Raw genomic sequence first — 144,179 nt, forward strand, 5'->3', positions numbered from 1 at the left:
GGGCCAAGACTCCCCTGTGGATTCAATTCAACCTGGTGGATTCAATACAGACAGGTCCAGTCCCCTCCTTCCAGGCTGAGCAAAGTGTCCCTATATAAGGCCAAGGTTCCAAACAGCCAGCTCATGCACTTAGGACAGGTCTGGGTCCCACTGCCTGGGTGCCTCCCAAACAGTTCAAGTTATTCAATCACCTCACTTATCCAGAGGGCCTGATCCAGTTGGGGGCTCCACAGCTTTTGGTTCATAATTCATGTGTTTCCATTAGTTTGGCTATTTGTCCTTGTGCTTTTCCAATCTTGGTCTCAACAATTCACACTCTTACAGTCCCTCCTCTTTCTCAACAACTGGACTCCTGGAGCTCTACCTGGGGCCTAGCCGAGGATCTCTGCATCTACTTTCATCAGTTATTGGATGAGAGTTCCAGCACGACTGTTAGGGTGTTTAGCCATCTGATCACCAGACTAGGTCAGATCAGGCTTTCTCTCGACCATTGCCAGCAGTCTACAGAGGATGTATCATTGTGGATTTCTGGGGGCCTCTCCAGCACTCTGCCTATTCCTGTTCTCATGTGGTCATCATTTATCATGGTCTCCCTTTGTTCTCCCTTTCTGTTCTTGATCCAGCTGGAATCTCCTGCTCCCCTAAGCTCTCTTTCCCTCGAACCTTGTCCTTCATTACTCCCACTGTCATCCAGGTTGTTCATGTAGATCTCATCCATTTCTCTGTCATTTTGCCTTCACTTTCATTTCTGTAATACCTGTGAAACATCCCTCTTATGTATTCTATTTTCAAAGAATCCTCCTTCTAGAGAAGTACTCATCCTCGTAAAACGTTAGTTGTTGTTATAAGTGAATGGATGAGTTAAGCCTCTAAAGTTGTACATATTTTGCATTAATTAAATTTATTAAAGTTGTACATATTTGCAAATGTAGTATCTATATGTTTATATCTGATTTCAATAAGTATCACCTGAAGCACTAATGGTTTGAAAAGTGCAGAAGACCCATATTTCATTCAGTCTGTAATGAGGATACTTAGGAATTGCCTTGTATGTACATGTATACACACAGACACAAATGTATCACATTAGTTTTTTAAGTTAAATGGGATGAGCAGTAGAGTAAATATTATTTTTTCCCCAGGCACTATAGCTACAAAATCATATGGCCTACAACATTGAGTATTCAGTGCTGTCTTTGAGGCCCAGGATTCATCTCATTATTGAATATTTGTACCTCCAGAGGAAGAGGTTGGGGGTTTTCTCTTGTCTGTTTTTTCCTGAAGTCCTGAAAATGAGAGACATATCATGTGCCACAAAGCCTGCATTGCGAGCCACACCCTCATTATGCTCAGAGGATGATGACTGTATGGGACTGCTTCCCATGAGCTAAATACCAGTCTTTGGCCTCAGAGGCCACAGCCGCCTTTCCTTTCTGAGGTTGCTTTTGCTGGGGACAAAGAGTTTCTGCCTTCTCTTTCCAAGGTCACTTTTGCTGAGAACAAAGAGTTTGTCAGGGACTCTAGCACCTATATGCTCCCGGTGCTTCACTCAGGATGACAAAGCTATGATATTTCATGTGTTCATGCTAGGCTTTGGAGTGATTCAGTTATGGTCTGAAAACAGCATATTCACTCCCTTGCTTGGAACAAAAGGAGAGTGACTTGATGGTGGTCATGTCCTATGGTGACTTCTTCATAGTCAGGAAGAGTTCAAGTTCTGCTTCTCACGGGGTTTTTATTCTCTTAAGACCCTAAGCCCTTCTCTACATTTTTTTTTCTGTTTTAAATATGGAGAAATGGCTCATATTTTAGTTGTACCAGCTTTTAGCTGTATAGTCCAGAGCAAAGTATTCAACCCCTAGGGCTAAAGTGTCTCACATTTTAGATGTGATTGAAAAACAACAAAACACTAAACCAGATCCAGTCTAAGCATAGACATAGAACTGCTTACATCAGTCCATCAGTTTAGAAATAAGATACAGGCATGCACTTAGGGCATAATGTTGCTCATCTCAGGCCTCCATTCAAAAGTAGGCTATGCGCATAGACTCAGACTGGCTTCTTGTGTAGGAACCAGGGAAAGATAATAAACCATGCAGTCCTGGAGCTCATAGTGAGGATCTGAGGGGGCAAAGGAACATGCACTTATATCATGTAATAATGGAAGATGCAACTAATACATACGGCCAAGTGTCAAGAAGAGATGGATAGTAAGGGACAGGATGGGTCAAGTGAAATGGTGGCCAAAGCTCTGAAAGGGACCAGGTGAACAGGTGTCCAAATAAGATGAAGAAAACCATGAAAAAAATGGCCTTGAAATTTGTCTAAGAGTTAACACTCTGTGACCAGTGGGATGTAAGAGTCTACATTCATTTATTTTGTGTGACACCAGTATGGCATTTTCATCTTCGATGTTCATGCTTAAGAACAACACAGTTTTTAACTTTGGGACTGGGCTACATTAATATCTATTCTGGGATCATGCAGCTCATAGAGTATGTATTGGATATCTATCTCTTTTAGGTATTGGAACATCAGGCCAATGTGTCTGGAGAAGAATTAAATGAGGAGCAGAGAGAGCTGGAAACTATAAATGATCATGATAACCCATAATCTGAAGTGTGCTCCTAAACCCAAGCCTAATAATTCGGCTAAATTCTCACCAGGTAATCTAAATGATTTAAATTTTCATTTCCTCTATACCTCTAACTAAAAGGATTCAGTTGACTGGATTTTCTTAACTGTGGAATCTTGAAGTAGTTGTCAAAGATGTTTAGAAACTGGTGATGTCACCTCATTTTATTCTTGATGTGGCCTGGGCACAGGTGGCTATGTAGCTAGAGGCCTATAAGCCTTCCCTCCATTTATCAGACCCTAGAAAGCTAGCTTGTATTCCCTCCACCACTGTGTTCTATAATTCAGTGCTCCTGAATTGTATACAACTCATTTATGCTTCAATGAAATGCAAGAGAAGGAAATACTGGATAATAGATCTTCCAAGTCACACATTCCTACCACAACATTGATAGTCTTACTTAAATGCCTTAACATTGATTGTCTGTCAGGTCACTGGGATAATGAAGACAATCCAGAGCTTACTAAGTGCCCTATGAACTTTGACTTAGATCAGGGATTAGCTTGTAGCATGTGAGTGGACAAAAAGACAAAATAATATGAGGCTGAGAGGAAGAGAGAGAGAGAGAGAGAGAGAGAGAGAGAGGAGAGGCATGCAAACACAGACACAGACAGCAAACAGGAAGGGAGAGAGAAAGTATATGTTCACATGCATATATACACAGAAGGAGAGAGAGAGAGAGAGAGAGAGAGAGAGAGAGAGGCACAGAGAGGTACATATACAGAAAGACACTGACAAACATATAGGCAGGCATACAAACACTGACAGATATTTTTCCTATACTAATTATAGACATGTCATTATTCATATGAATTTTAGTTTAGTAAATAATTTTAAAAGCTGATAATTGCATAGAAGATGACTTACTGATGGTGCTCCCCCCACCCACTTATACAAACTCTCTGATACATTGTATTTCTTTGTTTCTGCACTTCCGGAGATTGAACCCAGGGCCATGCACAATCTAGATGCATGTTCTCCCATTGAGATGCAGCCTTAACTCTTGAAATTTCAAGTATCAATGAAGGTGAAACATATACATGTGGAGACAAGAAAGAGACTGAAAAAAAAAAAAAAACTACTCAAAAAAGGCTGACCTCTTCTAAGATAGCCTCCTTAGCTGGGATAAGGAAGATGACTTCTAAAAGGATCTTAGGAAGGCTTTACATACAGCAGTAGGCTGGGGATATGTTCTCAATCAGCACACTTGGCCTTCGGGGAAGGTGGCTGGCTCCATCAAACATCTTGTCAGAAGAATCGTGGCATTGCTAAGGGATGTTAGCTGCTGAGCTGCACTCGTTGTTCTTTTGAATCAGATGTTCATTATGGTTGAACTCTTCGCCATGCACCTTGGCACGTCGAATTGCTCGGGGACAGCTCCTGTCTTCCCTTTTTCCCTTCCTCTTTCTCTCCTCCCCTCTTCATCCTCCTCTCAACCATCCTTCTCCCTTCCCCTTCTCCTCCTCCTGACTCTTCTTCCTCTTCTCTCGTCTTCTTCCTTTTCCCTTCTCTTCGCTCTTATTTCCTTTTATCTATGTTACCCTTAATTCCTCCTCCGTCTCTAGCCGAGTGTGTGTGTTTACTGTTGGAAGATATTGTTGAGATGACAGCTGCACTCTTCTGCTTCAAGTTCAGTAATGATTTTATCATCAGTCTGTAGTCCATAATGTTATGCTGAAAACCTCAGTGTGCACAAAAAAAATGTATTAGGAGGATTACGGTAATGTCTCAAGGCTGTTTGATAGGAACACTTTCTCTAAGGTATTCCACTTTCAAAACACCTTTACCTTATACAATGGCTTAACTGATGCTCACAGATGCTTCCTAAGACTTCTACCATTATCCATATCTTGTCTAAATGGATTATCCAGGGTTACCCAAAGTCAATAAAAGATTAATACAGGGTCTTATGAGCTTGAGGTCAGCACACAAACCTCCACCTCATGTACCTTCCACTGCACAGCATCCAGTAAGGAACCCCATCCACGTGCACCATGACTTCAGAGTTCTGTGAGGATTGTGGGGATTGTATGCCCATTAGCATAGTAGCAAAATGATGAGCAGCCACCTGGACACTTCTCACAGATTTCCAAGGGAGAGTAGGCTATCAAATTTAGAGTTTGTGAGATTGGTGTGTTGCTTGCTGCACTAAGAGGGCAGCCAGTTTAGAGTTTATGGTTTTGATGGATGAAGTAATTCTTCTGTTGCATGAACAAGGATACAAGGAATGTTTTCTAACAAGGCTGGGGAGGCATGGAAACATATGACACAGCCCACATGCTATCTTCTATCATGACTTGGGCCCAAAGCCATATGTTCTGTGTTGTGCCTCCTCTTTGTTTTGTTACAGGTACTACTTGTGGGGATACACATCCACTTCATCCAGGCCATCTACCAGCACAGTGAAGGTCACAAAAAGGACAATCATTCTCATGTGTAGTCTAGCCATCAGTACGGTCATCAGAAAACCCTAGGCCTCAGAGAAACCCACACTACTGGGAATTCAGTCCATGCTTTGCAATGTTCTCATCTGCTTCATTAACTGCTCTTACAGCTGTGCTAAGAGTGACACAGTTTTATCAAACAGTACAGGCAAAGATTTCCTCACTTACTCTATATTTTCCAGCTATATCAGAGATATAATTGTATATATATATATAAATATATACTTACATATGCACAAGTATGTGTATATATACATAGATACATATCTATATCTCCTTATATTTATCACTTCATAGATTTTATGAAGATTAAGTAATCCTTATAGATATTTATCGCTGACATATCTGGCAAGTCTGGAGACCTTTGTTTCATTACATATGGTGGGGTACATCACAATATTGTTCTGGAATTTGGAACATCATTTTTGGGTTTACGTAAACAGATTAAGGATTCTAGAAACTTGATTATAACCATGTTTAGTAACCAGCAACTAAACAAACAGTATATTTTAATTAAATATAGTTTATTATGTGAATGCTGGTTTAAAATATTTCCTTAGATCAATGCATGCATAAAAGTAAGTTATAAATCACATATGTAAATTTAAAGTTTTTAGTATGCCCATTTTAAAAAGAATAAACATAATAGCTATAATTATTTTAACAATATATTTAACCTATTGTATCTAGAATATTAACCTTTCAAAATGTAATCGCTAGAAAATTTGAGATATTTAAAAATTTTTGGAAAAAAATGGTTTAGCATAAATGCACAAGCTACCAAACTTCCATCCTTTCTCCTTTCTCCTTCCTTTCTTTCTTTCATTCATTTCTCTCTTTCATTTTGTGCTTGGGATTGGACCAAGGCCACTTTACTCACTAAACACATGCACACTCTGTAGCTGAGTTATACCCCAGTGTCAGAACACAGTCAAAAGCATGACACATGATGAGCAATGCCAAAGGGGACTGTGAGAGAGGATCCACGACAAAAGACAGAGGGCCTTTTACCTCAGATGCATTTTGTTCCCTGGATTGTTCTTGGGTGTGATTTCCTGCCTCCTGTGATAAACATTTCCTTCAACTTACAAGACATGTTTATTCTTGGTGAATGTCAGAACATAGCTATAGAACTCAGTCTGGTGAAAGGGTGTGCTGAGTGCTGTCCTCAGTGTACCCCGGTCTGGATATGGCCTTCTGCTTTCTTTCATGCTTTCACAGATATAATCTATTGTACATGCCAGGCAACTGGGTTTAAATTGTTCTGTCCTGAGAAAGTTCTAGGAAAGGGATGCTCTATTAATATTTACTATGTGCTGAATGACATTTATTTACACGTTTTTCTGATCATGTTTCTATGAACTCTAACAGACTTTCTTGTACCCACCTCTCACCCCCTCTTCTACAAGGGTAAGTTCTCCCGTGGGGGGACAGACAGCAAAGCCTGGTACATTCAGTTGAGGCAGGACCCAGCTCCACCCCACAGTGGAAGAGAGGGAAGAGGGATTTAATGAGCAAAGGGGATCAAGACCATGATGGGGAACTCTACAGAAACAACTGAACCAAGCTGGTAGTAACTCACGAACTTTAGACCGACAGCTGTGGAACCTGCATGGGACCAGACTAGACCTCCTGCTTATGGGAGACAGTTGTGTAGCTGGGTCTGTTTGTGGGGCCCCTGGCAGTATGATCAGGATCTATCCCTGGTGCATGAGCTGGCTTTCTGGATCCCATTACCTATGGTCAGACACCTTGCTCACCTAATGTCTTTCTAATAAATGAAATTTAAAGAGTTAAATTTAACTTTAGCACCATAGAATCATTTGCGGATGTTTTATTGTAAAAGTTTCTTCTGTATGTTAGAAAAAAAAAGAAGCTTAAGAAAGCTGAAAAATTCAAAGTTAGCCTCTGGTAGATTCATCCATCCCATGGATGGAGACCTGAGTTCAAACACTGCGGGTTTTTCTTTGTGTTACAACTTTCTCAGTGTTTCAAGTCCTCTATACCCTCCCCTATGTTTCCCATCTTGTACACATGAGACTACAGGTAAGGCTTGATGCCTCCTGGTATTAGGAACACTGACGTTTCTTTTGATCAAATAGCACAGATGATAAGGAGCTGAGCCAAGTGTCTACTAGAATTTTGTCTTGTTCAACCTGGCATCTGTGATAATCATGTCAGTATGGATTCTAAATTCATATGCAAGTTGCATGCATATCTTGTTAGAAAAACAAACCAAGACAATAAAAACAATCCCAGTAGTGACTCCTATTCTCCAGGAAGTACCATGGCCTGAGTATACACCATGGCACTTTTCTAGATGATTCCCTTGAATTAATTTGTTTATTCCTCACAAGGATATAGTGGAAAATATCATTAATGTTGCTATTCAATGTATAAGGGGAGGGTACATGGTACATAAGAAACTATCATAGAAGAACTGGGATTTAAACCCAAGCAATATTGATTATCTGTCAAGACCATGTATAGCTCCCCACCAAAGCCCAATAAATGTATTCGTTCCAAGTGACTTAAAATTTCATTTTTGTTTATTTGTGTGGAGGTGGAGGTAGACTATGTGTATTTGTGGGTTCATACATGCTCCCACATGCCCACAGTGTATATATATGTGTGTGCATGTGTGTGTGTGTATGTGTGTGTGTGTGTGTGTGTGTGTGTGTGTGTGTGTGTGTGTGTGTCTGTGTGTCTGTCTATCTGTCAGAGGACAATTTGCAGAGGTTGGTTCTCTCCTTCTACCATGTGAGTCCTGAGGATAACACTCAGATCATCAGCTTTGGTGAGTGCATTTACTTGCTGGCCATCTTGCAGGCCCCAAAGTGAATTTTAAATATAAATATATGAGGTTGGGAATATGGCTTAGTAGGTAAAGTGCTTTATGTACAAGCATAACAACCTGAGTTAAGAACACTAGAATCCGTGTAAAAGCCAGTCACAGAAGCACAACTTACCAAACTCTCACCTCCACATGCATCTACACATGTACACATACATACATATTCCTTTGCCCCATTGCACCTCCTACACAAATAGTAAGGTATCATAGAAAGACACTGGGCCTGGTTAGTTCGTCACTGACTGGATCCAGGTCTTAAGCACCTACTCCTGACTGAGGGCCTTGGTGGGGCAGACTCAACACAAGCAAGGGCTCTCAGTCCTGCTCACAGACAGTAGGTATTAGACCTTCTTTAGGGTCATTGAATCTGAAGAGCTTAAGTAGCATTATCTCCTATGTCTTCCCAGTTAGTAGCCAGAGTCCTGAGACTGACTTCTCACTGGTGGTGGGAAATGATTTTGGTTCTGTGTGGACACCACACCCAAGTCTACATTCCTCTTTCATAACAGACCATCTTCATGAGTTCTCCAAGTGTCCAGGTGCTGCCTTCCTCATATGCCACTTGGAAATGCTTGCTCTCTCTCTCCCTACCTCCTCTGTCCCCCTTCCTCCCCCTCCCTCTTTCTCTCCCTTCTATAATGACCATTTATCCTGAGATTAGCCTCCCTCAAGAATGAAAGAGGAGTTCAGAGGCTTAATTTAAATGAACTTTCAAAGCCACCATATCATATTTTGTTTAATTTGTAGGATGTCATTAGGGGGACTCACAAATTTATACTGTCCTATTATGTTGTCAAGCGCATGAGAGCTAGGTAGAAATCACACTCAAGTGATTTGTTGGTACTGTTGGAATAAAACGAAACAAGAATGATCATTTCTGCAAGTTCAGTCAGCGATGCACACCTGTGCCCTGTGTACTCACATGTAGTACTGCTCAGGTGTACACTGCTGTCTGTAGCTATCCAACACTTGTTGCATTTCCTTATAATCAATCCCACTTTTTCTGTAAAAGAATGTGGTGATATGTTTCATGATGTTTGGAGATAAAATGAGTCTTGTTCCAACTTTTTCAAATGTTCACAAATTATCATCCATTGAGTTCTGAAATTTTCCTTTCATGACTCATTGGTTTTCCTATCTTCAATAACCAACACAGACATTTTTGTGTGATAAACTAAACAATGAGTTTGCTCAGGGTTGGTTCCACAGCTACCTAGACACAAGCTAAGGGCTCTATGTGTGTGCCTGTGCATGTTCATGTGCTTGTGCCTGTATGAGTGCATGCAATGTGTAGTGTGTGTGCATGCATACGAGTGCATTTGCATAATTGTGCCTATGTGTGCATGCATGTCCTCTCATGCATGTATGTGTGTGTGTGCATATGTGTGCACATGTTTGCATGTGCACATGCTTTTGTATGTGTGTGGATGTTTCTGTTTGTGTGTACTGTATGTATGTGTGCATGCACTTGTTTGTATTTGTACATATCTGTGCACTTATGTGTGCATGCATGCATGTGTTTGTGTGTGTGCTCACATCACATTTCATAAGAATAAACATTACTCTTGTTTTATTCTATTTAACTTTCAAATATTTCAAAGAGAAACCATTCTGTAGTAGTCAACACCAGTATGAATGAGCTATCAGCTTCAAGGGTAGAGAGGGAGATGGCATCAGGCATTATGAATTGTAAGAAACAGACAATAACAAAAACTATGAAAAGTGGAAAGAAGCAAGGTTAAAAGTGAACACTTTCAGGGATGAAGGGAGTACAGGATCTGCCTAATTTTCACTGTTCCATGGAGCAGGGTTGCTTTGGGAAATAGGCCAATCATATAACTGCCTGACTGCCAGGACCGGTGTGTTATCAAGGTGCTTGCTATCTGTGAAGCTGTGTGTTAGCCATTTGCTTTATTCTTATCTCTTTTTTTCTGTGAGGAAGATAAATAATTACATTCTTATCCAAATAGGTGGTGCCGTCTGTGAAAATGTTCTGCTCTGGTGACTATGGTCTTGGTGTTCTTTAAAAAGAATTTTCTATCAGAGGAGATTGCAAGTTGTCACAAAGAGGAATTCTTTACCTCCTTGAGTGTTTGCTGCCGGCGTTTTGAATGTGCCCCTGCTTGGTTCACAGAACTGGAGGTGGTCAGGCATGAATGATGTACTGTTTAGCTTAGTGGGGAGCACAGCTTAAATAGCTCCATTCAGCACATCAGCCCGATACTGAAAGACTTGCATATTTTTAATAAGATGAGAAGCTATTTGGGGGTAGTCTTACTGGAAGACTTCTACTGGTAGAAGAGGTGTCCCCACGCTATTGTTCTCTTGATTGTCACAAACTGTATTGGAGACTGATGTTTTAGAATGGTGTCTTCTGGCTTCAGTATAACTGAGATTAAGTAGCTTGTGGAATCTTGTAATTCAAAGAAAGAATAAGAACTGCAGGATATACTTTATGTTTGGGATCTGTAGTTCAAGTTCTATTTGACACTGAAAGAAATAAACTCTCCAAATTTGAATTACTGAGGAAGTCAGCAAGCTGATGCTTGGATCCTTCTTCCTCATCGTCTCTCCTCTACTCACCCCAAGCTTCTCTCCTCCCTCTCTCCATCCTTTCCTATTCCCCTTTCATGTCCCTACTCCTCCATTTGTTTTTAATGCCACGAGGAGTTTCATTTTTATACCTTTTTCAATTCCATACTTATAAAAATTTCCAATTTTATTAGCAGAATATCAAAAACTCTGCCTTTGTGCACACCTACATAATGGCTGTTCTTCTGATACATAAAATGTTCTCTTCTCAGAGGAAAGAATCCTCACACAGAAAAGTCAATGGAATATCTAATCTCCCTTCACTTTTTAATTATTGTGTTTCCTAATTCAAATAACATTAACCTTCAGAGTTCACAGTGCAATCTAATTCTATTTCAGTGTTCATCATTTTAGTAAGCAAAACATTTTTTTTAAATCTAAAATCATATTAAAACTGTCCATCTTATAGGATTAAGGATTAAATACTACAAGAAAAATCATATTAAATATTGATTATTTTGAGCAAAACATAAAACACTTCAAGTGTCTTAAATACTAGGTTTGTTCATCTAAAAGATTGAACGGTACATTTCAATTTCCTGATGGCTCCATCAGTCTATGTTTTTATAGTTTACACAGTGCCAACTCTTGCATTTGGTTCTATGAGAGAAGCCAACACTTACTCTTGGAAGGCCAGAGTACTCAGTGGATTTGTGGTTTCCTTCTTTCATCCTTCAAATGATGTTTATAATGGTTAGTTCACACAGAAGCACAGTAAAGTAATGGATATCCAAATATGAAAGAACTTTAAAAGTTTTTTTTTTTTAAGTTTTGAACAAAAAAGAAATGGATATTTGCTAACTTTACCTGCAATAAGATTCAAGCCTGCAAAAAAAAAAAAATGTCCAATTGTACAGTTACCTTCCCAGGATTTCAGAAAATAGCATGTTGTGGTTACAAGCAATGGATGAGACAACCAGCTGGGACAAGAAGAAACAAAGGAGCAGGGTGAAGAAAGTGGCCATCAGTAAGGATGGGAGTAAAAAGAGGAGCTTATAGATTTTAAGACCTTCCAAACAAATGATTCAGACACAACACCAACATCATAGATAGATTCAAAAAATGGTGCAAATAAACATAACAATACCCGTGGGAATATCTGTAAACCTAAAACATAGTTAGAGCCAGGCAGCAGGAAATAGAATGGACTGTAGACATCAGCCAAAATTTTCATACCTAACAGGATGCCATTCAGTTTTGCTATTCCATTCTCATATCCTGTGGGCCCCTTCATTTCCTTTATAAAATTTGGTAAATTCCTGAGGTCTTATAATTTCCTAAGCATTTATGACCTCATCAGTCCCCTCCAGCCATGCCAGGGAGTACTGTTTCTCTGTCCTGCAATGGACCTCTTTCCTATGCTCTCTACTAGGTGTCACCATAGAGCCTAGCCTCTTGATGCACCTGGCCATCAAAGACACACAAAAACCCCCTGGGATGTTGCTGAACATTTCAGATATTAAAAGTGTTCAAAGCAAAAAAAAAAAATAAGCTAGCCTGTAACACAGCTGTTCTATGCGGCTTTGGGGATGTCCCACTGTTTGGAATTCTGGTTGTCTTTAGTGTAAACAAAGCTCCCTTCCTGTGTCAAAACCTCTCCCTGCTCATTTCCTTTTCTACCTCCACCAAAGAGATGCTGTCCTGTAATAAGAATGCAGATGGTATCTTTGTGAGGTCTGTGGTCAGGCTTCCCATTATCAAATAAAGCCGAGTACTATGTTTGGAGAAGCTGATCAATAACGGTATTAGCTGAGTAAACAGTGTTGAGTTGGGGAAATCATTCTTAAGTTTACTTTTGCAGTCTCTACAACCGCACACAATTATAGAATCAGCACCTGCTAGGATGCTCATTGTTTGAATATTTCTACTCCAACACTTGCATATCCACCTAGAGATGTCTTTAAACTACTTTGATGCACCACAAAGTGCAAGAAAGGAAAATACTGCTTATCTGGAGGGAACATGGCAGTAATTTAAAAGCACATTTTCTTTCAACTAAATTTTTAGACCAAAATGCTGACAGACTTTTACATCTTGATCTTTTACAAGAAGAATATATAGATAGGATGCTACCGAAACCAAAAATGAGTATGTGTAAGAAATATCTATATTATTACTGTTATTTTTTAAATTACTTTATCATCTTGGACTATATCTTCAAAAGCAAGATAGACACTATACAGAATTACAAATCATTTGAAATCTAGAAACCTAAATATGCAAATTTCTGACAGTTCTGTAAAATTTTTACATTTCAGTTTTCTTTTCTTCAAGTGGCTTCCAGGGAAGCAATCTAGTTGTGGAATGTGTGAATAATGTAGATAACACGGGTGTTTAGCACACATTGTGCACACACTTAAAGATCTTTATGCTTGGCAAATATGTGACACTAAATGACTGTGGTTTCTGGATGCTGCTTCTTGACCCAGAAAGTATGAAGGCATAGATCATTCTAGCTGCACTGCATTCCCAGTAGTGCCAGCTGTTTACATGTGTCCTTTAGCTGAGGTTGGCTTGGTTATGAAGGCTAACAAAAAATGAATTCTGGGAAATTGATTCTGGGAAGCAACCTCAGATGAACTGTTTAATAATAACAATAATAATAATAATAATAATAATAATAATAATAATATAATAAACCACAAGAGCTTTAGGCTACCTTGTGTATAGTGTACAGGGCCATGAAAATCATGAGCTTTAGGTGAAAATGGAACTCAGAACATCTAAATTGCTTATATATTTGACACATCTTAGAAACACTCTTAATATGGCTGCCAGTAACCTTAAAATTTTAAGGAAATGCACAAATCTATTCTGTGTATCATGGAGCTGGGACTAGGTATTGGTTACTAAGAGAGCTTGAACTAAATCAACTTGACTTCTAATAAGGCTGTGCCTACTTGCAGTGATTCTGAATGTGTGTGCACATTCATGTGTGTGGATTTATATATGCATGCAAATACATGTGGATATCAGAGGATAGCCTTATGTGTCTTTATTCCATTACCCTCTACTTTTGTTTTAGTTGTGTGTGCTTGTGTATCGGCTCATGTCCATATACATGAATGAGTGTGTGTGTGTGTGTGTGTGTGTGTGTGTGTGTGTGTGTTTGTCTGTGTCTGTATGTGTTTCTCTTTGAGACAAGGTCTTTCATTACCCTGGAACTCACCAAGTAAGCAAAGATGGCTGGCAAGCAAGACATGGAGACTCATCTTTGTCATCTTTAACCTGCCTTGATACTGAAGGTGCAGGTTGTCTAGCCAGAGGACTGAACATAAATTCTGGGGATCAAACTGACATCTCCATCTTCCAAGGCAAGCACTTTCCCAACTGGGAAGGACTCGTTAACAGCTTCTACTCAAACAGGAGAAGAAGTGCTTAGACTTTCTGTGTAAAAAGCATTATATTTCAGAATTATGAATACTTCTATGTATTTGCTTAGTTTTATATTGTATCTAGTTCTGGATTTGTACAAATTTCACTCCAAAATTGATAAGCATTTAAGAGAAAGCCAAAATTCACAACACTTAACTTACCTTGAAGGGTTAAGGCACTGGCTCTGTTCCCCAAAGCAGAGTCCCCATGACCCAATTCTTTTACTGCTGCTTCCACACTTTGAATTGTCACACAGGGGATTGATGTCAACATGAATTTTGGAGGAACATCAACATTCAAACCACTGCAAACATAATCTCAAGGGGCCTTTGTCCCACAAATTGATTCATTCAGCTCATACGCTATCAATGGATGTGCTAGTTAATGAACATTGCATGCTCTCTATAATTTTTCTGTTTGCTTTCTTTTTGACATCATTTTTAGCATCGCTGTTGAATATATGCATGAAACATGATTCTCATGTCAAATTTTGTGGATATGAATTTAATGTGTTTTTGTCTCTCTGCTTTCTTAACTTGACTTTCAGAATTTTGTAGAATATTCTCCCACCCAAAAGGTCATCTTTGTACAGGATCCACTAATTGAGCTGGTACAAGCCCAGTAAGGAAGTTGACCTATCCAAAATAATTTAATCTTTTATCCTAAAGGAAAAATTATAACTCATGTTTCACTTTAAATCGCCTCATGACTGTACTCCCTCTCCCCTCCACCATACCTAGTCTTATCTGCCTGTACTGCCCCAGCCTTGTGTATTTGATCTAACCCTGGAAATGTCCTATGTGACTTACCAGATCTAAGACCTTATACTTTCTGATCCCTCTGTCTGGGACATCTCACTGTGAGTGACCACCCAGGCCCTAGGTATGATATCAGCTTCTGACTACTCTGAGAAGCTTTGCTAGACATCCAAACTTGTTCTAGGTGCCTATTGTGTGCTGGAATGAGCATCTCAACATTCTTTTATGGTATGTAGAAATTATCATTTATGTTATGGCCGTGATGATGTCTTTCTTCTCACAGAATGTAAAAGCTCGGACTTTGTGTAACTCATTTTATCCTAGTCTACCTTCTTTACCAGAGTGCCACTGTCTTCTAACCTTTGAACAAATGAAGTGCAAAGGTTAAGCTATGAAAACTCTAAGTTTTAGGACAAAGGGAAGCAGCAAAGTCAAAGTGATAAATTACAGCAATGCTGGTGCAAATTAAACTAGAGATCAGTCCTGAAGAAATCTTCCAGCAGGTAGAGGTCATGGAATATAAACTTATCAATTTGCAAACATGCAAATTTAATCATACTTTTGTAAACACCCATATTAAACAAAAACTGAATATAACACATAAGAAATACCCAATTAGTAGTTATTCAAGCACAGCCTGTACAATAGAATGGACCAATGGGCAGCCGTGTAGCAGGAACAAAGTGGAAGTCTTCCTTGCTTCGTTTCTGCATGTGTGCTATACAGTCCTCATGCCATTCTAGGTTGTACCTGTTAAACTCATGAACCATTACCTGATAGGGAGAATCAAATTTTTATCATGTCTTGGTTTTCCTTTTTGTTTTTCAATGTTGGGCATTGAACCTAGGGCCTTGCCCAGACTCAGCAAGTGCTCTACTATTGAACTACACCTCTAAACTCACCCTTTTTCTAACAGTATTATTTTTTTCCTCAAACATGTCTAAGTGTTAAGTATATCCACAAACAAAGTTCTAAAATAAAGAGGCCAGGAGTACAGACCTTCCTGTCCTTCTCCTGTAGTACATGCAGCTGTCATTTCCAGGTGGTTTGTGTCGCTGTTTCTCTGGCTATGATTCAAGCTTCATTCCTTTACTGTTTCATCTCTGTAGGGTTTTTGAAAGGTTGTAATTTACCTGAATCCTCATTTCTAAACCACATACATTTTAGTTCATACTGACATCCTCCGCTCAATCAGCTACCTTAGCCCTCTCCAGCTTGCCCTGCTGTTCCGTTACTGATTTTACTGGTGGCATTGCCAGTCTTGCCAATTTGAACTGTGTTCTGTGAAGCAGGAAGAACTCTGTCTCTGGGTCCTTCCTCACCCAGCCACACCAGACACCTGGCAGTGACAATAAAGAGGAGATTAGTCTGTCTCATGGGGGGAAGCATTCCACTGGGCAAAAGCAAAAGACATTCCACGAGAATTCACAGACATAAATACTTCTGTAAATATTTGCACGTGTTCATAGTGATTATTTGACCGACTGATTTATTATCAGCCATTCCATCAGAATGTAATGTGAGCAGAAACACAGGATTAATTCAAAAACACTTTGGACTCTAATAAAAAAAGATTTGACTTAGACTATGTATGTTGTCCAAACACAGGCAAGTCATGTGGGAACCCTAGGTTACATGTCTGTCATTTGTATCAGAAAAAAAAAATTTATTCATTCATTTATTAATTACTTATTTTGCGTTACTGAGGTTGAATTTGATCCTTGTACAGGTCCATGCTATGTAAGTATTCTCTACCATTGAAATATATCCACAGCCCTCTTTTTAGAATTAATTTGGGGCCAGGTCTCACTAAGTTGTTCAGACTGGTCTTTGAACTCACAGCCCAGGCAGTCTTAATCTTATAATTCTGCATTAGCCTTTTATCATCTCAGAAAATTTTGATATCTTAGGTTCCTAGAATAGTTTTAAATCTCTCTATTAAGTGAAAAAGCAATCTTCCCACTTTAAAAATACATATACATTAGAATTTAAGCTTGCATTTCTGTGTGTATCCATCAATAGTATTTATAAGAAAAATTCATAGCGGAATAGTTTAGGTCAAAAATGTCAATGAATTTAATGAGTATATTCATTATATTATTAATATCTTGTAAATATTGACTTTGAGAAGCACTGGTTAATATAAAAATAAAAAAACTATCCCTCACAGATCAAGTCATTTTCAGCACAATATTAAAATGAGTCAGCCCTAGTCACTAATATGATGTTTCTGTAGACTGAGTTGAACCTTACTTTCATATTGCAAGACTTCTACAAAGATGAGCTGTGCTTGTCTGACCCCAAAGTGCACACACACGTCTATTTAATGTGCCCGAGTTAGCAAGTGCCACCCTCCAAAGTAAACTGAAAAAGCTTTCAAAAAGACAAGTATTAGGCAGATACATCCTTGAAGATTAATGATCACTTAGAACTCTTCAGTTTTCAAATATATAGTTGCATAGAAACTATACTCACTCCTTTGGGCCTGCATAATGGACACTGAGCACAAGAATTTCACCTTCATGTCTTTAGCTTGAATCTATATCCAGCTCAAGACTGACTGAAAGTCATTAGCCTCTGTCACCCTCCTGGTGACTTATAGAATGATTTACTCTTCTTCGTTAAGTTCTGACTATAGCTATAAACAACACAACCAAATCTAACCTCCACAGCTGATGTTCACCACAGATGATGGAACCTGAAGAGAAAGGTCTCAGATTAAATTGGTTTTGTAACTCAAATTGGCATCTTCCTAGCCAACTGTGCAAGCTGTGTTGAGACTATTGAAGCCTTTTCTAGAAGAAAGGGACTTCAAGTTGTTCTCTGGACATCTTCCATTAGCATACCTTGGTACAGGCAAGCCACGACTGACTTCTGGCCATTGTAGCACCCATTTCTCCCAATATGTGCTTCCTACATAGAGAATTTGATGGTAGTATAGGAATCTAGTCATCTACAGGAAAGGTTCCATTTATTTTTCTTTCTTTTGTTTTATATCTCACAGACTAAAGAATAAGAAGTGAGATTTCATAGTATGTGTTATTGTTTTATCTGTGGGGACAAGAATATGCTGAAATCAGATTATTGTCTTATTGACAGAGCTAAAACAAACAAACAAACAAAAAAACCACGGTGTGATTGCAAAACATCCTTCTATAAAGATTTCTGTTGCCTGAAGTTTCCATTCTGCCTCTGTCTTCCAGATAACAATACCTTGGAATTCTGTTTGCCTACATTTAAGGTGGCCTGGATTTCTCAGCCTCTTTTGACAATAATGGATTCAAGCGTTTGCAGGTTTTCTGTTTTCTAAAATGCCTTCAAGAGTCCTGGGTTCATCTGCAATCTGAAGCTCCTGAAAAGTCATTGCTACTTTAATGGATATCCATTAGATTCACGTGGAAGTAATTCAGTAAGAGGCAAGGAAATTCCACATATGAAGAGTGTGACTTAGTGGCTGTGACAGAAAAGAGTAGCAAAGTAAGCGCTAGCACTAGAGGTTAAAAGGGGAAATGAATCCTCATATTTAGTCTCACAAGTTTGTTTGAATGTCAGAAATATAAGGAATGCTTGAGAATGTCAAGTAAGGAAATGGGTTTTTCTTTTCTTTTCTTTTAGTTTTGGCTTTTAGAGACAGGGTTTCTCTGAGAACACGGGTAACTCTTATGTGCTAGTCAATATTGCAGGATTTAGAATCACCTGGGAGACATCCTTTTGTAATCTCTGTAAGGTAATTTATAGACTGGGTTAATTAAGGAGGGGGAACAAACCCCAAAAAGAGTGTCACCATTTTGCTATCTGGGTCCTGGGCTACATGAAAAGCACAAGCAGGCCAAGCACCAGTTCTCACTGCTCTCTTCTTCCTGACTACAGATACAGTGTGACTGGTCTCCTCACAGTCCCACTGATGTGATTTCCCTGTGGTGATGGATTGGACCATCCAACTTTTAGCCAAAGGAAGCTCTTCTGGCATCACATTTGTTTAGTCAGTTTCTTTGCCATAGCTAGAAAAATGTCACTTACAATATAGCATATGTTCCGTGATTACCATAGTGCCAACAGAATCCCCATCTCTTACTCTCCTTCTTGCAAGTCACTGAAGATGGAGGTGGTAAGTGACCGTCTATCTAGGCAGGATGCCTGTGGGCTCATACCAAGGCTGGAAGGACTACAGAAAAGATGTTCCACAAGACAAAGTCAGAATGGTGAGGTGCAGCCATTGACACTGACGATTCTAGTGAATACCTGCCCAAAGAGAAGAGTACTTCTGTCTCTTCCTGAGTGACATTTCTTGGAGATTTTCTTAGAGAAGTGACATACATCATGCTTTGTCTAATTAACCCCGAGAAGTCAGGTTTAATGCAGTATTGAGTTCTGTAATTTCCTTACCCCCTTATCTTCTCCTCCATCCTAATCCTTTTGTCATTCAATCCTATTTTATTTTAGATTGATATCAATTGAATCAATTTCCCTGGATATCTTAATGACATTTGCTCCGAGAAAGAAATATTAGCTCTTGATGTCCCTGATGTATTAGATTTTTGAGTTATCACAACAAAATCCCACATTCCAAGCAGCTAACCTAGCAGAGATTTACATTCCTACATTTATGAGGCTTAGAAGTTGGAGTTAAAGACAGAAGGGTCTAGGAACTGACCAATACTTATGCCTTGTCAGTCCTAGCCTAGCTGTCATGTAGTGCCAGGCTTCATTCTGTACGTACAAGTTTTATTTTACCTCTCTCTTCTTTTCTTTTCTCTTTTCTTGTCTTTCCTTTCCTTTCCTTTATTTTTCTTTTCTTTCCTTTATTGCATTGCTGGGAATTGCTGGGACACAGAGTCATGCATATGCTAGGCAATTATGCTACCAGTGAGCTACATTCTCAGAGGCCCTTATGCTTTTCTATTTCCAAATCTACCTCTTCTTGTCAGATCACCAGTTAATTCCTTTAACTAAGGAATTACTCTACTCCCATATGACCTGTGTCAATGTGCTTTACAAGGATCCTATTTCCAAATTAAATAACACTTACAGGTCAGAACTAAATGTAAATATTTTGGGGGAAACTAATAAAACAAGTATACTGGCTGAGGACCAGGTAGAGGAATACTTCATAATGACTCCTGTTTCACATATGCATTGCATGTCAGTGATTATCACGGTCCTTATTCTGTGAGATAATTTTAGACATAGTAGATAATTATTGAGGAATAAAAAGCAAAGTCAGAGAGAACACTGATAATTGTCTTGGGCTGTCCCCTTTGTCTGCACTCTTGTGTATCTATGTTAAGCTTTGCAATAACTCAGACATGAGGGCAAAAGGTGCCTATGTTCCAATGCCTTGGTACTTTGGGTACTCCATTGTGTTCCTGACATCCTTTCACCCAGCAGTATGTTCATGAACCTTTCAATACTTTCATGTTCAAGTCTGAAGGATGAGGGACTTGATGTTCAACAGTGTCATTGATAGACTGGTCCTTAAATGGATGTTGGCACAATGTTTGTATTGATGGTAAAAGTAAGAGACAGTTGATCCAAAGAGCCATTTGTCAATTTAATGTCACCTATTTAGCCAATTTCTACTGTTCTTTTCACAAAGGTCTGTGTAGTATAAGTCCAAGGTTTAAAATCACCATGTAGGAAGTAGTTGTAATGTGTTGCCCATGCATGCCACTCTCTAGTGATCCTATCTGGTCACTTTGAGGCAAACAGACTTGCATTGTATTCTTCCTTCAAGTGAAGAAAAGTTAGAGCTCAGAGGACTATGTGACAACATCAGAACGGAAAAGAAGGATAGGAGAGACAGACATAGATAGATAGATAGATAGATAGATAGATAGATAGATAGATAGATAGATAGATAGAAAGATAGATAGATAGATAGATAGATAGATAGATAGATAGATAGATAGATAGATAGATAGATAGATAGAGCATCATAGCTCTAGCTCTGTATTTATCCCTGTTACTCCCAACCTCCTTCCCATTGTCAGGAATGCCTGAATCATTGAAGTTTATTTCCAGAATGTTTACTTAGTCAAAACAAGTTACTGCTAACATCTTCATCTAACATGGCCATGTTTTGGTTTGTTTGGGAAATACTAAGTTTTTTGGTGTTAATTCCTTTTAGCATGATTTTATTTCTCAGTCTTTTCCTTTAAATCAAGTCTTAAACACAAAGTGAAACTGAAGAACAATAAAGGCTTGCACAAAGAATATCAGATCCCAGGATGCCAGCTTGGCTTTTAGTCCTGAGTGGTTGGGGGTGACCTGCAACCCTCCTAGCACATGCAGATGTACTGTGCCAGTGTGGGATACAGCAAATGCCAACTCTGAAACTTCAGTATTGGGATTCGAGAAATGTGAAAAGCTCTGAAGGAAAAGGTGTAGAAACAAATTTGTCATTCTGGTTGCATTGCTAATTAGATTTTTCCCAACACACTGATGGCTTTGGGCCTATTGATGTTTACTGTGACACTTACATGTTCAGTACATTATTGATTCTGATGTCAAGCCCTGTGCTTAGATGCTGTTTTTGTGTGATGGAAAAATTGCTGAAGAATACCAATTGAACCATTTAAACACATGCACATACTCACAGGTGCACACACATTCACATATACATACTCCCATCTAAGAATGCCAACAAACACTAATTTTAGTGCATGCTTAGTCATATACCACCCTCAACCTTGCCAGAGTAAAACAATAATTGTTAAATGTTGCTAAATAGTTTGTAGTCAGCATAAAGTGTTCTTTGAAGATTCATTATTCTCTAGCACCTGAATCAGGTGTAATTTACAGCTGTAAAATAGGCTACATGATTTGATAATTCCCAAGATTGTTGGAAACAAGATCATGAACAATCACAAACTAGAATGCTAACCCTGGAGGAAATCATCAATCATCTCCTCATATATTAAAGAAAATAAAATAAATTTAACGGAGTTGAATTAGGTGTAAAAAAAAAAAAAGAAAGTTTGGAAGATGTCTAATTATTTCAAGGTAGTTCTATGGACATTGATAAGAAAATTTCACAAACATTCTTTCAAATAATTGAAATAAAATATATTGGTTATAATAACCTCTCAATATTCTGTGATTATTTGGAATTTTGGATGCATAGGCTAAACTTTCCCAAAGCTCATCATACCTCGTGTTTTCACAGGTTCATGAAAACCCCTTAAAATTCTTTTAACCACGGCCTCAATGTCTATCATTATTTACTTTCTGTTAAATAGTGAATGTCCTTGTCCTAGTTAGATTTAACTACCAGCGTGACACAGCCTACAATCCCCTGAGAATGGAGTCTCATCTGGAAGACTGCCCAGATCAGCTTGGCCTGTGGGCATGTCTTTGGGGGAGTGTCTTGATTATTAACTGATAAAGAAGGGGTGACACCATCATTCCCTGAGCAGGTAGTCCGGACTGTATAAGAAAACTAGCTAAGCACAGTAAGGCAGCAAGTAACATTCTTCCATGTTTTATGTTTCAAGTTCCTTCTTAAGTTACTGCCCTGAATCCCCTCGAAGATGGGGTATAACATGGAAGGTGAAATAAGCCCGTTCTTTTTTTAAATTGCTCTTGCCTAGAGAGTGTTTTATCACAGCAGCAGAATGAAACTAGACAAGCTCACCTAACAACCACCCACACCCACAGGCTCTTATCCTTGCTTCTGTCTTTCCTCCCCTCCACCTTATTCCTTCTGCTTCCCTGCGTAATTGCTCCACCCTCTTTTGGTTTTTGATGTATGGAGAATTGAGTTTAGGCTAGAGTTCTAATACTAAACAACTACACTCCCCAGCCCTTTCCTCCTCGTCTGGGGAACAATGAGTAATAAACCCTGTTGATGTCACTCGCCCATCTGCTGACCTTTACTGATGATTATAAACTAAACCATCTAACGTGCTGTTTTAGAAATTTTACTTTCCGTGATTCAGTTTTTGGCTCATTCACCTTTTCTGATATAGATGCTTCCTACGTACAGAATGTCATTTTAACCAAAAAGCTAGCTCTGTCCTTAGTGTGAAATCAACAAGAATGAGGGGCTGGAGTAACAGCTCAGTGGCATAGGCCTCCCTAGCACGGAATGGCCTGAACTTGACACCAAGCATTGAGAAATTGTGAAGAATAAAAGCAAAACAGAAATAGAAAGAAAAGTAAAATTGGTCAGCAAATGTTTAACTCCTACACATCTGAAAATAAATCAAGGTCTTTATGTCAAAGAACAGGAAATATAGGATTAAAATTAGGTAAGGACATTTAAGGTTTACTGGTCAGCTATGAAATTACACTGGTGTTTACCTTTTACAGGAGGTCTTCAGCCCCTGCCCTTTCTACTTCTGACGTGTGAATGGGATCAGAAGGGCCTGTGGAGATGAGTTTCTCACTTAGTTGCAGGCGTATTTCGTCTTTCCAGTTCAGCGCTCCACACTGTTTTGCAAGATATACTCACGAGCATCCTCATGTTATTGTAAAGGTAATATGATGGTTTATTACAGTTGTCACCCTACAACAGCCTCCTAGGTTCCCCACAAACCCCAACCCAGCAACAAAACCATTCTCCCAGCCAGTTTAAGATCTATTCCCATAAGCCATGGCCTAAAACCTCAAGGGCCTTACAGCCAAAGCAAAGTTGTGCAAAACCCTCCATGAATTTGAGATGAAATAGGCCAGTGCAGACATTTTGTGGAAGGAACTGCCTTACAACTTGGCCTATGGAGCATCTTGGGGGAGAGCGATGTTCAGCTGAGTTTACCACTGGGTATTGGACTCAGTTTGATAACTCACTGACCTTCAAGCTGCTACTGAGTGTTGAAAGCATCCTTTCATGTTTCCTCACAAAGATGAGGATTGAATGCAGCTTGCCAAGTATTTACAGGATAATCTTAATTTTTCTTCTTCAAAAGGCAACTTAACTGTGATCAAATCAGAGTACTATTTTTTTGCAAGGTTATCTGCTCTGGCATATATAGACAGCTGATGTATTTACACCAGAAGGGCACTTTTATAGGTCACAGTATCAGAAAAAAAAAAAGATAGAGATTTAAAGGCTGTGCTGGAAGCCGGTAGTTTAATCCAATACAGTGTGTCTGATTTGGTTGATTACACTTGACACTCTAGAAGTTGTTAGGATGAGGAGCCCCCATCTCACCTGTGTCAATTCCTGTGCAATTATAGTCCCCAAGACAAAAGTATGTGGCTCATTATCATGAAGAAGACACTGTGCATACTATCAAAAAATAAACATTTTCCTCAGTCCTAAAGATGGAGGTATAATATCCCAATTAGTACTCTCTCCCACTCCCTCCCTCCCTCCCTCCTTTCCTCCCTCCCTCCATCTCCCTCTCCCTCTCTCTCTCTCTCTCTCTCTCTCTCTCTCTCTCTCTCTCTCTCTCTGTGTGTGTGTGTGTGTGTGTGTGTGTGTGTTCATCTGTGTTTGTGTTCTTGAGTGTAGATTTACCTGTGTTTGCATTTGTGTAGGCCAGGGACTGATGTCAGGTCTCTTCCTCAATCACTCTCCACCTTATATAACAAGACAGGGGCTCTTGATGAACCTAGGGTTTGTTGACTCAGCTAGTCTAGCTGGACATCATACTCTAGGAATTACCATCTTTGCTTCCTGATTGCTGGGATTGTCAGCTGGCAATCATGACCCCCTCAGCATTTACATGGGTGCTGGGGGGCTGAACAGCCATTTTTGCAATTGTGTGCTAAGTGCTTTGCCATTGAGCTATCTCCCCAGGATCCAATTGTTTATTTTAAAAACAATGGCTTGTTTGAATAAATCTGACTTTGTTAAAACAAAAACAGTAAGTATGTTTTAAAAGCTGTTTAGGAGATATGTCCTTTTAAGATATTATCAGTATTTTATTTGGCCCACAGAAATGAGACCCTCTCAATTTCTTAACCTATTTTTGGTGGGTATGATCCAAATTTCAGTTTGCAAGAGATAGGAATTTTAATATTTACTTTTTAAATAATATTTTATTTTCATAATATTCACCCTCCATTCTTCTTTCTAACTTCTTCCAGTGTAAGACGAATCTTAAAAGGTCTTATTAATAAAAAACCCCAGAGCCAGATATTGGGGTGAATGCTGAAAGATCAGAGAAGTAGAACAAGCCACAGCCAACCTCACCTCAACAACTCCTCTGCTGATCTTGTTTCTTCAGACTGAAAGCCTCTGAGTCCTCACTCAAATGGATCTTAGCTGAACTGCCACTAAAAAGCCTCTAGTTCCTGGTCCTCACACCTTATATATCTTTCTGCTTCCTGCCATCACTTCCTGGGATTAAAGGTGTGTGTTCTTCCCAGGCAAAGACATGACATTTCAAGTGTTTGGATTACAGGTGTGTGCCTCCATGCCTGGCTCTATTCCCAGTGTGGCCTTGAACCTCACAGAGATCCAGATGGATCTCTGCCTCTGAGTGATAGGATTGAAGTTGTGTGTGCCACCACTGTTTGGCCTCTATATCTAATCTAGTGGCTGTTCTGTTCGCCGACCTCCAGATAAGTTTATTAGGGTACACAATATATCAACCACATCACAGACCCAGCTCCCAACCCCTCATCACCAATTCTGTGACCTTTTTATTTTTTTAATAATACACTGAGTCCAATTTATGCTGCCCATGGGTATGCAGTCATCTACTGGTGGATGGTCCATACAAGAGACCACATCCTTAGAGAAAATATTTCCTCCCTTCTCCAGCACCCCTAAGCTGTCTGAAGCTTCTCAGTTAGGGATGGGGGCTAATTAACCCCCTCTTCCTGCATGCTAGCATGTCGACAAGCTTGACTGTGCAGACAACTACAGTTGCTGTTTATGAATTTATAAGTTTATAAACATGGCGCTTCTGTTGTTTCCAAAAAACCCAGTTTCTGTCCATCCGTCCCTACCCTCTGGCTCTTACCATCCTTCTACTCTTCCTCCCATGCTGCTCCCTGAGCTTTGGAGTAGGAATGATACAGTATCTTATTAATGGAGGAACTTTCCATTGACATTTATTCTCTGCAGTTGGACCAGTTGGGAGTTTCTGCATTAACAACTGCCCCCCTGCACAAAGATACTTCTGTGATGAGGTCTGAAAACTGAACCAATCCATGGGTACATAAAACACATTTAGAGGACAGATTGACACGATGTTCATTTAGCAGAATAGTTGGTAGTAGTTTTCCTGTGGTCTGTGAGCTCCACAACCATGGTCTCTTGGCTAGATTTACTGTATCAAACATTTATATTCTCCTATGTACCAGGTTTTAAATCCAATCAGAAATGGGTTAGTTACCCCCACCACATGCATGCTACTATAGCATTCATTTCCATTTTTGTAGTGCCCAGCAGTGACATCTATCTAAGACTGTTGATGTTATATTCTCCCTGCAGCGTACATTGCACCTTTCATCCTCCAGAATCTAGCCAGAGGGAGGAGGCCTCCTGATCAGCACTGACTTGATTTGTCTATGTCCTGTGGCCAGCATATATAATTTATTTTCTTAAATCAGCTGTTTCTAAACACCAGAGTCTGACTTGCTAAAGTTTGTAGGTAACGTTATATCAGGTCATTTGTGGTTGATGCTTCACAAGGTTTTTGAGGGTTATGCCAACTTCCCATAATTGTACCTGGGAGGACCAGGGAATCATGGTCCTCATTGTTCATGCTGGTAATTGTGGTATTGTTAAGTTCTCATGCATCTTTAAATCTTGAGTTACCACCTGGTATGTGTCTTGAAATAGATTGGGACATTTTGTTGTCATATAGGGCTTGCTCGACTCCATGCATACCAGAACCTTGCCTGATCCACAGGCATCCTTGAATTCTTTGTCTTTAGTTCTTCTAGGGGGTCAAGCACTATTATGATGAGTAAATATATGGTAGGGTATGAGAGGGAGGGAGGGAGGGAAAGAGAGAGAGAGGAGAGAGAGAGAAAGAGAGAGAGGAGAGAGAGAGAGAGAGAATAGTTCATGTCCTGTGAAGAGAAACATATCTGAAAAGGTGAAGGCATCAAGGAGCTGGCTGAGGTGTGTAGCTTGCTTGCCACCCAGGGCCATGGTGATGTCTGGGCTTGGGTTACTGCTAAGGCCGATGTTTGGGTCCATGGCCCTGCCTCAGCCACAGTCTGTGCTAATGTCTATGGCTCCTATTACCACTTAAGGCCAAGAGGATATGGCTGCACAGAGTTGGTCCCATCCGTCATGGCTGCAACACTAGGGAGAACTGGCTCTGCCCCTCATCAACTGAATCACTAGAGAGAGTGGGTCCTACACCTCTCCTGGGCAGCATAATAGAGCTGACCCTGTTTGAGGGCATAGGTGAGGTGGCCCTGAGGGCATGAGAGAGGGAGAGTTGGTCCCTCCCCTATCATCTGCCATGTAGTGTCCTGGTGAGAGAAAAATGCCCTCCTTGTCTTGTCCTTAGCCACCAATAGCAAGCAGGGAAGCTGACCCAGCCCCTCACCAGCTGCAGCACTTGGGAGAATGGGCCCTGTGCCTTGCCTGGGCAGCAGAGTAGAGCTGAACCTGCAGATAGGGACACTGGTGAGCTGGCCCTGAGAACTTGAGTATGGGAGATATAGCCCTATCCCTCATCTGCCACATAGTGGGTGGTGAAGGCTGGGGAAAGAGCCCATTCTTGGCCACATATGGCAAGTGAGAAAGCTGGCCTTTGAGGTCATGAGAGCAGGAGAGCTATCCCTGCCTCTTAAAAGCTCCAGCACTTGGGAAAGTGGCCCTGCACCTCTCCCACCACCTGGACAAAACAATAGAGCTGGCCCAGGTGGTGTAGGTATGAGTAAGACAGCCCTAAGGGCATAAAAGCAGAAGAACCGACCCCACCCCTTGCTCACTGCTGCATAAGATGAACTAGCTGGGGCAATGCTAGAGAGCTCACCCTGGTTGTGAGGATGGGGGAGAGATGGTGGGCTGATCAACCCTGCCACCACCCAGGCCTAGAACCAGGGCTATGAGTTGACCCACCCCAACATCCATCCCATCTGGGATCTGCGCAAGCACATTGAAGGGGCTGGTCCTGCAGATCCAAAGCTGCAGGATCTACACAACACTGGGCAACAACAGGGTATTGTAGAGGAGCCCCAGTTAGGTCCCAGTATGAAGAGTATAGCAGAAACCAGAGGCTTCAAACTAGACCAATGACTCTTTGCAATCAACACTTGGAAGTAAAGTTATATCAATTAAAGAGTTTACTGCATGGCTCACTGTGTCATAAGGAGATTTTTCTTTTCCTTTTTTTATTTCTTTTTTTTTCCTTTTCTCTTAAATTTTATATTATTTTGGGGGTGAGGTTGCAAGGGCAGAGGGCAGATATGAAGGGACAGGAAGATGAATAGGATCTTGCGTGTTTTCTTTGTTCTTCTGTGGTGTTCCAATAGGTCTCCATTTTGTTTTGTGAATGAAGTAGGCTACTTCTCTGGTCATCATAGTTGCATGGTAGGGATGAACCATCAGAGGTGCCTGACTCCAGGCAACACTGTTGACATATCTTCATGGGGTCTAACTCTCTCAGTTTGAGCAAATCCGATTTCTCGAGGGCAGTCTTTTTAATGAAAGGCCACATTTTCTAAAACCCAGCTGGGAATATGACTGTCTCCCTCTAGCAGCTGGGCTCTAATTACTGCACATAAACAAACATCATCTGGAACTGAGCCATCTCACAACCCTGGCCACTATTCATTTTCAAGCTGACCAGGCTCATTTATTACTAATGACGGGGGTCTGTAGCAGATTGGAGTTGGCAGAGTCGACTTCCTATGTAGGTAACATTTCACAGTGACTCTGGGAACCTTAGATAACAGACTGCCTAAACTCATGACTCTCCCACCTCCATCCGCTTCCATGCTCTGCATGAAGCCTTCCTGTGTCATGACATTGTCTATGTGTTGTCCATTTAATAAATGCATACAGAGCTATGCTTTATTGTCAAATGCTGCTATTTAAATTCTTGTATGTTTCCCTCGTGCATCTTTCTGTGGTAAATGGGGTCCTCTTGGAAGGCAACTGTTTAATGTTTGAATTATTCAAAGCTGTAAGCACAGACATTTGACATTGTTGAATGTGTAGAGAAAATAAACAGGGAGCCATCTGAGGCATCATCCTGTTCTAATCTGAGAGATGACAACAAGGGAGGAACAGTCTGGCAGCAGAATCTGAGAACGAAGTAAGCATCTATTCTTCCTAGAGTCGGGGATAGCTGGCCCATGTCACTCTCATTTCCACATTAACAATGACATTATCCCAAGTTAATTATCCTTCTTTCTTATTTTAAGAGAAAGTATGGTACAGATGTAGCATTCTTAACGAGAACTGGTTCTATTCTTCTGTTTGCATTTTTGTTATTTAAATTTTTATTTGCTGTGCTTGTTAGATCTTGTGTCTGATTATTATTGTATTTTCCCTTTCTAGGTCCTGCTAATCATTTTGAGAGACATGTATTATGTACCAGGAAGTATTTTAAGAATTTTATATGTATTTGTTTTCTTTCATTCTCCAACTATTATCTGGTATGTAGTGTGTATGTGTTATGGAAATATGGCTCCATTTCACAGTTCTGAGAAAACTGAGGCAGAGAGAAATTGTGATTTTTCTAAGGTCTTAGAGCCAAGAACAAGCACAAAGATCCAGCAACCTCATTCCAAACTCCATCCTTGTCATACTATCTATCTATCTATTATCTATCTATCTATCTATCTATCTATCTATCTATCTATCTATCTATCTATCTATTTATCTATCTGTCTATTATTATCTATCTATCTATCTATTATCTATCTATTATCTATCTATCTATTATCTATCTATCTATCTATCTATCTATCTCTATGGGGAGAGAGAGAGAGAGAGAGAGACAGAGAGAGAGACAGAGAGAGAGATTTTTGAGACAGGGTTTCTTTGTGTCACCTTGGATGTCTGGATGTCCCAGAACTTGCTTTATAGACCATGCTGGCCTTGAACTCACAGATATCCTCCTGTCTCTGAGTGCCAGTTCTAAAGGTGTATTCCACCACCACCCAGCCTCTGTCTATATTTTTTGACATGATTTCTCTTGATAAGTTACTAGTTGTTGTTTTAGTGGACATAACTAGTCACTGTCTAGTCTCTTTATTGAGCTGAGGAACATTTTTCTCAGAAAGTCAGTCTTAATAGTTGCTAAGCAGTTTCTAAGCCTAGCTCTATGTTGAACGTGAGTGTTTCCTCAGAGAGCTGATGAAAGCCAAAGTCTAGCTATTAGTTCTGAATGGTAGTCCAAGTTCAAAGAAGAATGACATGGTCTAGGACACGCTCCCTGCAGTAGAACTGAATAGTTAGTGCAATTCATGAATGCAGCATTGAGAAAGGGAATAGAATTAGCAATATGGGTTAGATAATGAGGACCATGCTCAGGAAGAATAGAAGGTGCCTGCAAAGGAAAAGGAGACTTCCTAACAGAAAAAAAATGAAAAACCCATATGGGACACCAGAGTCCAGGAGGTAACATGGCAGGTGAGCAGACATACAATAAGTAGAGAAGCAGGTAAAAACCAAACCCTGTACAAACCTTTCCATCTTTTTCGTAAAAAAGAAAGGAGGAAAAAATAAAGTGTCAGGGAACTGAGAAAGGAGGTGGACCAACAATGTCAGGGTTAAGAGGCATAAGGCACCTGTGTTTTGTAGAACACTTCCATCCAGTCCTTCCCATCCTCTTGGAAATCTCAGGTGACCCTAATCTAGTGTCTCTGCTTTTCCTTCCCAGCATGCCCAGAACTTCTTCCTTATGTAGCCTTTTACAATATATTTATACTCATTTATGTTTATTTTTTAATGTTCTAATTGGAATAAAATTACACCACTTCCCCTCTTCCAGCCTCTCCAAACTACCCTGTCTCAAGCCCCTTCCATGTCTCCATTGTTGAGGTGATAGCTTCTTTTTCTTAATATTATTGGAGATATATATATATATATATATATATATATCCTGCTGAGTCCATTTTGTAAGTAATGTGAATGGTTTCATAGATGACTGGTTTATAACTTCTCCATACTGGTCAACCCATAAGGACCTGCCTAATCCTGGGGAGAGGGTAAATTTTTTTTTTTCTCCCTGTAGTCATTAGTTTCCAGGTTTGGGTTTTTGTTTTGCCTAGGGGTGGGATCCTATATATTGTTCAGTCTTCCACAGTAACATGTCCATTGGTATTTCCATTGTTCCAGTCTTATTTAGATAGTCATTTCTAGGAAAAGAGTACTTTATAGCAGACTTCCTAGGATCCTGGCTCTTACAATCTTTTTCCCCTTTTCCAAGATGTTTACTGTGACACAGATGCAGGAACTGTAATATAGATGTGTCCATTTTGACTGGACTCCCAGTCTGCTGATCTCTGCATTGCATCCAGTTGTGGTTTTCTGGGATGGTCTCCATCTGCTGTAAAAGAAGCTTCTTTGATGAAAGGCAGTGGCTGTCCTTGTCTGTAGGAATATAAGATTTAGAAATGTAGTAAAGGATCATGCTGGTCTAGCGAAGTGACTATAGTAGATTCTTCCTAAGTCCATAACCTCACTTGCCACAGGAAGCTGGCTAGATTATCAGTGAAATCATTTTCATGATTTCACCCCTCCTTTTTAGTGGGCCGTAAGTCAGAGCAGTCAGCTGTTGGTTGCTATTTATGTGTGAGTGCCATCCCTGTACCTTTATTCATATCTTGACATGCTGGTGGTAGTCATGATTTGTAGGTGTTGCATCTGGGTGGGACTGTTTAATTGCTTACATCCCTTAACAGCTTGCATAGTATTTCTGGAAACGTGAAGGCTAGACCAAAGAGATTTTCAGGTCAGATCCAGCTTGAATCATCCAAGTCCTGTGTCTTAAATCTGTGGTCTCTTCATTAATAGAGATTGACCACCATTGCCTCCTGAGAGGCAACCAAGGGCTACATCAATAATAGATTTTAGGGGGAAGTTGTACAGACTATCCTGACCAACCCTACAAAGGGTGGTTTCTCATCCCTGGTGCTGAGGTTTCTGTTTGTCAATGGTTCTTGTGCATAGCTGTGTCTGTCAAAGTAGCTGAACTTCCTTTAGATTTTATATATCAAACAACCTTGGTTTGATGTATCTGAGATGTATCTGTAGTGTAGACTATTGAGTCCATTGGGCATATGCTGAGGAATGATATAGTTGAATGATATAGTAGATTGATTTTGGAGGATCTTTTGTACTGACTTATAGAATGATCTCACCAATTGGTAATCTCCACAATCTCATTTGCATTTGTTGTCAGTTATTTTGTTGGACTTTGCCATTATGGCTGGGGTGAGCACAAATTTCAAATTTGTCTTAATTTAAATTTCCCTTATTGCTAAGGAGCTTGAGCACTTTTGAGATATTTCTTTGCCAACCTTATTTCTTCTATTGAGAATTCTATGTTTAGATCTCTAACCTATTCTTGGAGTCATTTGTTTCATTGACTCTCTCTTCTGCACTCGGATATAAACTCCATTAAGTTAGCAGTTAGATCCATTTGGTTCATAGTTTGTTACTTAGTGCCTGTTGTTAATATGTGTGGAAGGGAGAAAGGTAGGAAGGCAGGGAGAGAGTTTAGGCCTAGAGACGAAAAGATTAGTCCATTTAATATACTGAGTCTAAGCTAAGGAGGAAAGAAAATTTTACTTGAATAGCTACTGCTTTATCATTAATTACCACTGATGAGGCTATGCTCTCTGGTACCAGATAGTACAGAGGTATAATGAAGACCAGAACCAGATATGCTGCAAAGGCCCTTGTAAAATGTCACCATAGAGAACAAGTCTGTCCTTTGACATAAGCTATTTGGGAATGTTGTTTGCTAATGAAGTAGAATGTTCACCAGAAATGAATATATATTTAAGAAGTTCTTTTTAATGATTTTTTAAGAAGTTCTTTGAAAGTATAGAATTAAATGTATAAACAGTACATCATCCCACTATGCATAGATAACTCGAGGTTTAAGAAACGCTCTTCTTTCCATCCACGCATTAAGCATAATGAACACGCTGTCCCTTCTCCTGGGGCTCCCCCTCCCAAGAGCCCTGATCTTTTTCATGAAAGAAACCTCTTTCTTCCAGGGTTTTGCTGTGAGTATAGAATAATAAACAACACCAAGAGATACTCCAGCAGGCTCTAACACAGATGGCCCAGGACAAACAAATGGAACTTCATTTTTCTGAAAGCCAGGCCCAACCTACCATAGGCAAACCCCTCAGGCTGCTTCTCTTTTTATGTTTTTATTTGATATTTAATAAAGCATATTAAGACTGCAGCTGCTTCCTTCATATAAATCCCCAAATGCAGACTTACATTAGAGAAGCCAGAAGCAGAGACTGAGAGCCCTGTGGAACGTGGAAAGTCAAGAAAATCAGATGCATTGAGCTTCTCACCTCTATGCTCAGTCCTCAGGCACAGTGGAGAGAGAATGCCTCTTATCAAGGGGCTGCCAGCTGCATGGGTCTCGTTAGAGGGGTGGGACTGCCCTTGGCATCCTGTCCACATCCCATTTATCTATTATTGATGTCAGAGTTTCTATTTTTGCCCTTTCAGAATGCTTCTCTCTTTGTAAACCACAACTCCCAATCTTTTCTATTAGCAAGGACAGGAGCTAAAAGGGGGAAGGGGAGTATACAAAAAGAATTAAGCAGCATTAACCTCCTTGTTCATCTCACCACTTAAACAAACAAATAAACAACAACAACAAAGAATAGAAAAAGTATTGGTCACAATAATTTGAATGGATCATTTACCTAGTTTCTGATGTCGAAGCAATTAATAGGTAAAGTTTGTGTTTTACTATTGGTGCTTGCATTTAGCCTTGTTTGTAGAACTACACCTAAGAGCTAATAGATAGGGGGACTGAATCGTTGAATGATCCTGGAAAACCACCAACACTCTGCCTTCAATCCTCTATCAGGCTCCTGTGTGATTCTGGAATAAGGGACAAAACTTTGAGAGGTATTTTCCCTGGGGAAATAGCTCTGCTCCTTAACTTGTCTAGATTCTTCCTAAAAGTGTTGCCATGTTATGTGACTTGATAACTGATAACATTTTCTCACTTAAAACTTCCAGTCAGTGCTGTAGACAAGACCATCATTTGACCGCCAGCATTTGGGTATGAATGAGATTTCCCTATGCTTTGCACAGACCACAATTTTAGCGAGGAAAAGGGAACTAGTCTATCGATACTCACCCTTAATGGAAGGTGAGAAGGACAAGAGTCCCATTTAAAAAAAAATGAAGAAGAGAGAGCCACAGATCTGAAGAGTGTTGACTTAATTATCAGTTTTCCCAAAGACTTGTTTTTCCTTTATTGTACAATCCAACTTACTGAATTATTATGAGAACCTTTTGTTCATCACTGCTGGTAGCAAATATACACAAGCAGCACAGAACCCAAGCGGGAAGGAGATGATGAAGGACACAGCAGAGCATTCCTTGCAGGATGATACACGGCGTGACATTACATGTGTGTTTTTAAGTAGATTTACAATGCTTCATGTAATCCTTTTCTCTTCTCACTCCTACTTTTTGGGTTTTTTTTTTTTTTTCAAATATCCTTACACATTCTCCTCCAGGCTTGATGCTCCAAGCATTAAGGTGAGTGCACGGAAAACCAGAGATTGGTTGTCAACTTCTGTGATGAATGAAGTTTAGGAGCAGATACCAAAGAAGTGACCAGATAATCAGCTTTTCAATCCTCCTGCCAGCCTCCCCTTTCAAAGCTCAGAGTCTTCAAGGCCCCAGTCATTCCTCATGCCAGGCTTCTCCTCTTACAGGAAGACCTATAGAGGAATAATGGAGTCCAGGCTGTAACCAAGAGTAACTACAAAAGCTTGCTATAAAATGTTACTGGGAAGATGATGAAGCCAGATCATAGGATGGCTTTCGAAACAAGAAATGACTTAATGTGTGAATAAGATACCATTTGCAGGCAGAAAATTTGAGGAAATAATTCTGCACGAGAAATCATCAGGTATGGGGGTAGAAGCATTCTGGGGGACTGAAGGAGGTCAGGCTTTTGTGTTCCACAGAGTAACAGAAAGCAAGTGAATACTAATGCTTCTTTGCGTGTGATTTCACAGAATAAAAGCCATTTTATCTGGGATTTGTCAATGTACTTGAACATAGTGCACATACCTGGCCTACGTTCTGCCAGTCTATGGGTGGATAAATTCACCATAACTGACTGTAGGAGCCAGACATCACCGCCATGATAAAAGAAAAACTAGGGATAGTTCGAAGACTGGCCTCCTATTAAAATATTCACAATGGGTTGAGGTTATTAGAAACTAGTCTCTAGAATGAATTTTGACGTTGATAAAGAGAGAAGCATCTATTTCTAAGTGGGAATAAATCATTTCCTTTAAATCGCAGCTGCTTCATTTCCTGCCAGCACCAGTAACGTAGATGTGAATCGGCCAATTGAGCCACAGCCTCAGTTCAGTCCGCTCTTCATTCCCTGACTCATTCATTCAGATGATGTATGGATGACTTAGGAAAGTGTTCCTGGGCGTGGGTGGTATCCAGGGAGGAAGGTGCAACTCCTGTCTCTAAGGTAATCTTTGGTTTCCAACAATAGCATCCTCTGAAGTTAAAGAAGTTGCTCCACTTTTCAGTTCAGACCATGTGTCTCTCTGAATTGTCAGAAAGACTAACAGGGTGGAGACAGCGTTCCCCAGGGGAAAATAATAAGGACAAGAAACAGGCATCCAGAATCAATAAAACTTTTTAAAATTTAATCTTTTTTATAGTACATGAGTACTGTATTTACATCATTTCCACTCTTCTCCCTGTTCCAATTCCTATGCATTCCCCCGACCCTCTTTAAAATGCAGAACTTTAAAAGTTATTATTAGTGTGTGTGTGTGTGTGTGTGTGTGTAGACTTCTGAGTCCATTTACTGTTGGTTTTAAACATAAACAGATGTATTGCCAACCTGCCCCTTTCCTTAACTTGTAGGTAACAAAGAGTGATTTTGAGGGAAGGTCCAGATGAGATGCTATTCTTGGTCTTTTTCAGATAGAGTCTGATCAAGCACTAGCTTTAATTATCCTATTTGACTTCAGAGAGAAGGGAATCAGCATGAGCTGTGGGTGACTGGAGAAAGGCATGCAGGCTCAGATGAACACTGACAAGTTCTTCAAACCCCTGCAGAGATCAAGCAATCTTATGTGATGAACAGTAGAGGTCAAGAATTAGAGGCCCACAAAACCTTACCAGAATCCAGGACAAATGTGGAGAAAACATTCTAGTGTTCAGGAGAGTGTAAAAAAAAAAAAAAACTGTCTTTTTTTCTGTATGTCTTCTCTCCAGTTTTAAATATTGGGGATATTTATATTATGTGCTGCAAATGGGACACATGTGTTGGGTAGAGCTTTTCTAAAGACTTACCTGTTTTATTTTATGTGCATGGGAATTTTGTCCACAAGTGTGTCACATGCATGCCTGGTGCCTGTGGAAACCAGAAGAGAATATCAAATCTCCTGGCACAGAGTTACAGGTGGTTGTGAGCCACCATATGGGTCCTGGGAATCAAACTCTAATCCTCCGCAGAAGCAACAAGTGCTCATAACCACTGAGCCATCTCGCCAGCCCCAGTAGATCTTTTCTAAACACCATAACTTTATGATTTCTTTGCAAAGATACTAAGAGCAAAATGGTATATTTAAAAGTCATCTCCTTAGAAACAACATTGAGCTAACAATTGTGCCATGTGCTTAAAAGTTTATAAGGACAGACCTCATGTTATCTGTGTTCATGATGATTTAACAAATGAGTGTGGGAGGTGAGAGAGGAATCAGACAGAGGCAGCAGGTAGGGTGATACCTCTGCAAGTGTTTGTTCACTAAGAAAACAGAAGAGTGGGAAAAGAAACCCATGGAAAAAGGGGTTCTACAAAAGGGGCACCTTACATGCACAGAGTGTCATTTCAATGTTTCACAGAGATTAGATTTGAGTTTGAACACAGAGACAATGAGAAGACTATTTGGGTATGTTAAAGGGCTTTTATTCCCTCTACTTTTATAAAATGCATTAAGTAATTTTATGGCATCGGTAACTCTTGTTTATGTATTTCTGAACAGTGACCTCTTGGGAAAGATAGCATTCATTTGGGTTCAGTCATAAAATGCACAATTGGTATCTGAAAACCAAAACTTGACAGCGAGTGGCTTGCATCTTTTTTTTTAATCAAACAATTCTGAGGGAAAAATACATTTTTCATTTTTATAGCTAGGAACAGGGTACCACATAATGAGGATACAGCTTTTCAGTTGTGGAAAAATGATGCCAGGAATGACTGGAAGCGATAAATCCCCCCTCCCCCGCTGCCCCACATACACACACACTCACAAAATGTTACAGCTTTTATGTCACCTATATCTATTCTAAAACAGCCTTAAGCTTTAGATGGAAATATGTGTTTGCCTGAGGAGGAAAGGGCCCAGACTGCCAGAGTTAAATGCCAGGTTTTACTCTTTGCAAGGCCCTATAGTTGGAAGTTGTCGCCATAGCACCATGAAATCACATCATCAATCCAGCTAAACGCTTCCTTTTGCATTCATTATTTGGGCTCAGCAGTCTCTGAGTGAGAAGCATTGACATCATCTGTCAGGATGCAATGGCTTGTAATACTATTGCTTTCTTAAACAAATCCAATTTGGCATGTTGTTCAATAATGAGAATGTATTAACCCAATTATAACAGCCATAATTTGAAAATGTTTCTTATGTGATAAAATTATTTTAATGGGTAGCTGTATCTATAAATTTATATGATATAATTGTTACGATTTTGATGATAAAATACAAATTTGGCAGCATTTACTTCATTAATCATAAATGAATGTTTGCGATACTGTGGAGAAATGTAATTAAAAGTGCAGAATGCAATTACTATTTTTAGATAGCTTCCTAGTAAGTCTGACTTGTGCCAAGTTCCCATCTATCACCCACATTCCCATAATACTCTTTGTGTGTGTGTGTGTCTGAGGTCAGGTCTGACTCACCTTGCTCTCTTCTCAGGCTCGTTCAAGAGAGAACTGGCTTCAGCAGCTCTTGCTCACTCAGTTCTCCATCTTTCTTTGCCAGCAGGCTTTCCCAGACTCACTCATCAATGCTTCAGGGAGGGTTGGGGATGCCCAACTTGAAGCATTTTTCTAAACACATAAGCTTTGGTATACAAATGGATCTCGGCTATCTGAAAGGAAATATGTTAAAAAATGACTAACAGTTTTAAGGTTCCCTGAAGCAACTCAAAGAGCCAGTGAAACCCTTTGTTACCATGATCATGACATCATGGCTTATTTTAAAAAAAAAACAAAAAACCACAATTAATCTAGAGACATGATTGCCACTTGTCAAGTAAAAGAAATGCATGAAAATATACCCAAGTGTTGGCAGGGGGTGTTATAGGTTGTGAGATAGCAGGGCCTATAACAGGGCCTGACTCTCGCATGGATAGTCATCAGGAAAACACTGGGCAGGGACCCTCGCTACTGAATTGGCTTTTGGCTCCCTTTGCTATCACTTTCTCACCTCCCTGATACATCAGGTCCTTTACCCTCTCCTAGTTTTCTCTGAAATGCCATGTAAAATTGGATATGTTTTATTAATGTTAATTCTTATCTTTGAATTTATAAGGTATTAAAATTATTCTTAAAAAGTCATAATCATCTTTGCAACTAAATCCTTTTAATTCACTAGCAATTTTGGTGCAATTCACAAAATACCCAGGTGCCAAACAGACAGGATAGATGTGTCATACTCAGTCTATTTTAGCATTAAATGTATCCTCACATCATCTGTACCATTGTTTTAGTGAAAGACTGAAAAATCTATTTTCCAAATTGAAAACTCCCCCACTGTGTCACCTGCCAAGAGCTCTCCTATGGTAGCATTGGTGTTTCTATTAGGAATACCTACATGGAAGAATGTATCATCTTTCCCCAGAGCAAAGAAGAGGCTTACTCTAACATTTTGATTCTGTGGGGCTGGGTCTCTAACTTTTAGCCACACCAGTTATTCTGACTTTGTTTCTCTTGTTTGCAAAAACTCACATTTCTCATATTAATAAGCAAAATAAACTGTGAATATTCTTTCAATTTCTAAACTGTGACTATTGCAACATCCAACTTAAAATATATTTGTTAATATATGATAGGAAAATATTTTTGTCAAAATTTAGATTCATGAAAGTTTGAGAAATTAATTATAATGGAAATGACATATAATACACAAAGCACAAATTTTTTAAATTAAATCATGGCTTCATTGTACAATTTAGCCATTAGTAATTGAAGTTGAAATACTTTTCAAATAAAAATTTTAAGAAAAAGATTGAAAAGTTTGCTCTGTAAAATAAGATAAAATAAAATAAGAAGAACTGAATTGAATCCATACAGTCAAATCTGGAAAATACTCTGTAGTATTTCACCAATATTAGCAAAATTAAAACAAACATCTCTCAATGACTTCAGAGTCCAATGTGAACATCAATAGAGTGGTTCACAGCATGCCCTCAATGCTGGTGGTCCTGTCAGAGGAGCAGCAGGGGCATCTGAGCTTCAGGAGTTAGGTCTCCAGAATGCAAAGTACTGATGGTTGAATCTCAGATAGGAAAGGCCCTAAGGGCTGCAGCTCCAGAACATCCTTGCTACTGTTGTGCCTTTACATGTTTGCCGCTGCCATTTTTCTCTGGTATCTGGCATGGTGTGAATGGGTGTGGAGGGGATCCCCACTGCCTTTAATGTAGTGTCATTATCTCATAAAAATATCCCATTCTCCTGGGCATTTTTACCTATGCATTATTATGAAGATGGTTTCCTCTTAAGCTAAATTGTTTAATTGAAGTAATGATTTTATGCAATAATAGTGTTAGTTTAAGTTGCATTTTGATGATAAAGGGTTTTTAACGAATGTAGTAAGGGATTATGCTAGAGACTATTTTACCGGGAAAATGAACATAGGTAAAGGTGGGATACCGTGCTGTCCCCACCCCCACAGAGCAGGGCCTGCAGGGCATAGAAAACCAGACACAGGGAAGTGTCCCGCAGCTAAGACAGGAGTTTATCCTGAGGAACCCTATTGACTGTGGCTTAGGTTAATGGTTAAGGAAAATAACCAAGTCCCAGGAGTCAGCTCAGGTTCTCTTTAATATTTGGAAATGTGTTCACAGGTTTTGGTGTGCATCATAGCTAAAACAGAGTTTTAAATAATGACTTCACATAACTGGAAAACAAAGAACTGGATGGTTAGTCAAGATAATTGGACGGGACTTTAAAATATGAAAAGCGACACTAGTAGCCTCCCTTTCTGGTTGGTAACCACAAAAACTACTGCCCGTGTAAAATGTTAGGCCTGAAAGGCTCCTAATCTATGAGAAGCCTGAAAGATAAATGTTTAACTGTATGTGGGCTCTTGGGAATAATTTGTTTTCCACCTGTAATATGTAAAATGTTTAATCATGTAATTAACATGGGAAACTTGTTGTTTTTCACTTGTATTCATTGTAATCATTCACTTAAAAAATAGAATGTAAACACATTGTAATTTCTATATTGCTTGAAAGATTCTGCTGGGATATATAAACTGTGAGGAAACAAAATAAATAAGTTACAAGGAAGACCTCAGGAAGTAGTAGAGAAGAAAGTCATCAGAAAATAGTGCAGAAAGAAGAAATCAGGGAAGAGGGAAAAGGAAGTCATCAGGACACAGAAGGGAAGAAGAACATAACAGAAAAAGAATACAGCAGAATAAGCAACAGAAAGAACAATAAAGTGAAGAATTAAGCTTTGGCCCCCAGAAAAGTCCTCATGTGTCTGTTTGTCTGCCCAATAGTTCACCTACTCTGCATCTCCTCTTCAGTTTTTCTAACCTGCTGAAGGCTTGCCATTCATCAGTACCCTAAGTGAGATTATAACATGTTGGAGGGTGTGTGTGTGTGTGTGTGTGTGTGTGTGTGTGTGTGTTTCTCTTTTTTGCCAGCCCCAGAAAATTAAGTTTTACACCCTTAGATAAAAAAGTCAATTGAGTGATTAGTTCACCAACTCCATGGCTCCCCTTCAATTCTTGAGCTACTGAAGACTGGACCTCACAGCAGCACCTCAAACTGTGTAAAAGACCACAGTTTCCCACAGGAAATGTTAAAACAGTAATCCTTATAGAAGGAAGTATAGGGAAACACCATTATCACCTTGTAAGGAGGACTTCTCAGGATATAATAAACTAATTCTTATAGAAAATAAGAATTTCTTCTTACTGAGAGAGATTATTAAAACAAAAACCCAGCCTCAGATGAAGAGAAAATAATACTAACCATGCTCAACAAAGATTTATATTCAGGACAAATAAACTTACACCTGAAAATAAACAGGCTATCCCAGCAAAAGAAAACAGACAAAATCCTGGAATAGACATTTAATTAAAAAAAATGATAAGCATGCCATCAAAATCAGCACAAATAATCTAAATAAAAATAAATCGGAACAGTTAAAATCCAGTACATTATCAAAGCACACACTTTTTATCCCAGAACTTGAGAGGCAGTAGTGGGCAGGTCTCTGTGAGTTCTGATGCTGCATAGTAAGATTCTGTATGAAAATAAATTAAAATAAAACTCAGCAAGTAAATACTTAGTAATTAAAACCTAACAGCACAGTAAAAAAGAAAAATATGTGTTTGTTTGTGTTTGTGTGTGTGTGTGTGTGTGTGTGTGTGTGTGAGACAGAGAGAGAGACAGAGAGAGAGAGAGAGCAGAAACACAGAATGATTGCATCTTACGTATTACCAGCAGTTGTATGTTCTCATAGCTGCTTTTGAAACACATTTGGTTGTATCTACAAGAGCTGCACATTTACACACATGCTTCAGTAAATCTCCTTTCAAAATACAACCGAAAAAGAAGTGCTTTAGTAACCGAAGACACATAAGACAACTATTCCCAATTAGTAACTGGCTCAAAAAGATTATAAAAAAAATGAATGAACACATGGTTGTAAATTCACACAGGAGACCAATAAATAAAAATACAATAAATAACCTCCAGATATATGATGAATATCATCGAGTAAGCAAATTTGCAAACAAATGGTTACCCAGTTTGGTTCCATATTTATACATTCCAAGAAGAAATCAAAGGTATCTACACCAACAGGGATCAGCAGGTTTCCTTGGTTGGAGTGAGGAGAGGTTAATGACTTTATAATAGGAGGCTGTTCTACACCTGAAAGCTGACTATAAAAGTACTTTCCTTTTTCTGAAACTGGATGGAATTCATGTACTTCTCTTGAAAATTGATGTACTTTTCTTTCATGCATTCGTATGTTGCAGTAAAAATAACTCACATGCAGCAGAATTACAGGAAACTTACTGAGATCAATGTGTACTTACTTTCTCCTCATTCTTTTGGTCACCACCTGCTATAAGGAAAAGGAAGAAAAGTTTATAACTACAGAGATGCATTTTGTAAGATTTTCTCTTTCCTTCTTGATCATATAAGTATCTAGTATTTACTGTAGGAAATACATCTTCTCTGTCTGATATGGGGAAAATGAATGAGAACCCTGAGTGAATAAAATCTTATAGCATCTCAGAAAGTGCTCTAGCACCCTTAGCCCTTGAGAAAGTGTGGACTGTAATAGGTCCTCTTAATTTTACTGCCATTGTCATGGAGAGGGTGAGTGTCAGACTCCAGGTACATTGCCCTACTCTCTGAAACACTCCAACTGAAACATGTTGCTTGGTTCCATGGCTACGGACAGTGTACCTGAAGCAAAGATGGGCAACTTGAGGTCTGTAGGAAACCACTACACCATGAGTGTGTAATGAAGGGAAATCTAACATCTTGGCTAGGAAATTGCTACAGAACAAATGGAGGAAATGTGTTACACCATCCCATCCCTCGCCACTCTGATGTATGTGAAGTAGATGTCCAACATCTGAAAATAAAGGGATCAGTCACCGACAACCAGGGACCCTGCATGGGTCTGACCTAGGTCCTCTGCATATATATTATGGTTGTGTACTTTGGTCTTCTTGTGGGACTCCTAACAGGGGAGAGCGGGACCTGTCTCTGACTCCTTTGGGACTCTTTTCCTCCTACTGGCTTGCCTTATCCAGCCTTAAAATGAGGGGAGATGCCTAGTCTTACTGCAACTTGATATGCCGTGTTTGATTGATAGCTATGGGAGTCCTGCCCTTTTCTGAAGAGAAATGGAGAAGTGGATGGAGGAGGGGGGGATGGAAGAAACTGCAGTCAGGATGCAATCTATGAGAATAAATAAAAAATTAAGGAAAAAAATGAAAGTCAGCTGAGTCAAACATGAGAATGGCTGAATTCTTTTTTTCCTTTTTTTTTTTTTAAAGAATTTTTTATTAATTTTACATACCAACCACAGATCCCCTTCTCATTCCCCTTTTCATCCCTCCCAGCTTTCCTCCCTAACCCATTCCCCCATCCCCTCCTCCAAAAAGGTAAATGCCCCTGGGGGAAGTCAGCAAAGCCTGATATAGTTGAGGCAGGACCGAGCCCCTCCCTGCTGCATCAAGGCTGAGCAAGGCATTTCACCATAGGTAATGGGCTCCAGAAAGCCAGCTCATACACCAGGGATATATCTTTATCCCACTGGCAGGGGCCCCTCAAACAGACCAAGCTACACAACTGTGTCCCCTATACAGAGGGCCTAGTCGGTCCCATGCAGATTTTATAGCTGTTGGTCTAAAGTTTGTGAGTTCCTATGAGCTTGGTTCAGTTGTCTCTGTAGATTTCCCCATCATGATCTTGATGTCCCTTGCTCATATAATCCCTCTTCTCTCTCTTCAACTGGACTACCCGAGCTAGGTCTGGTGCTTGACTGTGGATCTCCGCATCTGCTTCCATCAGTAACTGGATAAAGGCTCTATGATGACAGTTAGGGTATTCATCAATCTGATTATTGTGGTAGACCAATTTAGGTACCCTCTCCACTATGACTAGTAATCTAATCTGGGGTTGTCCTTGTAAATTCTTGGGAATTTCCCTAGCACCAGGTTTCTCCCTAAGCCCATAATGTCTTGAGTTGCAGTTTTCCAGTTTGTCTGTATGACTTAGTAAATTAAATCCTTTGATTTGCACATGGAAGTTATAACTGCAGTCCCAAGAACCCCAGGTTATGGTTACATGGGACTCACCCCAGTACTGCATTTACTAAAAGTAAGTCATTTATAGGGAGTCTTCATAGGAATCTAATCAGTATACAAATATAGTGTTTATTTTTAATATTGCTTGTATCTTTCCTAGTAGCATCTATCATCCTTCACCCTGGTTTATTGTCTTTCTAGTTTACTTTCTAATATCTGCTAGGAGGAGAATTGAGTCAACTATCCAGATAATGCACACTTGAACTTGTTGATTGATCTTAATCATTTCTCAATAGTATTGATTTTATTGGACCTAACGGCCATAATTATCCACTTCAAAATACACAAGCAATTATTGAACAAAGGAGAAAAATTAAAGCCCTTTTGTAATTTCAATCCTCCTCTTCATCTTCCTCCTCCTCCTCCTCTTTATCTTCTTCTTCTTCCAATTAAGTGCTAGGCATTGAACTCAGGGATATGTGTATATTAGGCAAGTGATCTACTGCAGAGCTATCCTAATACACTTTCAGTATCTTTTTCTTCAATAACATATAAACAGGCTTGGTTTTCATGGGTACATTAACCATTGTTTCCAACAGCATGGTTTGGAAAATGAAGAGCCTGTTCAATTATTCTGTATGCTCTCCTTGCTCCTGGAATATCGAGAGTTTCCTCCTGGGAGCCTCATCAGCATTAGCTCAAAAGAGGCATTTATAAAAGCCTATGATTACATCAGGTATTATTCCATGTTTATGTTTCCTATTAAATTGAAAATTAAATAATGCCTCCATCTGCCCCAGAAAAGGGTGGGTGTGTGCGTATCTAGACAATTTTTATGAGTGAATCAATCAGGGTCTTGTGAAAGTCAGCATCTTCCAGGTTGCAGCTTATATACTTAATTAAAACTCCATTAACTTCACTTCTTAAGAAAACGGTGATCTTGGGATTAGAGGATTGGGGGCCTTTTTCTTGAAAACCTTGAAGTGCTGTTTCATAGGCTTTCTTCATAGAGTATGCGAATTTTACATATGGGCACAGGGATGATGCACTTCACAAAGCCTGAGACAATAAAAGAATGCTCAGAGTTTAGGGACGGGAACCTTTGGTATGTTTCCTTTTACTTCCTTTTTGCCACTGTCTCATATGTATACATCGATCATATTCATCCATATGAAAAATAATGAAACCTCCTCAAAATGAGATCCTCTGTCTTGCTTGTGAGATGAGTATTCTTTAGCACTTATGACAGGCCACCCACAAGGGAGGTAAGGCTCTCCAGTGACTATGCATGGGAACTCTTTTGATCAAAGGCTACCCTATGGCACGGGATAAGCGGTCCAGCTTGAGGCTCTGGGCTTTTTTAAAGCCTCAGAGGAGTCTCTACTGGCTCAGCTATTGGTATTGTTGAATGGTTGAAACCATTTTGGCCAAATTGTAACACACATACATTTACATTCCTTGTTAGGTAGCATAGTTACCACTGGATTTTTCAGTGTAAATACTGAAACCCAAGAGCAGTGAAGGTTCAAAGTCACACAGACATGCCAGGTCCTTTCTTGAGACTGTGGGTCTGATGTCTGACTTCTTAGCCACACCCTCTCCCTAGAGCTACACATGACTTGTATACAGGAGAAAGCAACAACCAACCAAATAATGTCTTGGGGAATGGAAGGCCAAGGTTCTTTCAAAATCAAGAGGGGAAGTAGAGGATGGAGGTGTAGCTCAATTGGTAGAGTGCTTTGTGTGAATGAAGCCTGGGTTTGACCCACAGCACTGAAGAAATGGGTGTATGGGTACGTGTGCATGTGCATGTTAGAACATTATGTTTTCCTCAGGAGCTATGGTTGTAGGTGTTAATATGAAATGTTTTCATTGTTCTACATTTTGAAAATCCGTGCTCTTTGAAGCTTATTACTTATGCAAAAACATGTATTTTATGTGGATGGAGTTTATACTATAATTTCCATGCTTTGGTGTTCTTTAATTCCTTTTGTTGGCTGTCTAACTAAATCAGTAGTCAATAAATCAGGCTAAGAGAAATTAGACAGTCAGAATGTTTTATTTAGTACTTACTTTGTATATGTTCTATACTCTCACAGCAAATTATGAAATGTTGTTCCATTTCTGGCATTGACATTTTCTTTGAGGTGAGATATCCTACTTGAAACCAGAGCTATTCAATCACTGATACTGGGGAAGAAGTGGATATGGGTGTGGTGGTGAGCTGTCCAATGAGACTCATGAGAGTCCCAAGTTCCACTGCTCATCCACCCTGTGGGCTCACTCCCAAACATTGACACAATGATGTCCACAATGAGAGTGACTATCAAAAGATGATATTCTGTACACAGTATTTCTCTAGTCATTATTTGCCACTAATATGGACTGGAACAGTCCTGAGGTCTTAGACAAGAGAGGAGATTCAGAGTATATTTTATACAGTAAAATATGTATAAACGTGAATAGAGGAGGTTTAGACTTGGGTGAGGTTCACTGGTCCAATAACAGCTGCAATGAGAATGGAATCAGGGCAGAACAGGCAGACAGATGAGAAATAGTGCTGAGCAGGTCCGAAGCAGGAAGAACTGCCTGCAGGATGATTTTGTGATGAGTTAGCCTGGCCTGGAAGGTGGGTGCTCACTAAATGGCAAGAAAGCTCTCGAACAGAAAACCAGCTGAAGCTGCAGCATTTGGGCTCTTCTGAAACCCAAGGAGATTTACTTACTAAGCGTGCCTGGATACCTGGCCCCTTACCAATTGTGAACACATCAGCACTTACTTCAAAGGAATGACCTGGTTTTAAATACTAGGATATCATATTTTTTTTCTAGAACTTTTCTTAGACAATCATATGAATGAACAAAATTTTAATTCCAAGGGTGCTGTCTGGATGCTGAATGCTTTGTTTATACACCAAGCCTGAACGTCTTCCAGGACAGGTGAGCCTAGCTATGACGCTATGTCACTTTTACATCAGGCCATAGTCCTTTCTCCCAAATGTCCAGTATCACAGAACTCCACATGCTTTGTCACTGTTTCTTTTCCAGTCAGTTTTCCTCAAATAAGATATTGCAAGTTGTATCTAATCCTCAAGATCCTTCTGGTAGATAGACTAACCATAGACACAGCAAGCCAGATCATAATAATTTTATCCACATTGTTGTGTCTACACTTCATATGTGTTTTAATAACTTGAAAATGATGGATAATTAGATCTTGAAATCTGAAGGGACAGTGAAATCAATAGAGACAGCTAGGCTGGGCTCCCTTGGAATAGAGTGTTGGAGCTGACTTGAGAAGTTCCAAAGAACAGCTGGAGCTGAATATGAAAGCAAGAATGCCCAGAGTCACTGTCGCATGGGGACTAATACACACTTCAGGGTTTATCCTATGTTAATTTTTCTTCTGGTAAAACATATTAAAGTGTGATACTCACTGTTTATCTTACAAAGGGGGTTGATGTCTTCTTGCTAATGTCAGCCTAGACCCAGCAGCCTTCGATCCACTCCCCTTTTTTTTTCTAGGTACAGTTACTGCTTAGATCTAATGCATATGAGGGCATGTATGAAACTGTGAGATCTGAATGTATATGTGGAAGGACAGAGAGACATTCTGTCTTTCATTTAGGCCTGGGGATGAATAATTGGCATCAGTATATAGAGGGAAACTTTACTTTTAACCACTTCTTGAAAGTAGATATTTGAAATTACTGAATTAGTAATACCATTACCCCCACTAAATCTTTCTGGAAAAACACTAAAAAAAAAAAAAAAAAAGAGACTCTGTACTTATTTTGTTTTATTATTTTACTTGATTTATTTTAACTTTTTTTGAAACAAGGTCTTCCGTACATTACAGGCTGGCCTCAAATATGGCATAAAGTGGAGGCTATATATCCTTTCATTTCTGATCCTCATGCCTTTACCTCCAAAATGCTAGGACTATAGGCAGGCTACAATTTCTAGTTTATAGAGTGCTGAGGATAGATCCCAGGGTGCTGTGCATGCTAAGTGAGCATTTTACCAATTGATCTACATCCCAGGCCAGACACTGCATTTTAATTCCTTCTTTAACTCTCAGGACAAATTGCTCCTTTTAAAAGTCATTAACTCAAAATAGTGATATTTCTTTAAGTTTTGGACTAAAGTAAGAAATGATGCTTTGATATAATTTGGAGGAACAGTTGTTGGATGCTAATATTGTGAATATAGTTAATTTCTGCAATGTAGGTTATATAAAATAACAATGTAATATATGCAGAGAGCTGAAGAGGAGAGAATATTAAATTTTTCTTTCAGGACACTAGGCATAAGAAGGGAATAAAGAGAAGTCCTTTTCCTATGATTGACTGCAAATGAAAGAACCTGAATTCAAGTCAATGATAAGATAATATCAGGGATGATGAGGGCAATGAGAGGAGCTGCTAGGAAACAGGTGAGCATCACGCCTGAGAAGTTTAAGTCTGATGCACTGGCCCTGCGTTTCTCATCTGGAGGATACGCTTTGTTTCTTCAGTCACAGGGACACACTGAAGGGCTTTGCCTTCATTATATTTTTATATACTACTTTCCTGCTTCCTTTTATTTTAGTCAACACAGAAAGGAACAAGATTATTGATATATAGCCCCATTACATACAAATCATGCAGCACAATGCTACAAGTTCTATTAGCATTCTTCTTGGTTCCTAAAACCAATTCATTCATAGACTTTCATTCCCACCATTCTGCACGTAGCATAACGAGGTCATTTTCATTCTAAATGAGAAAAAGTGTTAGAAAAATGATAGCATTTAAAAACAAGGAGTTGGTGGTCACCATTAATTTCTGCTTTGAATTCACTGGGCAAAATTTCATTATTTGCTGATGTATTTTAGGATCAACTCAAGGTGAGTCATTAAGTTTGGGGACCTTAACTAATATTTTAAATGGAGCTAACTTGTTTAACTGTGTGTGTGAAAGTGTGTGTGTGTGTGTGTGTGTGTGTGTGTGTGTGTGTGTGTGTGTGTGTTGGGGGGTCCTGTGCTTAGATAATCCTTATTCCGACTCCATAAGCAGAAGCTAGGATGCCCTTGTCCAAATGTCAAATCTTCTGGAGAAAAGTCGCTGTGGTGATATTGTGTTCCCCAAAATATTGTGTACCCTAACAAATTTATCTGGGGTCAGAGAACAGAACAGCCACTAGACAGACATAGAGGCCAGAAAATGGTGGCACATATGCCTTTAATCCTAGCATTCCAGGGGCAGAAATACCTCTGGATCTGTGAGTTCAAGGCCACACTAGAAACAGCCAGGCATGGTGACAAATGCCTTTATCCCAAGAAGTGAGCCTTTAATCCCAGGGAGTGATGGCAGAAAGTAGAAAGATATATAAGGCGTGAGGACCAGAAACTAGCAGCATTTTGGCTGGTTAAGCTTTTAGGCTTTGGAGCAGCAGTTCGGCTGAGATCCATTTTGGATGAGGACTCAGAGGCTTCTAGTCTGAGGAAACAGGATCAGCTGAGGAACTGGCAAGGTGAGGAGGCTGTGGCTTGTTTTGCTTTTATGATCTTCCAGCATTCATCCCAATACCTGGCTCCAAGGTTTGATTTTATTAATAAGACCTCTTAAGATTCCTGCTACAAGTAGCCACTTAGACAAGCAAAGATCCCAAATGCCTCATTTCTCAGAGAGCAGCTGTGTCTTTCCCAGGGACATTTCTCTTTGGTATTCACAAGTGCCGTTCTGGACAGCATACATGTTCTGCCTCTGCCAAATTCCTCTCCCCAGCTGGGTGAAATAAGTTCATCCACCTAATGGCATTCTGAATAGACATGTGCATCTGATCTCACCTGAGGATAGAATAGTGACACAGACAAAGGCCCCTTTATGTCTCCTTTTTCTAAATAATGTCCTCACGTGGAGTGGCTCTTCCAGCTACACCAGCCGTGCATCCAGGAGAAAAGCTCACACCACCTTCTGTGGTCAATTTGACTCAAAGTTGAAGGAAATGGAATATATAGGTTCATGAAGGCAAATTTTGGATATATGTATAGTGTATAGATATTGTATTAAAAATCAAAAATAAGTTCTGACTTTGTATGACACATTTTAAGAGAATAATTTAGAGAATATTTTTGCTGCTACCTAGAACCCTAAACTTGAGCATCCAAAACTGCTGCTAAGGACTTTTTCCCTTGTGACTTAGAGGTATCAATTGCTAATTGGATTAGCTAGCCAGCCTTATCAGTTTAGTATTCAAAAATATCTTGTAATGACACAGTACTATGTAATGAAGTGCTGTGTTAGAACCAGCTGAGGTCAGTTAGAAACACATCTGGAAAGATTGAATAATGGCAATACTCATATTTTCAATACAAAAATAAGGAATTAACCTGGAAATGCTGATTTTTATTTTTAAACTGATATACAAATAAATGCATGATTAATGTAAGGTATTTAATAAATTGTTCTCATTGAAAATAAAATTAATGAAATAAGAACTCTATAGCACTAGTCCTAATTGGTCTTATTAATAGAAACCCAGAGTCAGATATTAGAGTGAATGCTGAAAATTCAGAGAAGCAGAGCAGCCAGTTACTAGTTCTTACTCTACAAAATCCTCAGCCAAAAGGGCTGAGCTACTGTCTCCTCCCACCTTATCACTTCCTCTCTCCACTCAGCCATAACACTTCCTGCCTTCACCTCCCTACTACTGAGATTAAAGGCATGAGATCCCAAGGGCTGGGATAAAAGGTGTGTGCCACCACTGCCTGGCTCTGTTTCTCTTTTTTACTGGATCAATCTTGTGTAGCCTAGGGTGGCCTTGAACTCACAGAGATCTGTCTGCCTCTCTCTCCTAAGTACTTGGATTAAAGATGTATGCCACCACTGCCTGACTTCTATGGCTAACTAGTGGCTTAGCTCCACACTCTGACCTTCAGGCAAGCTTTATTTGTTAGATCACAAACAAAATATCACCATAGAACATTGATAAAAATCCATATATTGTTTTGCAATGACTCAATGAATCATAATCATAATCATAATCATACTGTTATTGTCATGGATTTGAAACTAGCAAATACAATCTCAAGGCCAGGCAGTAGTGGTGCACCCCTTTAATCCCAGCACTAGGGAGGCACGGGCAGGCAGATCTTTGTGAGTTTGAGGACAGCTTGGTCTACAGAATGAGTTCCATGACAGCCAGGTCTACACAAAGAAACCATGTCTCAAAAAAAAGAAAGAAAAAAGGTATCTCAAGAACATAAGAGGTAAGTACAAGGCCTCTAACCTGCTACTTGCTAAAACCATGATGCAAGCTTTCTTCTGGACCTGCTCTTGTTATATTTTACAACTTCATCATAAACACAAGATTGGACCAAGGCCATGATGGGGGGATATCCTTGTCACTAAACTAAGATAAAACTAGTAGTGTTAGAGATTTTAATATATAGCACCCACAAATACAAAGGGTAATTACTACTAAAGAAAATCATCATCCTTGAAAGTGCTTCTTGTATTAGTCAGGGTTCTCTAGAGTAACAGAGAATATATATATATATATAGCCCAGCAATGGTGGGCTATAACAGAAAGTGTCCAAATCCAGGAGTTGCTCAGTCCACAAGGCTGGATGTCTCAGCTAGTTTTCAGTAGATGCTGGAATTCTGAGGAAGTAGGCTACAATACCAGTAAAGGAATGGACTGGCTGCCAAGGCAACAGCAAGCAGGCAAAGAGCACAATCCTTCTTCTTTCATGTCCTTATACAGGTTATAGCCGAAGGTGTGGCTCAGATTAATGGTATAACTTCCCTCCTCAAGATCCAGATCAAAGGTGTGTGTCTTCCTATCTCAAAGGTCCAGACTAGAAGTGGATCCACACAAGTAAAACAATCTCTCACAGGTGTACCTTCCATTTCTGGATTGTAGCTCATTCCAGATGTAGTCACATTGACAACCAAGAATAACCATCACACTCTTGACAAACCCCATACTTGTCTCAGATAACAGACAAGCTATCTCAGAAAACCCACAGCATTTGCTCTTAATTCAGTGCAAAAAAAAAAAAAATCATGAAGGAAAGAGCTCTTACTCAATGCCTACTTGCTTTGCTCTAAGATGAACACTTACTGTTCAGGCTTGTCTGCTCCTGAATGAGCACCTACACAAGTGATCTAAGATGCTCAAGTTAAGACCATGATTCTATATACCGCTCCACAGAAACCTGAAGGCAGCTTTTTCTAAAATTGGTCCTTACCAGTTTTTTCACCATAGATGGATGATTAAAATGAGTAAAAGGCTTGAGAGTTTCAAAGTTGTTTGGTATCTGCTTCTTGCTTGCCTTAATCTTTGAGTTGGTTTGTACTTAGCTTTTTACATGGGCGTGTTGATCATTAGAGGATAGTCTATCAAGACCAACAGTGTCAAGTTGTTCTATGGTCTCTGGAATTGTGCACGTTCCTTCTGCTACCTCCTTGTAATTTCTCATCACTCTAAGCACTGGGAACTCATTTTATCAAGACACTCATGCAAGATGATGGTGCCAATAACTGGAGGGATTTAAAAGTTCTCAATTCTAACTGCTTGCTACCATACCAAGTACACGGTAAAATATCTTTACACATGAAGAGAAACTCCTTTTTAAACTGTGTCCTTGACTGATGGACAAACTCCCAAATGATAGCTCATGCTTCCATAAAATCTGTATAAGCCCTGGTCACCCTGGATACCTCTGGCCAGTGCACGTTCCCTTCTGCTCTGTTTGGAGCCTTGATCTGAGATCTCAATGTAAGCACCTTGCCTATCTTATTCATGATAAGTCACTTGGTCTCATTTCTACTGTTCCATATTATACAAGATCCCATTTCTGTAGCAATGTTGCCATCCATGTCTTGAGACATTCTCTATCTCTTTCCATACTGACTCAGAGCTTGGCCATATGATTTATTTGGCCAGAAGGAGATGTGACATATATTTGACAAACGTCTTTTTTTCAATGAGTTTAACCATTTCCTGTTTTTGGACCTCTGGTGCCCAGCTGAATGAAGATGGTCTGCTGGGATTGGAGCACTACACACATACAAACTAACATGTCTGAGCTACAGTCATATGATCTGGTGGGCTAGCCTGCAGAGCACTCATGAATGATGTCTGCATAAAATCTGAGATGCCAGTCTGTAGCAAAACTACCCAAGTCTTACTTCACCTGCAGAAATGTGAGAAAAATGGCTGAATCATCTTCCAAATTGTTTTTTATTATTCATAACAAAAACTCACTGATACATCTTGATATAGCAGTGATTCCAAAACATTTATGATTTATAGATGGTATTGAAGTGTTTAAGTACTAGAGTAAACAGTAGAGAACTTATAAACACTCTACTGTTCATGGCCTACATGGAGAAAATCAGGTTCCAGTGATAAAAAGAATATGATTTGTTTGAAGTCCCTCAGCTAACTGAATATCAGACTGTGATGGAACCTGTATTTCCTGGCTTAACCCAAGTCATCTTGCTTCTACACTAGTATTGTGCATTGTGTTTCCAGCTGCTTATGAAAAATGTCCTCATCTCTGCTGTCTACAGGTAGAGAGTTTTGTTTTTAATGCCAAGAAGCCTATGTTACCTACATTGACCTGTGCTCATGTCTTCTTGACGTGAGTTCCTGTTCCAAATTGTAAGGAGTGCTTCGTGCATTCCTGTGCCACTTTCAGCAATGTGCCCTTAGTTCTGAGCTCATCAGATTCCTAATCCTTAACCAAACAGCTGCCAATGGCATGCTCACTTCTTCATTTCTTCATTCATCAAACATTTAATGTTTGCTTACTATAATGTACCCTGTTTCAAACCTTGGCCGATGGGGGAAAACCAACACAATTTGCCTAGTCCTTTTGTTTTAAAACAAAGACTGTCCTGGAATAACCATTTCCCTAAGAAGTCAGTTAATTGCAATTGAGAAAAGTACTAATTAGGAAAAGCATTTCATATGTCTGTAGAAACTTTCAGGGAGCTCCTCATAAATGTTCCTCTTTCTTGAATACTGACCCGGTAGAAACAAACTTTTAAGAAGAAGAAAAGGAAGAAAAGTAATGGAAATTTCCCTTTGATACCCCCACTCCTCTAAATTACTTAATTTGCCCCTCAGAAAGGGCCACATTTGAACTCGTTCCTGTGTATTTCATAGGGCACCCCACTTCTAGAACTCTGGAAGTGATACATTTTTAACTATGTGGTTGGTTACCCTTCCTCTACCATGATACATTTCATAGTCACCCAAAAGTAACTTAATTGCAAAAACTGAAAGTGGTATGTTTATTATAAGTAACGTTCTATTTTTGAATGAACTAAATTGGAATTAAAAAGGGAAATGATTTTTATCAGACAGAAAAGGAATTCCATTTCTTAGGTTCATAATTGACAAAGACTAGAGTCTAAAGCCTGTTTTTAAATGCATGTATGCAATATACAGACACCGGCGATGAAACAATAACAACTACCCAGATAATTCACATTCTCACTTCACACAGTTAGCTTCCATGTGATGAGAACAGTTAAGATGGACTCAGCACATGTCAAGTGTGGAGTACAACACTAACTGTAGTCACCATGCTGCACAGAGGCCCTGGAACTTGCTCTTCTGTGTAGAACTATACCTTTGTCCCCTCTGGCAGCACTTCTCTATTCTGTTAATGTTACTACAAACCACTATTCTACTCTATTTCTACAAATCTGTTTTAATTCCACATGTAAGTAAGGCCATGTGGCTTAGTTTGCTTAGCACAATGACCCCAGGTTCACACATGAATATCATTCTATTATAACCTATGATATATTATGTGTTTTATATATATATAGTATATTAACATTTTTATATATCAGTCCTTAACAACTTCAATAGCAATACAATTGTCTCTTTGAAATACCAGGTTCATTTTCTTCCAAAATGAACCAAGAGTAGCATAGTTGATCATATGATGGTTCTTTGAGGAACCAACATTCTGTTTTGCTGGGATGGTTAAACTGATACATATGCCATCCAGCAGTGTACAAGGGTTCTCTTTTCTCCCCATTCTCAACAACATTTGCTATGACCTGTCGTTTTGATGGTAGACATTCTGACAGTAGAATGCAGGAGGAATGGTGTGATGGCTTCTTGGTGTTGTGATTTGTATTTTTCTGGTAATTAGAGACTTCAGATATTTTTGAATTTATCTTTTGGTCTTCTTTTGAGAAATGTCATCAGGTCCTTGTACATTTTTAAATCTATCACTTTTTTATTATTAAGTAATTGTGTGAGGCACACCCTGAGAAAGAAGATAAAGAAATAATAAGATAAATGGGTAGATCATTGAATCTGCACTAAAAAGAAAAAGGGATAGATATAAAACTGACAAAAGGTAGATTATTGGGACTTTTATAAAAAGAAAAAAGAGAGAATATGAATATGATAAGAAAAAAGGATCAATTTTTGAATCTACTTTTAAAAAGTAACAAATTTTTTCTTTGTCTGAGTTTATCAAATGTTACTGGACTGGACATTGTTAATATATATAATGGAGTTTTTTGTCTGAATCTGTCAAATGTTAATGGACTAGACATCATTAATGTAATCTTGACTATGTACATTGTATGTACTTATTGGACATGATTTTTCTTGTATTAGTTATGAGCTTTTTTAAATTTTAGACAAAAACGGGAAATGTGGTGGTATTGTGTTCCCCGAAATAAACTTATCTGGAGTCAGAGAACAGGACAGCCACAATATTAAACATGAGGATAGGGAGTAGTAGCACATGCCTTTAATCCCAGCACTCTGGGAGGCAGAACCAGATGGATCTCTGTGAGTTCAAGGTCACATAGGAAACAGCTAGGCAAGGTGACACTCGCCTTTAATCCCAGGGAGTGGGGGCAGAAAAAGAAAGATTATAAAAGGCGTGAAGACCAGAAACTAGAAGCATTTGGCTGGTTCAGCATTTGGCTGATTAAGCTTTTAGGCTTTGGAGCAACACAGTTCAGCTGAGATTCATTCTGGATGAGGACTCAGAAGCTTGCAGTCTGAGGAAACAAGACCAGCTGAGGAACTGGCGAGGGGAGGTAGCTGTGGCTTGTTCTGTCTCTCTGATCTTCCAGCAGTCACCCCAATAACTGGCCTCAGGTTTGTTTTTATTAATAAGACCATATAGGATTCATGCTACAATTGTGAGTTTCTTACATATTTTTAATATTAATCCCTTATCAGCTGCATGGTTAGCATTTTTGTAGTGCTGGATACCACATCTGGAGACTTACACATGCTAGGCAAATACTCCACTATTGAACTTATATTCTTACCCTAGGTTTTGTGGGCTGGATATAAAGTCTTGCTAAGTAGCCATGGGTAGCTCTAAGCTTGTCATTTTCCTGCTACAACCTCTAAAGTACTGGAAACACAAGTATATGCCACCTACAAATAAATTCTCCCATTCCATATGATTTTTAAAAATCTTTTAAATATTTCCTCTGCAGTGTTTGAAGCAATCCTGTTTGTCTGGAGATCTATATTTGTTTTTGTTGTTGATGCCTCAGGGTTTGCATCAAACAAAACAAAACAAAAAGCAAAGAAAACCTGTCAGAACTAAAGTCAAGAGGTGTTTCCCTTTGTTCTAAGAAAGATCATTCCTGAATGAAATTTCTTAACATGCTTTGAAGGGAAGAAGTGACTATAAGGTTTGTGTTTGCAATGGGGTCTTCAATGATTAACTATAACTCTTGAACATTCATATTCTTGAGTTCTGCCCCAGTAAAAGGGACAAGTATGCTTGGACAGTACATGACAGGAGAGGCAGGATGAACATCTCCTACAAAACTGTCTTATATAGATGAAATCTTTGTAAAAACAAACAAAAAAAAAAAAACGAAACAAACAAACAAAAAAACTAAATAAGACCTGGACAATGACAACACCAGTTGATATCTCAACATGGATGGAAGAAATCTCACGATGTTTTCCACTAAATAAAGGTCTACAAGCAATTAATGGCTACTAAAAAAGAGAGAGAATCAGTCTTCTCCAATGATGAGACTCCTGATAGTTTATGGAATCTCAAGGGGTCATCCCTAAACCAAAATACATATAAACAACACTAGATGAACTCTGCAATTTGTATGTGTGTAACAAATATTAGAGAAGAAAGGGTCATTAACTGGAAAGGTAGTGGGGAGGGTCTCATATAAACATTTTTAAAAACCAGTATCCCTATCATTTTCTTTGAATGGAGTAATGTTTCTTGGTGAAAGCAAATTTGAATCAAATAGCCTGTCATTCTCCATAGATAAGAGATAATTCAATTTGACACTAGCCTCTAACTGGAATACACTTTAAAGTTTGAACCTGATAGAAGAGAAAGAAGGAAGTAGTCTTGAACACATTGGCATAGGAGATCACTGCCTAAATATTCACCATTATCACAGACACTGAGAGAAACAATCAATCAATGAGACCTGGTGAAATTGAGAAGCTTTTGTAGAGCAAAGGACACGGTCAACAAGACAAAGCAATAGCCTACAGAATGGGAAAAGGTCTTCACCAACCCCACATCTGACAGAGGGCTGATATCCAGAATATATAAAGAATTCAAGAAATTAAACATCAAAATGCCCAACACTCCAATTAAGAAATGGGCTATAGATCCTGCCCTGGAATTCCCACCTGGACCAGAGGTGAGTGCCTGGGGTCACACCCAGAGAGGCCCACACCTGGTTCCCAGCCCTGGGCACCAGCCACACCAGGGAAGACCTGCCCAACTGGACCCCAGGTTCTGGCCATAGGGCAAGACCCCCTCATCTCCACTGGGAAGGTTCCCCCTCTCCTAAACCCTCTGATGAACCCTACAACCTCCACACCCTGCCCCTACACCCATCTGCTGGAGACCCCAGCCACTTCCGGAGACTTAGGAACCAGACTCCAGCATTCCAACCTGCCCCAGAACTCCCATCTGGACTAGAGAGCCACCAGCTACCATCCATGCCGGAACTCCCATCTGGAAAAGAGGAGCTCCCATCTGAACAAGATAAGGAGACCCCAGGGACTTCCTGAGACTCAGAGTCCAGCCCCCCAGCTCCTATTCAGCCAGCACTCTCATCTGGACCAGAGCTCCCATCCAGCCCAGAGCTTCCATCTGGACCACAGAAAGGCGCCCTAAATCTGTCAGCTCTGTCTGGACCAAGTACACTGTTAAGACCAAGAACGAACCCACAAGGAGATGGGCAGATGCCAAAGCAGAAGTACATACAACAAAATAAAGAGCAATACAGCATCACCAGAAACTAGTCCTTCTCCAACAGCTAGAGCTGAACATCACAGAATGGAAGAAGCAGAAGAAAATAACCTTATAAGTAACATCATGAAGAGCCTTATATAGAAGAAATAAAAAATAAAGTGGAGGAACAGACAAACAAAAAATGGGAAAAACGCTATAAAAAACGAAAGGAAAGGACAATTAAAAGAAGAAAACAATAAGTCCCTGAAAGAAAATCATGAAAAAGCAAGGGAAACAGTCAAAGACCTGAAGAGGGAAATAGAAAAAATGAAGGAGACACTAGCAGAAGGAATGCTGGAAATAGAAAATGTGAGTAAACAAACAGGAAACTTCAGAAGCAAGTATAACCAACAGAATGCAAGAGATGGAAGAGAGGATCTCTGGTGTTGAAGATACATTAGAAGAAATAGATTCATCAGTCAAAGAAAATACTAAAACCAACAAAGCCATAACCCAAAATGTCCATGAAATTTGGGACACCATAAAAGCACCAAACCTACGAATAATGGGGATAAAGGAAGGAGAAGAATACCAACTCAAAGACACAGAAAATATATTTAACATGATCATAGAAGAAAACTTTCCCAACTTAAAGAAGGAAATGGCTAAGAAGATACAAGAAGCCTATAGAATACCAAACAGACTAGACCCCCCAAAAATGTCCCCTTGCCACATAATAATTAAACAACTAAATGTACAGAATAAAGAAAGAATATTAAGGGCAGCAAAGGAAAAAGGCCAGGTGACTTATAAAGGCAAACCCATCAGAATAACACCCAATTTCTCAATGGAAACTTTGAAAGCCAGAAGGACCTAGACAGATATAATGAAGACACTAAGAGACCATGGATGCCAGCCTAGACTAATATACCCACCAAAACTTTTGATCACCATAGAATGAACAAGACCTTCCAAGACAAAACCAGATTTCAACAATACTTATCCACAAACCCAGCCCTACAGAAAGCAATAGAAAGAAAATTCCAACCTAAGGAAGGCAGATACACCTATGAAAACACAGGCAATAGATAACACCATAGCAGTAAACCTCAAAGAAGAGAAGTACACACACACTACCACCAAAAAATAAAAATAATAACAGGAATGAACAGTCACTGGTCATTAATACCCCTTAATATCAATAGACTTAATTCACCTATAAAAAGACACAGACTAACAAAATGGATATGAAAACAGAACTCATCTTTCTGCTGAATACAAGAAACACTTCAAATTCAAAGATAGATGCCTCCTCAGAATAAAAGGCTAGGAAAAGACTTTCTAATCAAATGGTCTTAAGAAGCAAACTGGTGTGGCCATCCTAATATCCAGCAAAATAGACTTCAAACTAAAATCAATCAAAAGAGATGATGAAGGACATTACATACTCATCGCAGGAAAGATCCACCAAGATGAAGTCTCAATTCTGAACATTTATGCCCCAAACACAAGGGCACCCACATATGTAAAAGAAACATTACTAAAGCTTAAATCACATATAAAATCCCACACATTAATAGTGGGAGACTTCAGCACCCTGCTTTCACCTCTGGACAGATCCGCCAAATTGAAACTTAACAGAGAAATAAAGGACATAACTGATGTTATGGCTCAAATGGAATTAATTGATATCTACAGAACATTAGACCTGAACAAAAAAGAATATACCTTCTTCTCAGCACCCCATGGAAAGCTCTCTAAAATTGACCACGTAATTGGCCACAAAGCAAATCTCAACAGATACAAAACAATTGGAATAACCTCCTGTGTTCTATCAGACCACCATGGTTTAAAGTTAGATTTCAACAGCAACAAAAAACTACAAAAATCCTACAATCTCATGGAAACTGAATAATGCTCAACTGAATCACCAATGGGTTAAGGAAGAAATACAGAAAGAAATTAAAGACTTCTTAGAGATCAATGAAAATGAATACACCACATACCCAAACTTATGGGACACTATGAAAGTAGTGCTAAGAGGGAGATTCATAGCAGTGAATGCCCACATAAAAAAGTTGGAGAAATCTCACACTAGTGACTTGACAGCACACCTGAAAGCCCTTGTATAGGAAGAAGCAAAGTTTCCCAGAAGGAACAGATGCCAGGAAATTATCAAATTGAGAGCTGAAATCAATAAAATAGAAATAAAGAGAACAATACAAAGGATTAATGAAACAAAGAGTTGGTTCTTTGAGAAGATCAACAAGATAGACAAGCCCTTATCCAAATTAACCAAAAGACAGAGAGAGAGCATCCAAATTAACAAAATCAGAAATGAAAAGGGGGACATAACAACAGACAATGAGGAAATCCAGAGAATCATCAGGTCATACTTCAAAAACCTCTACTCCACAAAACTGGAAAATCTAAAAGGAATGGATAATTTTCTGGATAGGTACCACATACCTAAGTTAAATCAAGACCAGATAAACCATTTAAATAGTCCAATAAACCCTAAGGAAATAGAATCAGTCATTAAAAGTCTCCCAACCAAAAAAAGCCCTGGACCAGATAGATGGTTTCACTGCAGAATTCTACCAGATCTTCAAAGAAGACTTAATACCAATACTCTCTAAATTGTTCCACACAATAGAAGCAGAAGGTATATTACCAAACTCCTTCTATGAGGCTACAATTACCCTGATTCCTAAACCAAAAAAAAGATGCAAAAAAGAAAGAGAACTACAGACCGATCTCCCTCATGAACATTGATGCAAAAATACTCAATAAAATTCTCCAAGAAGACATCAAAACAATTATCCACCTTGATCAAGTAGGCTTCATCCCAGGGAAGCAAGGGTGGTTCAACATACAAAAGTCCGTCAATGTAATACACCATATAAACAAACTCAAAGAAAAAAACCACATAATCATCTCACTAGATGCAGAAAAGACATTTGACAAAATCCAACACCTCTTCATGATAAAGGTCTTAGAGCAATCAGGAATACAGGGAACATACCTAAACATAATAAAGGCAATCTACAGCAAGCCAACAGCCAACATCAAATTAAATGGAGAGAAACTCAAAGCAATACCACTAAATCAGGAACAAGGCAAGGCTGTCCCCTCTCCCGATACTTATTCAATATAGTACTTGAAGTTCTAGCCAAAGCTATAAGACAATATAAGGGGATACAAATTGGAAAGGAAGAAGTCAAGCTTTCCCTATTTGCAGATGACATGATAGTATATATGAGTGACCCCAAAAATTCAACCAAGGAACTGATACCACTAATAAAAACCTTCAGCAACATAGCAGGATACAAGATCAACTCAAAAAATTCAGTAGCCCTCCTATATACAATAGACAAACAGGCTGAGAAGAAAATCAGAGGTACATCACCCATTACAATAGCCACAAATGATATAAAATACATTGGGCTTACTCTAACTAAGCATGTGAAGGACCTATATGACAAGAACTTTAAGTCACTGAAAAAAGAAATTGAAGAAGATGTCAGAAAATGGAAAGACCTCCCATACTCATGGATAGGCAGGATTAACATAGTAAAAATGGCAATCTTACCAAAAGCAATCTATAGATTCAACACAATCCCCATAAAATTACCAACACAATTCTTCACAGATCAGGAAAGAATAATACTCAACTTCATATAGAAAAATAAAAAACCCAGGATAGCCAAAAGAATCCTGTACAATAAAACAACCTCTGGAGGCATCACCATCCCCAACCTCAAGCTCTAGTATAGAGCTACCGTTATAAAAACAGCTTGGTACTGGCATAAAAACTGACATGTGGACCAATGGAATCGAATTGAAGACCCTGACATTAACCCACACACCTATGAACATAAAATTTTTGACAAAGAAGCCAAAAATGTACAATGGAAAAAAGAAAGCACCTTCAACAAATGGTGCTGGCATAACTGAATGTCAGTGTATAGAAGGCTGCAAATAGATCCATATCTGTAACTGTGCACAAAACTTAAGTCCAAGTGGATCAAAGACCTCAACATAAATCCAGTTACTCTGAACCTGATAGACAAGAAAGTAGGAAGTACTCTTGAATGCATTGGCACTGGAGATCACTTTCTAAATATAACACCAGTAGCACAGACACTGAGAGAAAGAATCAATCAATGGGACCTGGTGAAACTGAGAAGCTTTTGTAGAGCAAAGGACATGGTCAACAAGACAAAGCGACAGCCTACAGAATGGGAAAAGGTCTTCACCAACCCCACATCTGACATAGGGCTGATATCCAGAATATATAAAGAACTCAATTAAACATCAAAATGCCCAACAGTCTAATTAAGAAGTGGGCTGTTGAACTAAACAGAGAATTCTCAGCAGAGGATGTTCAAATGGCTAAAAGACATTTAAGGAATTTCTCAACCTCCCTAATTATCCGGGAAATGCAAATCAAAACGACTCTGAGATACCACCTTACACCTGTCAGAATGGCTAAGATAAAAACACAGAAGACAGCTTATGCTGGAGAGGATGAGGAGCAAGGGGAACTCTCCTCCACTGCTACTGGGACCGCAAGCTTGTACAGACACTTTGGAAATCAATATGGTGCTTCCTTAGAAAGTTGGGAATCCATCTCCCCCAAGACCCAGCTGTAGCACTCTTGGGCATATACCCAAGGAATGTTCAATCATACCACAAGGACATTTGCTCAGCTATGTTCATATCAGCAGTGTTTGTAATAGTCAGAACCTGTAAACAACCTAGATGCCCTTCAACTGAAGAATGGATAAAAAAAAATATGGTACATACACACAATGGAGTACTACTCAGCAGAATAAAACAATGACATCATGAGGTTTGCAGGCAAATGGATGGATCTAGAAAAAATCATCCTGAGTATGGTAACCCAGACTCAGAAAGGCAAACATGGTATGTACTCACTCATAGTAGAATACTAGATGTAAAACAAAGATGACTAGACTGCTACACAACTCCAGGGAGGCTACCTAGAAAATGGGACCCTAGGAAAGACACAGGGATCACCCAATGACAGAGAAATGGATGAGATCTACATGAACAACCTGGACGACAGTGGGAGTAATGAAGGACAAGGTTTGAGGGAAAGAAAGCTTAGGGGAGCAGGAGATCCCAGCTGGATCAAGAACAGAAAGGGAGAACAAGGAATAACAGACCATGATAAATGAAGACCACATGAAAACAGGAATAGGCAGAGTGCTGGAGAGGTCCCCAGAAATCCACAATGATACATCCACTGTAGACTGCTGGCAAAGGTCGAGAGAAAGCCTGATCTGACCTAGTCTGGTGATCAGATGGTCAAACACACTAACAGTTGTGCTGGAACTCTCATCCAATAACTGATGGAAGTGGATGCAGAGGTCCTTGTCTAGGCCCCAGGTGGAGCTCCAGGAGTCCAACTGGTGAGTAAGAGGAGGGATTATATGAGTAAGAGATATTGAGACCATGATTGGAAAAAGCACAGGGACAAATAGCCAAACTAATGGAAACACATGACCTATGAACCAAAAGCTGAGGATCCCCCAACTGGATCAGGCCCTCTGGATAAGTGAGACAGTTGAATAGCTTGAACTGTTTGGGAGACACCCAGGCTGTGGGACCTGGACCTGTCCTTAGTTCATGAGCTGGCTGTTTCAAACCTGAGGCCTCTGCAGGGACATTTTGCTCAGCCTGGGAGGAGGGGGCTGGACCTGCCTGTACTGAATCTACCAGGTTGAATTGAATCCCCAGGGGAGTTTTGCCCTGGAGGTGATGAGAATGGGAGGAGGTGGGGCCGGGGGCGGGAGTGGGGAGGACTTATATATAATTATAAAATAAAAATGTTAATGAAATCAGAAAAACAAAACAAAACAAAACAAAACATCCCTGAATATCCAACTAGTGTGATGGCTCATCAGGTAAAGATACCTACCACTAAGCCTGATGACCTGAGGTGGATTTCTGAGACCCAGCTGGTAGAAGGAGAGAGCAGACTATTACAAATTGTCAAATTGTCTACTTAATATACATGTGTACTGTGGCATTTACACACACACACACACACACACACACACACACGCATAAAAAAGTTGAAAAAAAATCTAGAGATCTTTGTTTTAAGATTTTTTTTTTGAATTTTTTTTCTTTATTATTATGTGTTTTAAATTTTATACATCAGCCATGGGTTCCCCTGTCCTCCCCCATCCCGCTTCCACCCCCACCTTACCCCCAGCCCCTCCCCTCCATTCCCATGTCCTCCAGGATCAAGGCACCCCTGGGGATTCATTTAAACCTGGTGGATTCAGTACAGGCAGGTCCTATCACCTCCTTCCAGACTGAGCAAAGTGTCCCTGTGTAAGCCCAAGGTTCCAAACAGACACCTCATGCACTAAGGACAGATTCTGGTCCCACAGACTGGGTGCCTCCCAAGCAGATCAAGCTATTCAATTGTCTCACTTATCCAGAGGGCCTGATCCAGCTGGGGGCTCCACAGCCTTTGCTTCATAATTCATGATAAATGAAGACCACATGAGAACAGGAATAGGCAGAGTGCTGGAGAGGTCCCCAAAAATCCACAATGATACATCTTCTATAGACTGCTGGCAATGGTCGAGAGAAAGCCTGATCTGAACTAGTCTGGTGATCGGATGGCTAAATACCCTAACTGTCATGCTGGAACTCTCATCCAATAACTGATGGAAGTGGATCAGAGATCCTTGGCCAGGCCCCAGGTGGAGCTCCAGGTGTCCAACAGCCGAGAAAGAGGAGGGTCTGCAAGAGTGTGAATTGTTGAATCCAAGATTGCAAAAAGCACAGGGACAAATAGCCAAACGAATGGAAGCACATGAATTATGTTTTAAGATTTTTAACAGAGGATCTGTAACATCTCAGGAAGTAAATTTCCCATCTGTCTAGTGGAACACAGCTGTCTAGTGGTAAACAATTAACCTTCTGTCCTCTGGCTTCACTGACCTCCTTGAGAATTAGCTTCTATGTAGAATTTACTTAAACATGTTTATCTCTCTCTCTTGAAAAAAAACGGTCTCCTGATTCCCCTGAGACACTTGTTGCTCTCATGAAATGCATTGGTCTTTCTAAAACAGAAGAAATTAATCTTATTAACAAATTATCTATATATTGTAGTACTTCATATTGTATTCTTCCTTACATTTGTGTTTTAGACTGAACTTGAATGTACATATGGGGAAGGTCACTTCAATGCAGATAATTCCCTTATCCTTACACAAGTAAGGAGCCTTACTGGGAATGTTCATGAATATCTATAGTTTGTGTAGAGCATGGCGCTCTTTACCAACTCAGATTCATCTTGGGTGAATTTCTAATTCTATCATACATGCGTGAAATACACCAAATTACTACAATTTAAAAATGAAATAAGGCAAGTGGTCTGTCTTTCCTATGAGCTAAGATCTTATGCAGTGTCAGAATAAAATATTCTGTGAACTAAATGAGGTAGAGGTAGAAGGGAGCCATCCTTTAACATAAAATTCTGTAATAAAATATTCTCCATGGCTTTTTTTTTCAATAGTGTATGACCCTCATCGTGAATCCATTTAAATACCACTAAAAGACTTTGCCTCTTTTAAGCACTAATAAATTATAGGATCATTTTTAATTAGAAGATTTAATTTTATGCTCCATAAGATTATTTGTTGTATTCTGATAATGAGTAATAGCTACAAAAGTCAGGGTCTACATCTTTCATCTCTCCATAAATTAACGTCTGACATTCAGAGCACTTAGTATGATGGAGTTTCTGGTGGACAATGCTGGAACATTGGCCAGATTGCTTTTCATGATGTATAAATATTGGCAATAGGTCCCAAATGATAAACTCTCAAAATGTTATAAGCCTCAAATAACTATCAATGGATGAACCCTTTAATCAATACCCAAAACACATAACAGGAACAAAAAGGTTGTGCTCATCAACAGTACTGTTGAATACAGCAGAACATTACATTATATTTGATTATATTTGTGGGTTTATTTTTTTAAGTATGGAATTTAAATTATAATGAACTTCAGACATAGATAGCATTCATATTAAGTGTAACAATGTGCACACAGCACAGACTGTCACTTTTGGAAAAATTGCAGAAGCATGCTTGAACCTACAAGGCTACTCTTGCTTTGCGATTAAGAAGTGAGTTACTTTCACTAATCAATTGTACTAAACATAATTTTGTCCTTGTGGGTTCAATTGTAACCTGCATGTAGACAGATCACCTTTTCTCTCAAAATAGAATATGTTAATTTTATCTGTATCAAAGTTGTTCTTAATAATGTCAGCATCAGCCAGGCCTTGGGAGGCAGAGCCAGGCGGATTTCTGTGAGTTTGAGGCCAGCCTGGTCTATAGAGCGAGATCCAGGATAGGCACCAAAACTACACAGAGGAACCTTGTCTCGAAAAACAAAACAAAATAATATCAGCATCATCAGCATCAGCAACACATTTTTTTTTTTAAGGGAGTGTATTAGGCAGGATACATGTAGTTGTGGAATTTAAAAAAAATATTTATTTTCTTATCACTTTTAATTGTGGAGTGTGTGTGTGTGTGTGTGTGTGTGTGTGTGTGTGTGTGTGTGTGTGTTTTCACACACTAGTACACGTGCTTGTAGATGGGCAGAGGCTTCTGATTCCCTTGCAGCTGGAGTTACAAGCAGTTGTAAGCTTCCTAAAATGGGGACTGGAACTTGAACTCGAGTTATTAGCAAGAGCAGTATGCAGTCTTAACTGCTGAGCCATCTCTCTAGCCCCTAGATGTGGAATTTTAACAAAAGCCTTGTGTCTGCCATTTCTTCACTTTACAAGTGATTAAGATGAAGTTGATGTGAAGAACATTTGGTGAACCTCATCTCCCAAGCTTTGACAATGGAAAGATGGTATGTGGGGAAAAAAAGTTTAGGAAACTGATTTTAGACAGAAAATGGTAGTATTATTTGTGTTATCCATTTACTCAATAGATACTCATTGTGGTGGTTGTCATAGGTGCAACAATGAAGAACATTAACCTGACACATGGCTGCTTTGATTCTAAAATCTGTTCTGAATGGAGAAACAGCAGCCACTTAGGTATTTTTTAAATGCCTGAATCTTTTCATTGACAGATGGACTTCCTCTAAAATGTGGACTTTCAAGACCAAACATTCCAAGGCCAAGTAGCTTCTGAGGACATCTAATTTTCCAGGCAGACTGCGGATCAGGCATCCTTGCATTTGGATGGATGGTTTCCCAGGGGCCTTGAACAGATTGGGCCCAGCACTGGCACAGAGAAAGGCTGGAGAATAATCTCCTGGAAGCCTCAATTAGTGTTTGGTGTATGAACATTAAACAATGCTGAACGTGGAAACAATACATCACCCGGCAGGTCTCAGAACATAAGCAGAAGGCTGGCCACGGGCCAGGGCCCAGGGCCAAATCCCTTGTCAAGGACAGCTCTTCTTGGAGAAATGACAGCAGGTTTGAGGTCAGCAGGCTCACCCTTAAGAGGTAATGATATAAATTACACTTTAAAAATGGGAAGAAGACAAGAAGACAGCTTTTGCTTATCTAATAGGCATTTTACTTCTCTGGCAGAACTTTCCTGATGGTCTAAAATAGATGAACTTTATAAAAGTAACAATAAAATTTTTTGAGGAGGCAACCAAAGGCAAGGACATTGGCCTTTATTGTTTTGGTTATCTCTTAGACTCCCCCAACCAACCACCGTGGTGATATATTGTATACCCTAATAAAATTTGCCTGAAGATCAGAGGGCAGAACAAGCCACTAGATTAAATATAGAGGCCAGGTGGTGGTGGCACACACCTTTAATCCCAGTACTTGGGAATCACACACCTTTAATCCCAGCACTGGAAATCTCATGCCTTTGCTTGAGAAGCCCACACGCCTTTAAACCCAGCACTAGGAAGGAAGTGATGGCTGGGCAGAGAAAGGTATATAAAGCATGAGGAGACAGAAATTAGGGCCTTTTCAGGATGGGGAGTCCTAGAGGTAAGGCCTGACAGTGACTTGTTCCTTTGTCTCTCCGATTTTCCAGCATTTACCCCAATGTCTGGCTCTGGGTATTTTATTAAAAGACTTATTAAAAGACTGTTTAGAATTTGTGTTACAAATTACTCAGGGAGATTTTCCGTGTGTGGCACCAAGGTTTTTGTTAGATGGTCTATAGTTCTTTTGAGGAGCCTTATTACCCCAAGTGGCATAACGTCACTTAATATATGCACATATACTTATATATTATATGTTTATTTTAATATGATCATAAAATATGTTTGCCTACCGCTTTTCAAACATCTTTAGTGTTATTTATCTCTACCCTCTAATTCTTTCTCTGTATTACTCTCTCCCTCTTACCCTTCCCAATTAAAGCCCTCCCCCTCAATTTCTCATATTTCCTCTTTCATAGCACCTGCGTCCATCATCCATCCTACTACCTTCCTCTCTACATAGCTCCTCCCCTGCTGTAGCCCCTTTTACTTACCTGGTTTCTGTGGTTATACCAGATTATATGCTTACATCTAATATTCAGAGCTAAGATCCAAAAAATAGTTGAAGAAATTGAGATTCCTATTTTGGCATATGGAGATACAAATAATACATCCAACTCAGTATGTGGTGAGGGTAGATGGGTACATGAGTTTGCATCCCTGTGCTGGTTCATGACAGAGGACTAAATTGAGAAGCCAAGTGGATTTGACTTATATGGACATTTTGAACCCAATTTGGCTCATGTTTAAAATCTCGAAGTCTCCGTTTCCTCATTAGTTATCTTTCCGTTGCAAGGAATTTGAAAATCACCATCGCACAGGGATGTTATCAATGAGGACAAAGAACAATGGTGTTAGATGTAGAAGACAGATATTTGAGTTCTGGCTCTTCAGCTGGTTCATGCTAGCACTTTAGCTAAGTTATATAACTCTTTCAGGTTTCATTTCTTTAGCTTTAAAATGATAAAATTAAAATCAATACCCTCATTGGTCTCTTTCTTGTCTAATGATCAAAAAGAAAGTCCTCCCTCTGTTTTAATGTTAGTTATCTCCATTCACTGAAAAGAGAATGGCTTGTAGTAATTTAGCTGTAAATTAATTAAACACACAAAACTTTGTAATCACTTTATCTGAAAAGCATTAAGTCCTTAAATAGAAAATCACAGGACATTTTAACTTCGGTTGGCGAAGGACCACAGAACCAGACTCAATTCTTCACTATCTACACAATTTTCTCAGAAGATAAACACGTTTTTCTCTTTGAATTGTAATGGCCAGTTAATTTAGGCAGCACAGAGCTGGAAACAGAGATAAATCATAGCAAACAAAAGAAAAACAAATTAACTGAAATAATTTTATGATGGGCAAACAAAAACATTCATTTTCATAACTAAGCAAAAGCATTAAAGGTAGGCCCGATATTTCAATAGAACAGTTTACACTGACTGAGTTCATATTTTTTCTGTTTCATGACATCTGTGTAATCTTTATGCAAATGTATGACTAGCTATCGGATTCTTAGAGGGTAGTTGAGAATGAACTGGCCAGCGAGCTGCAGTTTACACTCCAAGCAAGAACATCACTAATTGTAATGCCCTACATTTATGCATAGAATCATAAATTTACAGAATTAGAAAACTTAGAGCTTAAATTCCTTTTGCACTTAGGGTCAATTTCCAACAGCCTCAACTATGTATAAGACAGTGACTGGCATCTCATTTACAGTCTACACAATGCCTGTGAAATTCTAAATGAAATTTCAAACCCTTTACAATTTCAAACCCTGAACTGGTAGTCCAACCCTTCATTTCTGTCATTTCCTTTAAAGAAACCAATAGACAACTGCAGTGTGGGGCCTTTGACTTTATTAGACTACATGATGCTCTCTTTGAACTTCCCTCACAATTTTAGGCTCTTTAAGTCTGTGTTCTGCACTTGTTCATAAGCATTGACTCTTTATTCATGAATGTGGTGGTCTTGTGTTCCCCAAAATATTGTACACCCTAATAAACTTATCTGGGGTCAGAGAACAGAATAGCCACTAGATAGACATAGAGGCCAGAAAATGGTGGTATACATGCCTTTAATCCTCTCACTTGGTAGACAGAGATCCATCCAGATCTCTGTGAGTTTAAAGCCACACTGGAAACAGCCAGTGACATGGTGACTCACACCTTTAAACCCAAGAAGTGATGGCAGAAAGGTATATAAGGCATGAGGACCAGGAACTAGGTTGGTTAAGCTTTTAGGCTTTAGAGCAGCAGTTCATTCGGATATGAGGACAGAGAGGATTTCAGTCTGAGGAAACAGGACCAGCTGAGGAATTGGCGAGGTGAGATAGCTGTGGCTTGTTCTTCTTCTCTGATTTTCCAGCATTCACCCCAATACCTGGCTCTGGGTTTGATTTTATTAATAAGAACTTTTACGATTCATGCTACACATGAATTAATTTCATAACTTTACTTTTTAAATGTGTTAACCAGAATGAGCCATTAGTTAGATAGGATCTGATCATTTTAGACGTTGGTAGAAATCACTGCTTTCAGATTTTACTTATATGGAGCTTGAGGAATTAGAAAGTCATGCTTTTCCATAAGATTGCCAAGTCAGACACTACCAAATATCTACTTTTGTACTTTGCTGAATTTTTGTGCTCTAAATTTTATTAAGTTTAGTATTTGACATTCTTTAGCCCAACTTGCTGCTTGAATGTGCTTTTTTCATTTGATGCTCTTAGTCACAAACACGTAAATTTATTCCTTCTGTCATGTGTCTTAATGAGAATAGTGATGGTCAACACAGTACTTAGGCAAACAATGTTTCACTTTAGAGGTGCTTATTAAATTCCTTTATGACATATAATGTCTCTAAACAACATAAAAAACTGAAGATTTTAAGCTAACTTTATTTAGAACTATAGGTCCTCCAACCCTGACAAGTGCATGCGATTCTTATTATTATATTTCATATCTTGAAGAAAAGTACTGATATCTATCATTTATAAAATGATAAAGTTTACACTTCCCTCATGTCACATTTATTCTTGTTGACTTTTGGCTCAGATTCCAGCCACTGACACCAATTTGAATATGTGTAATGGCCTTCGCTGTGTTAGCATGCCACACTTAAAGCCACAGTAGAATGCCTCTGTCACTTTGGTGTGACTTTCAGTTCTACATGGCTGTGTTATGAAGATAAGACCAAGAAACATATTGCACGGTCAATGAGAAATATGCTTTATGCCTTTTCAGATTTATTCCATGGTCAAATTAGTATCTGTCACCATTGGGACTGAGTCAAAGTAATGTCTTGTATTTTCTTCTATGTCTTTTTAAATTCCCTGCTCTCTCCTTCTGTCTTTCTTCCTCATGTTTTAATTACCATTGCCCTCTGTGTTTCCTGACATTTTCTTCCATCCCTGTCTTTATCTCTCCTACACATATCTGATGAAAATTCTTGGACTGGAATCTGTCATTGTTACTTACAATTTTACCTTCTACCTTTATTCTTACGTTTTGATCTTAGAAAAAAAGATCCTCAATATTCTTCTGGTCATGTTCTTACTGTGGGTATATTCTGTGTTGATCTAGCTAAACTGACCCACCTGTATCTGAATGACTGCAATGTGGTACCTCAGATACAAATACTATTCTAATCACGGGGACTGTCTTCTGTTTTTTTTCTGTTTCTTTCTTTGGACTCTTCTTCATTTAGCTTTGTTTAAAACCTTCTTCTCTTTCTATAGATAGTACCACCCATCTTTCTTTCATAAAGTCCTGGCCCCACCCCCCACTTTCTCTAGTAATACATGGAGATAGTCACTGTTTAATTATTATTGTTATTAACTTGCTTTTTTTCTAAAATACCCGGTCTTATTATTAACATAATCTTTGTAATAACATGATTACCAGCAGCCTGTTAGAACTCAGAGCTCCAAAGAGCTCAATTAGAGGTATCAGGTTTGCTTTGGTAATGACATAATAAATGAGTAAAAATTACAAATACCAAGCCATTATTATCACATCTTCTTCAACGTCAAATAATGCCTTCATTAGGCCACACTGCCAAGTCCCTCATTGATTAGCAACCCCTCCAAAGATGGTAATTCATAGAATTGATCAGCCATTAACTTAACATTTTCAAATGCCAAGGCATAAAACTGTGCTTTGCAAGGGTAGCCCAGAAACTGCTTTTCAGATAAGGTTTTAAGATCATGTCAATTATTGGATCCCAATTGGTTGGCCCAAAAAGCTTCAGTTGGTCAATTTTCGATCAAAGACAATGTAATTTACATTGAAAAATTATTTTCATCACATCAGATTCTTTATGTTAAGTCTCACCTCAACTCTAAAATGGTCTTAATTTTATAGATAGGGACACCAAATCACCAGAAATAACAGTTATATAAAGAAGCTAAAGACCACTGTAGAAAACACTGCTTAGTTCATAAAGTGTTCAGTACGTGTGCTGACAGGCTCGCTCTCTCTCTCTCTCTCTCTCTCTCTCTCTCTCTCTCTCTCTTTCTCATCAACTTGGCACAAGAATGACTGATCGGGAAGAAGCAACCTCAATAGAGAAAATACCTCCATCTCATACTGGCTTGATGCATGCCTGTGGGGGCACTTTCTTGATTAATGATTTTGTAATATGAGCTTGGGTTTATAACTTCCTGGTTTTTTTTTTTTAACATTGGATAAGTTATTTAACTCCCCACCTATTGTTGCTCCCTTTCGTAAAATGGGCATAGATATCGTGCCAGTATCTCAATTCTACCTCCCAAATTAAGTGTAAACATCTTAATGGTTGCAATGAACTTTTACCAGATAGACTTAAACAAATGACTGTTCATACCTCATAGAGCACCCGTGACACACCAGGATACAATTATTGACAAAACATGAATGAGGCATTATTTACAAAAGCATGGGTGATTCAAGGCAGTTGCCTCACCAAAAAGCCCACTTCAACATAGGTAATAACTTCCCCATAGCTTAACAAATGGAGTTCTCACTTCAGTTAACTTTTCACACTCTATACACCCTCATCTCTCCCAGGACCACAAGATCATGTGGTTAGGCAGAACTGTATACAGCTTTGAGGGAGGCACAGAGTGGCACAAACCCCCTCAACTTTCCTTCTGAGGGACAATCAACAGGCCTGATCCTGAGGGTCCAAAATCTCTTGGAAATAATCACAACTGAGCTGATGAAGATAGTACCAGCAGCTTTGTTCAGAGGACAACGTTCTACAACATTAGTATAGTTTGAGTACATCAAATAATGATTGTAATTATTATGAATAATCATTAATGTAGATGAAACCATTCAGAGAAATCATATAGTTTTATAGTGGTTTAGAAAAATACTAGTAGGTTGCGTTCTTCCTTCCCAAAAGAAGGTCAGATGGTCTGTGGTACAAGCTTGCCCCTAACTGTGCTGAAGATGGGTGAGCTGGGATCTACTTTTCAGACTCTGAGCAAACCATGGTCTTTAATTACTCCTGGTTTCTCTTACCACATAGTGTGATTCATTCACTTAAAGTCACTACGATAGTTGCTGTCATAACAAATGCTTTCCTGAGAGTCAGATTGATGCTCCCCATTGTTTCTGGCTCATCGTAGGCATGTCGGCAGTAATAGACTCAACCCAAACAAGCGTATTTTTCACTCACAGCCTGCCTTTTATGAGCCCCTCTGACAGCTCCTTAATAAATAATGCATTTCTAAATGTTGCTAAGCTTTTCTCCTTATTAATAATTCCAGTAGCTTTCCCAAAGCTTAAGAGTTTTATTTGGTCACTGGTTAGATTTTTATTCTTGCCTAATCTTCCAATTTTACATTTTTAGACAAATATCTAGACTGGGAGACATTATACCTATAATCTGTTCCTAGTAGGTATTCCAAAACTACGAGATAGCACTCAGTATATATTGAGATGTCTAACAAGAACTTTCTGTTCCCAGGTTTTGTTTTGTTTTGTTGCTTTGTCCTCCCTTCTGAATCTTTTTGTCATGGAACAAAAGAAAATACTTGGCTCCAAACAGAATTTAGGGGTGGTTCTGTAGAGGTACTTGATATGATGTTTGTAAAATGTATGCTAACTCTGCCTAAACATGGGAAGGTTACTTTTGATATTTGCAATCAACAAATATTTACCCACCTATAATAATAAGGACTTGTAACTTATCCATTCTGAAAGATATATTTGTCATGAAAACCACTTTTGGCTCAATGAATTCAGGAAAGCACACACATATGTGAAAGAATTCACACACAAAAAAATGAGCAAATTCCTGGAGGACGGTACAAATCCCATCCTTAGCAATAATCAGGAGATCGAGTTCTCTTTAATTTTGAAGTACTTCAGCAGCCAAAAGCCAAGTTGGTCCTCAAAGATTTGGTAAGCAAGTATAAAATTTCTTTAATGTTTTCTTAGAGCTGATGAAACAAAGAGATTAACTGATAAAAACGAGCTTTCAGTCCTACTTTTAGTTCTGAGTTCTGGAAAAAAAAATGCCCAGAGATCCAGAAAGGCAAGAAATGGGATGAGTTGAATGGCCCATTAGTCCCCCTGAACTGCTTTAAGGGATTTGGGGGCTCAGATCCTCTAATTTCTACATAGCTGGCAAAAGGGTTGATGTAGAAAGGGCAGCAGTTAGAGTGCCTCAGAGAAGGGTCCATCAGGGGCCACAAAAAAAAAGAAAAGGCCTCAACAGAGAGCAAAGATCCAGAGCACAGCCACTTGGCCACTGTTTTTTTTTTTTTTTTTTTTTTTTTTTGGTCTTTTTATGGGTATTGGGTCTGGGATAGTTTTCATTGTTTAGGAGGGTTGGTTACAAGTTGTTGTTAAGGGTTAGGAAAAGGGCTAGGCAAAAGGTGCTTGTTAAAAAAAAAAGAAAAAAAAAAGAAAAAGACAATTACTAGTTTTAAATACTTTACATTCAATTGGATTGTTTTATATTGTATACAAATTATTATTGAGATTGAGATTGTTAGAATATACCATACACGTATTTCTAATCTTGCTCGAGATATTGTATTTATACCATTCATTTAACAATGTAATGCAATTTGCTAATCCTTGAATGTTAGTATTACCAACTATTAGGATATATAGAAATGAAAATTAGTGGTTAGACATTACAATTGAACTTGTAGTCATATTAGGTGTGTTTTCAAGATCAAACAAATATATTTTAGATAGACAGGTCATCTTCAAACCCTTTAGAGATCTACAGAATATGGCATTTAAAATGTTTTAATAACTTAAGAATTTTTTCTTTTTTGCTATGACTATGAGACATGACGGCTCCTGGCAGTACCAATCTACTTCAGAGAAAATATGGGCATTGAAGAAACTGCATATGGAGTTAACTTTCATTGTGGCAAAACTTAGCCACTGGACAACAAAGTATCCTCTAATCAACTGCTGACAAACAGGACAGACAGGACATTAAACCAAGGACTACCAATTCTTGCCAAAACAAGTGTGGTTGTGGCTTTAACAAAAGGCATCTTCTGAAGCCAGGACAATATGGGCCCATCCCTGAAGTGAGTGACCTTTGCAACCTGTAAAAGGTACCATGCCCTTTTCTTCGAAGGCAGCTGAACAGGGAGTGGGCCAATGGCTTCTGATGTGCAATGGAACAGCAGATGAAACAGTTATTCTTGAAGAATAACTAAGCTCACCCCTCTCAATAGTAGACTGGCGTTTAATACAGAGATGTGGAGAAGAACAGGATGCCAAGATGAAGCCACATATACACAGCCAAGAAAAATGGACTGCTGAATTGAAAAGACATCAATAATTTCCAGAATTTAAAATCCTGAATCATAACATGACACTAATGGAATTCAGGTGTTTCTGGTACATGGACTGCTCTCACCAAATGTGAGGTCAAACTGTTGCCCTTATATACATCCTAGTTCACAAAAGAGTCTGTCAGATACGCTAAGCCTATAGGCTGAAGATGATGCCCCAACACTGTGGAGAAACCTCAGGTGACTGTCCAGGCAGCTGGCTGTTTCTGTCAACTCACTTTTTTTTTTTTTTTGGGGAAGCTGCTTGCATGCACTTCTTGTTTTTATTTTTTATTAGGTAGTATTGTTTCCTTCTTGGGTCTCTGAGGGAGTTGAAGATCAGTTAGTTATAGTTATAATTATCTTTGTTAAGGATTTCAGAAAAACTCACTAAGAGCTGTAAGTGTATAAATTTGAAAGACGTTATAAGACAGTTCCGTTAGCAATATAAGTTAGGATAAAAGGTGAATCAGGTACATTCTGGACTTACCAAAATAGGATAGATAATGGAATTATTTTCTCTGAATTTGTCAAATACAAATGGACTAGACATTGTTTAGGTATTTATTGTTTGTATATATGGTATATATAGTTATTATACTTTTGTGTATATATACATACATATATATAGTTTTTCTTATATTAGTTATAACTTTTTCCTTTTTATTAAAATAGAAAAGGGGAAATATAGTGATATTTTATTTGTATTGAAATGTGATTTTATTTGTATGTCAATAAAGTTGCCTTGAGGTCAGAGCAAGCCAGAGCAGAAGCTGAGCAGTAGTGGGGCACACCTTTAATCCCAGCACTTGGGAGGCAGAGCTAGGAGGATCTCTGTGTGTTCAAGGACACAGCCAGCATGGCAGACACACGCCTTTAATCTCAATACTAACCATAGAAGACCTGGAGGTCTGTACAAACAGGCAGTGAGGAGGAGGTCATGTGGCTGGGTTTACAACCAATGAGAAAACAGAACAGAAAGTCTTTAAATAGACAGGACACACAGAAGTAGGGATCTGGCAGAGAGGAAGAACAGCAGAAGCAGTGAAGGGTAAGGTTTTCCACTCTTGCTCTGACCTCATGGTTTTTAACTCTGCAATCGGTTCTGTGTTTCTTATTTAACAAGCCGGTTACATCTACAGACCACCCACCAAATTCAAACTGGTTTGAGATGAGACCCAAAGACCAGACAAAAAGTTCAATGACAAGACTCCTCCTATGTAACTTGTTTCTCTCCTACTCTAGATCCATCCCTTAATCACTGCTTTCCTCCATATTATCCCCACAATCATATTTTTACCCTGCTTTTTAAACTTACAGAAGAAGTTCTTCCTGGTTCAAATCAGTGCCATCAGCAGGCCCACATTAGGACAATGGCTACCCTGGCTAGATCCTGTACTGGGTTCCCTAATCTGTGGTCTCATCTTACTGGAGCCTCCTGTCAAATTAAATGTTTCCAAAGCACATGATGGCAACTACGTGATCCACCGCAGCTGATGGAGTTTAAACTATCCTCCTGCTGTGTGAAGCCAACTGGACCTGTCTCTGCCTTGGATCCCAGAGCCAGAACCTAAGCCCCCTTCCATTGTCTCTCTTCTGCAGGCAACAGTCCATAAGACAATATGTCACCTCTTTTTTTGTTTGTTTCTTTGTTTTTGTTTAACCTGTCTGCAAGTTCTGTAATGAAGAGTTAATGACGTAAAAGACTCAAAGTGAGATGAGACACTCCAGACAGGAAATACACCTTGACTGGTAACCCCTATGTGTTGTTAGGATCTGGGACACTTCTCATAAGATCAAAATACCACTTTTGAGGCCACAGGTAACTGTCTTGCAGATGGAACCTTTCATCCCAAGGGTTCCCTCTCCCACTCTACAGAACCCCTAAGACCTCTGCACCATGACGTATAGTCTCCCTCCACTCCTGAGAGGAGATTGCTGCCCTCCAATTGTTCTAATTAAAGGACAATTCTGCTTCAGCTAAAAAATAAAAATAAAAACTCAGTAAATAAAAAGAGCAGATTAATACATACCAGTCCTTACCATTGGGAATATCCACTCCATTGCCCATCCTCCCTCATCCTTTCCACAGTTTGCTGAGCTGAAAACACACACCAAGAGGCATGTGTTCCCTTTGCTATAAGAATCTCCTCCTGTTTCCTCACTGTTTCTTGCAAGTGTATTGTAAATTTTTGTAGTAGGAGAAGGCTTCTGCTTAGCCACTTAGCATTTAATGTGTCATTTCTCCAAGGAAAGGATACTAAAATGTATTCCAATCTATTTATTTGTATCTAATTATATACCCTGTTTTGGGGGTGTATTATATCTTTTTGTATGCTTGTCAGTAATTCTTTTCTGGTGGAAACTTTCACCAACCAGTAAATACATTTTGGCTTCTATCAGATCTTTGCTGGCAACCACATTATTTCACGCAGAGTTCGTGCCAATAAACGATGATCATCTTTAAAGAGAAGAGGCTGAGACCTCACCAATAAGAAACTTATTGAAGAGTCTCTTTCTAGAAGAATTAAATGCATCTCTAGGTGTTGGCTTCGATAGAATGAATAATTCGTATTATAGGGCCTTTTGTGCTGTATTCTTAGTTTACCAAATGGAGGGGGAGTAGTAAAAAGAAAAACAGCCTATTCTTATGGGGATCCTGCAAAGATAATTTTGGCATACAATCCCAATCATGCCGTTGTGTCATGCAGATATTCTGGAATTCTCTGCATTTGCCACTGTGCCTCCTCACCCTTGCCCCACCCCCGGGCCCCCGTAGTGCACACCCATCACCCTCCACCTTTTAACACTCTGTCAGGGCAATCCACAGCAGGGCATCTGTTGGCAGAATGGTCACAAGGGTATGAGATGCCCTGTCTCCCAGAGTCCCCTGCTGGCACCAGCCCAGGTTTCTATAGCAAGGCATGCTCACTTACTGACCCTTAATTGTACCTTTGCTCTCAGCCTTAAATCCCCATCTCCAAACCAGTACTCCTTTTACTCCTAAATAAAATTTGGACTTGGATAATTGAATCTCTGCCTACTTCTGGGAAAAGCCAAACTAGGACACAAATTATACTCCTTGTTTCAATAGAAATATGTATTTTGATTTTAGTTATTGGAACGCACTCACTTTTTTTTTTACTAATTAAATATTCATTTTATAGAAGCTCATCATTGGCATCTATTGAGTTCTTCATGCAAAATCCCTCAAATTGCTTTCTCTGTTTTTGTTTCTTTGTTTCCCTTGAATATAATACAAGCAGCCTTGTGGTGAACAGGCCGAACGTTGCACTGAGAATACATTTGCAGGACTGTTGAGAAGGCGGATGAATGCATCACAGAACAGCACAAATGGGCACTCACAGTCTAGTACCCTGGGGAATTTCAGTTTTTGTGCTTATCCTAAGGCTACAAGGGGAGAAAAAGCAAGCTTACATGCAAGTCCTGTAGGCACAGCATCAGTGAAGCAAAACTTTAAGCCTGAGTGACACACTGAAGACGCAACATGCTGTAATTCTAATACTTCATCATACTCATCTCAGGAATGACCTAGAGACACTGACTTAAGAACCTGAGTAGCAATCACACCCTTAGAGTGAGTTTGGATGGGCAGCACTGACTCTGTGGAGAGTGGCGGTCTAAGGTTTTGGAGCTGATGTTCATCAGAGCTTCTTACCATTGATTTATAGTTAGCACGTCAGACATCCTGCCTTTTCACTAAGTATTCAAAATTAACACTCTAAATTTGACCCAGGCTATAGATCTCAGTTTAGCAGTTGTAATCATTGGAATTTTGGAGTCTAGCAATTTTAAACTGGATGTGTGCCTGTGTGCCAACCCATAGCATTTCAAACTTTACCTTCGTCTCTGATGTGCTCCTCCCCCAGGGAACTCCTGTGGCTGGTGTAATTGTTGAACATTATTTGTTTTGCAATGCCTGAAACCAGATTGAAGTTCATTTTGTTTTCCATCTCACAGTGGCTGCTGTTGAATTTTAAATTGTTTTTCCACATTCAATGTAAACTACTCATTTGTGACTCTTACGAGGAAGCTAGCTTTTGAACAAACAGAACACAATTGAGGATTTCATGTATTTCCATTTCCACATTCATGACTGATTATTATTCACAGTTCTTTCTCTATTCCAGACTAAGTCAAGCTTTGCTGTCTCCCTTGTATGGCCACAGCAGCCTCTCCGTTTGAGCACTGTCTTTAGGAGTGGTCCTTTAAGAATATTCTCTACTTTGCCACTAAGACCTTTCTAAAGCACTGATTAGTTCATATTATTTTGCTGAGAATCATTAAATAGATCCTTCTATAATAATTTTTAACTTACTTAACAGAACTTTTATATTCATTTTATTTTATATTTATACTACCCACCATGTGCTCTCTCTCAGTACTGCCTCTATAGACTTGCTTTTCTTTAATTCTTCCCCTTATATTGTTGTAGCAACCTAGTATTTCATGGAGATTTCTTAAGAATATCTAATTTCATTTTAAAAAATCCCTGTGCTCTTCTGTGAGCGACATCCTCAGAATGAAACAAACAAAAATCAAGAAATGAACACAAACCCCACCATAAAGCCCGAAACAGAAATCAAAATAAGAAAGCAAAAGCTTGATAACACACACACACACACACACACACACACACACACACACAAGACCAAATAAAGCAAAATGAGATTTTTTTTTAAGTCTACAAAATTACCATTGAGTTCATTACTGTTGGCCTGCTACTACTCATAGACATGGGGCCACCCTAGAGGATGGTGAATATAGCCTATGAGACTCCTTTGGAGAAAACTGAATTTTTCCATTGCTAGCAGTGGTGGCTAGTGACCACTTCCTTCCTTTCCCTTAGGAGATCCTCTTCTCCCTCACAGTCCCTTACTGGGTACCTAACCTCAGACTGAAGCACACATATCAACGATTTAAAAGCTAAAATCCACATATAAGGGAGAACACAATATTTGTCTTCTGGAGTTGGTGTTACCTCACTCCTGACTATGTGTACTAGCTACATCCACTTACCTGTGCATTTCATAATTCTGTTTTTCTTAACAACTGAATAGTATTCCATTCTATAAATGGACCACATTTGCATTACCCATTCATCAATTAATGAGTATCTCTGCTGGTTCCAACTTCTGGCTATTTGAACAGGGATGAGTGAGTGTCTCTGCAGTAGAATACAGAGTCCTTTGGGAATATGCCCAAGAGTAGTATAGCTGAATTTTGAAGTTTATCTATTCCCATCTTCCTAGAGAAGCTATCACACTGATTTTCATAGTGGCAGTATCAATTTGCACTTCCACCAGCACTGAATAAGTAAGCGTTCCCCTTTCCCCACATTCTCTATTCTCGCCAGCCTATGCTGTAAGTTTTTGTTTGGTTTTGTTTGGTTTTGCTTTTTGTTTGTTGTTTGGTTGGTTGGGTTTTTTTTTGTATGTTTCTTGTTTTGTTTTTAAATTTTAGCCATTCATACTAGTATAAGATGTGATCTTACTGTTGTTTTTATAGGCATTTCCCTGATGAGATGTCAATTTATTTAAATGTTTCTCAAGCATTTATGTTTCATCTTTTGAGAAATCTGTGCTAAGTTCCAAGTAGCTCAACTTTAATTGGGTAACTTATTTGTTTTTTATGTTAGTTTTATTAGTTCTTATTATGTTTTACTAATCTTTTCTCAGCAAAGATCTTTTCCCTTCTGTAGACTGTCACTTTGCCCTAACAATGCTGCCCTGTGTCACACAGAGTCTTTTCAGCTTCATGAAGTCTCATTTATTAATTCTTGGTCTTAGTTTCTGTGCTATGCAATTAGCATCCTGTTCAGCAAGCATATTCATGTGCCAATGAGTTCAAGCCCATTTCTCACTTTCCTTTCTATCAGATTCAGGATATCTGGTCTTATGTTGAGATCCTTGATCCATTTGATTTTTGTTCAGGATGATAAATAAGGGTATATTTGATTTCTTCTACATGCAGATATCAAGTTTGGCCAGCACGATCTGTTGACTATGCCATCTTTTCCAGTGTATATTTTTGGCTTCTTTCTGAAAAATCAGATGTCTGTAGGTATATAAACTTATGTCTAGGTCTTTGATAAAATTAAATTATCAGCATCTTTTTTTTAATGCCAATACCAGCTGTTTTCATTACTAAAGCTCTGTAGTGCAACTTAAAATCTAGAATGTTGATGCATCCAGCCTCTCTCTTGTTATTCAACATTATTTTAGCTATCCTTGGTTTTTTATGTTTCCATAAGAAGGTAAAGAGTGTATTTTTGTGATGAATTGTTTTGGAATTTTGATAGGGATTGTGTTGAATTTATATATTACTTTTGGTAGGATGTCAATTTTTGTAATATTTATCTTAATGATCCATGAGTATGGATGATTTTTTTCCTTTTTTTTTTTTTTTGTCTTCTTCAGGCCAAGTTTGAGGAGTCCAGTTGAAGAGATGGAAGAGGGAGTCTATGACCAAGGGGCATCAAGATCATGATGGGAAAATCTACAGAGACGAGTGAACCAAGCCGGTGGGAACTCAGGAACTCTAGACTGACAGTTGTGGAGCCTACATGGGACTGGACTAGGTCCTCTGCAGAAGTGAGGCAGTTGTGTAGCTTTGTTTGTTTGAGGGGCCCCTGGCAGTGGAATCAGGATCTATCCCTGTGCATGAGCTGGCTAGTTGGAGCCCATTATCTATGGTGGGACACCTTGAAAAGCCTTGATGCAGAGAAGGGGCTTGGACCTGACTCAACTGAATGTACCAGGCTTTGCTGACTCCCTGTGGGAGGCCTTACCTTTTCAGAGGAGGGGATGGGAGGGTGGGCTGGGGGAAGAAGGCTGCGGGGGAGTAGGAGGAGGGATGAGAAGGGGATCTGTGGTTGGTGTGTAAAATAAATAAAAATAAATTTAAAAAAAAGAACAGAAAGTGCTTTCAACCAGTTAAAAAAACTTTCTTCAATATCTCAAAGATTTTTCATACAAGTCCTTCACTGTCTTGGTTAGAGTTATCTCAAGGTGTGTTTGAGGATATTGGGAAAGGTATTGTTTCTTTCTCAGTATGTTTGTCATTGGTATGTAGGAGGACTACTGATTTTTGTGTGTTAATTTTGTATTCTTCTCTTTTCTGAAACTGTTTATCAGCTGTAGAAGTTTCTTGGTAGAGTTTTAGGGTCTTTTTGTGTATAAAAAATTTCATATGTGTTTTGTTCAGCGTTGTATTACTGTGAAGAGAGATCATAACCATGGCAACCTTTCTAAAAGAGAGCATTTAACTGAGACACTTACAGTTTTGGAGTTTTAGTCCATTATCCATTATCATCATGGCAGGGAGCATGGCAACACACAGACAGATAGAGTGCTGGAAAATAGCTGAGAATTCTACTTTTGGATCTGCAGGCAGCAGACAGAAAGAGCTCCTGGGCTTGGCTTGGGCTTTTGAAACCTCAAAAGCCAAACCTAGTGACACACTTCTCCTAGCAGTACCACACCTACTCCAAGAAGGTCATATCCCCCTAATTCTTCTCATGTAATGGCACTCCCTGATAACTAAGCATTCAAATACAGGAGCCTATGGGGGCCATTCTTATTCAAACCACCACAATATGCAAATAATACAGTTGGATGTCTTCCTTTCCTACTTGAATCCCCTTGATCTCCCTCAGTTGTCTTTTTGGCTAAAACATCAAGTACTCCAGTGTATAGATATGGAGAGAGTGACCATCCTCTTTTTGTTGTTCCTGATTAGTGGAAATGCTTTGAGTTTCTCTCTGTTTAGGCTGATATTGGCTGTGGGCTTGCTGGGAATTGCATTTATTGTGGTAAAGTATGTCCCTTATACCCCTAATCTCTCTTTTATCATGAAGGTGTATTGGATTTTGTCAAAGGCCTTTTCTGCATCTAATATGAAATGATTATATGATTTTTGTCTTTCAGTCTGTTTATGAGGTAGATTACATTTATTGATTTACAAATGTTCAGCCATCCCTGCATTTCTGAGTTGAAGCCAACTTGATCATGTTGGATAAACTTTTGATACATTCTTGGATTCAGTTTTTAAGTTTATTATTACAATTTTTTGCATCTGTGCTAATGAAAGATATTACTCTATAATATTTCTCTTTTTTGGTTGAGTCTTCGTGTACTTTTGGTATTAGGATAAAAGTGAGGGATTTTCTTCAGTCTGTATTTTGTGGAATAATTTGAGAAATATTGGGATTAATTCTTTTTCAAGGGTCTGGTAGAATCTTGCACTGAATCCATATGTCCCTGGAATTTATATTAGTTTGGTTTGGTTGGGAGACTTAATTTTTAATTGTTGCTTCTATTTTTAGGAGTTATGAATCAGTTTAATTTGCTTATATGATCTTTATTTAACTCGTGTAGGTCATATATGTGAAGAAATCTATCGATTTCTTTTAGGTTTTCCAGTTTGATGGAGTACAGACTTTTAAAGTATGTCCATATTACTCCCTGAATTTTCTCAGTGTTTACTATGTCTCTCTTTCATCTCCATTTTATTAATTTATATCTTCTTTTTTGGTTAATTTGATGAACAGTTTGTGAATCTTGATTTCCTCAAGGAACTAACTCTAACTCTCCCTTTCCTAGATTCTTGCTTCTGGTTTCATCTCCTCATTCTCTCTCTCTCTCTCTCTCTCTCTCTCTCTCTCTCTCTCTCTCTCTCTCTCTCTCTCTCTCCCCCCTCTCTCCTCCTCCTCTTTCTTCTTCATCTTCTTCTATTGATTGTAGCCCTGAGTTGGAATATTTCTCCCATTTCCTATTTTCAGATGTTATTGCTTCTTGTTGTTCTTAAGCTTCAGATGTGTTTCAAAGTGACTATGCGTGAGTCTGGAGAGATCATGATGGAGGATAGGAAGGATAGTGAAATTTACCTACCTGGATCCCAGCCTAATGTTGCCATTGGGGATCCCTGATAGAAAGTGTTTCTGCAGATTGATGACTGACACAAAGGCATGGAGATATACTAAACAGAAATGGCTGGGAGTGTTTGTAGGAAAGAGCTGAGCTAGGTCTGCACCAAGATGTGGAGTCCCAAAGGAATGGAGGCAGGGTATAAGGCCCCTGAAGATTGCCTGCAATAGGACAAAGAAAAACTCTGAAAAGATATAGATGAAAGTGACTCAGCTTCTTGCCAGCACTTGGGAGGCAGAGGCAGGCTGATCTCTGTGAGTTCGAGGCCAGCCTTGGCTACTGAGTGAGTTCCAGGAAAGGCGTAAAGCTACAGCTACACAGAGGAACCCTGTCTCAACCTCCCCCCCCCAAAAAAAAGAATAAGATGTTGAAAGTGACTCAGCTTCTTATAGATAATTAAATGGAAGAAGAGAGCTTAGCTTTGCCAAAACATTTACCTCAGATAAAATTAGAATATCTTATTAATATATATTGACTTGTGGTCACTAGGGGCTGTGGTGTTAAGGATATAATTATTAAATGAATCACACCCAATAACAGCACCCAGACAGCTAAAATCTCAAAAGAAACGCTGTTTAAATGTACAAACGTCACCTTTAGATGCTTCTTGTTTTTCTCTTTGGCACAAAACTGCTCTGGAGCCCAAAGCCTGTTCATGAGGTTTTCAAACTGACCCTAGGCTAGAAATGTCTGTGTTTCTGTTCAAAAGGAGACTGTGAGAAATGCGGGGAGTGATGGGTGCACCAGATGCTCATAGGAAAAGGATGAATTCTCATAGTAGATAAAGAGCAAAATTTGGGTGGGTATGTTTTTAACTTTGTGCTGGTTATCAGGCATCTCTGAGTTCCAGCACCAAAGGTAACATGTCACTTCTGGTCCCTCTGTCACACTTAGAGGGGAACACTAAGAAATCTGTTGCTCTGAATCCAGAAGTCACATGTTGGGAAACAGCCTGACTCAGGTTATGTCAAAATACTCAAGATTCCTTTAGACTCTCAGAAAGATGCCTGTGGGCAGAAGTTAGAAAACTGTTCAATAAAGACCAGACACAACATTCCAACCACCACATCTCCTCTTAGTCACCACTCACACACTCCTGAACAACCTTATCAAAGTACCACATCATGTTAGCTGATTCCAAATGGCAAGGCATTTACCTTCAAAACACCACCATTCTGCCTAGACACAACTTCTGTTATTAGTCTGTGTTCTAGTGTTCTTAGCTAATTAGAATGACTTTAATTTCTCTTTGCTGTGGTGATCATTTCAGCACTGAGAAAGTTTATTATCATCTTTCCCCTAAATTCTTCATCTTAAATGATTAATACTAGAATTAAGTCCTAGAGTTCTGTCTACTGCACTGTTAGTGGCAATCCATTTTTAATACTATTGTTGAGGTGGCATCAAGAAGCAGAGTGTTTGGTAGTATATAGAATTTATATACTATATGCTAACTACTTTCTTATCATTTAAAGACAATGTCATAATATTCCTAAGTCTTTTTTATGTCTGGAATAAGTATTCTTACCAATCTCATCAGAATGATTGCCTGGATTTGAGTTTCCTTCAAATAAACTCCTAGGGTGTTGATATTGGTAGGCAATAGAGAATCATGCCCTTATGAGAACTGTACTTGGTCTTTGTGTGACCTTCAGGCGAGCCAGTTCCAATGTGTGCCCCTTGTTCATTTGTCTTTTATCTAAAACCAAACATTTCACTGTTTTCTTAGACTGTTATTTTGTTTGATCTCATCCATTATTTTAAACTGTTGTGTACAGATCCTATTTTAGGAGTTTCTCTTTGTAAAGATGAAGATCAGATAAACATGCTGCTTATTTCATGTATGCTGTGCCAAATAAACAAAGCCTCACAAAAGGACTCAGTTGATTTTTTGGCAGGTCTTTGTTTTTTGCTGGCAGTGGGGATGGATCCCAGGACTTCTCACATTCGCCCACTGAGTTGCACCATCGGCCAGGCCCTTTGACTGCCGTGTTATTACGGTGGTGACATTACGATCCCTTTACACAGAGATAAAACATTTTGCTTTACTCATGGTAGTATTACAGTGAATAGAAGACTTGAATCCTAGCTTTGATCAACCTGCAGTGTGCTAGGAGGAAGAAGCAGGTGTTCTTAATAAATGGTGGAGGAAGTGTCCTAAATGGGACCACTCTGCATCTTAGGATCTGCAACCTCACGTTTGTGGGCCAGGCTATGTGATGCACCATTGCAAATTAAGGACTCTGGCTTTACTTAACAACTTGTTGGAGACAATTTTAATTTAATTTTTACCACAGCCTTTATCTTACCCTCTCTTAGCAAACATATATCTATTGACACTTGAATCTCCAGGTTGTCAATTCAGCACTTAAATTGATTTGGCTTTTTTTTTTTTTTTTTTTTTTTTTTTTTGGTATCACTCAGAACAAAGGAAGAGATCAATTTCACACCAATCAGAGAGTTAAGGTTTCGCCTTCCGGCTGGATTCTTCTTACACATCATTTCTGAAAAGGTAATTGGAGAATCATGGACTAAGGTGGTTAACGACTTATTTAGTGCCATGCCCACCTGGAAATACTTATTGCCTGACTCTTAGGCAAAGCATTTGTTAAGACTTTAGACACAGTTTGGCATTTTCCAAAGATTTAGAAAAGATGAGATTAGGAGAGAATGTAACTCTAGGCAAAAATTTTTATTTCGTGGCTGCTACTGTCTATGGTTTAAAAGGTCTCTCTTTGCTTTTGATTCAGATTCTTCCCTGCTATGAATAAACAAAGTTTAAAAAAAAAGAGAGAGATGAATCTCTAGTGAAGGAAGCTTTATTTGCAACACACACAGAAGAATTGAATCACAATCCAGAACACACATCCTGAGGCAAGAGAAGCCTCTGCTGCATCTGAAGAACAAGGGAGAAGCTGTGGCTTATTAAGATGGAAAAATCTATGAAATAATTGAAGAAGAAGCTTATTGGCATTCAGTTTTGGGGAGCAGACAAGCTGGCTGGTAAGAGGTAGCAGTGAATAAAAGCTGATTATAAAGTCATTCTTGGTAGTTGCAAGAACCCTTACTGAGAATGAAAATCTTACAAACCAGATAGGCTACCTAGTTGGGATGGTCTGGCAAGGCAATTCTTTGCACAGTTTTTCACAATCCAAAAATTTTCTACTATTATAGTAATGACTATGAGTAGAAAGTTTTCATTTGAGTTGTTTTAATTTCTTTATAGTATGTAGATATAGTGCTTATTTCTGTAAATGTGCTTTAAATTATCTTATTTTAGCAAAGCATCAATTGCTTTAAAATATATGATTAAAATTTTAATATAATTAATTAATCTCACCAAGTATTTTCATTTGCTTAATATGTCTCAGTCCTGGAACACATATAATACAATACATGAAAATTATATGATATAATGTTCATATATGTTCAAGGTAACATAGTTTGTAGTAGGTATTGGATGGTGTGTCTTAGCTCACCATATGGGCCATCCCAATTTGAAAGGCACAATAATTCCTGCATAGGGTCTGCATAAGTCCAAGACAGCTGGGGTCGCCACACTGAGGGAGTGATGAACGTAATTTCTCATCCCTAGGCAAGAAGCTGTCTCCAACTGACAACCACTCACAAAGGAAATATTAGTTTTCTACAAGAGATTCTCATTGGATATTCAAACCACACTTAAAATCAGGCCCCATGCCTAAAATCAGGCCCCATGCCTAGTAAAGATGGCAAGCTCAAAGTGAAATCAATAGTTATTTTGGAGAATGTTTTTATCTGGGCATTTTTCTTTACCTTACTAGTCTTTTGCTTATATATTATAGTATCCAGTTTTGTGTCTTTATGGATTTGAGTATGTCTGTCTGCATGTATATGTTTTTCTCATACTTTTTCTTTTTCTCTGCTTGTTTCTTTGCTTTGCTCTATTCTGGTTTGTTTGTTTTTTATTTACCTGTTTGTTTTCTAAAGAGAGAGAGAAAGAAAGTGTGGAGTTAGATGGCTGGGGGAGTAGAAGGATCTGGGAGAATAGGGAGGGGAATCATGATCAGAATACTGTGTATGAAAAAAAATCTATTTTCAATTAAAATAAATAAATGCATACACAAACAAATAAATATAGGCATGATCCAATTCTCTCTCTCTCTCTCTCTCTCTCTCTCTCTCTCTCTCTCACTCACACACACACACACACACACACATACACACACACAAATAAAAATTAGGACCTTGCCATTATAAATCAAAAGTAGATTCTGGAGGTTTGGGAGAGATGGTTCAGTCAGTGAAGTTCTTGTCCCATATGCATGAAGACATGCATGTGTACCTTTAGAACCATGTGAAAGGCTGGACACACACACACACACACACACACACACACACACACACACACACACACCAGTCACTGTTCTAGTACTGTGATGAGTGTGAAGAGACACCATGACCAGGGCAACTCTTAGGAACGAAAGCATTTAACTGGGGGCTTGTTTACTCAGAGTAAGAGTCCATGGTCATCATGGGAAGGTACATGCAGCACACATGTTGCTGCAGCAGTAGCTGAGAGCTACATCTTGATCCATGGCAGAGAGAGTATGGGGCCTACCTTGAGCTTTTGAAATTCAAAGCCAACCTTCAGTGACATACCTCCTCCAACAAGGCCACAACTCCTAATCTGTTCAAAAAGTTCCACTCCCTGGTGAATAAGCATTCAAATATCTGAGCCTATGGGGAACATTCTTAACCAAACTACCACCACTATATATATATATATATATATATATATATATATATATATATATATATATATGTATATATGTGTGTGTGTGTGTGTGTGTGTGTGTGTGTGTACATATATACACATAATGTAGACCAATATAAAATATATAAATATATATATATATATATATATATATATATATAAAATGGTGATGGTTTGATTAAATGTATGATCCACCACACACACAAATACACACAATATATGTCTTTTTCATGATGCATACATATTCAAGGGGATATATATATTCCCTTGAGTATGTTGTATAGCCTTTCCTTTAAAGCTCAGGGATCATCCCAGAAAAGTGTCCAAAGAACATGAAAGTGTCAGAAAAAGTCAATGACTGCCATGAAACCGTATTTCCAGGATGACAAGGCTGTTAGACATATGAGCTCACAACAGCAGCAAGAGCAGACACAAGACCCACACAAACTCAAGCCAGACGAAAATCTCAACATGGCTTAGAGAGGAACACATGAGGTCCAAACCCCACTTGAAGAGCTGTTGGAAACTGAAAGATGATGGATGAAAAGGAGGCAATTTTCTTTAAGGATGCTGGCTTGAGAGGCTACCCATGCTCTACTACATGGTTTCAAAAAAAAAAGAAAAAAAAAAAAAAAAGAGTACAAGAAATTAGGAAGGAAAAGCTGTAGAGGATAAATGAGGGATAAGAAGAGAAGCAAAGGGAGCAACAGACTGGACCAAAGACATTATATTCATGAATTAAATCCAAAACAAAACAAACAAACAAAGCCAAGCTTGTATGACAAAGGAAAAAAAAAAAAAAAAAAGGAGTATCACCCTGGCTTATCACCCTGGCTTTCTCTTCAGCCTGTCTATTTAAGCCAATGGCAGGATCAGTGAGAAAGCCTGTCTCAAAGATAAAGGTATAAGAGATAAGAAGACACATGACTTAGGCCTTTTGCCTCCTTAGACTTCCATAATAGTGCACATGTGTACACACACACACACACACACACACACACACACACACTGAAAAACTGCTGTAGATTTTACCATACATTTTAGACAATGTGTAGCAAGGACAAGAGATTATGTCACCGATCTATGAAACTTGTCTAATATTAGGGAAATTAGGTCTCTCTGTCAAGGGGAGATATTGCTCAGAGAGAAAACAATAGGCAGAGGGACATTGAAAATAGTATAAGATGAAGAACAGCAGATGTCTCTGGTTTGGGAGATTCCTAAGAGGATTCATAGTGATTTAGTATTTACAGGAAAATGTGTAGTTAAAAATAGATGTAGCAATTATCAGGCTTGAAGAGCAGCTTAGCAACTGCCTGTATCATGTTCCCAAAGACCAGGTTTGACCAGGTATATTTCAGTAACATCAGTTCTGGGCAACATGAGTAAAGTGCCTCTAAAAATATCACACTGAAGATTAAGGATTAAGAAGTTAAAAATCCTTTTGCTGATGGGAATGTCATTCTATATGCCATGAATCTGTGTTGCTCTGATTTGGTAGATAAGTAAAATGCTGATTGGCCAGTCCCAGGCAGGAAGTATAGTATAGGCAGGATAAGCAGAGAGGAGAATTCTGAGGAGAGGAAGGCTGAGTCAGGAGTCACCAGCCAGACACAGAGGAAGCAAGATGACAAGACAGAACTGAGAAAAGGTACAAGCCACATGGCTAAACATAAATAAGAAGTATGGGTTAATTTAAGTGTAAGAGCTAGTCAATAGTTAGCCTGAGCTAACGGCCAAACAGTTTTAATTAATATAATAAGCCTCTGTGTGTTTACTTGGGTCCAAGTAGCTGCAGGACTGGCGGGTGAGAGAGATTTGTCCTGACCATGGGCCAGGTGGGACACAGGAAACTTCAGCTGCATTTTGCAGTGAAATCTCAACTTCAGAGAATGGTATCACCAATTCTGGCCAAAATCTGCATTTTCAATGTCTTTCCTCTTCACACACTGATACTTCAAAGGAAAGAAAGATGAAAAATCTTAAGAATATGAGGGAAATATTGAAAGGCCAACTAATTAACTGAATGAAAGCAAGTTGCAAAGTATGTGTCCACAATGACATAAAATGTGAGTGGAGTAGACTGAGGAGAAGGAGACCCACATGCATGCCCCGGGAGGCCTGTCCTGGGTATCCAGGAGGAAACACTAGGGAGAACTAGCTCGTCCTGCTCCTCACTGGCTGCAGCATGATGGAGTGCAGGCCCTGTTCCTCACCTGGGCCGTACAGCAGAGTTGTGTTGGTGGAGGCTCAGGTGAGTGGGTCCTGAGGGCATAAGAGTGAGAGAGCTGGCCCCACCCACCTCATCTGCCATATGGTGGTGAGGGCAAGAAAAAGATGCCCTTTCCACTTCTCCCCTTGCCGCCTGGCAGTAGGCTAGAGAGCTGACCCTCTCCCACACCAGCTGGAGCACTCAGGAAAGCAGGCCCTGCTCCTTGCCTGAGTAGCATTGGGGAAGGGAGAGGGGCCAGTAAGCAGGCCCAGAGAACAGGATTGTAGAAGACCTATTCCCATACCTCATCTGCCATAGGTGGCATGGGCTAGGTAAAGATGCCCTCCCCACATATCCCTCACCACCTGTGGCAGGTGAAAGAGGTAGCTCTGAGGTCATGGGAGGGAGAGCTGTCCCTGTTCCTAACCAGCTGCAGCACTTGGGAGAGTGGCCCCTGCACCTCAATTGGGCAAAACAGTAGTGCTAGTCCTGGTGGTGTAGGTGTAGGCAAGCTGGCCCCAGGGCATGAGAGTAGGAGAATCTGCCTGCCCCTTGTTCCTTGCTGCACAGGGTGAACTAGCTGGTACAATGCTGGAGAACTCACCTTGGTTGTGAGGAACAGGGAGAGCAGAAGGCTGATCAGCCCTGCAATCACCCAGGCCCAGAACCAGGGCTATGAGTTGGCCCATCCCAACATCCATGATCTGCAGGATCAGGTGAAGGGGCCAGTCCTACAGACCCAAACCTCTAGGATCTCCATAACACAGGGCATAAACTGGATATCCAAGAGGAGTCCCATTGAGGGCCCAGTATCGATAGTGCAATAGAAAGCAGAGGCCTCAAATAGGACCAATGTTTCTTTGCAATGAACACTTATTTTTTTTTCTTGTCCCTAAATAAGACACTTTTCATTATTATTATTATTATTATTATTATTATTATTATTATATTTGTGTTTTAATTTTACACATCAGCCATGGGTTCCCCTGTCCTCCCCCTTCCCGGCACCAACCCTACCTTCCCCCCAGCCCCTCCCCTCCATTCCCATCTCCTCCAGGGCCAAGAATCCCCTGGGGATTCATTTAAACCTGGTGGATTCAGTACAGGCAGGTCCAGTTCCCTCCTTCCAGGCTGAGCAAAATGTCCCTCTGTAAGCCCAAGGTTCCAAACAGCCAGCTCATGCACTAAGGACAGGTCCCGGTCCCACAGCCTGGGCGCCTCCCAAGCAGTTCAAGCTATTCAATTGTCTCACTTATCCAGAAGGTCTGATCCAGCTGGGGGCTCCACAGCCTTTGGTTCATAATTTATGTGCTTCCATTCATTTGGCTATTTGTCCCTGTGCTTTTTGCAATCTTGGTCTCAACAATTCACACTCTTACAGTCCCTCCTCTTTCTCAACAATTGGACACCTGGAGCTCCACCTGGGGTCTGGCTGAGGATCTCTGAATCCACTTCCATCGCTTATTGGATGAGAGTTCCAGCTTGACTGTTAGGGTGTTTGGCCATCTGATCACCAGACTAGGTCAGATCAGGCTTTCTCTCGACCATTGCCAGCAGTCTACTGAGGATGTATCATTGTGGATTTCTGGGGACCTCTCCAGCACTCTGCCTATTCCTGTTCTCATGTGGTCTTTATTTATCATGGTCTGTTATTCCTTGTTCTCCCTTTCTGTTCTTGATCCAGCTGGGATCTCCTGCTCCCCTAAGCTCTCTTTCCCTCGAACCTTGTCCTTCATTACTCCCACTGTCGTCCAGGTTGTTCATGTAGATCTCATCCATTTCTCTGTCATTGGGCAATCCCTGTGTCTTTCCTAGGGTCCTGTTTTCTAGGTAGCCTCCCTGGAGTTGTGTAGCTGTCTAGTCATCTTTGTTTTACATCTAGTATCCTCCTATGAGTGAGTTCATACCATGTTTGTCCTTCTGAGTCTGGGTTACCTCACTCAGGATGATTTTTTCTAGATCCATCCATTTGCCTGCAAATCTCATGATGTCCAGCCAGAACCTGGAAGCAACCTAGATGCTCTTCAACTGAAGAATGGATAAAGAAAATATGGTACATATACACAATGGAGTACTACTCAGCAGAGAAAAGCAATGAACACTTATAAATAAAGATATATAGACTAAAGGGTATCACACTGTAATGTGATTCACTGTGTCACATTACAGCTTCCACAACCAGATTTTTCTTTTGCTTTCTTTTTTATTTTCTTTTCTCTTAAATTTTACTTTATTTTTCTTTGGGTTGGGGGAGGGTTTGAGGGCAGAGGGTCTATAGGAACAGAATAAATAAATAAAAATAAAAAATTTAGAATAAATAAAAGTTTTTTTAAATGTTAATGGAGATAAAACAGATGGGTAAGTTTAAATAGCAAATATTTAAAAATAATACAGTGGTTTGATATCTAAATTTAGGTGAGTGTGTGTGTGTGTGTGTGTGTGTGTGTGTGTGTGTGTGAATATGTGTATGTAAACCAGATGTAACCTTGGATGACACTCTCCAGGAGCACCCTTCAACTTATTTTGAGATAAGAATTCTTCATTCTGAAACTCACCACTTAGGTTAGACTGGCTGGCCGACGAACCACAGGAATCCATTTATCCCTGCCTTGCTAGTGTCAGGATTGCACATGTATGTCATCATGTCTGCCTTTTTAGATGAGTTGTGGAGAAATAACTTTGTTTCTTCTGGTCCTTCACTTTATTAACTGAACCCATCTCTCCAGCCTCTAAATTTGGTTTCAAATTTTTGAGCCTACTAAATGTTTTTATTCAAGAGTCCATATCAGTTATCAACGGGATGTATTATATGAACTGAGGGGAAACACGGCTGTGCAAGGGTTGTGGAAGAGCTAAAACAAGTGATCACAGACCGTGATCTCAGTTGTCTATCGACTAAACCCACAGACACAAAATGTCATAAAAGGTCTGAGGTCAAAATAGAGCAAACCAGCAGTGTACAATAGAATGAAAACAGTATTAAAATGGTGTGAGGACAAATCAATGGTCAACTTAGCCAAAAAAACTTATTAAATTTCTTTTGTTCTTTAGGCTTGGTTTACTAGTCAACAAAGCTCTTAAAAATGGATGGGGAAAAAAAAACCCTCCTTGCAATGAAAGTGCCTGGCATTAATGACGTTTTCTCATCTGTCAAGACAAAGTTTCTTTCCCAAGGCAATTCCTCTCCATTGACATTGCCCTGGGATGTTTCATATACTCCTCAGAAAGACCTGTTCTTAAATCACCAAGTCTGGCAGAGTTCCTGTAAGCAAATAACATGCAAAACCTTGAATGGTTCCCTCACTTACAGTTTTGCATAATTATGTAAAATTATGAGTAAATTACATGTTACAAATGTTCACCTAAGTACAGCTTTCACAGACATGCTAAATGGAATGAACAGTAGAAAAATACCTGCTTGAAATAAAAGTAAAGATTGGATTTTAGTCATATAGTTATGACAGAGTGAAATTGAGTAGAAATATGAGTTGCAATGTTCAGTGTATGGGTTTTTTTTTTTTTTAAGAAAAAAATACATTTTGTTGCAGCAATTTCTCCTGATTGTAAGAGAATTGGTTCTTTAAACCAAGTTTATTGTTATAGTCTCCATGCTAATTTATTTTTTTGCTAAGTTGGCATTGATTTAGATTGCTGTTCAAGCACAATTTATGCTACGAATGTAACTGGGTTTTGTTTTTTTTTCTGAAATAGTTCTTACTGCCAGGCACCAAAGCCACTGCCAGCTCCCTCACAATGTAACATCTCTTATTTATTATCTACCTCTTAGTTAAATTATTCATTTGAAGTCATTGTTTCTAAATGTTCATTCCACTTGATGGAACTCAAAGGCACCTATGGACTTGGATGCTTAGAGTTTGTTATATTTCTTTCAGCCAAAAATATTCTTCTGTCTGTTTCCTAGATGGCCAGAGGACTTTACAGTGAACCCCACATGAAGGGCGGTTGTTGTTCCCTTTATTGTCACACATGTTCACCCTGTTTGAAAACACCCCACAGACACACCCAGAAGTGCTTCCCAGTTTTAGATCCCCTGGTCCAGTGAAACCGATGAACTAAGACAGCGCAGCATCAAACCCAGAATTTGAAGCAGTCTGCTTCTGTCTGTCGTGTAGAATGTGTGGCCCAGGGCAAACATCTACATTCCTGTCTCCACTGGCATCATAAAATCTCAGGTCACACAACTGAAAATGTAGTTTAGAGATTTAATTAATTAATTGAACTAATATTGCAGTCCATTTACATATTCACAATTTACATAGCCAGACAATTCTATCTTACTCCTTAAAAGTCTATAAAATTACACCTATATTTAACAGTGAGCTCTAAAATATGCAGGACTAGAAAAGCACTATATTTTATCATTTTGTATGAGACAGATTTGGGGCTAGCATATAAATCGTGATAACCCCAGAGTCTCTCAAGAAACTGAGGAGAATGGATGCATCTATTTTTTAATTGTTTTAGACAGATGTCTACACAGCTGCATGGGGGTGATTTGTCTCTGCCCAGCCACATGGCCCAGGACATCTGTGTGTGCTGCTTCCCAGCCCTAAGAAAACTAACAAGGTCGTCAGCTCTGCCTCTTAGCCAGAACTACTGGTCTCCTTTCGTCCTTCGGCTTGTTGCATTAGAGGTATGTGTTCTATAAAATGACTCACTATTTTTAGAGTGGAATCCCAGAACCTACCACAGAGGAAGCCTCTTATGCTTGGAGTAAGGACAGCATACATGTGTTGGTTAATTCCAAGTGCTGGCTACTGCCTGGGCAAAACAAGGAATTCTGACTGTGAAACAGGGGAGCACTGATAATTGTGCTCCCCTTTGGAAGAACTGCCCTTGAGAATTGGGGAAATTAGCTCCATGCAAAAGCCAGGATGTTGCTCAGGTCTGCTGTGCTTAACAACTGCCCAAATTCCAAGCCTTAGAAGATAACAAATGCTTATTTTCTTTGTTCTCCTGACCTGCAAAATTTATCTCCCCTTGCTCTTGTAACTTCCCTGTGGGTTTTTGTCTCCCGGGCTTCTCCCTTTAATCCATCCATCCTTTTCAGCTAGTCAAATGTCACTGCATGCATACTTGGCAAGTGTGTTCAGGCTCCTCTGCTTCTGCATTGTCTGGTGTTTACAGTTTTCACGTCCCTGTTTTCTTTTGTAATAAAAGCCGAGATAATGTTCATTCATTTTTCTGTCTTACATGCCCCAGTACCAGTGAGTTGCAAGGTATTCATACTTGCTGAATTATTTTATGTTAGCGAATGATTTACAGAAGAATCTACTAAAATCATTAAGGAGGAACTCGGTGTGAACATCTTGAAAAAAATCCATGATTTAATGACTACAATATTCTTTGGTGAACAAGAACACCCAATATTTCTACATGTAAAATAGCTGCATTGTAATTTCAAATCTTGCAATTGATTATAAACAACTGTTAATACAAAGAATAAAAGTACAAAACTAGATAGGAAATATCAGTGGGCTGGCAGACCCGAGGTTATGAGGGAAAGCCAGTAGGTGCCTACTGGACTAGGGATCAATGTCTAAAGTATGAAGTAGTCTCTAAATTCTTAGTGTTCCCTTATCTCATTCCCAAGCTATTAGAAAGTGTTTGTCAGATTTTTCAGCCTAGAGTTAGCTTCTCTGAAGATGGAATGAAAGAAGGAACTTACAGTGAAGGGGAGAGGAAGGATGGCAGGCAGAAATGAGAAATGTGGAGCCCAAGGACAGCAGAGAACAAGAGGTGTGATCAGGGGCTGCACAGAGAGAAACTCCCATGAATACCTAGTCCAGAAAGGCTGTCTGGGCAACATAATCAGGAACAGACAGATGCCTAGAAGCACCTGCCCTCTTGTCCAACCAGGCCATCCATAGGAAACCTGAGGCTGGCCAAGGAGAAACATAATAACGTTGTGAATTGGCTTCAAGAAGGCAATAGGGTACCTCAGTGTGCAACATCGTGGTACAGATTGGAGTGTGTGGAGAAAGGAGCTGATGATGTCTCTCCTTTTTCTATCATAATGTCTCAAGGTGATAAAAGCAATTAAAAGACATCAATTATTTGGGAATAGGCTAAAATTAAAAAAAAAGAAAACAAAACAAAACAAAAATGCACTTGCTTCTTCACTGCTATTTTGGAAGGCTGTATGTTTATTTAATTTTTTTCATATACAAAGATGAGGCACAGAAGCCTTCACCCAACTTTATTTTTTTTTCTTTTTATTGCAAATAGATTTTTTTCTCACACAATAGATCCTGATGTCAGTTTTCCCTTCCTGAAATCCTCTCAGTTCTTCACCACTATGCATCCATCCAGACCACTCCCTTTCTGCCTCTCACTAGGGAAGAAAAGGCTTCTAAGTGCTAATAATAAAATAAATATAATAACGTAAAACAAAAACTAACATATCAGAATAAGACAAAACAAACATCAGAATTTTAAAAAGCCCAAGAGAAGGCACAAGAAACAGAAACCCATTCATTCACACACACATAAATCCCATAAACATTAAACTAGAAGCTGTAATATACACACAAGAACTGGATGTACAATCATGCAGGCCCTGTGCATGCTCCCCAGTTCCTGTGAGTTTATATGAGCTTTGCTCATGTTAATCTGGAAGGCTTGTTTTCTTGGCGTTCTCCATCTCCTCTGCCTCTTATACTCTTTCTGATTCCTCTTATGCAGGGTTCCCTGATCCCTGAGAGGAGGTATTTGATGGAGACATTCCCTTTAGAGATGAGTGTTTCAATGTTCCAAGGACTCTCATTCTCTGAATAATGTCTGGCTATGGGTCTCTGTATTTGATCCTACCTGCTGCAGTAGGAAGTTTCTCTTGTCTGAGTAAGGCACTGATCTGAGTATAGCAGAATGTCAAAAGGAATCATTTTATCGCCACATTTTTTTTTTTTTTAAAGAATAGTAGTATTTGGTTTTATTCTAGTTCCTTGGGATATCTAGTCTCAGGTTCTCAGTCACCCAAGCAGTGTTGGGTATGAGTTCCATCTTTCAGAGTAGGCCTTAAGTCAAATCATATATTGGTTGGTTACTCTTACAACCTTTGTGTCACCATTGCCCTAGCAAATCTTGCATACAAGGTGTCATTGGAAACCAAAAATTTTGTGGCATTTTTGTGTTTACATTTCTCTTTGGGTAGCTTAGAGAGTACCTTCCTGTATCAAAAATGCTAGCACATAGAGACTAAGGCTCTATGTAGGCACCAGATTGACTTCTACATGTTCAATGAGCTGTGTAGGTGTCATCTTCAGCTTGGAAACAGCCCAGGTTTTTTGGGGATTCCCATTGGGACCCTTCAACTAACAACTCAATTACATGTAACCTATTCCCAGTGCTGGAAGCTCTGTTGGGTCACTGTCTTTCTCATTTATTTGGCAATTTCATTTAGGTCACCTTCATATAAGTTTATATTTTAGGAAGTTTCTACTGTATTAGTTTTTCATACTACATGTCAAATGCCCCTTAATTTTAGTTGTCTCTCCTCAAATTCCCTCTGTCAACCCTTCCCCACTTCTTATCCCATCTTGATCTTCCCATTCTAGCCCCCTTTATCTAACCATAATTCTATGTCCCTTTCATAGGGAGATCTATCTGCCCCCCTGTCCAGTCCTGTACTCTAGACTTATCCTATGTGGTTATATAGTTTGGTTATCATTAACTAAACAGCTAATATTCACATATAAGTGAATACATAGTATATTTGTCTTTCTGCTTCTGGGTTACCTCACTTGGGATATACTATCAAATTACTAGTTTAAGATCTCTCCAGTATTTTATGTAGATACTCAGTGCTATGAACTTGCCTCTCAGACCAGCCTTCATTATGTTCCATAAGTTTGGGTATTTTATGTTTTCATTTTCATTGAATTTTAGAGTCCTTCATTTCTTTCCTTACTTCTGTCTTGACCTGTTTTTCATTTGGTAGAAAGTTGTCCAGTTTCCATGAGTTTGTAAGTTTTCTATTGTTTTGTTATTGTTGAGAACCAGTTTTAATTTGTTGTGGTCAGATAAGATGCAGGGTATTATTTCAATTTTCTTGTATCTGTTGAGTTTTTTTGCGTGTGAATATGTGATCAACCATGGAGAAACTTCCTTGAGGTGATGCAAAGGTATGTTCTTTTGTGTTTAGGTGATGGGTTAGGATGCTTTAGTTTATAACAGCAGTTAGCTCCAATATTTCTGTTTAGTTTTTGTCTGGATGACCTGTCTATTAGCAAATGTGGGATATTAAAGTCTCCAAATATCACTGTGTGAGGGTCAATATGTGATTTAAGCTTCAGTAGTGTTTCTTTTATGGACTTGGTTGTCCTTGTGTTTAGGAAATAAATGTTTAGAATTGCAATGTCTTCTTGGTGAATTTCTCCTTTTATAAGTACATAGTATCCTTCCTTATCTCTGCTTATTAGTTTTGGTTTTGAAGTCTATTTTGTCAGATATTAAAATGGCTCTGCTGACTCACTTCTTAGGTCCATTTGCTTGGAATATTATTTCCGTTCTTGTACCCTGAGGTGATATCTATCCTTGATGTTAAGGTTTGTTCTTGGATATAGCTGAAAGATGGATAGCTGTTTGCATCCATTCTGTTAGTCTGTGTCATTTTATTGTGGAATTAAGACAAATGATGTTGAAATATAATACTGTGTAGTGTTTGCTTATACCTGTTATTTTGTTGGTGCTATTGTTGTTGTTGTTGTTGTTGTTGTGGTGGTGGTGGTGGTGGTGGTGGTGGTGGTGTGTGTGTGTGTGTGTGTGTTTATTCTTTTGATTTGCTAGTCTGGGATTATTCATTCCTTGTGTTTTCTTGGGTATAGTTAACCTCTTTAGGTTGGGATTTTCCTTCTAACACCTTCTGTTTGACTGGATATTTTAATTTTAATAAGGTGATCTGAAGCATCTGTATTTTCTATGTGTAATGGGAGAATCTCTGAGAACAGACATCCTCTTGGCTCTCACTGTGCCAATGGCAACATGTGTGACCTTTCATGGTATATTGTGTACTTCCAGCACAGGTGCTGGATATGTTGGACAGATACTCTTCCCCCAGAAAGTGCTCAGAAGCATAGAGCAAAGATGAACCAAATTGAGAGGTTACTGGCTCCTTACAACAGCTAGAGGAAGGTGGACAGTTAGATATGATGTCTTCCATATCATCCAAATGAAGTGATATTTTTAAAGATGCATGTCATTTTTTTTGTTTTTCTTTTCTTTTTTTTTTTAATCACTATGGTATTCAGAGATACTTGTGAGCACTTGAGAAAAGCCAAAGCTTTTGAAACTTCAAAGTCCTCAGTAACATACTTCCTCTAAGACCACAACTCCTATTCATTCTATAATGTCAAATAATGTCACTTCATAGTGACTAGTAATTCAAATATACGAACCTATGGGAGCCATTCTTGTTCAAACCACCACATTCCATTCCCTGGCCCCCATAGGCTTGCAGCCATATAATAATGAGAAAATGTATTTATTTCATCTTCAAAAGTTCTCACAGTCTACCACAGTCTCAATGCTGTTTAAAAGTCCAAATTCCAAAGTTCCTAAAAAATTATAGAACTCTCTTAATTGTAACCTCCTGTAAAATCTAAATCAAAACATAGATGATATACTTCCAATAAGCAATGACATGGAATATACATTACCATTCCAAAAAAGGAGCATAGTGAGGAAATACTGGACCAAAGCAAGACTGAAACCCAGCTAGACAAACTCCAAATTCTGTATGCCCGTGTCTGATGTCAAAGTGCTCTTCAGATCTCCAACTCCTTTTGGCTTTGACTTCAACACACTTCTGTTTCTTAGGCTGGTTCCATACCAGTTCTGCAGCAATTCTCAGCAGGTGTTCTATGATTCTGGCATCTCCAACATCTTGAGGTCTCCAATACTAACCAGGTTTCACATTCATAGTTCCATGCAATGGCCTCTCCAGGCCTCCGTGAAGGGACACCCCTGATATATGTCTGGCCTTAGCTAGATTAATGTTGCAGTGATGAAATACCATGACCAAATACAAGATGAGGAAAGTGTTTATTCCTTTCCACATCATAGTTCATCATCAAAGGAAATTAAGACAGGAACTCAAACACAACAAGAACATGGAGGCAGGAGCTGATGTAGAGGTCATGGAGGAGTGCAACTTACTGGCTTGCTCCTTTTCATAATAGATCTGAGTATGAGTGACCACTAATATACCACAGCTAGCCTGTCTTGAAATCTCCTCTGCCTACTAATTAACCCAAAGCTCTTTAAGTTTTTCTCTTTAATTTTTTAGGGCAGGGCAGAAAAACAGCCACATTTTTGTTAAAAATATCACAGAATGGTCTCTAGTCCTGTTACTAATATTCTTCCCTTCTGAAACTTCTTGAGCTTGACTCCCATAGTGCAAATCATCATCAACATTGTCTTCCATGTTTCTACTAGGATGGCACGTTAGGCTCTGCTTAAAGTGTCTAGCCACTTTTGTAATCCAAAGTTCCAAAGTCTTACATATTTTTCTACAAACAGTATGGCCAGGTCTGTCACAGCAATACGGTGCTCCTGATAATGACTAAAGAGTTTTGTTGCTGCAAAGAGACACCATGATCAAGAAAACTCACATTAAAGAAAACATTTAATGGAGGACTTGCTTACAGTTTCAGAGGTTAGTCTATTATCATCATATTGGGGAATATAGCAGCATACAAACAGATATGGTGCTTGAGAAGTAGCTGACAGTTCTACATCCTTATCCACAGGCTACAGAAATAGAAAGAATCTGGCATGGGCTTTGAAACCTCAAAGTCTACCCCTGGTGACACATTTCCTTCAACAAGGCCACCCCCCAATTCTTTTAATTTTTTCAAATACTGCCACTCCATAGTAACAAAGCATTCAAATATATGAGCTTATGGTGGCCACTCTTATTTAAGCCACCACACAGAGGGAATATGCTTAGAGCATTTTCTGGGCAGGTAGATTGGAAAGTGGGGTGTAGGAAGTCACAGAAGCTTATTGCTTATGATTACAGAATATGTGACAGTATTCAGCAATTTGAGCACTACTCTGATACCCAAATCTTCAACCTTCGCTGTGACTAGTGAGACATCTCTAATGTTGATTGGGAATATGATGTTCTTGTCAGTGTTTAGAGGATTGCAGATACAAGTATGGACTTGAGAGACAAGGACAGGGATTCTGGCACATATTCAGATGAAAAATCACATAACATGGTTTGTCTTATGATGACTCACAGATTTAGTTACAAAATACCCTCACTATTTGGACATGCTCATCAGTGTTCTGGTCTCTGCTTGGAAGAAGGATGCATAGAAAACCTTTCCTGTAGGCCCTTTCCATCCCTCAAGCTCTTAACTTTTCAGGAAACCTCAAACCGTTCTTCATCATTTGGGTTGGGATTCTTTCCAATGTGTGATACCATTGTCAGCATCTCCTACAGTCATAACTCTAATGACTAATCTTTATGGGCTATTAGAAATATTTTCCTCTGCATGGGTGGTAACAGTGATAAACTTACTCTCTCCTACCAACATTGAAGATCCATGAGTTGATGGATTTGAATAGTGCTTGATGTTCTTACCTTTTCCTGTGTCCTAGTGTGTACACATATGTTCATGTCCATTTCTTTGACAGAGAGAGACAACTTTAAAGATTTTGTATTCAGCTTAGAATTTTAATGTTTGGATATTGTTCTTCCGAGGAGAAAACAGGATTGGATAGAAGCACGCAATAATAAAAACTAATAAATTTTTGAATGACAATAAAATGAAAATTGTAAATAAGAGTTATTATAATTCACATGTTGTCCAAGCCCATCATAATAAAAATTAAACAAAAATACAATTCCTGGTAATTTCCTTGGAAGTATATATTCTAGAGATTAAAACTTAAAGTACAATTATCTGCTCACCTTAGGTAAATGAATCATCCAATGCTTCAAACAGATCACAGAGAGTGTAAAGGCCTTAGTCAGCGGCAACTGTATTTTCTGAGATTTGTAGCAAATTCTTGTTCAATCTAAGGCTATATTTTCACAAAGTGAAAACAACCAGTCAAATTACATTTCAAAACAGTCACTCAAGGGTTTTGCTTCATGAATTAAAACAGCAATTCCTGATGAATATAATTTGATATCCTGCTGTCCCTTTGTGTGTTATATGGAAACATCCTTAGAAAAACTATGTATGTGTGTTAAGGGAAATATTCTTACAGTGACAATTCATCATATCATGATTACAGTGCTGGGATTCCTGGAAAACAATATCTAGCTAAACACAAGAAACAAATGATGCATGATGCATGCTGATTCTCTAGAGGTCTGGAGTATTTGAAAATATGGCCTCATGTGACCCGCATCATATTGAACATCTACTGGGGCGATGAACACCTCTTAGTTTTCTTTCTGATCTCCAGAAATGAAAAACATAAATCCATCTTCCAAAATCCACAGAGCAACCATGTGAGTCGAAGGATGCCTCCATTACCAAGGTTTGCTTTCTTGCTTTGTGTGTTCAGTGAAAACCTTGGCAGTATATTAAATTTTGTTTCCATTTTCACAGAAGAATTGATGTGTTTCCATGTAGACATAAGCCTGCTTTCACATAGTAAGAATAGATGTTTCCTGTTTTGTTTTCCTGTTTCTAAATATGAACTGTATTGAATGAGCACAGCAATTTATTTTGGTCAGGTCCATTTATCTGTCATTCTTTCTCCCAGAACTGAATGATGCCGAAGCATCACACACATTTCAAGTTGTAGCCATATACCCTGATGTAATTTTCAGTGGTTAACCTAAGTTGTGTGTGAACTCCAGTTTGAAGTTTAGTTCAAAATTGAGGCACTTTCCCAAATACTTTGTTTCCTTGGAGTCTTCATACCAACTACTTGTTAAGCATTATTTTTAAACTGAATTTATTTTGGTTTCTAAGGAGTGGAAACCACCTCAATGCCATGTTTCATTGATAATTTGGAGCCAATCAGTTAAATGTCAGGGGACTCTGTCATCACTCTGGGCAGTTCATTGAGAAGGAGGCAAAGTGTTCCCTCAATAGCTCCCTAAATATAGTTATTACAACCTGGGGATCATTTTGAAATCTTCATTTTCAAGGTAAAAAGACTTAATGATTAGAGGTTAGTGAAAGAATGTCCATGGTCGGTGCTCTTTCCACAGCTACCACACTGCCATGTTTCTGATTACCTGACACAGCTGTGTAGACTGTTTTTTTTTTTTTTTTCTGGATACAATGAATAACTTTCTAGACTTATGGACATAACCCTAGGGCCATTACTAAGCAGTTGTGTAAACCTTATTCTACTCAGGTTGGTTTGTTTTGTGTTGATAGTTGCTGAATTAGAATTAGCTATTGCATGCATAAGGAAGGTAGAAAATATCTCATATCAACATATGAGCCAACCATGGTTGTACAAACCTATAACAGCTGCAATTCAGAAGCAGTAGCAGGAAGAGAAGTAGTTTAAAGCTACCTTCCACACAACGCAGTGAGTTTGAAGCCAGCCTGAACTATGAAAGATCTTGTCACAACTATTTAACTACCTAGCCAAATAACTAACTAGGTAAATATTTTTTAATTTGATACCAGAAATAAATAAGTTGATACTGGAAAGAAATATAACCAATGACTCTTGCAAAGTGGGATGTACATTTTCAGAGGACATTTAATCTAAAACGTGTTCTCTCAGTGATGAGAGTCTAATTTATGACATTGCTTAAAATCTTGTTCCTAGCCAGGTGGTAGTTGGCACATACCTTTAATCCCAGCACTTGGGAGGCAGAGCCAGGAGGATCTCTGTGAGTTGAAGACCAGCCTGGTATACAGAGAGAGATCCAGGACAGGCACCAAAACTACACAGGGAAAAATATTATCCATAGTTCAGTAGTCTCTAGAGTGGTAAGTTGGTGGTCCAGTTCCTCCCCGGGTTCTTCAGAACAACAGTTTTGAGAAAAATCCTACTAAGAGACATTGAAAACTGTCAAGATAACATTGAAACAAATAAAGTTTGCATATGAATTGGTTGTTTCTTTACTCTGATTTTTAAGCCTGTGTTGTTAACTCCTATGCCTTCTTCAAGGAAGCAATCATATACTTTTACTACAATATCAATTCATCAAAGACACTGAAACATTGAAAAGCTTATTGAATTTTCCTGAATATTCAAAAATTACTTTCATCTAATAATGAAATGTTGGCTTGGCTTGCAGTGGCTTCAGCATGGGGTAATAACAAACAGCTCTTTTTAGCATATCCTACTACTCAGTGCTGCTCGCTGCCTATCTTTGAGACTACATAGATATCTGGTAATAGGTAAATTTCTGTTCTAAATGATCTACAGATGAGTCTCAGCTGCATCAGACAACAAAGGCCAGTACTGCAAGACAGCAGAACCAAGGAGTAGTCCTTTCATGGTCAGTTTATTTGAGTTGCCTTAAGCACTGAATTATTGCCAACCTACAAAGATAAAATGAATTTCTAGGAGGCTGACTTGCAAATAGTCAACCCAGTCAGCCATAGAGACACAGCAGTGCAAAACAGAAGTCAGCTACTCAGTCACCTGGTAAATGATGAAGGGTTTTGCAGCTCCAAGCCATTGATATGAAATAAGATCCATGCTGGTAGGAATAAGCAAAGACGTTCTTAGTTCAACACACTGAAATTTGGAATTTATTGGGATTCTTAAAGAAGCCTTAGAGAGTTTCTAGTCTGATACTTGTTTTCTCTAGGGAAAAACTGAAGCAAATGAGATTACTAGGTTGTCCAACATAACTAGAGTTAGGTAGACAGTCTGGAGTAGAACACATAATTCTATCTTTTAATTCCATGTTCATAGTATACACAGGGCAGAAGCACTCACAGCTTTCCTTTTCAATTTCCCTCCACTAAAGTTGCAACCAAGGGAGTTTTATATCCACCATACTCTAAGCCCACTGTGATTGAACAATGGGTGAACAAGAGGAGGAAAACATCAGGTTAAAAAATGTAACACTGATATCCAACACACTAAAGAATACGAGAATGTGCAGGGTTTCCTATGTGAACGGTGTTGTCTCTCCACAGAACAACAACTTCCATAAAGGATGTGAGAAAGCATGTTTTCCTTTTTATGGGGAGGGGGTGTGGTTCTCAGCTTTATGTTTTATGCTGGAATCTGATTCCATTAGTAGTTCTCACCATAATTATATAATATAGTTAATCTAAAATACAATTACATCTTTATCACTAAGGAAAACCAGGTTTAAAAGTATCATGGACATTATGTTATTTATATTTGAATTCAATGCATTATAAGTAATAGATACATGTTAAGCATATTATAAAAGTGAATTTTATAATATTTAGGGAGATGAATGGGGAAGTTGGTGTTGCTGTTGTTTTTCTAGGACCTGCAATGGAGGAATACTCTTGATAGAGAAGCATTCTGGACAAAGCCATACCCTCCAGAGAAAAACAGCTTCCATATGCAACTTCTTCCTCAGAGGGCATTCTCCACAGAACAATACCCTTCATAGAGGATGCCTACACAGAGCAACACACTTCCCAGAGAACATCATACACAGAGCAACACCTTTCACACTTGACACCTACAAGAGCAACACTTTCCTAGAAGACCTCCTTGAATAAGCAACATTTACTATGGAGCAACACCCTCCGCAAAACAACAATCTTCACAGAGAATAGCCTCCATAAAGCAACACCCTTCACAGACCATAAAGCATCACCATCCACATAGAACCTCCCTCCACAAAGCAATAATTTCCACAGAGCAACTTTAACTGAGGCATACTTTCCAAAGAGAAGCACCTTCCACAAAGGAGCATTCTCCATGAACAAGCACTCACAGCAGATGATAAGCACCCACTGCAGAACAGCCTCCACAGAGAATTATTCTCCTTAGAGCAACAAATTCAGTAACTGTAGAGAAGCCCCAGCTCATAATTACATAATTTGTTTGCAAAAAGTATTTTTGGCTTAAAACTTTATCCCTCAATATTATATTCACATAGTCAATAAACAAAAAATATAAATTAACTAAGCTTTGATGATTAATTTTTATTCTTTGATTGGCTGGTTTAAGAAGCATGTAGGGGCACACTCCATAACCAGACTTTCTATTTCCTTTCCAGGGTCTAGCCTGGTGAGTAACCCTACCACCAGATACTTTTTTCCCCCTGTAACCTACCATATCTATCCTGGGGCCCTTAACCAGTGTCCTGGCCTACCCTGGCCACCAGAGCCTGCAAAGCAGCCTACCTCCAGGCCTCCTCAGGGTCCCACATCCTGTTCCCTGTGCTCATTCCAACATCACCTCTTGTAGTACAGCCAGCTTCTCAGCTTTCTCCAGAACCCAAAACCTGTATCCTCTCACAGGACTCTTTCTGCCCTACACCATGCATTCTAGACTTCCCAAGTCCTCCTCACTGTCTAGACATACGGCTATTTACATATTCAGTATAATCTCAATCAAAACAACATGTCATTCTTTGTAGAAAAAGAAAAAGAGAAAAATATCCAAAAAAGTCACATAGAACCACAAAACATATCCAAAACAATACATAGGGGAAAAAATTGGAGGGATTTATATTTCAGATCTTAAGATATATTACAGAACCAGTATAATAAAAGCAATATGGTATTGGCAAAATAGAAGACATGTAGACAGATGGAAGAAGACCAAAGACCTCAAAATAAGTACAGGTAACTTCAGCCCCTTAATATTTGACCAAGACGTCAAAATCATATGCTTAACAAAAGAGCATCCTCAACAAAGAGAGCTAGGAGAACTGCATGTCCACATCCTGAAAAATGAAATTAGAGTTGAATATCTATCACCTTGCATAAAAGCTATCTGCAAATGGATCAAAGACCTAAACATGAAACACTAGAACCTCTAAAAGAAAATATAGGCAGTATTCTACATTTATAGATGTAGAAAAGGACTTCCTAAATAGGATTTCATTTTTTCAAGAATCAAGACCAATAACTGATACATGAGACTTCATGAAACTAAAATGTTTCAGCACAGTTAAAGAAACAATCATCCCAGAGAAGAGTAAGCCCAAAAAATGGGAGAAAATCCTTGCCAGCTATATATCTGATAGAAGACTGGAATACATAACTTACAAAGAATTTAAAAAAACAAAGAGTTCAAAAACAAAACAAATGGCCCATTCCAAAAATGAGTCTGAGACATGAACAAATAGTTCTCAAAAGAAAAAAAATATGATTTACAAATATCTCAAAAAATGTTCCTCACCCCTAGCAATTAGTGAAATGTAAATCTAAACAATCTGAGAATTTATCTTATCACACAGACAGAATGACAAAGATCAATAGAACAGCGGACAGCAAGGGCTGAAGGGGATGTGACTAAAAGGAATCTTTATTAACAGGATTGCAGACTAGTCCAGCTGCTATCAAAATCAGTGTAGGGAGTGGGTAGGTATAGTGGAAGGAAAAAGGTGAGTAAAATAACAATATGAACATATGAAAAGGCCACAAAGAATCATACTGTTACTTAATTAAAAATTCTATAATGCTTTTGAGTCAGTGTATAAACATATATACTATTTTAATGAACTTCTCTAAATTTGGGATGACAGTATTCCTTCCAAGAGCCAAAGACCACCTAACAAAAATCCCAGTACCAGACATGAGAAGCCCTCTTTTAAGTTTTAGACTAGGGCTATCTAAGCGATTCCCAAAACATAAAGCCTATTGCAGTTTCTCTTGGTTATCCCTCAGAGGTGGGACTTAAGTCCCTACTGCACTTCAGAAACAGAGCCCTGAGACCCCTGAAATGGAACTAACTTGAAAGCCTCCTCCCGGGCAACTAGCTTTCATGGTACCAGAACATGTCAAAGTGAATGGGGGAAAGCCCATGAGTCCTCAAACCTTAACAAAAAGGGAAGCCAGGGCCAGGAGAGGTGGTCAGAGAGAAGCATACAAAGTGGTTGTGCCGTCTAAATGACCAGTCCTAAAAACATACATACAATAACATTATATGGATTAAACAGATTATATTTAGGAATATATCTCTATATAAAAATATATATGTGCATGCAATAACAATTCATGAGAAAGAGGCTGTGACTTTGAAGGAGAGTGGGGATGGGTATATGGGAGGGTTTGGAGGAAAGAGAAGGGAGAAATGTTGCAATTATATTACAAGAAGAAGAGGAGGAGGAGGAGGAAGGAGGAGGAGGAGAGGGAAGAGGAGGAAAGGAAGAAGGAGGAGGAGAAGGAGGAGGAGAAAGAAGAAGAAGAAGAAGAAGAAGAAGAAGAAGAAGAAGAAGAAGAAGAAGAAGAAGAAGAAGAAGAAGAAGAAGAAGAAGCAGCCGCCTTTAGGGAATACGTGAAACTCACCACTTAGTGTGTCAGAGGTGAATTTCTAAGAGATGAATAGGTCTCTGACTGGTCAAAATACTCAATCATTAAAAGATTTCTTTCTCTTTTTTTCTTACGTTTTTAAAATTGGAAATAGATTCTTCTCTCATACATTACATCCGGACCACAGTTTCCCCTCCACCCTTCCCATCTTCCTGCTATCTCCCCCTCCCCCAGATCCACTCTCCTCTGTTTCCCTTCAGAAAAGAGCAGGCCTCCAAGAGACAGTAACCTAATAGAACGAAACAAGATACAAGAAGGCAAGGCAAAAGCCCTCCTATGGAGGCTGGATAAGACAACCCAATAGGGGAAACAAACTTCAAAACAGAAGAGTCTTGACAAAAAAAGTGGGCAAAAAATTCAGAGACACATCCTCTCCCACTGTTAGGAGTCCTAGGAAAACACCAAGCTAATCATCATAACACACACAGAGGACCTGGTGCAGACCATTGCAGGCCCTGTGCTTGTTGCTTCATTCAGTCTCTGTGAGCCCACGTGAGCTCTGCTCCAAGGATTTCTAATCATATGGTATTATTAGTAAGGGGTGAAGTATCGAAGGTGAGGTCTTGTTGGGGGAAACTGGCCTCAGAGGATGTGCCTGTGAGAATGCTTGTTGCTGATCCCTCCTGTATTCCCTTTCCGTTGCTCCTAGGCCCCTCAATGGGAATAAAAGGACAATAAAATCTCTGGAAAACTAAACAGTACTAGATAAATTAAATTACTATTTATTGGCAAATGTTTTTCTTGATTATGATACAATATACAAACTTTCTCCTAAATTTCTATTTGCTTTAAAGAAAAAAACATGAAGACACTTGAAATTTCACTTAACTTTTTTACCAGATCATTAAAGCATTCAAACTATGCTTGAAAATTTTAATATTCATGACTACTATTTCTACTTATTTGCTACTTGATAAATCTCAGTATTCAATTACATGTATGTTGCTCCAAACACAATTTCACAAAGGAATTAAAAAAAAAAAAACACTTACAAGAAAAATACTCTTCTTTCCCCTGATAATCATTCCTGTGAACTTGGAGGTTTTGAGATTGTCAGCCCCTCAGAGATGACTTTACCAGCCCTGATGTTATAACTGCATTTATCCTCAGTATCAGAATGCTATCAGGGACTATGTCTTACTGTAGAAGCAGGTAGCTCATCTACCCTCCATCTCCATAGTGCTAATAGACACTGCAGACACACAGATAAATCTCATTTTATGTTATGCGTGGTCACAAAAAAGAATTAGAGTGTGTTATTCTAAGGACATTGACAATGTATGACCACTGAAATCATCTGAAAAATTACCTCAAGATGAATCCCTTGAGCTTGTTAAGCACATGATCTAAATCTAGATCACAAGTTTGGTCCATTTTATTCTGATTTGGAAAAAGTAATGTGCTTCAGAGTGATTTGGACCTGACCTTTCGAGAGACAAAATTTTGAATTTTCTTCCTGAGACACATATTACAAAATAGAATTATTGATTTTATTTCATTCAGGCAAGATTGGTTATTTTGTTTTACTTATGACCATTATAAAACAGAGCTGAGCAGCCTCTCTGTGATCAAATAAGAATGATCTATAATGTCTTCCCAGGTATTGAATAGCAGCCAAGCTGTAGTGAGGTCAGCAATGTTAGCCAGTTTTCCAGCACTGAGGCGTTTTGCTGTGGACCACACATCCGAGTCTGAGCAACCACAGCAGCTGCTGTCCTTTCATTAGGAGCACAAGCCTCATTGCAGACATGATTATAATGCAGGCATAGATAGCCAGAGTATACTTAACTTGTAATTATTTTTCAGTGTTCTGTTGGTCACTTTGATTATTCCTAAAATGGACAATCCACTGGGCCCACATTTGGTAGATATCCACACATATACACATATAGATACACTTTCAAATACAGATACATGCACTCATAGACATAGCGACATATACACACATATGTACACACACACATATATATATATATATACACTTGTACATACATAAATATACATCATGCAGACACATACAGAGATAGACTCACAAATACACACAAACACAAAAAAGCACATACACAAATGCACATGTTCATACACACTTAGGAAGACAGCCTAAGTAAACTGTTAATACTGAATATCTTTTGCTTACAGTATCCAGAAATAAAACAAAAAACTAAAGCCAGGTAAAGTGAGGTATTACACATATCTCTGGGCATTATAGAGCAACTGATTTTTATAATTTATCATCTTAATATTCCAAGTGAGGGAACCAGAGCCCTTTCTTTACAATGGCTGTTATTCCCCAGCCCGCCACCTATCCCCCCATCTCCCCTAGCCCCCCCCATTTTCTCCCCAATCCCCATCCCCTGCGCCCATCCCAGTGATGTTCTGCCAATGACCAGATCTGGTGTACCTACAGCTCTCCTGCAGGTGTACATAATTCAATGTGATCTGTGTTCACAGTACCGTAAACTGACTTCATTTTTCCTACCTTTTTCTTCCATCCTGGGTCTAGACCACACCTTCACCCTTTAGAGAGAAATTCATAACTTCATTGATCCACCTGTCATATGACTCTCTGTTATTATGTTTTGCACTCTTAAACAGTTTGTTCCTAGCATTGAGTAAACCTCTAAAGATTTTACTTATATGTTAGTCTTCAGGTTTATTTCAGTGCCACACACACACACACACACACACACACACACACACACACACAGAGTGAAAGTTTCCTCAGGCAGAATCTTCACCTGTGTTTTCTATTCTGTCCTTAGGATTCAAACAATTTCCAGGGCCAAAGAGCAGCTTAATTTATATTTAGTAATTGAATAAAAGAAAGGATGAGAAAAAAAGAAAATCAATAATGCTTGAAGTTCAGAGGGGAAGGATCAAAGACATTAGTTGTTATGGCCCAGAGGACGGCATCTGTACATCTTGTGAAGACATAAAACAAAAATATATGTGAGTGAGGAGAGGCTATAAATGAAGGTGAGAGTGGGGGTGTTTGGAAGAAAACAGAAAGGTTTTATAAAAGAGGTTCCTATAGCTGAGTAATGTCCCTAAAGATGCCTACATTCTTACCCATACAACCTATGATAATGTTGCTTTGTATGGCAGAAGGAACTAGAAAGATACGATTTAAGGACTGTAAGTATCTATCCCGAAGAGTTCAGGCTATATCAGTGCAGGTGACAGGGTCCTTAAAATAGAGATAGAAGAGTTAAAATAAATGTGGTAGTGGAAACAGAGATGATTGAGACAGAAGAGAGAGGAAGGGAGGAAGCAAGGAAGGAGGGAGGGAGGAAGGGAATGAGATTTATGATTATAGAACTTAAATAGGAAGGACAGAAATTCTCCTTTTGAGTCTTCCATAGTAGTGATTCTGGCACTGCATTTTAGACTTTGGATCATCAGACCTAAAACATAGTTAAGTATATTATTTTAATATGCCAGATTGTGACTGGTGATGTGGTTTGTCTTTCTGTGTGCTGTGAATATGTGTTGCTCCCATTGGTTAATAAATAAACCTGCTTTGGCCTGTGGCAAGGCAGGATAAGAGCCAGGCAGGCAATCCAAGCTGAGATACAGGGAGAAGGGCACAGTCAGGGGTAGACATCATCCAGCCATCTAAGGAGCACGATGCCAGCAGACCAATAACACCACAGCCATGTGGCAAAATATACATTAATAGAAATGGATTACTTTAAGTTGTAAGAGCTAGTTAGTAATAAGTCTGAACAATAGGCCAAGTATGCATAAGTAATATTAAGCCTGTGAATGATTATTTACAAAAGGATGTGGGATGGGGCAGGATAGAGAAAAGCCTCCGGCTACGGATTGGTAATTTGTTTAACTTATGATAAACTCATATGGAGTACTATGAAAGATATTCCTTTTTTCTTCTAATTTGACTTTTTGAACAGAAACAACACATTCTCATTCCAGAAAATTTAACAAAACAGCTTTAAGAAAATACGTTTACTTGCTAATTTCACTACTCAGGGGAGCAAGTACTGATGTTATGTGTTTTCCTCTCATAAGTGGTCTTCTGATCAATGGAGACAGTGAAAAGGAATTTTAGGGTTGATATTGAAATATTGTGCTATATTGAAATAAACTCTCAGTTAATATTTGCATTGTAAGTTGTATTTAATTTAGTTATATTTCCTTCATCCTAATATACTGAATCTGAGTGTGATGAAAATGTGTATTAAGGAGAGCTCATATTTACTGCCCTCCTGTTTATACAGATCAATTACTATTTAAAAGCCTTGAGCACAGGCAGATGTCACTGCTGACTCTGTTGCCCCTCTGAAACGTGCCAGCACAAAGCACAAAGCAGAGTAGACAGTGCTGGCATCTCACTGTCTCAATCGGCTACATCATTCACAAGACCTTCCTCTTGCCTGAAGCTCAAATCATTCCCCACAATTATAACAGCATATTTTAATGCCTCTTGCAGGTCTAATTATCTAGGGTCCAATTAAAAACTCTCTGAAAAGAACCTGTGCTGTTTCAAGTTTTATTAACCTCTTTGTTCTCAAGAGGCTCTTTGTCCACACACCATGTGCTAGGTGGGTTTCCTTCCTAAAAGTGTTAAAGAAAGCATAGATTTCTGAGATACTGAGGAAACTATGAATATATATATATATTTGAGCTTAGAATACTGAGTATAGAAGATATAATATTTGAATCTACTTGAGGTTGCTGAGAAATTCTCAGTGTTATGATCCTAAACTTTATGTCACATCTGAAGTCTAGCCAGATGTGGTGCACACTCAGGAGGCAGAGGCAAATGTATCTCTTTGAGTTTGAGACCAGTTTGGTCTACATCGGGAGTTTTAGAACAACCAGAGCTACATAATATAGAGAACCTGGCTCAAAAAAAAAAATGGGAAAAAATCCCTAATGGCATTTGTAAATACATACAGGGAATAGAAAAACCTGACAATTTAATACTGTTTCTGTATGTAACCACTGGTTTGTGATTTGGAGGCAGGTCTAGTCATGGAACTGCTGTAAGTATTTACTTATAATAGTTTTAGAGTTAGTTTCACAAACAATAATTTCTAAGTAATGCATACTGCTAACTATAACTCCTCCTACCCCATGTTTTGTATGTGGGTGACAATATCTTAAGATGCATGTTAATAACAGAACACCTTTTCCCTAGCAGATTCCTTGCTTGGGTCTTGCTCGAGGGAATAATTGCTCCCCTGGTACAGGAAAGAGAAGAAGCAGACTTTGATGGCCATTCAGTTCATTATTTGTAATAACATTTGAAACACTGAGTAGAACAATGGATGAATCCCCACATTCAAAATCAGGTTTCAAATGGCAATTGTTCATGTTTGCCGTGAATCAGATTTTTATAAAGCTCTAGTTTTGCTATCTCCAAGGAAATAAAAAGTTAAGGAACGATAAAAGTATTAGGAAAAATATTTGAAGTTCTGAAAAATTTTCTTTGAACAAGGGTCTCTATTTCATGGTATGGAGAAATGTCAAAGATGTAGTGTTACAGAATATTTCTTTAACCATGCAAAGATGTGTTGCATTTGTTTTTGTAAACATGTGTTACATTTGTGTAATTATGTAAAGATGTGTTGCTATTTTATCTTGCCTGTCTAAGGCACTTAATAAAAAGCTGAATGACCAATAGTGAGGGAGGAGGTATAGGTGGGACTTCCCGGCAGGGAGAAAAAGTAGGAAGAGAAATTTAGGCTCAGCAAAGAAAGAAAAAGAGATGCCAAGGGCCAGACAGACAGTTACGGAAGAAGCAGGAAAGTAGAACATACAGAATTAAAGAAAGGTAAAAAGTCCCTAAGCAAAATGTAGATGAATAGAAACAGGTTAAATTAAAAGAGCTAGTGGGACAAGCCTAAGCTAAGGCCAAGCGTTCATAATTAATAGTAAGTCTCTGTGTCTGTATTTGGGAGCTGGTTGGAAATCCAAAGAAAATGCCAACTACAGTGTAGTTCTTAAGGAAGAGAACATTCTTCCCCGCATGTACAAGAACTAACTGCACTCTTAATGTCACTTAGTCAACAGTCTAACATCTGGATCTCTGTAACAGGATACACTGCACAGGAACAACAAAAGGCCTATTATCAGGGAGACTCCAACAGTATTGGGGCAGCAGACAGGCCTCTGCCATGTCAAGGGCTCCTGGCCCCATGGGCCCTAATTCAGCTCATTTCTCAAGGCCAGGTGGCCCAATGGGGGTAAATGCTGGAGCCTTTCCAAAGGGGACAGGATCAGGAGGACTGAACCCAGCTGCCTTTTCTCAGTGTTCTGGCACATTGGCTTCAAATCCAGGTACCTTTCAGAGGTCTGCTGGTTTCCAGGGGTCAAATCCCGCAATTTTACCAAGAGCCTCTGGGCCACTAGGCCCCAACCAAGCTAACTTTCCAAGGGCCACTGGCCTTCAGGATCCAAATCCAGCTGCCTTCCCTAGGTCTACTGGTCCATTAGGCCCGGGTCAAGTTGCTTTCCCAAGGTCAGCTGCTGGGCACCTAGGCTCTTCTCCAGCAGGCCCTGTGGGTATCAACCCAGCTCCTTTTGCAAGGCCGACAGGGACCCTGGGTCTTAACCCAGTTTCCTTTCCAAGGATGAATGGCCCTATAGCCAAGAGTTTGGTCCCATTTCCTAGGGTAGGCAGCCTCCCTAGTTCAAATCCAGCTGCTTTCCCCAGACCAGGGTGTCCAATGGCTGCGATGTACCCAAATGGAATGTTACCCTCCTAAATACCCTTTTTCTTCCAGGCCCACTTTGTTTTTTAAGCACTGTGGTTCTGGGCTGGGGCTGTCTCTTAGATAAAAGAGTAGGTCTGGAATTACATACAGTCTGAAGAACACAGCTGGGGCTCAAGTTCAAATGAGCCTTCTTTTTCCTCTGCCTTTTGTCTTGACTGAAGGCAAAAAACGTTACTTGTGAGACACAGACTATGGCAGATAGGGATGATCCTGGCCTCAAGAAAAAGGATCTCTGGCCTTCTGGAAGCCTGCTGTGCTTCTGTCCCACAGCTTTCTGCTCCTTGTTTCTTACTAGCTTCTTGGATTGTTCTTGTGGACTTTTCCTCAGGGATACATTGGCCTGCAGGTCCTAATTCCCGCTCACCTCTGGAGAATTGGCCCGCTTGCTGTCTGGTGATGCTGCGTTGGTGAGCGGACCATCGTCAGGAACTGACCTGGGCACCCCAGACCTGGCCATGTCCTACCGCCAGAGCTTTCCCTGGGGGCTTGAACATAGAATGTTGAGGTGGACATTCAAGTCACAGACCCACTACATCTCTGCTAGACTGGGCCTGCAGCTCCTTTCTCTTGGGACTTAGGTGGCCAGATTTAAGGCTTCTCTGATCAGATCCCTCTCACACTGGTACTGCCAATCAAAGGACCTCAAAACTTAAACTGATGTATGTGGAGGGTAATTGGGGAATTGGGGTGGGGGTGGAGGGATGAAAGGGAGAATCACTGTGCTTCGTTCAGCCTGATGTGAAGGATGGTTGGTGTTTTCCTGTTTCTTTAATAAATGGGATGAGAGGGGGAAAAATAGGAAAAGAAAAAAGATGATGTCATGATTTTTTTTCTTGTGTTTTAAAGAAGTCACTGTGACTGCATAATGGAGGATGAATTTTGTGTGAGAAATACTGTGTGAAAGAATGCTTGGGAGTCAAGACAAGTGAGAACTGGTGACATTTTTCTTTTAAGACATTGAAAGCAGCAATGGGAAAACATGCAGACGTGAAGGGAAGAGTCTCAGACACTGAGCTTTGAAACCTAAGATCAAGAACTCATGGTTGGTTATGCTGACAGGTATATCTTGGGTTAATTGCTGCTGTTAACCACAGTAGGATCTATTAATAATAGTTAGATTATGAAGTGGGTAAATACTGCATTCTATATGGAGGTTATGACTATGAAATGTTAGTTCATGCGAGTAAGAAAAATGAAACGCCAAATGACATGACAGCTGAGGGGCATAGAGGAAAGGCCTCTCTGATCACGTGTGTCTGGAAGAGGCTAGTTTCAGAAGTTAGATATCACTACACAGTCACTGTACTTCATTAAAAAGACTTTCAGAAAGGTGTTTAGGGAGTCGACACTGACTTTATTGGAAGCATGGATCTGGGTGCTGCAGCGACATCTAAGAACTGAAATGCAAATAGAGTGTCAATAATTAGTGTAAAGCATTAGCTATTCTCAGTAGAGAATATAATGGCTGAAGGGATGGAATGTCCTTCTGCACAGACCTGATTATTCTGCCCTGTATGTATGTATTGAGTTACTATAAAGTACCTCAAAAAAATTAAAGCCATGTTAAGTGGCCAATTTATAAACAACAATAAAACAATATGTAGAAAAGTACAAAATTTCTTGTACTTTTAAAAAATAATTTTGGTGTTTAGAATTTTATTGAAATTAACATGTCGACAAAACAGATAAAATCTTCTGTATCAATGGAATCATAACCAAATAGTTACTCACCAACAGTTTTAAGTCTAAAAGTCTATGTAGTGTAGAACATCTTGCGTGCCACTGAAATACTTTTCCTTAATTAGCTTTCTTAGATGCATTGCTGGCATGATCAGTGAAAGGTCTGAGCTCCAGGGTTTGAGGTGGTGCTCAGAGAAGAGTGATTCCCAATTTCTTCAAGCAAGGGTTTAATCCTTAGCTTCACAGCAAAGGAATCACCATTAGCTTTGGTGTTACATTCTCTCACGGAGACTAACAGGAAGTTGCATGGTTCTGTGTACTGTGAAATTTTCAGTATTCCAGAGTGACTGAGTGAATGAGTCAAGGTAATTTCATCTAAGTTAAGATAATCACCGATCGTGGACCCCAGGAAGGAGCAGGATGATGGCCACTGGAACTGAGGAACTGTAGCCCAGGGAACCTCCCTTCAGAGCTGCTCCTGTGGCCTTCTTAGAGGGCTCTTATATCACAGTCTCTGATTCTGCACCCTTTCTTGTAAAAATGCCACAGAAAACGACACTGTATGTTTGTTTCAGTAATGCTTTCTTGTTTCCTTCAGCTCCGGAAAACCTATGGAAGGGCAGGGGTTCGGAGAGACACCACAGTCCTTTGTTCACTCTGAGAGGCTGTGGAGAGACCATTTCTTTCAGTTCCAGGAAGGCGATCACATGTGCCAGCCAGAAGGTACTTTAAATTGGTCTCCCAATTAAAAAGGAAGTTAGTTTTATTATGAAAACTTTAAGAGAGGTGCTTTCTAAATTGACCAATGAAAGTATCCCATGAAAGATTAGTGCAAAACAAAAATATATTGTTTAAAAAAAAATCTATACAATTTTAATGAGTTAAATTATCTGAAAGAATAATTATTAAAACTAAGAAATATCAGAGGATACTTATACTAAATTATATAAATGTCTACATTGCAGTTGAAAATTTCACTAACTTACATTTAACTTTAATGTTCTACCCAATATCCTCTCCTATATTATAATGCATGGGATAATTATTTTTTGAAAGACACTGAGGTGTTGCATATTTTAATAATGTTCTTTCTCTGTAGTTACATGAATCATACAATTTTAAGCCTCATTTTTTTTTTCAAATATAGCCTGTAATTGCACATACAGCCCTAGTTTTTAGTGAGTATTTGGGTGAGATAATATGTACTAAATGTTTAGCATTGATGACTAGTCTCTTTAGGGGGTGGCAAAGCTCACTGTTCTTAAAGTAAGATGGAAGTTTGGCACCTTTTCTCTTCCTAACTAATATATGTGTTGGTTTATTGGTCCAATGAATTAAAACTGTCTCATTGATCAATGATCTAAATGTCTGGATTTTTAGTCTCCCATCAATTCATTGAAATTCATCATGCCATTTTGCAAATTAATTAATTAATTGTATAGTCACTCTATATTTTATTTTGAAAACTTCATGTATTGGTCTAGTCTCTGACATGTGGTAGATGCAATACCTAGATTTTGCCCCTGCTAGTACTTGTTTAATCAGAAACTGAAAGCATGGATACTATGTGAATGTGCCATCACAGACTTGCTGCTCATTTCCATTATTTTAGCTCTCTTTAGTTCATGAGATAGACCACAGCACTTTGCATATGTGGTGAAAACAATGACATTATAAGGCTCAGATTCTACCTTCAGCCAGAGCAAGAAATCACAGCATGCTATCATAGCCTAGCGGAAGTTCAGATGGCAAGATGCTGCCAGATGGGGATGAGGGAGAAAGTGTTCACTCATAGCTGTTCAATCTGAGATGATGCCTACACAGAGACTAGAGAGCTCAAACTGGGAACTGAAAGGGAGGGATGAGTTTAGAATTACAGATATAAGAAGGCGCATTTGTGGAGAAATAAAAGTGCAGAATGGGTAGAACAAGATATGCGTGCTATTAAGTGGGGCAAGGAAGAGGAAATGGGAAGGCAGTACAGCATAATCACGTGGTATGTCATCATTATTTCCATTCCTGACACATGTCTTTATAGGAGGTCCAGTTATTTGTCCACTTGGGGCTTATCATGAAATACAAACATGTGTCCTCAACTCTTAATTCCCTGTCAGATGAGACAGTAACACACAAGTTTCAGGATTCTTGGGTAGTGAGAAAAGGGAACAGGAAACTCCTCTTCCACATGTCCCTTTGCTGATCCCTAGTCACATTCCATTCTTTTATTTCAAGAGCGGCAGCCACTACTTCCCTGGAGCATTTCCTAATGTGCAAAATAGATGTTTGTTTTTGAAATAGTCAAAATTCCCATTCATTTTGACAAATAAGTTCGTATAATCACACTCTTTGTTGTTTTGTTGTTGTTGTTGATTTTGTGTTTTGCTGTTGTTGGGTAGGTTTTTTGTTTTGTTTTGTTTTTTGGTTTTTTTGGGTTTTTTTTTTTTTGCTATGCCTCAAATTAGGTCAAGTGTGTTGTAACAGGTCCTAAAAGTTGCAAAGGAACACAGAGAAGCCATCTGAGAGGGCTGCACACAAATCTGGTATTAGTGCTTGGTCAAAGCATACAGTTCATTTTTTCAGTACTAAGCTGTAGCCCCTGCAGTCCCACAGCCCACTTATAAAATAAACACACAGACACTTATATTATTTAAACTGTTTGGCCTAATGGCTCAGGCTTCTAGCTAGCTGTTCTTATATCTTAAATTAACCCATTTCTATTAATCTACAAATTGCCATGTGGCTCGTGGCTTACCCGTATCTTAACATCTTCTCATGGCAGTGGCTGGCAGCATCTCCTCTCTCCCAGCCTTCCACTTCCCCCTTATTTGATACCTGCTAGGAAAGAGAAATCAGTTTTCTACAACATCAACCACAGTCCAGGGCTGGCCATGTCCAGGAGTACTTGACAGCTCAACACAGAATCCATGTTTTTTGTGGGATTTCCCCTTACTATTTTTGTTCATTTACTTTGATTCTGTTTTGTGGTTTTTTTGTTTGTTTGGTGGTGGTGGTGGTTTTTTTGTTTTTGTTTTTTTGCTGGGTGTGTGAATAAATGAACATGAAGCTGGTACATAGGAGGTAGGGAAGATCTGGGAGGAGATGCAGGAGGGTAAAACATGAGCAAAAACTATTGTATGAAAAAATTAAAGTCAAATAAATCTCAGCAAATTTGACTCAGATTCACAAAAAATGATGCAGAAATTGTATTTTTATTTCAACAATGAGCTGTGGAAATATTATGAAATTAACAAATAAGATAATTAATGATTCAAAGGTTCTACTACTCTCCTTCCTACTTAACAGTTGTTCCCCTGAGAGTGGCTACTATGTTGACTTCAATGTGTTACTTTTCTATGATTTTAAGCCTTGTGTGTATTTATTCTTACTTTTGCTTTCCATAATATATTCAAAAGACATTATCCCCAGAACTTGTAACTGTAGTTTAGCATTTTTATTGCTATTTAATATTCTCATTAAAATAAATATTTATGCTGAACAAATCTATGCAATATACTTTTATATACAATTGTGGATTGCTTTTGAATCTTTTACAGTTTAGGCATCTTTAAAGTGGTATTATTTTATATAATTTTGTATGTCTTTTCAATATATAATGTATATTGACATATATATATATATATATATATATATATATATACATATACATACACACACACACGTTTCGTATTGGTTGAATTCCTAAAGGTATACCTTTAGATCAAAATATGTGAATGTATTGTTTATTAGATTATGCAATACTGTCAAATACTTTTTTCTCTTCACCTTTGACTTAGAAAGCAAAATAGCAATACAGAGCTGTAGGGAAAATGATAGTTTTCAAGTGAACATTACTGAAATAACTAGATGTACATATAGAAAAAGGAAAGTTCATCCCTATATCACACAATAAACAAAAATTAATGGCATGTAAGTTTTAGTAAATAATTAATTTAAAAATTTAATAAGCTGCATTACTGGGGTGTCATGAATTCAAGACATGCCTGTACTATATAGTGAGACCATGTCTTAAAAAAAATAGACAAACAAGAAAAGGAACTATATTGGGGAATATTTTTATGACTTAAAGATAAAAAAAATCTTATTTTGTATAGTTTGATAAATATTTAATATTAATGACTGCCTAAAATACCTATAATAGGTGGCCAAATATAATATGGCCAAAGACCACCTAAGGAAAACCCAACACCAGTCACAACAAGCCTTCTTTTGAACTGTTGGTCAGGGTTGTCCAAGAGACTACCAAATATTATAGACTATTGCTATTGCCCTTGGTTTTCCTTCAGAGGTGGAAGGTAAGTTCCCATTGCTAAAGGCATCATGCACTTTAGACATAGGACCCAGAGGCCCATGAGCTGGAACTGACCTGAATGCCTTCTCCCTGGGGTCTAACTTTCACGGTACCAGAAGGTACCATGCAAAGTTCCAAAAGAGGGATTCAACCAACAGTCTTACACTGATATGAGGCATGTAAAGCACTACAATGACCTGCATGGCTCTCTAGTCCTGAGGGCTTTCAGTAGTGTTTTGCAAAGTGTGTTGGTAACCAACAGCTGATTGGCCTTAAGACCCACTCAACAATAGAGAAACTGTGCCTCGTACTGGAAACATAACCAACTATCCAGTGCTAGTGAAGGCATGGGTTTGGGAGGAGTACTACAACAACCACTTTACTAAACCAGCATAATCTCTAACTACATTCTCACTCTTTGTCCTCACAACCAAAGATAAGTGTCGTTTTCAACCTCATCAAGTAAAGAACAGACAGAGACTGTTACAGAAAACCACAACCAATCCAAATACAGAGTTACAGAGCCCAGTTCTCATGGATGCATCTGCAAAACAACTTCCATGCCTAAGGCTCAGGGAACACTGCAAAAAAAGGGTCAGAAAGACCGTAAGATCTGGAGCATTGGGGAGTTTGCTGTGAGACTGTCTCCTAGAAATGTCAGAACCCTTAGAGTTTCACCAACCTGACTGCATAAACATCAGCTGAACAAGAACAATAGATTGTCAAAGTTCTAGATGACTAGCCATTTTAATCATAATATCCTTTACATGAAAACAACACATGTTTTATCAATAGCAGTGGAGATGAGTTATTTTCGGTTTTATGTGATACTGTACAACATAACTTAGTAAACTGTCTTCAGGGAAACGTTAAAGAGGAAGGGTAAGAAACTTGGGGCAGTGCAAATAGGCCACGCTTTACCCTTATGTCTGTCATGCACACTTTGCTTTATTCTCTGAGCTTTGTGTGTTTTGTAAGTTCATCTATAGTATATCACATCTTACATAGAAAATGGCTTAAAACAACAAACAGCTCATCAAACATTTATTAAGAACTTGTACAATAGAACAGATGGAGCATTACTATGGGGGAGAAACAAAAGTATTTTAAAAATAAACAGAATTTGGGGAAATGATATGAAGCTAAATTCACATGTTGGTTTCACAGCAATCATTACTATGTCATGAAGAAATGAAAAATAAATAAATTTAGGGATTGGGTGGGAACTCTCTTCAGGAAAATATTCTTAGCTTGACTTGGAAGAGAAATAAGGGAATTTGATTGTTTTTGAAGGAGATTTCAGGGGACTGAAGTTTTACCAAGAGTGTATAGCCATCCCTTCTTATTCATGGAAGACATGTTTCAGAGATGCCTGAAACCACAGGTAGTCCTGAAATTATTATGCACTATTCTTTTTTTCTTATTTTTATAAAAAGTCAAGACATGTTTCTTCCATCTTAATGAGGCATGTATTGTACACTATGAGAGTAACTTAATGTTTGAAGTACAAGGCAACAGTGGAGTGAATTTCTTTTTCCTTTTTCACGCTTGGACAGAAAGAAGACTCATTCTTTCTATAGGCCTTAGCTTCAATATATGGTTTCTTTTTGTTCCATATTAAGACTTGTCACTTTTCCACAGAAGGAGCATATTGCAGATTTTCTTGGCACATGTGCATTGCCAGCTACCCCACTTTTGCACTTGGGGTCATTATTAAATAAAATAAGAATCACTTGGACACAAGCATTTGCAATGCAGGGATAAGTAGATATGATAACCAATGTTGTTCTGAAATAACTAATGGATGAGTACACACTGGGTTCTCTGGATAAGAGATGATTCATGCACTGGACAGGACAGAGAAGAACAGCATGAGATTTTATCATGCTATTAAAAATGGTATGCAATTTAAAAGATATGAATTGTTTCTTTCTGGTATTTTCATGTGATTTTTTTTAATGTAGCTGACTGAAAATAATTGAAAAGTAAATTTGTGGATAAGGGAGAAAATTATACCTGGTGCTCGTTTCCATACTGCACTTGAATCCCAAGTAAGAAGCCTTTGTTCCATTTGTTTAGATGGGTACGGCTCCCTTCTCATGTCTATATGGCCCTGCCTCACAGCAGACACCTTGATCTTATGGTCATTACAGTCTCCCAGCTTCTTCTTTCAAGGGTTTTCTGAACCTTACATGTAGGAATTGTATTGTAGACATAGGGCACCATGCAGTCACTTAATCTCTGCATACTGACAAGATTTAGATTTCTGTAATAGTCTCTTCTGTTGCATAAAGAAGCTTCTTTGATGAGGAGTGGTGGCTACACATATGTATTTATGGATATAAGGACAATTTTAAATCCTGTCTTACCTTAATATGATGACCATAGAGGGGCATTTAGATATGTGTTGTAAACATGAATTTGTAGATACTTAATTTGTACTAGCAGAAATAAGAAAGGACTATGCACTCAAGTGTTAAAAACGTGAAAAGAGCAATGATGTATTTAAAATGACATTGGTTTTGAAAGAAGATGGAGGAAAAGCACTCTTAAGTACACAAATATTTTTTCCAGAAACTCTTTTATTATTATTATTATTATTATTATTATTATTATTATTATTATTATATTTGTGTTATAATTTTACACATCAGCCATGGGTTCTCCTGTCCTCCCCACTCCCACACCCACCCTCACCTTCCCCCCAGCCTCTCCCCTCCATTTCCATCTCCTCCAGGGCCAAGACTCCCCTGGGGATTCATTTAAACCTGACAGATTCAGTACAAGAAAGACCGGTCCCCTCCTTCCAGGCTGAGCAAAGTGTCCCTGTGAAAGCCCAAGGTTCCCAAACAGCCAACTCATGCACTAAGGACAGGTCCTGGTCCCACAGCCTGGATGCCTCCCAAGCAGTTCAAGCTATTCAATTATCTCACTTATCCAGTGGGCCTGAACCAGCTGGGGCCTCTACAACCTTTGGTTCATAATTCATGTGCTTTCCATTCATTTGGCTATTTGTCCCTGTGCTTTTCCAATCTTGCTCTAAACAATTCAGGCTTCTACAGTCCCTCCTCTTTCTCAACAATTGGACACCTGGAGCTCCACCTGGGGCCTGGCTGAGGATCTCTGCATCCACTTCCATCAGTTATTGGATGAGAGTTCTAGCACAACAGTTAGGGTGTTTGGCCATCTGATCACCAGACTAGGTCAGATCAGGCTTTCTCTCGACCAATACCAGGAGTCTACAGTGGATGTATCATTGTGGATTTCTGGGGACCTCTCGAGCACTCTGCCTATTCCTGTTCTCATGTGGTCTTCATTTATCATGGTCTGTTATTCCTTGTTCTCCCTTTCTGTTCTTGATCCAGCTGGGATCTCCTGCTCCCCTAAGCTCTCTTTCCCTCGAACCTTGTCCTTCATTACTCCCACTGTCGTCCAGGTTGTTCATGTAGATCTCATCCATTTCTCTGTCATTGGGTGATCCCTGTGTCTTTCCTAGGGTCCCGTTTTCTAGGTAATCTCCCTGGAGTTGTGTAGCAACTTTGTTTTACATATAGTATCCTAATATGAGTGAGTACATACCATGTTTGTCCTTCTGAGTCTGGGTTACCTCACTCAGGATGATTTTTTTCTAGATCCATCCATTTGCCTGCAAAGCTCATGATGTCATTGTTTTTCTCTGCTGACTAGTACTCCATTCTGTATATGTACCATATTTTCTTTATCCATTCTTCAGTTGAAGGGCATCTAGGTTGTTTCCAGGTTCTGGCTATTACAAACAATGCTGATATGAACATAGCTGAGCAAATGCCCTTGTAGCATGGTTGAGCATTCCTTGGGTATATGCCCAAGAGTGCTACAGCTGGGTCTTGGGAGAGATGGATTCCCAATTTTCTAAGGAAGTGCCATATTGATTTCCAAAGTGGCTGTACAAGCTTACATTCCCACCAGCAGTGGAGGAGAGTTCCCCTTGCTCCACATCCTCTCCAGCATAAGCTGTCTTCTGTGCTTTTGATCTTAGCCACTCTGACAGGTGTAAGGTGGTATCTCAGAGTCCTTTTGATTTGCATTTTGATAATTAGTGATGTTGAGCAATTACTTAAATGTCTTTCAGCCATTTGAACTTCCTCTGTGGAGAATTCTCTGATTAGTTATATAGCCCATTTTTTAATTGGACTGTTGGGCATTTTGATGTCTAATTTCTTGAGTTCTTTATATATTCTAGATATCAGCCCTCTGTCAGATGTGGGGTTGGTGAAGCCCTTTTCCCATTCTGTAGGCTGTTGCTTTGTCTTGTTGACCATGTCCTTTGCTCTACAAAAGCTTCTCAGTTTCACCAGGTCCCATTGATTTATTGTTTCTCTCAGTGTCTGTGCTACTGGTGTTATATTTAGAAAGTGGTTCTGGTGCCAATGCATTCAAGAGTACTTCCTACTTCCTCTTCTATCAGGTTCAGAGTAACTGGATTTATGTTGAGGTCTTTGATCCACTTGGACATAAGTTTTGTGCATGGTGACAGATATGGATCTATTTGCAGTCTTCTACACATTGACATCCAGTTATGCCAGCACCATTTGGTTGAAGATGCTTTCTTTTTCCCATTGTACAGTTTTGGCTTCTTTGTCAAAAATTATATGTTCATAGGTGTGTGGGTTAATGTCAGGGTCTTCAATTCAATTCCATTGGTCCACATGTCGATTTTTATGCCAGTACCAAGCTGCTTTTATTATGGTAGCTCTATACTAGAGCTTGAGGTCGGGGATCATGATGCCTCCAGAGGTTGTTTTATCATACAGGATTCTTTTGGCTATCCTGGGTTTTTTGTTTTTCCATATGAAGTTGAGTATGATTCTTTCCAGATCTGTGAAGAATTGTGTTGGTAATTTGATGGGGATTGCGTTGAATCTGTAGATTGCTTTTGGTAAGATCACCATTTTTACTGTTAATCCTGCCTATTCATGAGCATGGGAGGTTTTTCCATTTTCTGACATCTTCTTCAATTTCTTTTTTCAGGGACTTAAAGTTCTTGTCATATCGGTCCTTCACATGCTTAGTTAGAGTAACCCCAAGGTATTTTATATCATTTGTGGCTATTGTCAAGGGTGATGTATCTCTGATTTTCTTCTCAGCCTGTTTGTCTATTGTATATAGGAGGGCTACTGATTTTTTTTTTTAGTTGATCTTGTATCCTGCTATGTTGCTGAAGGTTTTTATTAGCTGTATCAGTTCCTTGGTTGAATTTTTGTGGTCACTCATTTATACTATAATGTCATCTGCAAATAGGGAAAGCTTGACTTTTTCCTTTCTAATTTGTATCCCCTTAATCTCCTTATGTTGTCTTATAGCTCTGGCTAGAACTTCAAGTACTATATTGAATAAGTATGGGGAGAGGGGACAGCCTTGCCTTGTTCCTGATTTTGGTGGTATTGCTTTGAGTTTCTCTCCATTTAATTTGATGTTGTGTGTTAGCTTGCTGTAGATTGCCTTTATTATGTTTAGGTATGTTCCCTGTATTCCTGATCGCTCCAAGACCTTTATCATGAAGGGGTGTTGGATTTTGTCAAATGCCTTTTCTGCATCTAGTGAGATGATCATATGGTTTTTTTCTTTGAGTTTGTTTATATGGTGTATTACATCGATGGACTGTTGTATGTTGAACTACTCTTGCATCCCTGGGATGAAGTCTACTGGATAATTGTTTTGATATGTTCTTGGAGTCTGTTTGCCAGTTTTTTTATTGAGTATTTTTGCATCAATGTTCATGAGGGAGATTGGGCTGTAGTTCTCTTTCTTTGTTTGTTTTAGGAATCAGGGTATTTGTAGCCTCATAGAAGGAGGTTGATAATATTCCTTCTGCTTCTATTGTGTGGAACAATTTAAAGAGTATTGATATTAAGTCTTCTTTGAAGATCTGGTAGAACTCTGCAGTGAAACGATTTGGTCCTGGGCTTTTTTTTGGTTGGGAGACTTTTAATGACTGATTGTATTTCCTTAGGGGTTATTGGACTATTTAAATGGTTTACCTGGTCTTGATTTAACTTAGGTATTTGGTACCTATCCAGAAAATTATCCATTCCTTTTAGATTTTCCAGTTTTGTGGAGTAGAGGTTTTTGAAGTATGACCTGATGATTCTCTGGATTTCCTCATTGTCTGTTGTTATGTCCCCCTTTTCATTTCTGACTTTGTTAATTTGGATGCTCTCTCTCTGTCTTTTGGTTAGTTTGGATAAGGGCTTGTCTATCTTGTTGATCTTCTCAAAGAACCAACTCTTTGTTTCATTAATCCTTTGTATTGTTCTCTTTATTTCTATTTTATTGATTTCAGCTCTCAATTTGATAATTTCCTGGTGTCTCTTCCTCCTGGGAGACTTTGCTTCTTCCTGTTCAAGGGCTGTCAGGTGTACTGTCAAGTCACTAGAGTGAGATTTCTCCAGCTTCTTTATGTGGGCATTTAGTGCTATGAATTTCCCTCTTAGCACTGCTTTCATAGTGTCCCATAAGTTTGGGTATGTGGTGTATTCATTTTTATTGATCTCTAGGAAGTCTTTAATTTCTTTCTTTATTTCTTCCTTAACCCATTGGTGATTCAGTTGAGCATTATTCAGTTTCCATGAATAATTCCATTGTAGGATTTCTGTAGTTTTTTCTGTTGTTGAAATCTAACTTTAAACCATGGTGGTCCGATAGAACACAGGAGGTTATTCCAATTGTTTTGTATCTGTTGAGATTTGCTTTGTGGCCAAGTATGTGGTCGATTTTAGAGATGGTTCCATGGGGTGCTGAAAAGAAGGTATATTCTTTTTTTGTTTGGGTGAAATGTTCTGTAGATATCGATTAAGTCCATTTGAGCCATAACATCAGTTAAGACCATTATGTCTCTGTTAAGTTTCAATTTGGCCGATCTGTCCAGAGGTGAAAGTGGAGTGTTGAAGTCTCCCACTATTAATGTGTGGGGTTTTATATGTAGTTTAAGCTTTAGTAATGTTTCTTTTACATATGTGGGTGCCCTTGTGCTTGGGGCATAAATGTTCAAAATTGAGACTTCATCTTAGTGGATCTTTCCTGTGTTGAGAATGTAATGTCCTTCATCATCTCTTTTGATTGATTTTAGTTTGAAGTCTATTTTGCTGGATATTAGGATGGCTACACCAGCTTGCTTCTTGAGACCATTTGATTGTAAAGTCTTTTCCCAGCCTTTTATTCTTAGGCGGTGTCTGTCTTTGAATTTGAGGTGTGTTTCTTGTATGCAGCAGAAAGATGGGTCCTGTTTCCGTATCCATTCTGTTAGTCTGTGTCTTTTTATAGGTGAATTAAGTCCATTGATAATAAGGGGTATTAATGACCAGTGACTGTTCGTTCCTGTTATTATTTTTATTTTTTTGGTGGTAGTGTGTCTGTACTTCTCTTCTTTGGGGTTTACTGCTGTGGTGTTATCTATTGCCTGTGTTTTCATGGGTGTATCTGTCTTCCTTAGGTTGGAATTTTCCTTCTAGTGCTTTCTGTATGGCTGGGTTTGTGGATAAGTATTGTTGAAATCTGGTTTTGTCTTGGAAGGTCTTGTTCACTCCATCTATGATGATTGAAAGTTTTGCTGGGTATATTAGTCTAGGCTGGCATCCATGGTGTCTTAGTGTCTGCATTATATCTGTCCAGGTCCTTCTGGCTTTCAAATTCTCCATAGAGAATTCGGGTGTTTTTCTGATGGGTTTGCCTTTATAAGTCACTTGGCCTTTTTCCTTTGCTGCCCTTATTATTCTTTCTTTATTCTCTATGTTTAGATGTTTAATTATTATGTGGCCAGGGGACTTTTTTGGGGGGTCTAGTCTGTTTGGTGTTCCATAGGCTTCTTGTATCTTCATAGGCATTTCGTTCTTTAAGGTGGGAAAGTTTTCTTCTATGATCTTGTTAAATATATTTTCTGTGACTTTGAGTTGGTATTCTTCTCCTTCCTCTATCCCTATTATTTGTAGGTTTGGTCTTTTCATGGTGTCCCAAATTACTTGGACATTTTGGGTCATGACTTTGTTGGTTTTAGTGTTTTCTTTGACTGATGAATCTATTTCTTCTAACATATCTTCAACACCAGAGATCCTCTCTTCCATCTCTTGCATTCTGTTGGTTATACTTGCATCTGAAGTTCCTATCTGTTTACTCAGATTTTCTATTTCCAGCATTCCTTCTGCTAGTGTCTTCTTCATTTTTTCTATTTCCTTCTTCAGGTCTTGTACTGGTTTCCCTTGCTTTTTCATGATTTTCTTTCAGGGACTTATTGTTTTCTTCTGCTTTAATTGTCCTTTCCTCTAGTTTTTTTATAGCATTCTTCCCATTTTTTGTTTGTCTGTTCCTCCACTTTATTTTTGATTTCTTCTATGTATGGCTCTAGCCTCTTCATGATGTTACTTATAAGGTTGTTTTCTTCTTCTTCTTCCATTCCGTGATATTCAGTTCTAGCTGTTGGAGAAGGGCTAGTTTCTGGTGATGCTGTATTGCTCTTTATTTTGTTGTATGTACTTCTGCCTTGGCGTCTGCCCATCTCCTCTTGGGTTCATTCTTGGTCTTATCATTGTACTTGGTTCAGACAGAGCTGACAGATTTAGGGAGCCTCTCTCTGGTCCAGATGGAAGCTCTGGGCTGGATGGGAGCTCTGGTCCAGATAAGAGTGCTGGCCGGATAGGAGCTGGGGTGCTGGACTCTGAGTCTCAGAAAGTCCCTGGGGTGTCCTTATCTTGTCCAGATGGGAGCTCCTCTTATCCATATGGGAGTTCAGGGACAGGATGGAGGCTCTGGTCCAGATGGGAGTTCTGGGGCAGGATGGAATGCTGGACACTGGTCTCTAAGTCTCCAGAAGTGGCTGTGGTCTCCAGCAGATGGGTGTGTGGGCAAGGCCCTGAGGTTGTAGTGTCCACCAGGGTTTCTCTCTGGTCCAGATTGGAGTTCCGGGGCAGATGGGAGCTGGGGGCTGAGCTCTGAGTCTCAGGAAGTGGTTGGGGTCTCAGGCAAATGGGTGTGGGGCCAGGGTATGGAGACTGCAGGGTCTGGCTGCAGTCTTGGAAAAGGGGACCCTTCCCACAGGTCCCGCCGTTTGGCCAGAAAATGGGGCCAAGTTGGGCAGGTCCTCCCAGGATGATGCCCAGCGGTGGGTCCCAGGGGCGGTTGCCTCTCTGACTATAACCCCAGGCACTCACCTCTGGTCCAGATGGAAGTTCTGGGCCACAAATATTTTTTAACCTAGTTGCTACATGGATGGACAAGGACAGGCATGTATTGGAAGAGCTGATGTAAGTTTTAGGACAGCTTGTAGAAGGCAAACACTAAGAAATGACATTTAAGGATGCATAAACTAGCCAAGCATAAAGACAAGATTCAATTTCTGTCATTGGTTAAGAATTTGGTTTTGTCCTAAATTTAAAAGTTGAATTTGGGACTCAAAGAAAAAAGCACACTAAAACATTATATTTTATACTGATTCCAACATATATAATAATGGTAAATAGTGCCAATAATAGGAATTTAGGGTAGGGATTTGCCCAAAATGCTCATTTATTAAATGATATGAGAAGTTCTGCCAGAAATTAAATTTAAAAAAATGAACTGTGTGATGTCTGTGTCATGACAGAGCAAATCAAACTGAAATCACAGTGTCACTAGAGACATTATCCATTGGCTTCAGGAAGAATGGCTCTCAGTCACCTGTGTATCTACGCATCCTTAGTTCCCTTGTCTATGTTTGTTGAGAAAGTACAAAGCCCTAGGTTTGTGCCAATAGTTGGCAGCACATACCCTACAGTCAGGACTAGCGGTAATGCACAGGACTGTGTATAGCTAAGCAGCCAATACAAGTCATTGCTGTTAGGAAAGTGCAGTTGGCAAAGAACTGGATAACTAACCCAGACTATGAATTCAAGGCAGGTGTCTGTACGAAAGGGATATTTATGATGATGTCAGCCTTCCTTAGAATGAATAGCACATCAGTTGACATCCTTCTTCCCTCTCCCTCCCACTCCTGTCCTTTCTTTCTACAACTTGGAACTTGTTCCTTGGATCCTCATGACCTATAGCTGATAACTTTTCTGAAGTAAAGAAGGCTTAGAAACATGAAAAGCAGCATGTCTAAGTAATATTTTACTTCTTCCCTGAAATCTATCATTTATTTTATACATTCATAGATGTTTTACTAAAAAGCATTCAGTGGAGATTTGAGATAGAGAAGATGAACTGGAGAGATGGCAGCCACTAAAGGCTAGGCTCACAAGCATAATATAAAATAGAGACAGTTACCACCAGCAGTGGTCTCTAAAGAGACTTTTCTCTATCATCATCAGCAACATAACTAGTGATGGATTCTAAGTATTTCCTCATCACGAGTTGATCAAGTAACACTTTTCTGTCTTTAGCATTATAGTGACAACAAAATAAGACTAAAAATGCAGCATGTGCAAAGTGAGAGGTTGAGCCCAGCACTCTAGAGGGGGCCAAGAGGATACTGTCTGCTGATGAGGCACATTTTTCTATAAGGGAAGGAGGCAATATGGTACTATATTTGCCATTCTAGGTTATTCATGCAAGAACCTGAGCTGCATTCTCTTCCTTACACTTCCATTGTGTACTTTTACAGGTTCCCAACTCAATTTCTGCCTCAGCTTCTATATTTATGAAATAGTAGTAAATACTGTACCATTTCAAGCTTCTTTTACGAATTTCATGGGATATCACATGTGTAGCATTCAGCTCAGAGCAGGATTATACTTACAGAATATTTCTGCTATAAATTGTTGAGATCTAGCACAAACTGACTTAAACAATGAAAGGAAAAAAATTTGTATCTTTTTCTTAGAAAATAAGGAAGGGCGGGTGGGGGGTGGACCCTGAATTCAGAGAATCCAGGGAATTCAGTTGTCAATAGGGTTGTCTCTGAGTTGTTCTCCTCTTCATCCACTAAGCCTCAACTTCATTGCTTTCTAAAGAATAAAAATAGTTTTTTTTGTAGGAAGACACAGAGGTTTTTTTTTTTGTTTTTGTTTTTTTCCAGTCTTCACACACTGCTGCATGTTAGCTAACTGACTGTTCAATAGGTATGTGCTTCCGCAGGGTGGAAGCCTCTTTTGATAAGGGCTTTTGCTTCCCTCATCTTGGGCACCAGGTCTGTCTTTGTGGAAGGAGAATTTGTGTTGTAATTCTTAGCAAAATAACATTGCTAGAGTAGAAAAGGGGAATAGAGCCCAGGAGAGGGGCAGAGAGGCCCTGGTCAGAGAGAGAGGAAACAGCAGTCCAGAGCAGTGGTAAGAAGAGCTAATAAATGGTGAATGTTAAACTGATGTCAGGTTCCTGGAGTGACCGAAGTGATCACTGCGTTTGAGTTGACCAAGTGTGGCTTATAAGTGAGTTCATTAGGCTGGGGATGGGAGTGAGTCAAGCAGAGAATCCCAGACAACCCCTCATCTCACTGAATAGCCCAGGATTTTTCACAGAAGGAAATGTTAGAGACTACACCTGTGACAGACAATTGTTCTCTAATCCCTTAACGTGTCCCTCTTAAATCCCAGTAACACCAAATGTTACTTTGCATGATTAACAGGCTGTTACAGCTGCAGTTAAGGACCCTGAGGTAGAAATTATCCTGGATTATCTGTGTTAGCTCAGTTTAGACACAGAGGAGTCTGGTAGTCCAGACATGTCGATAAGGAAGGTGTAAAGTAGACAGCTGGAGCGGTGCCGCTCTGAATCCTGCTTGGTGTGAGTGGTGTCCTGCAAGAAGGATGAAGCAGAATCCCCATGGAAGTACGGGCAGCAAGCAACTTGAGTTCCTCTTTACATGTGCCCATCTCTCGCAATCACTGTCTCTGGCTTCTGTGTGCTAATCTGTAGCTATTATATTAGACAGCAAGTCTTTTGAATATAAGCAGAGCACAAATTGATTTTCTTCTCTCGTCACAGTTACTTCGCTTAGGAGGTGGGGAGTTCTTTTCCCTTTGCTCAAAGAAAATCTCAGCAGGACCCCACTTTTCTTACCTCCTAATTTATTAAACTTTCTGCAGTTAGATTCATAATGCAGACATCTCAGCTTTCAGGCTGTTCAGTTCTTGGAGGAGTAAAATTTGTGTACCTTTCCAGCTACTTTGCTAGAGCACCCAGCTAGATATGGCTCAGTGGATGGTGGAGGTGCAGCAAGTTCTTGTTTCTCCTTTCTCCCTTTTAAATTTTCAGGGCTGAGAAAAGAAAGAATGCTCAAGGTGTGGGAAAGATGCTTGTTATTTGCATGGTAAATCACTTTATAGGTTTATGCTCTCTGAAGCTGGGCTGTTGATATGTTTATACTCAAAATAGAAGAATGTCCAATTAAATTTGAATTTTATATAAACATCAGATTTATCTTAGTATTCTTATATCTCATGTGATATTAGGTATTCATTGCGAATTGCGATTTGTTATTTATCTAAATTTAAAATGCACTGGTAGCCTATGTTTTTATTTGCTTGGTCTATCAATTTTTTATCATTAAGTATTCCTACTGTATTAATGTTCATCTGTAATTGCTTTCTGTGCATTTCTTCTTATTCAGGCAGAGATATTATGGACATGTTGCTGAGGCTTGTCTTGTTGGCCTCCAAAGTTCTACACTGGATAAGGTCTAACAGTCCCACACTGCTGTACTATTAATTATGCTTCTCCAGTGTTTGGGCACAGGAAACAGTCATGCAACTTTTGTCTTGGTAAACACTGGAATTTAGGTGACTGGTTTTCCTTTATCACCTTCATTTCCACCACGTGTGTTACTGGACCACTGTCTCTGATTTTAACATTTCTAGTCTATATGCAGGAACTGGTCCCCAGCACTCTTTACCTGCAAATGGTGAGTGTTCTATGAGAACAGGGGTCACATCTAAGTCTCTTGTAGAGCACACATTTCTGTACTCCTATGGACAGGGATTCATAGCAAAGAAAGAGCTTGGAAAGAAATTTGCCCCACAGTTCTTTGCACTCCAGGAACCAACCTTTATTATTCTTTATATCTCTATTACCAGCTTCGATTTTTTTTTTATTTTGAAAATATGAACTTTTGTGTGGGAGCTCACTCTGCTACATCTTGTCCCTTGTACATTGCTGCTCCCAACGAAGTTTCTAACTTAACTCCCTGTTCATACTGAAAAAGAACAAACAAGTTTGGCTGGGCTTGGAAGATGGCTCAGCAGGTAAAGGTGCTTGCCACATTAACCTGAGTTTAATCCCCAGATCCCAAAGTGAAAAGACAGAACCCATTCCCAAAAGTTGTCCTCAGATTTCCACATGCATGTACTAAGAGGATAATAGTAAGTGAAATTTTAAGAGGATAGCATGACGGACTTCTGAAGTTTATCTTTGCACTAGGTTTTAGAATTTCCTTGGGATTCAGTTACTTTTCTTCTGTTCTGAGTCACCTTTATCTTCTTATATATTAGACATCTTATTTAAACAATATAAACTGATTCAGGTTATTAATTTCTTTTATCCAGAAAAAAATGATAAATACTATAAAGATGTTTAGATATATTTAAAGTATGTAAAAATCATCTACATTAGTTCTATTTTTAAAAACTGAGTTAGTAAAAATATAACCCTGCTTAAAATCCCCCAAGACTCAAATTATTTTTCTTTCTTTCTTTCTTTCTTTCTTTCTTTCTTTCTTCCTTCCTTCCTTCCTTCCTTCCTTCCTTCCTTCCTTCCTTCCTTCCTTCCTTCCTTCCTTCCTTCCTTCCTTCCTACCTACCTTCTTTCCTTATTTATGTTTGAGAAATGGTTTCTCTGTGTAACCCTGGCTGTCCTGGAACTCATTCTGTAGACCAACCTGGCCCCAAACTCTGAGATTCACCTGCCTCTGCCTCTCAAGTACCGGGATTAGTGTGCACCACCACTGCCTCACAAATTCTTGGTGAGCATTCTCATATTCCATGGCCTATACTTTGGAAACTCTTCTTATTACTGTTTAAAACTATTATATTTATTGAGTGATTTGTGGGAAGCAATGCAGGTACCACAACATTTGTGTAGAGGTCAAACAAAAACTTGTGGGAGTTGATTCTATTACCATATGGATTCAAGGCTTGAACTCAGGTTTTCAGACATGGTGGCAAGTGTCTCCAACTGCTGAGCCACTTCACTGACTCATATTGCTACTTTTATTCTTTTACCCATGTCTTCTTTTCAGTTATTATGTGAGCAACTGACTTAAACTACTTTGTTTTCCCATGCTTTGTGTACTCATTTCCTTTTCTTCTGACAAAGGTACCTCCTGGCCTTCTCTAAGAGTAGGCTCTATTTAGATTTTTAAAACTCACCAGTTCTAAAAAGGTTTGTATCTTACCTGTCTTCAGGAGAATGCTTGCTTGGTTTTTAGTGGCATTAGTTTTTTTCTTACAAATATTCCTAGAATAACTTTCATAAGAAGAACCTGAATAAAACATCCTTATCATATTTGATATAAATTAAAGTGCTTTCTGCGACCTGTCTTACATTCTCTGAGGGAGGGTATATATCAGTCTTCTCTTAGCTAGTTCCCTGTCACAGTGTGGCTTACTGTCCATGAAGCTCAGTCCATGGATGGTGTGTGGGACCTTTTTTCACATGCTCATCTTGAGATGGGATGTTATCGTTTTGCTAATATTGACAACTGTGAAAATCTTTGCCAAAATTTAACTTTTAAAATTTAGTAGAATCATTGAATTATATAAGAAATGAGTCTTTTGTTCTTTACTATCTTTAATTACTAGAAAATAATGGAAATAAACTAGAATAAAGTAAAACAAAAATCAAGTTCACCACACAGAGGGGAAGGATGGACAGTATACACTTTAAAGAAGGTTTGTCTGTTGGAAAGAACAATACTTAACTTTATACAGAAAAACAAAAAAAACCTAGGATAGCTAAAAGAATCCTGTATAATAAAGCAACCTGTGGAGGCATCATGATCCCTGACCTCAAAGTCTACTATGAAGCTACAGTAATAAAAACAGCTTGGTACTGGCATAAAAACCGACATGTGGACCAAGGGAATTGAATTGAAGACCCTGACATTAATCCACACACCTATGTTCATATGATTTTTTACAAAGAAGCCAAAACTGTACCATGGAAAAAAAGGAAGCATCTTCAACAAATGTTTCTGGCATAACTGGATGTCAACATTTGGAAGATTTGCAAATAGATCCATATCTGTCGCCATGCACTAAACTCAAGTCCAAGTGGATCAAAGACCTCAAGATAAATCTAGTTACATTGAACTTGATAGAAGAGAAAGTAGGAAGTAGTCCTGAACACATTGGCATAGGAGATCACTTCCTGAATATAACACCAGTAGCACAGACACTGAGAGCAACAATTAATAAATGGGACCTCCTGAAACTGAGAAGCTTTTGTAGAGCAAAGGACACAGTCAATAAGACCAAATGACAGCCAACAGAATGGGAAAAGATCTTCACCAACCCCACATCTGACAGAGGGCTGATCTCCAAAATATATAAAGAACTCAAAAAGCTAGACTTCGAAATACTGAACAATCCAATTTAAAAATGGGCTATAGAGCTTAACAGAGAATTCTCAATAGAAGAATCTCAAATGGCTGAAATGCATTTAAGGAATTGCTCAACATCTTTAGTCATCAGGGAAATACAAATCAAAACAACTCTGAGATACCACCTTACACATGTTAGAATGGCTAAGATAAAAAACACTGAAGATAGCTTATTTTGGAGAGGATGTGGAGCAAGGGGAACACTCCTCCAGTGTTGGTGGGGATGCAAACTTGTACAGCCACTCTGGAAATCAGTATGGCAGTTTCTCAGAAAATTGGGAATAAGTCTTCCTCAAGACCTAGTTATACCAATCTTGGGCATATACCCAAGGAATGCTCAATCTTACCACAAGGACACATGCTCAACTATGTTCATATCAGCATTATTTGTAGTAGCAAGAACCTGGAAACCTAGATGCCCCTCAACTGAAGAATGGATAAAGAAAATATGGCACATATACATAATAGAATACTACTCAGCAGTAAAAAACAATGATATCATGAAATTTGCAGTCAAATGGATGGATCTAGAAAATATCATCTTGAGTGAGGTAACCCAGACTCAGAAGGACAAACATAGTATGAACTCACTCATAAGTGGATACTACATGGGAGGGAAGGGATGGCCAGACTGCAACCCACAACTCCAGAGAGGCTAGCTAACAGGAAAAGACCCTAGGAGGGACACTTGGATGATCCTGTGAAGGAGAAGTGGATGAGATCTACATGAGTGGACTTGGGGGGGTTGGCAGAGGGCAAGGAGTGGGGGATGAGAACATAGGGAAATGGGAAGGTCAAGCTGGAACAGGGACAGAGTGGGAGGGCAGGGAGGAAGATACCATGCTAGATGAGGACATCATGGGAATAGAAAGAGGCAGGATGCTGGGGAGGCTCTCAGGAATCCACAAGGTTGACCGCACCTTGGTCTGCTGGCAGTGGTCCAGAGGTTGCCTGGACTGGTCTGCTCTGGTGACCAGCCTAGCAATAACCTTGCTGTCATCATAGAGCCTTTGTCCAGTGACTAATGGAGGCAGAAACAGAGATCCACAGCCAGGCACCAGGCTGAGCTCCAGGAATCCAATTGATGAGAGAGAGGAGAGATACTGCAGGCAAGAGATGTTGAGATCATGATGGGAAGATGTGCAGAGATGACTGGCCACACTAGTGGAAGCCCATGAACTGTGGACTGGTGGCTGTGGAGCACCCATGGGACTGGAATAGGCCCTCTAGATATAGAAGACTGTTGTTTGGCTCAAATTGTTTGGGAGGTACCCAGGCAGGGGGATCGAGAACTGTCCCTGGTCTATAGGTAGATTTCTGGAATCTGGTGCCTGTGGTGTGACACATTGCACAGCATTGGTGCAGTGGAAAGGGGCTTAGACCTGCCTAGGCTCAGTGTGCTGGGCTTTGCTGACTCCCCATGGGAGACCTTGATTTGGGGGATTTGGGGATGTGGGGTGGCTTTGGTAGGAGAGCTGGGAGTGGGATGAGGGAGGGGGTCTGTGGATAGCATGTGGAATGAGTAGAAAATTTCTTAATAAAGAAAAATGAAAGAAAAGATAAATAGATAGATAGATAGATAGATAGATAGATAGATAGATAGATAGATAGGTAGATAGATAGGTAGGTAGATGGATGGATGGATGGATGGATGGATGGATGGATGGATGGATGGATGGATAAATGAATGAATGAATGAATGAATGAATGAATGAATAAATAAATGAATAAATGAATGAATGAATAAATAAATAAATAAATAAATAAATAGACTGGCCCAGCACACTCCATCAGTTGAAATCCATTTAAGTAGAATTCCTAAAATGTTGCACAGTATTTGTCTGTATAGCAACCTATGTTCCTTAAGCTTTGTTTGGAGTTACTGAGGGGTTCTTGGTAGGCAAGAACTCTACCACAGTGCTGTATCTTCAGTACCCTTTATCAGGGTTTTTGTTTTGTTTTGTTTCTTTTTTTTTTTTTTTTTTTTTTTTTGAGACACGATTCTCTGTGTAACAGCCCTGGCTGTCCCGGAACTTGCTCTGTAGACCAGGCTGCACTCACAGAGATACTCCTGCTTCTGCCTCTGGAGTGCCAGGATTAAAGGCATGCAGCACCACTGCCAGACCCTTTATCAGTTTTAAACAACATGACATAGAAAATGAATTTTACTCAGGTTACACTTTTTCTAGAAATATGTTTTTATTTTCTATAAGCCTAAATAATAAAGTAAAAACGAGATTAAAAAAAAAGGTTTGTCTGAAAAAGTGTAATTATATATTCTTTGAAATTAACATCCCACATTAACTAGCAACAAATTATTGGTTTCACAATTGCCAAGTCTTAATTTCTTCTCTAAATTCATAGACTTTATTTGTAGCTTAAAGAGTTTGCCCATTTTCATGTAGCTGTTAGGAGCTCTGAGGGCTTCCAAATACTTTGCCATTGTTTTCATAATAATACAGTTAAATGATATTGTTGTATTTTTGTAGAATTTCCAATTCCAAAATTTTGTTACTTTCCTCTTTTGTTAACATACTTTAATTACACAAAGGTTTCATTCTATACATGTTCATACACAAATAGACTATATTCTGACCGTATTCACCCCATTGGCCTTTCTTTCCCCACCTGACACACCCTACCTCATCCAACATAGTTCCCCCTCTACTGTCATATCTTTTAATAAAAATTCAGACTCCACATTTGAGAGAAAACATGCAGCTTTGTTTCCAAGTCTGGCTTATTTCACTTAACCTAATGACTTCCAGTGACTTGGTGATCTAATGCAGGGCAAGGGTTTAGTGAATATGTAAATGAAATAATGGCTAGAAGACATGTGAAAATAGAGCTAACCTCAACTGCTTAAAGGCATCTGCCTAGAGAACCAATACTTTTCTTCAATAAACATCAGGAACAGCCACCTTACTGTCCATCAGGCAGATTGCTGCCTCTGCAAACAGTTTCAGGATGTGAGCCATTTTTCAAAAAAATAAGAATTTATTTTAATTGTCTATAACCTGATTAATAATTCAAGCTTCCCTAATTTTTATACTTGCCCCAACTTAGGGCTGTAGAGAGACTGTGATATCTCTCTCATCAGTCACAAGAGGTGTTTCAGGTCTACATAACCTCCTTCCAGGTTGCTTTGCCTGCCCTCCACCATGCTACTGCTGAAGCAATTCCCACTCATGCTACTCTGCGTTGTACTACCATAACCAAGTGTTATCACCTAGATAATTGGTAAATAAAATGAGCTCACTCATCACAGCTCAAAACACTTCCATCTCAAGTGGAGGGTTCTGAAAATGGTTCATCCCATGGCAGAAGGTGGAAGGCCAAAGAGCAAGAGATTATACTTCAGAGAGAAAGCAGGACCAGCCTCATTCTCTCATTAGGTACCTAAACAGACATAAACAACCCACCTTTGCAATGAATCAGTTAATCTACCTGCATGAACTAGTGACCTCTCAAGGTTCTCACCTTTAAACACTGCTCCAAGACTAATGATATGTATCAGTGGGTAAAGGTTTTCACCACCAATCTTAACAACCTGATTTCAGACCGAGATTCCACATGGTTCAAGGGACACTTTGCTCAGCCTGGAAGGAGGGGACTGGACCTGCCTGTACTGAATCCACCAGGTTTAAATGAATCCCCAGGGGAGTCTTGGCCCTGGAGGAGATGGGAATGGAGGGGAGGGGTTGGGGGGAAGGTGGGGGCGGGGGCGGGAGGGGGGAGGACAGGAGAACCCATGGCTGATGTGTAAAATTAAAACACAAATATAATAATAATAATGATAATAATAATAATAATAATAATAATAATAATAATAATAATAAAAAGAAGACAACTGACTTTCATGGGTGTTCTCCTATCTCTGCTTGTACTCAAATTCCTGGGCACATGTACATGTGAGTACACACACACACACACACACACACACACACACACACACATACACACACACACTATTAAATAAATGAAATGTAATAGACATCATTGCAATGAAGACTAAAATTTCCACACATAAGCTTACAAAGCCCGTAACACCCGAGTTTTTCCCTATAATTCTGCATCTGGATTTTCAAAACTCAAATGAAAGTGGCTAAAATCCTTGGTCTTGAAGGAACCCGAATAAGTCACATTTGCCTCTCAGATGGTTTTCATTCATTTCTATAAATGTGTTTAAACCTTTCTTCATGTTCCTCAGAACTTAATAAATAATGAATACCTTTAAATTGTTGTCTTTCTTCTATAATGAACAGCCATGCAGAATCACAGCCATGATGAACAGAGCAGTTCCCATTTTTAGATAATAGCAGACTATATTTAGAACCTGGTTAGACTCTGATTAAACACAATGCCTCTTGCAGTACTTCCCCTTTTTTCTCACTGCTACTGAATACCTAGTTACTAATTGCAGTTTTAATTATACTCTCACGTCTCTCAAAGGTCATGAACCATTATGAGAGAGAGAGAGAGAGAGAGAGAGAGAGAGAGAGAGAGAGAGAGAGAGAGAGATGCCTGTTCACAAAATCCCCCAAATGTGTTGCATTTTTAGGAATCGGTGATTCCTAGTGGTTCCCTCTGCACAGTGTTTGAAGAGTTTCCCAAGAGATGAGGAAACCAGTGCAGACTTTACAAGAAGCATGGAACCCGGCTGAGAAATTCCAGTGAAATCCACTGTGGCAGACAGTCTGCCTGCAGCAGCAGTATAGAACGTCATTTCTGCCTGAAATTTGCTGTGTGTATTTCTTATACATTTCTGAAATTCAAAGTGTTGCATAAAAAACAAGAACCTCAAGAGATTCTGTGTTGGCGCTCAGTATTTTGAGCCAGCATATTGTAGAGTGAGGCTCTTTGAAAAGAAAAGGCTGTGAAGCTGAACCGTGGGATCTTATCCTGACTCACTGCCACTTTTGTATAAGCTCAAGGAAGTTACACCGCATCCTCAAGACCCATGTTCCAGCTAAAGGTGAACAGTTCTGGCTGGGCAAATGAGTTCAGCCTTTCCGGAGCCATCTGAGTTATGCTTACCCAGATTAGGTGTCTCTTTAACTTCTCCACTATGTTCTTGAGCGGGTATCCACTGTGATATCCCAGCAGAGCCTGCTAACCCTTGTGGAAGGCATCCTGGGGTTGCTACCATGTCTGTTCTGAAATGACGCTAGTCACAGCATTATGAGCATAAGATCCACTCACAGCATGTCTGATGATTCCTGTATCAATTTAGAAGAAGTAGAATGCTCTAAATGATATTGAGGTTGGAGACTCCAGTGTATTTCTTAAATTACTGATGCGTGATCCTAATTAGTCTTATTGATAAAAACCTGGAGTCAGATATTGAGGGTGAAAGCTGAAAGTTTAGAGAAGTAGAACAGCCAGCCACTAGAGACTTCTTACCTCTACAAAATCTCAGAACAGAATGGGGTGCTTGGATTCTGTCTCCATTTGCCTTATATTTCCTAGTGCTGGGATTAAAGGTGTGAGCCTCCCATGTGCTGGGATCAAAGGTATGAGATCCCAAGTGCTGGAATCAAAAGTGTGAGCCGGGCTCTGTTTCTTTTTTAGACTGGTTCAATCTCATTTAGCTCAGGGTGGCCTTGAACTCCTGATCTTCCTGCTTCTTCCTTCCAAGTGCTGGGACTAATGGTGAATGCCACCACTGCCTGGCCTCCCTGGTTAACTAGGGGCTAGCTCCTCTCTCTGATCTCCAGGCAAGCTTTA

The sequence above is a fragment of the Onychomys torridus genome, chromosome 13 (assembly GCF_903995425.1).
Source record: "Onychomys torridus chromosome 13, mOncTor1.1, whole genome shotgun sequence".
Taxonomy (NCBI): Eukaryota; Metazoa; Chordata; class Mammalia; order Rodentia; family Cricetidae; genus Onychomys; species Onychomys torridus.